Source organism: Trachemys scripta, chromosome 2 (assembly GCF_013100865.1).
Source record: "Trachemys scripta elegans isolate TJP31775 chromosome 2, CAS_Tse_1.0, whole genome shotgun sequence".
Taxonomy (NCBI): domain Eukaryota; kingdom Metazoa; phylum Chordata; order Testudines; family Emydidae; genus Trachemys; species Trachemys scripta.
The window spans coordinates 28,071,759-28,203,881 of NC_048299.1; the positions used below are offsets into that span (position 1 = coordinate 28,071,759).

Below are 132,123 nucleotides of genomic sequence, written 5' to 3' on the forward strand. Positions count from 1 at the left end.
GAGCAGGGAGGGCCCGAGTCCCCCTACCCTGGGCACCACACATTCCTGAGTGGCTCCCCACTTCCCCAACGGACCAATAGGCCACACAATCCCAAAGAGGGGTGTGACTTTACTGACTCAGACAATTAGGCCACGCTACCCTGTGTGTAAGGGGCCTCTTTATTGACTCTGGCCATTGGGTCACGCTGCCCTGACTGTAAGGGGCTTCTTTATTGACTCTAGCCATTGGGCCACGCAGCCCTTTATGGAAGGGTGACTTTATTGACTCTGGCCACTAGGCTGTACTTTCATAGTAAGGGTCATCAGCATAGAACCTAACCGCCTGCAGTACAGCCTCTCCCCTTTCTTTTGACCACACATGACCTGACACCCCGTGACGGGGTGTACCTACCCTGCAACACCTCCCATGTGCTACATAAATTTTCAAACTTAATTCCCTTCCAGCATGTTTACTTCTTCAAGTAGATTAATAATGTTCCACAGTTGTTCTGCAATAGTTTATGAAGTATTTAGGCACACTCCTGAACTCATCATCATAGAGCCTAATGGTAGAAGACAGCACCCAGATTTCCCTGTGAAATTGAGCTATCCTGTTAAATTATGTCAGTGAAAACATGGGAAGCCGTGGAAATGCCCTGCTATTTTCAGTACTATTTTTGGTATTGTTTGACTACTATCTTTCTCCCCGCCCCCTCCCCCCCCCCCCAAAACAAAAACATAGTTCATACTTCTCCAGATAATGCATTTTGATCACAGTGTCAGCCTTCTCCTATTGTGTCAGCAGGAAATACATATGGCAGACCAAGGAAAGGTAACAGAATGAATGCCTTTAGTAAGACCTCACTCACAGTGACCTGCTTCCTGCATACCAGCTGGCTGACAGATGCACAGTAACTAGAGACACTGACATGGATCAAGTGGGAAGGACACAGGAAACTCACGAAGGGCAGGATCGTAAACAGACAGACACCAAATAATATGCCCAGATAGAACAAATGCTGGTATTATCCTTAACTGGCCTTTAAAGGCATTCCTCCCTTCTAGGAATAGAGGCAGCATGATCTAATGGATAGGGCCTATATGACACAACACAACAATGGCTCCAGTTGTTCCTCTCTGACAGTGCAAATCAGAGTGGCCATGACTAATAGCTCTTCTTAGTCAAAGGTTCTTACCTGCACGCTCCTACAGACATCCATATTATTATTTCATTTTCTTTTCACTATTGACACAAGACGACTGGAAGAAATAGTGAGACACCATAGACTTAGCACCAACAGCACACTGATGATACTAACTCTGTCTCTCATTCTCAACTGATGAAATCACCACCGGGTCTAAAATGTCATAATGTCCACAGGAGGTTAGCTCTTGGCTGAAGAGCAGCTGGCTCAAAATGCCTTCTTTCACCTCCAGTTTGCTAGGAAACTTTATCCCTTCCTTCCAGACAAGGACCTGGCCACAGTAATCCATGCTTTTGTCACCTCGAGGCTGAATTACTGTAATTTATTATATCTGAAGCTGTATGAGAAGAGTATGCAGCGGCTCCACCTGGTACAATATATGGCTGCTTGCCTTCTCCCTGGCTCAGGCTGTCGTGAGCAGATCAGGTCTGTGCTCAAACCCCTCCACTGACTCCTAAATTGCTTCTGATGCCACTTTAAGACTTTGGTCCTAATTTTCAAAGCAACTAATGGATCAAGATCCATCTACACCAAAGACAAATTTTGATCTATGAACCACACTCCTCTGGGACATTGCTGAGCCCAGGATGAACCATGTGAGTGTTGGAGACAAAGCATTCTGTGTCAAGAGGATCAAGCTATACAACAATCTTTCAGAGCACTTCAGGCAAATCCAGAGTCTGATTGTCTTTAGGACACATTGCAAAGCCTTCCTCTTTAAGAAAGCCTTTCAGCTATAGATGCCACTCACAATTCAAGCAACTCTTGTAGTCCCAAACCTCCAGCAACAACCCCCACAAAAAGCCCACTCCAAGCAGAGTTCTCACCTCACAAAAGGAGCCTCCATAAAGCCCACTAGGGACTTTGCTATTGATTTTTACATGAACATACAAATGGCCATACTGGGTCAGACTAATGGTCCATCTAGCACAGTATGCAGTCTTCTGACAGTGGCCAATGCCAGGTGCTTCAGAGGGAATGAACAGAACAGGTAATCAACAGTGATCCATCCCATGTTGCCCATTCCCAGCTTCTGGCAACAGAAGCTAGGGACACTTCAGAGCATGGTTTTGCATCCATGCCCACCCTGGCTAATAGCCATTGATGGACCTATCCTCCATGAACTTATCTAGCTCTTTTTTGAACCCTGTTATAGTATTGGCCTTTACAACATCTTCTGGCAAAGAGTTCCGCAGGTTGACTTGACGATGCATTGTATGAAAAAACACTTCCTTTTGTTTATTTTAAACCTGCTGCCTCTTCATTTCATTTGGTAATCCCCTAGTTCTTGTGTTATGAGAAGAAGTAAATAACGCTTCCTTATTTACTTTCTCCACACCAGTCATGATTTTATAGACCTCAATCATATTCCCGCTTAGTTGTCTCTTTTCCAAGCTGAATAGTCTCAGTTTTATTAATCTCTTCTCATATGGAAGCTGTTCCATACCCCTAATCATTTTTGTTGCCCTTTTCTGTACCTTTTCCAATTCCAATATATCTTTTTTTGAGAAGGGGCAACACATCTGCATGCACTATTCAAGATGTTGGCATACTATGTATTTATATAGGAGACAATATATTTTCTGTCGTATTATCTATCCCTTTCCTAATGATTCCCAACATTCTGCTAACTTTTTTGATTGCCGCTGCATGTTGAGTGGATGTTTTCAGAGAACTATCCACAACAACTCCAAGATGTTTGTCTTGAGTGGCAACTGCTAATTTAGACCCCATCACCACTAATTACTTCTCTCCATTCTGAAAACTGATAACTCTTCCCCCCTATCTTTTAACCAGTTACTGAGAGGACCTTCCCTCTTATCCCAGGACAGCTTACTTTGCTGAAGAGCCTTTGGTGAGGCCCCTTGTCAAAGGCTTTCTGAAAATCTAAGTAAACTATATCCACTGGATCACCCTTGTCAACTCCCTCAAAAAGTTCTAGTAGATTGGTGAGGCATGATTTCCCTTTACAAAAACCATGATGACTCTTCCCCAACAAATCATGCTCATCTATGTGTCTGATAATTCTGTTGTTTAGTATAGTTTCAACCAGTTTGCCTGGCACTGAAGTTAGGTTTACCGACCTGTAATTGCCTGGATTACCTCTGGAGCCTTTTTAGAAAATTTGCATCACATTAGCTATCCTCCAGTCATCTGGTACAGAAGCTGATTTAAATGATAGCTTACATACCACAGATAGTAGTTCTGCAATTTCACATTTGAGTTCCTTCAGGACTCTGGAGTGAATACCATCTGCTTCTGGTGACTTATTACTGTTTAATTTATCAATTTGTTCCAAAACCTCCTCTAATGACACCTCAATCTGAACAGTTCCTCAGATTTGTCACCTAAAAAGAATGGCTCAGGTTTGGGAATCTCCCTCACATCTTCAGCTATGAAGACGAATGCAAAGAATTAATTTAGTTTCTACATGGAAGGCACTCTAATAACAGGATAAGATGAATGGATGGAGCAAGTGAGTTCTGAACTGGCAATCATATGTACTATGCCCAGCTCTGCCACTGAACTGCTGGGTTACTTTGGGAAAATCACTTCACTTCTCTGTGCCTCTATTTTCCCTCCCATCCATTGTCTTTCTTGTCTATTAGGGTATGTCACTACACTAACATAGGCTCTGTCATGTAATGTCAGCATAGCTATGCCCGCATAGGCCCCTATCGTAGACATAGCCTACACTGACAGAAGGAGTTTTTCTGCTGGGGTAGGAATATCCTCTCCCTGAGTGGTGTTAGCTACATTGACAGAATTCCTCTTTCATTGACAAAGCTGAGTCTACACTTGTAGTTTTGTCAGCATGCCTGTGTCGCTAGGGAGGAGAGTGTTTTCTCCACACCCCTGACAGACAAAACTGTGCCAATATAAGTTTTATGTATGGACCAAGCATAAGACTGAAAGGCCTTCAAAGAAGGGACTAGCTCTTACTATGTTTGTATAGTATAGCTCAATAGGATCCCAGTCTCAGTTACAGCCACCATTATACAAATAATCGTTATAATAAGGGCCAAAGTAAAGCTGAGGCTGGAGAGGAATGCTGAGTAAAAACAACATCCAAAATCCACCAGAAATTGCAGTCTAAAGCCATTTCACAAGTATATGCTATCAGTATAAGTATCATGTCCAGCACCAAAGTCAATGCAACTCTACTGACCCATCCGGACTAGCTGATGCCAGACACCCTCTGCTCTCTACTGGAAGGAGAGACATGTACTCAGCAATCCTGGAACATACCACTACTTCTTCCTGCCCCTGCCCCAAGGCAATTGTAGAAATGTGGGCCTCATTGAGATGCTCAGAGTATGGGGCAGGACCCAATACAGCTGGAGGATGCCCAGAACTCCTGTCATTGAGTCCTGCTCTGACTGCTGTATCAACATTACCCTCCTACCTGAATAACCCCAGTTCCTAATACAGCACTTAGATCAGTATAACAAGCCATGTTAGAAGTTGGCAACTACAGCCAGAACTAGTGGTGCATCAGAGTAGAAATAAGTGCCACTGGAGTATGATGTGTATTGGAATGAGAGAAACACCAGTATGGTGTCAAAAACTGTTTCAACCTCAAGGAAACACCTCTTCCAAATTTGCTATGTACCCTTGGGTATCTTTTTCTATAATCAGAATGTTGTCTAGATAACTCACAGTCGTAGGTAATCCTTCCAGTAACTGGCACATAACATTTTGAAAGATGGAAAGCACATCAACCATCCTATAAGCTAGACCATTGCACTGATGCAACCCATGCATTGCCTATTGAAGCTTTTGGGAAGCTGAATCTAGTGACCCCTGTTTGTAAGTTTGTGGGAAGTCCAATATGGGGAAGACCGATCCTGTCACAGGCTGGGCACAGAAGTCCTGTGGCACCTATAATGAGACTCTGCAGATTCAGTTATTTTGTAGCCTCCAACAAACAGACTGAGCCATCTACCTTGAGGACTTAAATCACCGGGGCCACCAAGTTACAACCAGGGATGGAGGAATATCACTGATCCTGTTTCCATCTCTGCTAATATTTTGTCCACTGCTTCAGTTAGCATGAAGCATGCCTTAAAAAACATACAGAAGGCCCCCATCCCACAGCTACAACTTACTCTTAATACCCTTTTTGTTGTTGTTTTAACTGACTCATTCCTGGGGGGAGACGGGGATAAACCCCTTAATGGGCATATATACAGTCCACCTCTGGCACGTATGGTGTCAGACAGGAAATTCACATTGGTTCTAACAGGGTCTAATAGAGCTGTCCCCTTGTCTTCAGAGACTGGGAGAATCATGGCTTCAGTTTTAACTGAAAAGTGATCAGCACTTTCCCTTTTCATCAGAGCTTCTCTCCAGGGGATGTTCTCTATACCATTGCCATGGCATTCAAACAATAGAGGAAAATGTTTGCCGGAAAAAAAAAAAAAGAGGTGTCGAGGTTATATGAATAATGCTACTGTTGCATTTACCTTCATCTGCCGTCTATAAATATACTTGCCAGAATGCTGGTTGCATGAATGCTGGATCATGTGGCGCTTGTATAGCTGTTGGCTCACAACAGTTCATTACTATTTGAAATGGGTTCTGGCTCCCCAATGCCTGTTGCTATATCAGCCATTCTAGTAAGCATGACTTCAAAATCACAAATAGATGCTAATTTTGTTAATGAAGCCACAAATTCTAACAAGCTCTGGACACAAGAGTGAACCATTCTAAGCTACCCTGCCAGGAAGGGGTAACTGAGAAAATGGCTGCATCTGTTTCAGCGGAAGGGTAAACCACTGCAGCATTCATGATACTTCTGTGCCTTTCATTCAGAATGCTTAGGGACCATTACCAACTGGAAAGTATACGGTTACTTTTTTACACATTTTAAACTAGTTATATTGAAATAAGGCAATCTGGGGCTGTTAGAAAGGTGATTTGATTTATTACCTCCAGATAAAGGGAAGAGCCTAGAAGATGTAAAAGAAAATTTAGTTTGATAGTTTTCTGTTTGGTAAGAACTCACTTATTAATAGACATAGGGCTTGGCTACACTTGCAAGTTAGAGCGCATTAAATCAGTCCCGGGCGCCCTAACTCCTGAGGTGTCCACACTGGCAAGGCACTTAGAGCGCCTGGACTCTGCAGCTGGAGCGCGCCTGGTAATTCACCTCCACGAGAAGCAGAAATCTTGCTGCGCCTCGGCTGAAATGCCCGGGTGTCAGTGTGGATGACGTGTTGCATTACTGCGCTGTGATTGGCCTCCGGAAACATCCCATAATCCCCTGAAGTCAAGTGGCCACTCTTGTCATTGTTTTGAACTCGGCTGCAGGTATGTGGATATTCCCTTTCTGACAGACGGCATGCTTATCTGCTCTGGGACAAAGCAAACCATTACTGTGGAATGCTGCTGCTGTGAGTGTGTGTAAGAGAGAGAGGTGGGGGAAAAGGGGTCTGCTGCTGTCTGAACTTACAAGACAACATGCTGACACTCTGCCCCCCAAAACACACTGTCTCTCCCACCACATACACACAACACACTCCCTGTCACACTCCACCTCCTCATCTGAGAAGCACGCTGCAGCCACTTGCACACTGGGATAGCTACCACAATGCACTACTCTTTGTGGTGTTGCAAGAGCTGCTAATGTGGCCACGCCAGTGCGCTTGCAGCTGACAGTGTAAACACACAGCAGCGTTTTCCCTGCTATGGTCTCTGAAGGCTGGTTTAACTCCCAGCGCTCTACACCTGCAAGTGTAGCCAAGCCCATAGTTGGGAAACCCTTATGTCTTTATAGATGTAGTTGTGAAATCCTCACTTCTGTATTGTTTTGTCATTATAGTTCCCACTTTGCTATTGTTTATTTGCATGGTCTCTGTCTGGTTCTGTGATTGTTTTGGTCTGCTGTATAATTAATTTTGCTGGGTGTACACTAATTAAGGTGGTGGGATATAATTGGTTAGCTAATCATGTTACAATATGTTAGGATTGGTTAGGTAAATTTCAGTAAAATGATTGGTTAAGGTATAGCTGAGAACATTACTATATAAATTAGTGGCAAACAGGAAGGAAGTTGGGATTCGAAAATAAGGAAAAAGGAACTTGGATTTAAGCTTGGTGGAAGTTCACCCCAATAAACATTGAATTGTTTGCACCTTTGGACTTCGGTATTGCTGCTCTCTGTTCATGCGAGAAGGACCAGGGAAGTGGGAGGGTGAAGGAATAAGCCCTCTAACAAGTGCCTATGATTGGTAGCAGAAACTGCTACCTTTTAACTCTCGTAGCAGAAAGGAGATAGACAGTGATATTGCCATTGTTGGAGCCTGCTGTTGTTTTTCATTTTGGGAGTACAAACAATAGGCAAAATGTGGAATAAGATGGAACCTGAAGGATTTGACATTGGTGTGACGGTGCACCCCATAAGGCTTCATGGAAATATGCTTATGAATGTATATATGACATAACTGGAATATGTTTTATGTTACATATGCCATGTAACATATCTATGTAAAGGTTATAATCTACTAAATGTATTCATCCTATTTGTATGCATGTGTCATTATTGTATTCAAAGTTATGAATATTGGCTGTATACTTGTTTGATTTTAAATAGCCTTAGTAAGACATTTGGTCAGCTCCTTTAGAAAGGAATTAGCAAGTTAAGTGCCCAATCAAGAAGCATTTAATGGGCAATGGATCTTGAAAGACTCCAATCTACATAAGAAGTCTACTTGAGGACATGGCAGCAGGTGAACCATGGCTGCTACCTGTAAGTTCTGAGTCATGCATGGACATGTGACTTGCCCATGTGACTCCAAAACTCCATCTTGGAGTGGGACTTTACATAGGAGAGAGGAGGGGGACTCCACCCACAAGACAAAGTCTATTTAAACCTCCATTTTGTCTTCAGCTGGCTAAAGAGAGAGCCTCTCCACCCCCAAGAATACCTGAAAGGAACTGGAACAAAGGACAGTAACTACAGGGGGTGTGAGCTGGACCTAGACTAGAAGGAGACTAGTCTGTAAAAGGAAGCTTACTGGAATTCCTCTGAGGGTGAAGTTTTTATCTGTATTCAGTTTTCTTACTGTATTAGACATAGACTTGCGTGTTCTATTTTATTTTGCTCTGTCTGTCACTACTTGGAACCACTTAAATCCTACTTTCTGTATTTAATAAAATCACTTTTTACTTATTAATTAACCCAGAGTATGTATTAATACCTGGGGGGGAGGAGCAAACAGCTGTGCATACCTCTCTATCAGTGTTATAGAGGGCAGACAATTTATGAGTTTACCCCGTATAAGTTTTATACAGGGTAAAACGGATTTATTGGGGGTTTGGACCCCATTGGGAGTTGGGCATCTGAGTATTAAAGACAGGAACGCTTCTTAAGCTGCTTTCAATTAAGCCTACAGCTGTTAGGGGATGTGGTTCAGACCTGGGTCTGGGTTTGCAGCTGGCTAGCGGGTCTGGCTCAAACCAGGCAGGGCACTGAAGTCCCAAGTTGCCAGGGCAGGAAAGCAGGGGCAGAAGTAGTCTTGGCACATCAGTTGGCAGCCCCAAGGGGGTTTCTGTGATCCAACCCATCACAATTGGAAACCTATTTAAGGCTTTTCTGAAAATATTTAGGGAATCTACCAAGACCTAGAATCCCAATCTCAGATACAACCAAAACATCCAATAAACCCAAGATAAATTCAAAAACGAAACCTATAATACCACTACAGGGTATATCAAAGGCGAGGGAATCCCTTCCACCATGAGAAAACGAGAATGCTTAAACTAAGATGGAGCTGTAACTTGAAATTTAGGTCACTTACAGAGCTATGATCCAGAGAAAATACTGATATGTTTCAGAACAACCACTGAAGCTAACCTATCCAGGCTTTTCAAGACAATAAAGACTGCAGAGAGCTACAGGCAGTGAAATGCCTGAAAATAGAATATTGAGGCAGTCACAACACCACAGACCTGGGAAAGCCATCATAGTAAAAAGCAAAGAGAAAAGCTTTCAGGAATGAGTGTGAAATAAAATGGAGCTGAAGAATTCTAAGAAAATATGACACACAGTCATTTAAAGTACCATTGCAAAAATAAATTTGATATGTCATAGTATTCAGGGGAGCATCAGAAGTCTGTCAAAATATTTATTTGATAGAATTGTGTGGAATGTTCATTTTCTTCAGGGAATCCAAAAGTAAAAATCATACTAAATAGATCTTAAAATTTCAGTTCAGTTCTCAAGGCTGAAACTTGGCTCCATAGTAGTTAACGGTAACTGTGGTATGTAACATAACGCTCAAACTAGCTTCTGTACCAGACATAGGCGCTGACTTCCCCTCTGCCTGGTGGGTGCTCAACCCCTCTCCCCTAGCCCTGCCCCTGCCCCACCCCCTTCCCACCCCCATTCCATCCCCTTCCCCCAGGTCCTCGCCCCTGCCCTGCCTCTTCTTCACCTCCTCCCCTGAGCGCACCGCATTCCCACTCCTCCCCCTCCTCCCAGAAAGTCCTAAGTGCCACCAAACAGCTGTTAGGTGGCAGGGGGACGGGAAATGCTGGGAGGGAAGGGGAGGAGCAGGGACGCGGCACGCTGTGGGAGGGAGAAGGAGGCGAGGATGGTGGAGCTTGGCTGCCAGTGGGTGCGGAGCGCCCGCTAATTTTTCCCCATGAATGCTCCAGCCCCGGAGCACCCATGGAGTCAGCGCCTATGGTACCAGATGGCTGGAGGGTAGCTCCAGTGCCAATTGCCAATTATTTAAAAGGCCCCAGAGGCGATCCTGGGAATTACACGCTGGTAAGCCTAACTTCAGTACCAGGCAAATTGGTTGAAACTACAGTAACAAACAGAATTATCAGACACAAATGAACACAATATGTCAGAGAACAGTCTACATTGCTTTTGTAAAGGAAAATCGTATATTAGAACAGGGATCGGCAACCTCTGGCATGCAGCTCGCCAGGGTAAGCACCCTGGCGGGCTTGATCAGTTTGTTTACCTGCCACCTCAGCAGGTTCGGCCGATCACGGCTCCCACTGGCCGTGGTTCGCCGCTCCAGACGAATGGGGGCGGCGGGAAGCCGCGGCCAGCACATACCTCGGCCTGCGCTGCTTCCCGCAGCCTCATTGGCTGTGAACCGCAGCCAGTGGGAGCCGCGATCGGCCGAACCTGCGGAGGCGGCAGGTAAACAAACTGGTCCGGCCCACCAGGGTGCTTACTCTGGCGAGCCGCGTGCCAGAGGTTGCCGACCCCTGTATTAAAATCACCAATCTATTAGAATTCTTTGATGGTGTCAACAAACATGAGGACATGGGTGATCCAGTGGATCTGGTGTACTTAGATTTTCAGAAAGTCTTTGACAAAGTCCCTTACCAAAGGCTCTTAAGCAAAGTAAGCTGTCATGGGATAAGAGGGAAGGTCCTCTCATGGATCAGCAACTGGTTAAAATATAGGAAACAAAGGGTAGGATTAAATGGTCAGTTTTAAGAATGGAGAGAAGTAAATAGTGGTGTCCCCCAGGGGTCTGTACTGGGACCAGTACTGTTAACATATTCATAAATGATCTGGAAAAAGGGGTAAACAGTGAGGTGGCAAAATTTGCAGATGATACAAAAGTACTCAAGATAGTTAAGTCCAAAGCAGACTGCGAAGAGTTACAAATGGATCTCATAAAACTGGGTGACTGGGTAACAAAAGGGCAGATGAAATTCAATGTTGATAAATGCAAGTAATGCACATTGGAAAACATAATCCCAATAATACATATAAAATGAGGGGTCTAAATTAGTTGTTACCACTCAAGAAAGAGATCTTGAAGTCATTGTGGATAGTTCTCTGAAGACATCCACTGAATGTGCAGCAGCAGTCAAAAAACACTAACAGAATGTTGGGAATCATTAGAAAAGGGATAGATAGTAAGACAGAAAATATCATATTGCCTCTATATAAATCCATGGTATGGCCACATATTGAATCCTGTGTGCAGATGTGGTCACCCCATCTCAAAAAAGCTATGCTGGAATTGGAAAATTGGTACAGAAAAAGGCAACAAAACTCTATAACTGCCCTGATCTGTTCAATCCCGCTGAAGCACCTGGCACTGGCCACTGTCAGACAACAGTATACTGGGCTAGATGGGCCATTGTTCTGACCCAGTATGGCCATTCTTATATTCTTAGTTTTGTGACTTAAGTCTCTTAGTCCACAGTTATAAAGCTATTCACATTATAATGCAAGGCCCCTGTTAGCAGTCCTGTATCGTGGACAAACAAAGAGTTTAGCAGTCACCAACCCAGAGTACCCTATCAAAGGGTAGAGCTAAGGGCTGAGCTACACACCAGTTCTTTGTCCTGGTCTAACTAAATCAATTTAGATAAGCCTTTAGTATCGCTGTACGCATAGAGTCCCTATGCCCTTTGGGGGAGTTTCTTAGGGAAACAAGAGGAAAGACTATTGAGGATGTAATCTTTATAAGAATATATTATTTATTTAGAATATATTAGCCATGCATATCTTTAGCTACAGACACATTACAAAATATATAGAAAATATTGAATATGATTTCAAAAGTGTCCAGAGAAGTTCTACCATACACCTACATATTAGCTACTATGTTACCTACCATACACACATGTAATCACATTAGTCACCATCTCTCCTGCCATATACCCATATTTCACACTACATAGATATCCATGTTAGTATGTCTTGGCAATATGAACTGCAAGGAGTGCTGCAAACCATAGTTGATGTTAGGAATGGAAGACAAGTGCAAGCTACTATCATGCACTTAAGGTTAGATAACATGGTTTTATTGCCCATTTTAATCTCTCTCTCTCTTTGTAATTTAAGGGCTAAACTTTTTAATTAATATTTTTCACATTAGGAAAAATGTCCATGATTTTGAAGTGATTTTCCTTCCGGTTGCCTTAGCACAGGGGTGGGCAAACTACGGCCCGGGGCCCGGATCCAGCCCACCAGCCATTTTAATCTGGCCATTTAGTTCCTGTTGGGGAATGGGGTCTGGGGCTTGCCCTGCTCCGGCACTCCAGTGCTCCAGCCGGGAAGCAGGGTCGAGGGCCGCTCCACGCGGCTCCTGGAAGTAGTGGCATGGTCCCACTCCAGCTCCTACATGTAGGGACAGCCAGGGGGCTCCGCTCTGCACACTGCCCCCTCCACAAGCGCCGCCCCCACAGCTCCCATTGGCCGGCAACTGAGGCCAATGGGAGCTGCAGGGGCCGTGCTTTGGGAGGGGGCAGCATGCAGAGTGGAGCCCCCTGGCTGTCCCTATGCGTAGGAGCTAGAGCAGGGCTATGCCGCTGCTTCCGGGAGACATTTGAGGTAAGCGCTGCCTGGAGCTTGCACCCCTGAGCCTCTCCTTGCACCCCAACTCCGTGCCTCAGCCCGGATCCCCCTCCCACCCTTCGAACCCCTTGATCCCAGCCTGCAGCATCCTCCTGCACCCCAAACCCCTCATCCTCAGCCCCACCCCAGAGCCTGCACCCCCAGCCAAAGCCTGCACCCCTCACCACTACCTAATTCCCTGCCCCAGCCCTGATCCCCCTTCCACCCTCCAAACCCCTGGGTCCCCACCCAGAGCACCCTCCTACACTCCAAACTCCTCATACCCAGCCCCACCGCAGAGCCTGCACCACCAGCTGGAGCCCTCACCCCCACCCCCTCCCCAGCCCGGAGCCCCCTCCTGCACCCTGAATGCCTCATTTCTGGCCCCACCCAAGAGCCCACACCCCCAACCAGAGCCCTTACCCCCTCCAGCACCCCGACCCCCATTTTGTGAACATTCATGGCCCGCAATACAACTTCTATTCCCAAATGTGATCCTCGGGCCAAAAAGTTTGCCCACCCCTCCTTATCAGGTTTCTTGTCAAAAAATTTAAACCTGGGCAGGTCTGTAAGTGGCCAGAAACACATTAGAGTGGTGGCTGTCTACTGCAAATGAAACTAATATATAAGAAAACAGAAAATCTCACAGGGATTTTGTCAGGCATTAACAGTTGACTGGATAGCTAGTGGCTGTAAATATAAATTTCACTGAAACATATTTATTAGTGCTCCCTGTCTCTGTCTTTCTGGAATTATGAAGTGTTCTTGACATTAAACAACCCTCTTCCAAGGGTATATTAGAAAGAGGCAGAAAAAGAGAGTCCCATTTCAACCTGAGCAGTTGGGCAATATTTGGGGTCTTATGGGTTATTTTTGTTAGGAGTAGAAATTGATGCTAGAATCAACATTTTTGAAGTAACCCTGTTTATTTACAAAGAATGTACAAAGTCCTGTTTTTCTAAACACAATAGAAATAAAAACAACAGAAAATTCCTCACAGTTTCAAGCCTCTTTTCAGCTAGCACTGTACCTAAAAAGCTGTCTCTGTAAGCTCCTTCTCAGGACTATGTACTAAGTATTTCTTTTGTCCGTCTCCTTGGTTTTCTGTTCCTTCTCTGTGTCTGTTTCTGTGTTTTTTCACCGCTGGTAGAGACACACACAGTTCCACAAATCAATGCCCTGTCCCCTACGTTTGCTATAGTGGTCCTCATGGAAATCCCTTGGGCCACATGATTCAACTTCTACTCAAGCCTTACCATGTGTCTGTTTTTGATAATACCCTTATTATTTCAGCTATCTGATTCCATAAAAGGAACACAATTGCTTTTTACACTTAGGGCTGGTCTACACTGGTGGGGGGGAGGGAAATCGATCTAAGATACGCAACTTCAGCTACAAGACTAGCGTAGCTGAAGTCGACGTATCTTAGATCGACTTACCTCCCATCCTCACAGCATGGGATCGATGGCTGCGGCTCCCCCGTCGACTCCGCTTCTGCCTCTCGCCCTGGTAGAGTTCCAGAGTCAACGTGGAGCGCGTTCAGGGATCGATTGATCGCGTCTAGATGAGACACGATAAATCGATCCCCAATAGATGGATCCCTACCCGCCGATCCGGCGGGTAGTGTGGACGTACCCTTACCCTGAATGAAAGGCACCACCAGCTTCAAGGTTCACCTAACCCATAACAATATAATAAAAGGAAAGAGCATTTCCTAATTACTCATCTCCTTCTCCTCCCTTTATAACATCTTATTGTTTAAGGAGCACAACAGAGTTAGGGCTGGTCTACACTAGAATGTTAGGTCAGCTTAACTATCTCTTTCAGGGCTGTGAAAAATGTCAAGCCCTGTGCGAAGCAATTAAACTGACCTAAGCTCAGAAGAATTCTTCCGTCAACCTATCTACCACCTCTCAGAGAGATAGATTTACAGTAACTCCTCACTTAACGTTGTAATTATGTTCCTGAAAAATGCGACTTTATGCGAAATGATGTTAAGCGAATCCAATTTCCCCATAAGAATTAATGTAAATTGGGGGGGTTAGGTTCCAGGGAAATTTTTTTCGCCAGACAAAAGACATCATATACATATACTGTATAAGTTTTCAACAATTTTAAACAAACAGTTTAATACTGTACACAGCAATCAATGATTGTGAAGCTTGGTTGAGGTGGTGGAGTAAGAGGGTGGAATATTTCCCAGGGACTGCCTTGCTGTTAAATGATGAACTAGCACTTGGCTCAGCCCTCAAGAGTTAATACGGTGTTGTTAATGTAGCCTCACACTCTACAAGACAGCATGGACTGAGGCAGGAGGGAGGAAACACAATAGATGTAGGGCAGTAGCTGCAAACACTTCCCTGCAAAAACTGAGCATGATGATGAGCCCATGCTATCCAGCTGGAGCGCATCACTCCCTCTTCCTGACAGCCCATGCATGGCTGCACAGGTGCTGACTTTCCAAAGTGCTGGGGGGTGCGTGCATGAGTGAGAGAGAGATGTGCATTGCCCCTTTAAAGTACACTGACCCCACTTCGAGTATGTTGCCCTTTGAAGCAGATCGGCCAGTTCAGACAGGAAGCAACAGCTTCCAGCAAGCTCCCTCCTTTCTGTCCTGGAGCCCTGTCCCCTTCTCTGCTTTGTGGAGAGGGTACAGAGGGGGGGGCTGGAGGGGCGGGCAGGAGCAGGGGGACATCTGATAGCAGCAACCCTCCCCCCACCCCGCCCCCAGCAAGCAGGAAGCTCCAGGGAGCAGCTCCAAGGCAGAGGGCAGGGCAGGCAAGAGCAGCAGGGCAGTGGGGGAGGGACAGCTGAACTGCTGCTGGGCAGCTCCTGAGCCACATACCTTACAGGGATTTTAGGGGAGCTGATGGTGGGGGTGGGGGGCTGCTGGCCCCCCCGGTTCTATTCCCTACAAGGAGGGGCTGCTCTTCCAGAGAATCCTGGAAACAGTGGACAAAGCAGGCAGCGGCCAAACGACATTATAAGGGAGCATTGCGCAACTTTAAACGAGCTTGTTCCCTAATAGATCAGCAACGTAACAACGAAACAACGTTAACCAGGACGACTTTAATTGAGGCGTTACTGTACTACAGCGATGGCAGCACTGCAATTGCGCAGCTGCATCTTTGATGCGCTGCTGAAGCATTTCTAGTGTGGACATACCCTTAAGCACTCCACGTCTATGAATTTTAATGGGAATTGGAACATTCAAATCCCTTAGGAGCCTTTGAAAATCTCAGTTGTAATTAATTCACTCTTAAAACTATATAATACCTACTCCTAGTACAGCAGTTTGTCAGCCAGAGCTTATAGCATGCTCTTGAAACGTACGCATATACCTGACACGACTCAGCTTTCAAACTTAAAATATTTTTAAAAGAACAATGTTTGCAAATTTACCAAATATTTCTTCCCTACTCCGCAAACTACACAGACACTTTTTACTGGAATTTACAGTCTCCAAGTGAGTATTAGATCCAGAAAATTTACAAAGTTACTGTAAGTGGTTTTCAGAATGGATGTGTGAGTCTGATGTTTGCTTTTAAGAACTTTCATTAATAAATAAACATATCCATAAATGTGCTGAATAAAACAAAGGCAAGAGAGACATACACTTCAGCCATTCACTACCAGGAAAAACACGAAAGGATTTCTTTGCACAGACTTTTCCTATAAGTTACATGACAAAGCTTCATAAATCTTTTCTTTGACCTAGTTTAGTCATATGCTACATTTTCCTGTTAAAATATTCATGCACAATTAAATATCCACAGGCAGTCACAGAGGAACAGAGATCATGTAGAGCCAGGAGGAATCTACTACAGGGAACGAGCGCTTTTTCTCTCATGATGTAAGTTATTGTGCACCCCTTAAATGGCCAATGTAAATTAAACCTGCTGAAAATCAGCTTTACCTTACTATCCCTTTCCTCCCACCCTTTCTCCACCAATCAGTCCTCCTCCTCCCCATAAATACCAAGAACAAATGGTTGGAGTCAAGCAATCACAAACTCCATTGGAATACAACTTCAGATTTATGTTTTAAATTATTTTTCATAATGGACTCTTGTACTGGATGTAGATGAGAGGAAAATAATTTAATTTAAATAAGAGAACGTCTTCAACAAACATCTATAACATTTAACTATCGCAGTTGGAGGGGAGAGGGAAAGACCATTATAAACAAAACAGAAGAATCTCTATGAAATATTTTTATAGGCCACATATGGAAAAAGCACTTCCATCTTTAATGTCATCTGTTCTGAATTATAGATATAATGCATGTTAAAATCTAGATCAAGTGATATGTTCATCCTCTGGATGATAATATATTTATTAAAACTTTTAAGCATTTTTTATTGACAGATTTATGTAACCTTTAATTTGTAAACCGTATTCTGCTAGCCCTATATTCAGGTTGTTCAGCCAATCTTATGGCATACTAAAAAGTCCTACCACATGGTAGAACAATCATAATATCTAAATTAGAGTCCAGTTGCATACTTTCTTGTTTTGTTTTTTTTCTTTAAAAACTTCTTGGAAGCGTTGTCCTAAAATATGAATTTCACTCACAGTGTAGAAAAGAGTTGCTGAGATGTTTAGATCCAGAAATATTTATTTTATTAATATGAAACATCTCATCTTGCCAGCTGTTGCTGATTCTAAAGTCAGGAGAAAAAGAAGACCCAGTATCTCTCATATTCAAACTCTTTCTTGGCTTTTACTTCCTCAAGGATTCTCTCTGTCCAAATGTTTTGTTATGAGAATTCTAGTATTGTCATGATTATTTCCCTTTTTGGAGAGATCAGAAAACTGTTCTGCACAGAGTGAATCATTATCCAAATCCTATATGGTAGGGATTATCCCATTTGCAAACTTATTAAAATCTAAGTCTTTTGTGATGTTTGCCATAACTTTATTTTTCAAGGAACTTCACTTTTTGTTCTCCAATTTTTTTTATCTGCATATATCAACTTAAAGGTTTGACTTCTGCCCAGTCAATTTCCCAGGGCCGCCCAGAGGATTCAGGGGATCTGGGGGTCTTCAGCAGCGGGAGCCCCTGCCGCTGAATTGCCGCCAAAGACCCAGCACTTCGGCGGCGGGTCCCAGGGTGGAAGGACCCCCTGCTGCGGGTCTTCGGGGCACTTCAGCGGCGGGTCCCAGAGCGGAAGAACCCCCCGCTGCCGAATTGCCACGGAAGACTCGGAGCGGAAGAAGCTCCGGGGGCCCAGGCCCCACGAGAGTTTTCCGGGGCCCCCGGAGCAAGTGAAGGACCCCAGTCCAGGGGCCCCAAAAAACTCTCGTGGGGGCCCCTGCAGGGCCTGGGCCAAATTGCCCCACTTGCCCCCCCCGGGCGGCGCTGTAATTTCCTGCACTTCAGTTTTACTGCTATGTATGCAGCCACCTTGATTGTTTTTACTTCCATTTACTGTCCGGATAAGTCAATGTATTTTGAATACCATCAGTTCTTTCACGTAAAGCCTCAAGTACTTATGGGAGGGAAATATCCATTGAAATCAAGAGTTACACCAATTTATGCCAACTAAGGCTCTGGCCCATGGTTTCCACTCCAGATTGTATTTGCTCCCAATTATTCTAAGCAAATAACTGCTAAATATAAATAATAATGTGTGAATATGCAGGAGCTCCTGAAGAAACTAAAACAACAGTTCAGCTCCACTCTCATCATTCTCAAACTATTTTAATGAAATCCATAGCAAGTCACTTAACCTCCCAGACTGTGAAATCCTGACTACACTGAAGTCAGTAACAAAGCTCCCATTGACTTCAGTGGGACCAGGATGTCACCCTGGGTCTCGGTTTCCTTATCTGTAAAAGAGAGATAATTAACAGACAAAAATGTCATTACCTTTACGTTAAGACTGAGTTAACATTAAAGCTGAATCATGTGCATCAAAGGGTATTACAGTTTAAAAGACATTTGAAAGAGAAGGTAGATAAATATTCAAATATCCTTACAGTTGTGACTTTTGCAACCCACCCGATGTACACTCAGGTGATGAGACCAATATTCTAAGGAATAAGCTACCAGGAAGCAAGTAATCTCCCTTTATGTATTCCAAAAATCTGCAAAGCAGTGAGCCATAACAGCTCTAGGCTCTGAGCTGGGCAGGAGGGGCATGCTTCTGAAGAGAAGTGAGAGTATCTCTCTACTCTGCAATGCTAGAAGGAAGCAGGCTGACATGAGTCAGACAGACTGGAACACGTAACCTTTTGAACTTCGCCTATCTTACAAAGATGTTTGACAGTGTTTGACTGGTGTGCATTAAAACATTTCAACAGCAAGTATTTCATGTTCTCATTTTCTCTGTATTTTTATCCACTGCACCCCATTCAGGAACTGTGCTTCAAGGGAACAGGGCTACCCAGGAAGCAGTGCGTAGAGGGATCTTCAGGGACAAAAAGTTTCCCTGCTCTAAAGGGGCTTCCAGGTCTCACCCTCAAACTTTACATGACAAAGACTCCTTCATGCTTTTTCCCTTCCTGTGTTTTTTCCCAGAAAGCAAAACATGTGATACTTAGTCCCTAAGCAAGTATGACTGGTAATCAGGGAAGTACTGTTTTAATTCACACAGATTGTTACATCCGAGATATTTTCAAGATACCCTTTGAAAAGTTCTCCATTCTAAAATGTCATATCCTGCACTGTGGTAGCATGCTCAGAATTCAACAAGGACACAAGTGACAGCTCATATAAGCACAGCACAGACACTGATTCTAATTTCAGCATTATGGTCGAGTGGGTTGCTTGAGATCAGGAAGGGAGGAATTTGGAATGCCAGGCAAGTGGAGGGCAAGGAGCAATGGGTATCTCCTCCCTCAGTGACATTTGTCCTAAAACTTTCCCTCCCGCCCACCTGGTAATTCCAAATCCCTAGCGTACCAGGCCTCCAGCTTGAAAAAACCTTCTACTCAACACAGTTTATTTTCCCCCCTTCCTCCCTTGCTAATAATCTTAAGAAAATCTACCAGGTTTTTATTCAAAAATCTGGTCACCCTAGATAAAAATCTTTGCTCAGACTGAAAAATAGAAGTCACTAATTTAACTTCCCTAGACTAAGGGTATGTCTGTGGCAGCGCTTTAATGTGGCTCTGTAGTAGCAGCACCATCTCCACAAGGGGCATGGCTACCACTGCTGGGAGCATGGCTTCCAGCACTTGTGCACTGTCTACACTTCCACTTTACAGCGCTGAAGCTTGCAGTGCTCGGGGGGTGTTATTTCACACCCCTGAGCGAGAAAATTTCAGCCCTGTAAAGTGGCAGTGTAGTCAAGGCCTAATTATCTCCCTGCATTTGCAGCCTGTTGCTTAGGATTAACATTCTAAACGATGTGTGATGAGAACAATGATTTATTTGCTGAGCGAGAGAGGTGTGCTTTCCCATCTTTCACTGAGGCAACTGACTGCTTTATCATTACAGGTTGCCATTTGCAATGTATATTTGTTCCCCTTTATTAGGTTGGGGGAAGGTGTGCTCAGCCTCATTTGCTGACTGAGTTATACAGTACCAGAAAATTAAAGCTGAGTTATATATACAATGCTGCCCAATGCCTACTTTGCTTCAGTCTTCTCACAAAAAAAATAACTTGTGATTGGATGACTAGTGAAGTTACCATAGACAATAAAGGGGAAGGGATGCAGATCGGGATAAGTAAAGAACACGTCAGAGATCTTCTGACTAATTTGAATGAATTCAAGTCAGCGGGGCCTGATGCTATTCCCCCAGAGTACAGTATCCCATAGGTCTAGCTTGCCTTTATTATATTCACTGCCTTGCCTTCATTGTATTTTGCCTTTATCATATTTAGCAGTAATGCAAGGAACCTACAGGCCTGTATCCTGTAAGACATTAGCTTCATCAGCTAGCATAGTTAGCATACGGCTTGAGAACTATGAACTTTGAACAGATAAATGGCCTAACGGAAAACCCCAAGTATTGGGGAGCTGAAAATAGAGTGTTTAAGAGAAATTTCTGACCACAGGAACAGAAGTTCAACCTTAAAAGTGTCATGGCAACGAACATAACAGGTACAAGGTTACATCCACAGATACCTATTCACAAGAGGGCCAGGGCAAGAAATTGATATATATGAGATAGTAAAATCTGTTTTATCCGGCACTTCACCAACCGGAAAGCTCTATCAACCGGCATTTCTGATCTTCATAGAAAGTCTGCTTTATAGGCTCGTTGGCGCAGAGCTGGCAGGGGGTTGGGACAGGGGGAGTGCGGGCTCTGGGAGGGGACTTGAGGCACGGGAGGGGGCACAGGGTGGGAGAGGGGGTGCAGGGTGCCGGATCCGGAGGGCGCTCACCTTGGGCGGCTCCCCGCAAGCGGCAACCTATCCTGGTTGCTCCTAGGCGGAGGTGTGGCAGGCAGCTGTGCACACTGCCCCGCCTCACCCGCAGGCGCCGGCCCCACAGTTCCCATTGGCTGCAGTTCTCAGCCAATGGGAGCTGCAGAGCCAGTGCTAACACGGGGGCAGCGCACAGAGCCTCCTGCCACGCCTCCGCCTAGGAGCAGCCGGGACAGGTTACCGGGGATAGGGGGAATGCGGTGGACATAATACCACCTGGACTTTAGTAAGGTTTTTGACACAGTCCCACATGACATTCTGATAAGTAAGCTGGAGAAATGTGGGCTTGGCCAAACTACCATTAAGTGGATACATAATGCTTAAACAACCGCAAACAAAGAGTAGCTATTAATGGAATGATGTCAGATTGGACGGAGGTCTCAAGTGGGGTTCCACAGAGATCTGTTTTGGGTCCAGTATTATTTAACATCTTTATTAATGACCTGGATGTCGGAGTAGAGAGCACACTGATCAAATGTACAGATGAGACAAAGCTGGAGAGGGCTGCAAACACTTTTGAGGATAGAACTAAAATTCAAAGGGATCTTGATAAATTGAAAAACTGGGCTATAGACAACAAAATGAAATTCAACAAAGACAAATGTAAGGTGCTACACTTACAGAAGAAAAAACAAATTAAAACAGAATGGGAGATAACTGGCTTGGCAGCAGCACTGCTGAGAGGCATCTGGGAGTTGTGGTGGATCATAACCTCAACACGACTCAACAATGGAATGCTGTTGCAAAACAGCATTATTAGGTTGCATTAACAGACATAGCATGCAAGTCACCAGCATACAAGTACCACTCTGCTCGGCGGCACTTGTTAGGCCTCAGCTGGAGTACTGTGTCCAGTTTTGGTCACCAATGAACAGAAAAGATGTAGAGAAACTAGAAAGGATACAGAGGCAAGCAACAAGGATGATGTAAGGGATGGAATGCAAGCCATATGAGCAAAGGCTGAAGGAATTGAGTATGCTTAGTTTGGAAAAGAGGAAGTTAAGGGGGGATATGATAGCGGTCTTCAAATACTTGAAAGGCTGATGTAAGGAAGATGGAGACAAGTTGTTCTCTCTTGCCACAGAGGGCAGCACATGAGGCAATGGGTTCAAACTATAGCATAGCAGATTTAGATTAAATCTCAGGAAAAACTACCTAACTGTAACAACAATAGGATAATGGAACAGACTGCCTAGGGAGATCGTGGAAGCTCCTTCACTGAAAGTTTTCAAAAGCAGGCTGGATAGGCATCTGTTGAATGGTTTAGACGGGGGTGGGCAAACTTTTTGGCCCAAGGGCCACATCTGGGTATGGAAATTGTATGGCGGGCCATGAATGCTCACGAAATTGGGGGTTGGGGTGCAAGCTCTGGCAAGGGGTGCAGGCTCTGGGGTGTGGAAATGAGGAGTTCAGGGTACAGGAGGGGGCTCCGGGCTGAGGCAGAGGGTTGGGATGCAGGGAGGGATGAGGGCTCCGGCTGGAGTTGCGGGCTCTGGGGTGGGGCTGAGCGGTTGGGGGGGTGTAGAAGGGTGTTCCGGACTGGGACCAAGGGGTTTGGAGGGTGAGAGGGGGATCAGGGCTGGGGGAGGAGCACAAGAGGGGGTCAGAGGTGCAGGCTCCGGGCGGCCCTTACCTCAAGCAGCGCCCAGAAGCAGCAGCATGTCCCCCCTCTGGCTCCTATGTGGAGGCGTGGCCTGTCCGCAGGCACCGCCCCTTCAGCTCCCATTTGTCATGGTTCTCGGCCAATGGGAGCTGCGGGAGCAGCGCTTGGGGTGGGGGCAGCTTGCAGAGCCCTCTGGCTGTGCCTACATGTAGGAGCCAGAGGGGGGACATGCTGCTGCTTCCAGAAGCCACGCAGAATGGGGCAAGCCCCTGACCCCGCTCCCCAGCTGGAGCGTCGGAGCAGGGCAAGCCTCTGACCCCGCTCCCCAGCTGGAGCTCGAGGGCCAGATTAAAATGTCTAGCGGGCCGGATGTGGCCCCTGGGCCGTAGTTTGCTCACCCCTGGTTTAGACCCAACAAACCCTGCATCTTGGCAGGGGGTAAGACTAGATGACCTTTGTGGTCCGTTCTAACCCAATGGTTCTATGATTCTACATGGCAGGAGACCCTGCCCAACAGATCCCCACATGGAGAGGACCATCTACTCAGGGATTTCCTTCTTACCACACAGGAGAAGGGCTTACACTGACCCCATTTCCTCTTGGCTCCATGGAGGGAGTTCCGCTGATCTAGAGATCTGCTTGGGGAAAGATGGCCAGACAGTGGGTCAGCTGGAAGAGGAGTGGGTGAGCCAAGGGCTGGGTCCCAGAAAATGTACATCATACCCCTCATTGGTTTACTTGCCATTACAAGGAAAACATAATTACAGCCTGGGGCTGCAGTATCTTTCCCATTACCTTTTCCCTTCCCTTCAGTCCATGATGGGACATACTCTTTAAGGACCTAAGGGAAATTCCTGATAACATGGCTTCACTGGCATACATGCTTCCAGAGAGCTGGGGCACGGGAGGTGAAGAAACACTGGGCTTTGATTAGGACTATGTTGGGGTTATTATTAATATATTATTTGTATTACTTTAGTGCCTAGAAGCCCTAGTCATGAATCAGGACCCATATGCTAGGTGCCAAACAAACACAGAATACAAACATGGCCTGTGCCCCAAGGAACTTACAATCTAAGTATAATACAAAAGACAGTGGAGGGCTGGACAAGGGAGTACAAGAAAACAATGAGACATCGGCCAGTTAAAGTTATAGTAATTCAGTCAAGTGCTGCACTTTGAATGACATTTTGTTTTTTTAAAAAGAAGCATGTTTCCCCTGTGAATGCAATTCACTGTGACCAAGGAGTATTGACAAAAACATTTGATTTGATTTACCTTTTATTTCTATATTATATTTGTACTTGCTTAGTCTGACCTTTATTTAGAAATAGAGTCTATAAAAATAATTGATGTTTTGATAAATCAAAAGTAAAAAAAGACAAATGTATGTTCGATCTGCCAAAATCCAACTTTAACTTACACTTTGCTACATGGTCTGCCTATTGGGCTGTTTCTTCCCTTTTTTCCACTAATACTTCTTTCTCCTTCTCTAGCACCAATGTTACCTCAACAATTGTTTTTATTTAATTTTCTTTTTCTCAGCTCTTTAGTTCTGCATAACTACATAATACTATGTATATTTGATAACAAATGGCTATGAAAGCAGCGGTTTTGCCTACAGCCATCCCAGTAAAATCAGTATCAGACAGAGAAGTTAATCTGGTGATTAGGGTGTTGACCTAGGACCCAGGAGACTCGGATTCAATTCTGTACTCTACCACACACTACCTGTGTGACCTTGGGCAAGTCCCATTAAGGAGAGTGGTATTATATCCTGAGGCCCCTCATTTCCCAAACCTCTGTTTAATATTTTTTAAATGCTGTCATCTATATCCAGCCAGTCAATAAATGAATAACAGTCACCCAGCTCAGGGTATTGGGTTTTTTTAGTGAATTTTATATAAAAGTTAAACAGAAATGTTGACTGCAGGTCATTTTCCTACATGAACTGTAAATAAGAAGGTTTACAAGATAAGAAAACAGGACAGTTGACCCAGGTAAATGATGGCTTATAATAAATATATCTAGAGTCCAGCACTGCTTGGTTATCATTTACCCTCCTAGCTTCAGATCCTGAGCTGTAGTCAAGAAGTATTCAGTGCCGTTGATTTGAATCACCTTTGTGCTCTCCTAATCCAAGGGCCTGACCTCGTGCCCATTACAATGCAGAGCTGCCTGCAGGTATTTTAAATTGTGCCATCTGTCTATGGCCCCCAAAGGACTGTTTTTGGTTTTGGTGCATAGGTGCTAGGACTGGCCCTAGACCAAATATACCCCAGGTGAGGAGTGTCTTTGGCACCCTCCCTTCCATTTGTTAAACTTTTGAATACCTTATTTTATTGCATTTGTAGCCCATTTCACGACTTTGATGCACAATTTGCATGCATGATTTATCTCTGTCATATAAAACAATAAATTTGCACACTAGGATCTGTAAATCTGTATTTATTCATGCCGTATATAAGCAAATAAAAATTTGTTTCCTCTAAGCTTATAGAAATTTTTTAATTTAAGAATAACTGAAATGTACTAACATCAATACCTGAAACATTTTACTTCAAACACTCTATTTTCCCTTTCTTCGCTAACAACAAAAACAGCACCCTGAGCCTGGCACCTCCTAAGCCCAACATCCCAGGCGGTAGCCTGGGTTGCCTTCCCTAAATCTGGCCCTGATAGACACACCCTGGCTATATGCCTTGCATTGGTGGAGGAGTAATACCACACCATATAAAGTGTTCCTCTGCACAAGGGAAACAGGAAAGCTGTTTTTATACATGGCAGGATCTGAGACAGTAATCCTAGTGATAACCAAAATGAGCAGGCTTTAGACTATTTTTTTTTTATTTTTTTTATTTTTTTGCAAACTACAGTATATTTCCTAGGAGGAACAGTAGATGGCACACAATGACCACTGTATTGCTTTTTCACTTGGCTCAGAAACCAAGGATCAAAGCATCATCCAGAAACTGAAAAAGTACAGCGCATAGAGTGATAGGTACAAGAAATGCTATAGAAACTCAGTGAAAATAACGTATTCTATAAAACCTAAGTCTCCCCTATCACTATTAAAATTTACTATTTATTTCAAATTTTGCTCACTGGGACAGCCTCATAAAGTAAATGCATATTTTATTTTTGGGATGGTCACAGGAGACAGTAATTTCAATACAATAAAAATCATAATGCAGGACACAATGTAAGGCCCAATCTATGTGACAACACCTGGAGTACAATGGCACACCTTGGAGGTGTAAGTGTCTGTCACCTGGATTTTCTTGCAGGAGCAGGGATTTGATCACTCACTTTAGTTCATTTTCCATTGACAAGTTTTCCTAAAATAAGAGATCTAAAGACAGAGGGGGACAGATACAGTAGCTATTCCAGCCTCTCATAGTAATTTTAGCTCTGGAAACTCTGGCCTAAACAGACTCCTTTAAGCAAAGGGCCTCTTTGCAATCTATAGCTCATTAAAAAGCTTAAAAATCCAAAGCTCAAAAATTGCTCGTAATAATCAATAAAAAGCATTAAAGTGTTTGCTTTCAAATGGACTCTTTAAGGTATATTTTCAAAAGACTGGGCCAAACGTTTTTCTGGTGCCGCTTCACTGCAGTCACTGGTGGAACATCAAGGATAAGTTTTGCCCCCTATGTTGAAGATGAACACACAGTCACACTGAAGGTCACACACAAACTACATTTTTAAAATGTCTCTTCTGATGCTCTCTTGTCACACCACACTGAGTTAGCTTACAACTTAATACCATGTTCTAGGGGCGAGGCTACACAAACATTTAACACTAAAACTATTTTGGTTTTTAATTGCTTACAGTGAATCTTTCATTCTCAAGAGTCTCAAAAAGTAAACATGGAGCTGATCTTTTAGAAAAGATAAAAGAGCAATTGTGCCAAACAGCCATCTGCGAAATCCAGCCTTGGCAAAATAATGGATCAACTAATAAGAGCAAATAGATGTTAGCAGCCCGAGGATAAAAGAACCATAGCAAGAATCAGTATTGATTTATAAAGAAGAAACAACATCTGACAAACCTAAATCACTTTATTTACTGATTCACAAAATTAGAGGATGAAAGGAACACATTAGATGCAATTTACAATAGGCCACAATTTAATCCAGGACTACATAAATGAGACATAGGGACCTTTTAGTTCATGCCCACAGAGGCCATACAGGGGAGTTACAGTGCTGCACTTTGGTGCACACTGCTATTCCCACCGCCGTAGTCTCAAGGCAGGGCAGAGTAGACATGCCCTTAGGGCTTGTCTTCATATACATGCCCTTAGGGCTTGTCTTCATATACAGCTACAGCAGTGCACCTGCACGGCTGTAGAGCTTTAATTAAGATGTTACTATGCTGATGGAAGAGCTTCTCCCATTGGCATGGTTAATCCACCTCCATGAGATGGATTATACAAGGGGTTAACAACGTAATTATACTGATATGATCTGTAGTGTAGACCTGGCCTTAGACAGAAGTCATGCCCCACAAAATCCAATGTGAGCTTGCAATGTCATATGGGGTGGGAGAGCCAAACTGCCTTGAGGTTACAAAGGCAGCATATCAGAGCAATGAGGAGATAATATCTTTTTATCGGACTCTATCGAGACTGCACCTAGATTACTCTGTACAGTTCTAGGAGGTATTCAAAGAACAGCAACCAAAAGGATTAGGGAGTTAGGGGGGAAGATTAAAAGAATCTAATATGCATAGTTTGGCTAAAAAATTAAGGGGAGAATGGTTACCAAGTATCTGAAGAGTGCAGACATCAAGGAGGGAAAAGAATTCTTTAGGATGATCAAGGAAATATACTGTAACTAGGTGTAACAGTATTAAATAGAGCAAAGGTATATTGTGGCCAAGTATCAAGGAAAAGTGTCGTAGGTTTACTAGACTATAACATATTCAAGAGATATGATAAAACCTCATTAGTTGAGTCATTTACAACCCCCTCTAGAGTGTTCTGTATGGAACAATTCTTCATGGGCAGAGGGATGGAAGAGATGATCTAATACTCATGATTCATAGTGCTTTGGAAAGAAATTAATTATCATTGCTATTTTCTATTTATTTAATCCATAACTGTGCATGATGCTTTACAGACCAAAAAAGAAAGGCACTAATCCTGCCTCAAAGGGATTACAGTCCTAGGCTCTGATCCTGGAATCAGACCCACGTGGATGATGCCTTGTGACTACAAAACTCCACTGAAATCAGTGGAGCAAAGTGTCTGCCTATACAGATCACATTTCAGGACTAAGGCCTATGTTAAGACAGTTTTAAGACAGACCATTTGAATACATGCAGTTAGTCCGTAAAGAAGCACAGCAAATGATTACACAGAGCCTTGAAGTTCTTTTACTGAGACAGAGAATGTTGGTCTGGACATTAAGGGAGAAATCTTAGCCCAACTGAAGTCAAAGGCAAAAGCCCATTGACTTCAATGATCTTAGGATTTCATCCCATGATTATACCTGCTTCTTTTTTTTTTTTTTAAAGTAGCAGAGATCTTATCTCTTAGGAGTACAGGTAACAGGGATCTTAGTTCATTATCTCTAATAACGCTTATCAGTGCCAAATTCTGTACACAGATTATTAGTGCATGTTCAGACATTCTTAATTATTACTAGAATAGACTTGTTGGCTTGACTAACCTGATCTGTCGAGTGTGTCATTAACCTGAATAGAGGAGAAATGCCCTTCCCTTTTTCTGAGAGAGGGGTGACTGGAAAACACTGACTTTTGAAGGTATCTAGCTGTCTTGGCCCAATCTTGCATTTCTGAAGAGTGGTCAGAATTAATTAAACCTGATCTCAGGATGATAAAAAGACAAAAACAACTTTCATGTTTCAGGCTTGAACTGAAAAAGAAAAAAACAGTCCTATCATATAGTAAGTATGATTGTACATAGTGCAACTGCGAAGAAAGCTACTTTGGGGGGAATACAATTTTAATTTTGGATCTTTTATTTTATTTTTTTACATTAAGTAATTGCTGCAGATTTGACGCACCTGAATAACACATATTCTGCTAATGCCCAAGCAGTATTGCAATTAAGATCCCTTCTAAATTTTCCATTTCAAACAAATAAACAGGATCAACCCAAATCAATATCTAATTTAGAGAATATATTGAAAAGTTATGTAGGCTTGAAGTCTGATACTAAGTTGATGGAGTGAGGCCAAGTCTCTATCCCATATTCTATAACAGGGGTTCTCAAACTTCACTGTACCGCAACCCCCTTCTGACAACAAAAATTACTAAATGACCCCAGGAGTGGGACCGAAGCCTGAGCCCACCCACGCCCCACCGCTCCTGGCGGGGGGACCCAAAGCCAAAGCCCAAGTCCCACCGCCCTGGGGGGGGGGGGGGAGGAAGGGAGGAGAAGGAGGGGGGCAAACCCAAACCTCAAAGGCTTCAGCCTCAGGCAGGGGCCTGTAACCTGAGCCCCGCTGCCCCGGGCGTGGGCTTCAATCTCAGGTGGTGGGGGTCGGGCTTTGGCTTTAGCCCCAACCTCCAGCAAGTCTAAGCCAGCCCTGGCGACCCCATTAAAACAGGGTTGCGACCCACTTTGGGGTCCCAATCAACAGTTTGAGAACCCCTATTCTATAACAACCTCACCTGGGTTACTAGTGTAGGAAGAAGCAGGAAGCTGATGCACAAGAATGAGCCAATATTTGAATACAAGTGTTTTTTATATTAAAGGGGAGGGGGGAAATGCTAACAAACTTTATTTAAATACTTCCCCTAAACATAACCCTAATTAACTCTATATAATAATAAAAATATACAAAGCTTTATATGGCACTTTCCATCAGTAAGTAGATCTCAAAGCACTTTACAAAAGAGGCTGGTGTCATTACTCCCATTTTACAGATGGGAAACTAAGGTACAGGGAGGTGAAATGACTCACCTAAGGCCACCTAGCAGGCCAGTGGTTGAGCCAGGAATAGAACTTAGGCCTCCTGCACCCCAGTCCCATATTCTATCCACTAGGCACACTGCCTCCCCTACTATCTGTATTTTAGTATATTTAAATTCATAGTAGAATGACTAAGCTGTCTCTTCATTTCAATACTATTGTGTTGGTATAGCCTTCAACTACTGGACTCAGTTGAGTGTGGTAATGAACTGAGTTCACCGGGGTTTCTGGGCACACAGACTTCATAGGATCAAGCCCACGTTTTGGATTTCTGTGGAGGCTCTTATCTGGGAAGACTATAGCAGGAGTATCTCTTGCCCTACTTTCTTGGGAAAGAAAGAAACAGGTCAGAGGAGAAAGTGCTGCCCCCAGAGGCACTTCTCCACTCAATAGGAGGGAATTAGATGGGCTGTACGCTAATCCCAGTCCTCTGTGGCTCTCTTCACACAGTTTCTAGCTTCTTTGCTGTTATTAACTTACGTGCAAAGCCTTATGACTCATTTTGATGTAACATAATTAAAAAAAAAAAACTTTTTGGCAACATTTAATGAAACAAAACAAAAATCATAGCCTAACAACTCATATAACTGTGATAATGAGATAATCCCACATTCAGCAATGCTTCCCTGCCTGCTAGAAGTATTACACAGAGGAAAGGCAAACCACACCTATCATACAATTTATATTTTGAAAGCTTGTGCCAATACCTTCAGGCTGCTGTTTTCTTTTACTGTCAATCCATGTGTGCTTTGCAAAAACTCTATTTTCTTATTTCTTTAAGTCATTAAAAAGAAAAAAGAGAATGCATAAGAATACCTCCAAAAACCTTAAAACACACAACAGCGATTAGAATCAATAGCAATTTTGTCTTTTGAAATATAGTTTTATAATTGCTGTATATTCTGAGCATTTTTGTTTTCAGTTCTTAAATTAAAAACAAACCCAAACCGGAACAATTTATCCAACCCCTTCCCAATTGGACTTTGGGGAGAGGAAGAAATCTTAATAAAATGGGCTCTAGTTTTTGGCTTTTTTCAAACATTACTGATGATATTTTGCGCACACAAAATCCAAATAAATTTCCCTTGGCTTTGACCAACTCAATATTCATTATCGGTATTAGCAACTCATGGAAGATTCTCAAGATCCTCATTGATAGCTTATAATTAAGGCTCCGTGTTTGTCACAGAGGTCACAGATTCCGTGAATTTCTGTGACCTCTGCAGCGGCCTGTACAGCTGGCCCGGGAGCCACCTGAGCAGCTCAGGCAGCCCCTGGGCCAGTCGCACCAGCTGCTGCTGGGGCAATCTTGGGCCCCCCAGCAGCAGGAGTTTGGGTGTGGTGGGGCTCAGGCTGAGGAATTGGCGGGACGGTAATTACCTGGGGTGGGGGGTTCCCCGGAAGGGCGACAGGAACACCCCTCCCAGCTCCACGTGCTGCCACCACACGCAGGCACCGTCCCCACAGCTCCCATTGGCCACGATTCCCAGCCAATGGGAGCCGCTGAACTGGGGTTTGGGGCAGAGCGGAGGCAGCATGTTGAGCTAGGAGCTGGAAGTCACCGCTTCCCAGGAGCGGGGTAGGGAGCCTGCCCCAGCTCAGCCAAGCCCCGGGCCACAACCCCCTACCCTAGCACCCATGGCGCCCCTCCCCGGGCCACAATTCCCTTCCCCCAAGCACTCGTGGCACCCCCCTGCTGCGTCCTTCCCCTCGAGTACCTGCAACGCCCCCCGGGCTGCCCTCCGCCAGCACCCGCAGTGCCCCCAGGGTCATCTCCACCGCCCCAAGTTTTAGTCAGGAGTATATAGTAAAAGTCATGGATAGGTCACCGGCTGTGAATTTTTGTTGACTGCCCGTGACCTGTCCATGACTTTTACTAAAAATACCTGTGACTAAAACGTAGCCTTACTTATAATGCCAGAAGGGATCACTAGGATCATCTACCCTGCCTTGCATAATACAGACCATAGAATTTCATTCAATGATTTCTGCATCAAGCCCATAACTTCTGAAAGTTTTTGATAATGGGTGAAAATCATACACGTGTAAAGGGCCTAAGCAAGACCCCCTGTACCGTAGAACGGCAGAGGAAGGTTTGAAAGTGGGTCGGGGAGGAAAGCCACTGGAGTTACATTTGTATGGATCCCATGGCCCAAACCTCTACATTGCAGGGGCAGCAGAAGGCATTCTAGCCCACTAACTGAAATCAGAGCTGACTTCCCCAATGCCTGTGGAGTTCACCACTCAAGCCCTATTATTCTGTTTTTTCTGGGAAGAGGCCTGGTTAATTTCACCCTGTGGGCATGATTTCTTTTTAAATCAGTTAGATGAAAATGTATGTTAAACAGCATAACAATTCTATATAGACTAAAATAGAACAGAAGTCGATGTTTTTAAAACATATCTTTTTATGTTCAAATGCTTTGACAGAAATAGCATAGGGTTGGTTGAATAACTGTAAAATAATCTCTTTCATGCATTGTGAGAAAAGGTCCTTGTGCTTCTCAAATTCATAGGATTGTTCACTTCATTGATAAAATTTACTGATTTCTAATTCCAAGCTACTTAATGTAATTTTAACCAGCATTACAGCAAAACAAGGACATACAGAAAACTTGCAAAAGTCATGTGGGGAAAATAGCTTTGGAGGTATGACAAAATATTAGAATAGCTACTCCTCACAGATGGGGTGGTGAGTTTCCTGTTCAGTCATCCAAATTAGATATTTTATAATATCAGTAAGACTTGGTAGGAGTATACTAGAACAAAGTACAAAATTTCCATTTTTGTGCCCTCAGTTATACTTTCTACACCATTTGCTCTCTTGACTTCTTTTCACTAGAAAAGTCAAGAATTTTAGTTATGAGCACCCAGAGGTAAACAAGATACATATCTCAATGTATTCTTAAAATCCTTTCATTTCCTAGGGCCATATGGCATATCCGCCAAAGAGAACATAAGAACGGCCATACTGGATCAGACCAAAGGTCCATCTAGCCCAGTATCCTGTCTTCCAACAATGGCCAATGCCAGGTGCCCCATGTGACAGGTTCGGTCACAGAGATCCCCTTGGGACTGTCACCTATGGTGCTGAAATTACCTCTGAGCCCGTTTTCCCTGCCATCTTGGGACTTCCAGAACCCTGGTTCACCACGGCCAATTAAACTGAAATCTGTCCAAAAAATTCTTGTCTGACACATGAGAAATTTCAAATGATTTTGGTGAGTTTTAGTAAAATATGAGGGAATTCAAATTTAGGTTTATTATAGAAAATGAGTTACAGTATTGACTATGGAGAGACTATCCTCTCTCAGTGAAAAATCATTACAAGAGGTTTGTGTGCACTAATTCAAAGCAAAACTGCTCTGAAGGAGCATCAAGTGAAGAGATGTGCACATTACAACCAAGATTTCCCTGTATCTTTGGGCTGGATTCACAACAGGAATTAGGCACCTAAATCACAGAATCAGGCCCCACGGGGATTCACAAAACCCCACTCAGCTACCCCAAAGTCCTGCAGGCATCTAAAATCACTTGGCACCCAAATTTTGCAGTAGAAGTTCCCTAGGAGCCTATGTTTCTGCCTCTGTGCATGCACGTTGCATTCCCACACCAGGTGTCCACACCTAAGCCCCAGAGCAATGCATTAACTGGAAAATATAAGCATTCCTTCACCTATGTTGCCATGGGACCCGGCTCCAATAAGTGTGCTCAGATCAGGCTTGTACAGACAAGCTTACACAAAATGGCTTGGGTGTGAAAGGGGAGGAGGACCTTCCTTATAACTTTTACACCTGTGGATAGAGTTCTCACCTGGGATGTGGGAGACCCCACATTTCTTTGGGCCAATGTTGAAGTTATTCCACAAGAATGGTGGAAGACAAAGTTCCAGTCCCCCTGCTTCAATGGTTCTTTAATTATTTATCCACAGTGGCATAGCTTCAACAGAAGAAATTGACAGAGCCCCACAACAGAATATCCTATACCTCAGTGGTGATAGCACTCACCTGAGATGTGGTAGATCCCTGTTCAAAACCATTCTCACCATGGGTATCCCACATCCTAGTGAGCACCATGACAACTGGGCTAAAAGTTATGAGGGAGGTGGTCCTCCTCCTTCTCCCCCATCTCTCCCTTGCTTCTTGCTAAAATGACATAGGTGACGAATGCCAACAGAGCAGCTCAGAATCCCATCAGAGGAAGGCACCTCCCTGCATCCCAGACTTAATGCCTATCTCCATGAGAGGAGGGGGGCTTAGCACACATCTCTTGACTTGGCATCTCTCAGAGGCTATTTTAGGTGAGGAACTTCCTACCCTATTGACTTCTGTGAATCCCATTCTAAGGAACAATAAAAAGGTTGTCATTATTACTACTAATCTTCAATTCAGTCTTTATCTGACCATATAACTGGGTAGCTCACAGCCTGCTCTTCTCAACTCATAGTATAAAAGAAGACAGAATACATATGGGTAACACAGTATTTTATTTCCCAAAGGAAATTATAGCTATAAAAATTTTAATTAAAATTCCATTAAAAAAAGAAGAGGTAAAATGGATGCAATGACTTGGTTCAAACGAAACATTTAAGTAAAGGAAGATGAACACGTCATTTTAAAGCCTCAGAATCTCTTGTACAAACAACTTCTGAGTCTATCCAGATCCAGCTGAACTGTAAGCATTACCTGCCCTAAATATAAATCAGCCTGAGTCACTGCAGTATACTTTTATGGTACTAGTATAGATTAGAGCAATGCAGTGCTCCTCAGTGCACAGGAAATCCTATAAATTATGTTTTGGGGAACTCTCCATTAAAAATTTGTAATTAAATTAATAGAACAGGTAAAATCCCAGCATTTTTATCAATTCCATTTTTTGTATTATTTACATTACAGTATTTGTAGCCCAAATTGTGAATAATAGCTGAATGGAGTCCAGAAACAAGACTGTCTCCAAATCACCTGCTATTGAGACAAATCAGTTTGAAAATTGTTAGCGAATTCTTTATTCCATTAAATTATAAGGCAGTTTTTAAAATGATGAAAAGTAAACTAGAACTAGAAGTAATATAGTAATAGTGATAAAGCTGCAATGAATATGGAATGCTTCCAACTATTCCCTTCCCCCCCCCCCCCCCACAATATATATAACATCCGGGCTGATATAAGTTATATTTGTATTGAAGCATGATTAGACTGATTTACATTTCAGGAAGATTTCTGATTAACCATCCCCGCTGACTGGCTTGAATACTAAATGCAAATACTTCACTGAGAGTGTTGGGTTAATAAGGACTGAGTAAGAACTTAGTAAAGGCTTCAGGACTTAGCCAATAGTCTCTAATCTATTTAACAAATGATAGTATATAGAGCTTCCTGTTACACCTTAAATCAGACCTCCAGTCATTTCTTGTTACTCAGAAACCTGATGAATAATGTTTTGAACAAGTTTAAACATTGACAATTGCTAGTATAAATGGAACAGACTGTGCGCTCAACATTTGACAAAGCATACAGGAAGCATTAATGGGACAGATCCTCAGCTGGTGTAAACTGTCGTTGCTTCATTGGCTATTGACAATTTACAGCAGCTCAATGACAATTTACAACAGCTCAAGACTTGCCCCTGGGTCTCTGGCAAAGAGTTTACAGTCTGTTATCATCAATCCTGCCCATGAAGAATCCTTGCAGAGCAACAGTGTTTATATTTTATACAGCATCAAATGTCATAATCTCTGACAAAAAGTTGGATTTGTTGTGTAACCAGTTTAGTTATGTAGATTTTTATTTAACAAGTAGTGAAAACAGTGAGATATAAATTTAAAGTAAAATATTAAAGTTTTAGCTACTCTTTAATAAAATTAAGAAAAAATTAAAGGGACACCATTAAGACAAATAATAACAAGCTTTTAAAAAAATACTTGTGTTACTAATAATACCTTAAATTATCAAAATAGAAAGAAGGTTTTAAAATTGTAATTTAGATGTTATGATTTATAGCAGGTGTTTTTAACTTGCATTTTACTGAGCTCGAACAGTGAAACTACACTGGTCAGTTCCATTTTTGGTTCTCATGAATTAGTACAATACTGAGGCAGTTAGGTTTCCCCTACTGCAGGGAAATAAGTATATTAAATAAGTTTTTGTATTTTTTTTAATTATGCCATCATTTCTGTAAATTATTGGTGGGAGTGGGGGCGGGAGTTAAGTAGTAAAAGAATTTGGAGTCTAAACTACCTATCAGTATCCATTTAAATCTTCCAAAACAGTACTATAGGTGGAACTGCCTGTAGTTAATGTTGCCTAACACTTCTAATTATAAACTCTGGTCTATACTGCATAGTTAGGTCTACATAAGGCAGTATATGTCGACCTAATTATGTCAATGTCTACACTCTAGCCTTCCTCCCGCCAATGTAAGTGCCCTATTGCACCGACATAAAAACTCCACCTCCATGAGAGGCATCAGACTTATGTAGGTGTAGTTAAGGTGACACAATGTCTGTGTAGATGCTGCCTCCCTTACATCTGCTCTCTTGTCAATTTCATGACAGGAACCCTGAAGTTGACAAGAAAGTCAGGGAACTAGAGTCCAGCTGCCCACCCTCCTCCTCTGGAGAGCTGGGCGGCTGCACCCCGTTCCTTGCTGGGAGCCGGGCAACGAGAAGCTGAGAGTCAGAGTGAGAAGTCCAAGTGCTCCCCCCACCCTTCCGGAATGGGGAGATAAGGTGGGGCACCCGCCGGGAGCCTGTGGGGCAGCCAAGCTATTGGGAGGGAGTTGCCAGTGGAGCTGAGAGACTGGGCTCTCAGCTTCCCACACTGCTCCTCTTAGGTCGGTGGAAGTGCTCCTGGTGAGAGTAGTGTGGACATGCACCATACATCGAACTAATATAAGATGACTTATAAGTTTTGTAGTATAGACATACCCCTTGTTTTCAGTTGTTTATATCTTTGGCAAACCTTAACCATTCAGGCTGAAATTTTCCATGACATGCGTCCGTCCGAGACTGACTTATTACTGAAAGTTTCAGCAAATATCATTTTGATATTTCCTAGAACAAGATTAGGGAAAAATACTGTGTTTTGCCCTTGTTAAAAAATTCTTACAACTGTTTAATTGAGAAGCTCTAGGACTTCCATGCTTTGGGGCAGGGGCTCGAAATTTAGTAGGAGGGCTGCCTTTGTGACAGGGATGTGATTTGTGCTGTTCCCATAAAAATATCCCCAAATTTGGCCAAGTGCTAAGACTTTGAAAAAAATCTCAGTTCAAACATGTTCAGTAGAGACCTGTTCGAATTTGGCAGCTACCTTTTCCAAAGATTCCATCTGCACTGAGCTTGCTCCAGCTCTGAGTTGCAGGGGCTGAGCAGGATTTTTCCCTTTATTTCCTGTTCCCATTTACTGGGGCCTGCTGTGGAACCAGTCACAGGAACTGAGGCCTGGTCCATACTTAAGTTAGGTCAATACAGCTGTCAGTCAGGAGTGTGAAAAAACACATCCCCAACCTAGCTATGCGGACCTATCCCACTATGTATACAGCTATGTTGAAGGAAGAATGCTTCTATCAACGTAGCTACCATTGTTTGATGTTCCTGCACCAATGAAAAGCCCCTTCCATTGGTGTAGGCTACATCTACACTATGGGGTTAAACAGCATAGCTATATCACCATAGCTATGCCAATACAGTCTCCATAAACATACCCTGAGCAATAGGTACCAGGTTTGTAAGAGTTTTGATGCGGCCCAGGAGCCAGGGCGCAAAACCCCCAGCGTGGTGCATGACATTGCACTCCATATGTTTTATGGAAATATGTTTATACGTGTGAATATGATGTAACTGGAATATGCTTCATGCAAAAGATCTCTTGTAAGGTATCATTACAAAGCTTATAATCTACTGAGTGTATTCATCCTATTTGTGTGAATGTATCATTTTTGTATCTAAAACTAGAAATATGAAGTATTACTCTGAGGTCCTATTGTAATTATGCAAAGTGTCGGCCATTAATGGTGGCTTAGGATCTTGATGGCTCCCATTAACTAGAACAATTGGTTGTAAATGGCTTTGTTTACTTGTAAGCCTTCCTGTGTTCGTGTGAGTCAGGCCAGAAAGCATGGAGGCATGGGGGTCTCACAAGACATGTGACCATGTCATCTGGTACTGGAATCCATCTTAAACCTGGCACTTTTCCATTTAGAAGGAGGGGTGGGGACCCAGAGAGACAAAAGATTCCCAACTTGTGCGAAAGTTATAAAAGGGGGGGGGGAACAGAACAAAAGGAGCTGCCAGTCATAAGAAATCCCCAGTTACCACCTGAGCTGGAATTAACAAGGTCTATACAAGGGGAAAGGATTGGGCCCAGACTAAGAAGGAGACTAGTCTGACACAGAAGCTTATTGGAACATCTCTGAGGGTGAGATTTACCTGTATTCAGTTTCTTAAATGTACTAGGCTTAGACTTGCATGTTTTGTTTTATTTTATTTTGCTTGGTAACTTACTTTATTCTGTCTGTTATTTCTTGAAACCACTTAAATCCTACTTTTTATACTTAATAAAATCACTTTTGTTTATTAATTAACCCAGAGTAAGTGATTAATAGCTGGGGGAGCAAACAGCTGTGCATATCTCTCTATCAGTGTTCTAGAGGGCAGACAATTTATGAGTTTACCCTGTATAAGCTTTATACAGCATAAAACGCATTTATTTGGGCTTTGGATCCCATTGGGAACTGGATGTGTGTGTGCTGGAGATAGGTGACTTGCTGAGCAGTTTTTGGTTAAAGTCTGCAGTTTTGGGGGCGTGGACCAGACCTGAGTCTGTGTTGCAGCAGACTAGCACGTCTGGCTCAACAAGGCCGGGTTCTGGAGTCCCAAGCCGACAGGGAAAACGGGCTCAGAAATAGTTTCAACACATCAGGTAACAGTCTCAAGGGGGTCTCTGTGACCAAACCTGTCACAAAGTGTAATGGGTGGAGTCCCCTAAACTTGGGAGTATGGGGAATAACCAAGGTAGGAGAAAAATACCTGGCATACCTTCATCATACCTGGCACCTGGGATCACACCACCACTCAAATTTGGGGAGATAGGGCCGGTAACTTGGGTCTCCTCTTCTGGTTGCACCACAGCTTAAATATTGGTCTTGGCCAGCTGGTAGAGCCCAGGCCTCATGGTCCCATATAACCTAGCGCCTATGACCCTAATATTAATGAGACTGCCTCTCTTGTGCTCTCAATGCTTCCCCTACTGGAACTCAAGCAGCATGAAGGAGGAGGAACACCCCAACCTGGAGGGCCACAAGGAGTAGATTAGATCAAGGATCCATAGGGGAGGCAGGGATTGAGAGCCAGGGTAAGGGGAATACTTGGACTAGTTGGGTAAGGAGGCTCCGTGCTAGGCGAGGAAACTAGGACTGGGAAGGTCTGGAACTGAGAGGAACTGGGGATGAAGGAGCTGGTGTGGCAGAGAAATTGGGATTGGCTGGGCAAGGAGACACAGAACTCTCCTTTACTTCAGCATGTACTTGTCTGAGGACAGACTATGGTCTACTAGGGTAATTTTAGTTTTAGCTAAACCTCAGCTACTGCATGAAAGCTAAAGTCTGTGGTTACACAAAACAGCCACAGACCTTGAGTATGTTGTGAGGCAAAAGGCTGACGGCCAAATACTTTCCACCTGCTGAGAAATGCAGACATCTAATGTGGTTATCCTATTTAAAGTAAGCTTTTGCTTTTAGAACAAGTATTTGCATTACATTTTTCTAACAAATGTCTATACCGGATACCTTCACAGTTGGAACCTCTTTGAACTAATCAGCCTCCTGCTTTCATAGTTATTGAAGGAATTATTCCTGAACATTCTAATTATTATTAGTTCACTGCCAACAATTATTTTTGTCCTGGTCTGTTCATTCAACCTATCTGGCATCAGAATGGAGTTTGGGATTTGGATTTTTATAAATTATAATATAATTTTGCCAACAAAAGTTGTGATTGTGTGTACAAAAGGTAAAGTAATGAGTTTTTTAAAAGATATTGGATATTTGTTTTAGGTGGTTCTGTGGGATATGCAAATACTGCTACGAACTAAAGAGATGCCAGCTATCGAATGATGAGCGCTGCTGGCATGGAGAGAGGAAAAGAAACACCAGGTGTAAAGTACAGAATGCAGTCAGAGTAACCGTACAGGAAGTTGCTCTGGAAGAGCCTCTGATGCAAATGAGATGAAAAGATAATGGAACAAATCTGTAGTCAGGCAAAATTCCCATTAACTTCAGCCTTTAGACCAGGGATCAGCAACCTTTGGCCCGCCGGTTTGTTTACCTGCCACGTCTGCAGGTTCGGCTGATCGTGGCTCCCACTGGACGCGGTTTGCCATCCCAGGCCAATGGGAGCTGCGGGCAGTGGCATGGGCTGAGGAATGTGCTGGCCGCTGCTTCCCACCGCCCCCATTGGCCTGGAGTGGCGAACCGCGGCCAGTGGGAGCTGCGATCGGCTGAACCTGCAGATGCGGCAGGTAAACAAACTGGCCCAGCCCGCCAAGGTGCTTATCCTGGCGAGCCGCATGCCTAAAGTTGCCAATCCCTGCTTTAGACCCTAGTGAACAAAAAAAAAAAAAAAAAAAACCCTATGAGAACTATGTTATTAGGTGGAAATTCTGTAATAGACCTTTGAAAGTAGGTAGGGTGACCAGACAGCAAGTGTGAAAAATCGGGACGGGGGCGGGGGGTAATAGGCACCTATATAAGAAAAAGCCCCAAATATCTGGACTGTCCCTATAAAATCGGGACATCTGGTCACCCTAAAAGTAGGAGAGAAGTTGGCTGTGAATCATCGGAATGCTAGTACAATCATCTCCTTTAGCATGAGCAGCTCTGCCAAAAGTTTTTATGTAACAGTCTAGGAAAAAAGAGAGAGACAGAGAGGGGAAGAAACCGTTTTAAGGTGTTGGAGTGTGGAGAGCGAAGCTAGGTGTGTAAAAAAGGGGAGGCACTGCGTAACAGTGGGTAGAGCTATTTCAGAAATATGTCATAACAGGACAGTATCTCACCAATAACAAAGCAAGAGTCATTATTTTAAAAGTAATGGGACATGCCCCATTTTTTATTTGTGTAGTCATTTTCATACTTAAATCAGGAGATTGGGTCCTCCCCAACCACATCTCCTAATTCCAAATGACTGAGTGGGTTTTCTGGAGGCAAGGCTTCTTGTCTGTCACTGATACAAAGTGCTACTTCTTTCCTTCAGACTTTCCCCTTCCTGTTTCCTATCTTCTCTTCTTGCCTGTAATCAGCTCATCCGTACATACCTCCTCTTCCTCCCACAGTGTGCAAAAGGACTGATTAGCATAACATTGTCCTCTGCCCAGATAGGAAACTATCTCAGACCAATCAAAGACCAATTTCCTCCATATTCTGCAGCAGGTCAAAAGAACCCCCTTCCCCCGCCTCCTCCCCTCAAAAAAGTTTAATCTTTTCTCCACACAATAATAAATAATATTAAAGTTTAAGAGTTGGAGCACCCTCTCAATGGTAAAATCCAGAAGAAAAGAATCCAGGGGGAAAAAATTCTATGAGAGGGTAAAATTTACCTCTTCTTTAAATGAGCTTTGGGTCCTGTTCCCAAGCTCTGTGGATTCCCTAGGATCAAGGGCAGTCTATTCATAGGCCTCAGTGAGTGTTTTGTGACCCTCATAGCCCACGCTTCCTATATAAAAATCAATGTAGCACATAATAAATGGATTAAAATTGACTAACTGATGGATCTCAAATATTGCAAAGGCAGACTCATCATCCATTGGGGAAATTTCTAGTGAGACCCTACAGGGATCTGTTCCTGGCTCAATATAATTCAATATTGTTATCAATAATCTGGAAGAAAATATAAAATCATTGCTAGTAAAGTTTGAAGAGGGCATAACAATTGGTGGAATGATACACAAGTATAAGTTAGTTCTACAGAGCAATCTGGATCACTTGGAAAGCTGGGTTTGTTTGAACAGTATGTGTTTTAATACAACCAAATGCAATGTCACACATCTAGGTACAGAAAATATAAGTCACACTTACAGGTGTGACTGGAAAACAGTTACTCTGGAAAGGACTTGGAATAATCAACTAAACACAAGATGCCAGTGTGATACTTTAGCTAAGAGACCTAATGTGATCCAATGTATAATGCCAGAGACTATTGAGTAGAAGTGAGGAGATGATACTCTCTCTTTCTACAGCATTAGTGAGGCAATTACTGGAATATTGTGTTCAGTTCTGGGGTCCACACTTTCAAAAGGATATTGGTAAATTGGAAAGGGTTTAGAAAAGAATGATTTGAGGGAGAAGACTTCTGATAGTAGAGGGTTCTTTAATTAAGCAGGCAAAGGCATAACAAGATCTAATGGCTAGAATCTGAAGCTAGACAGGTTCAGACTAGAAATAGGCACACCTTTTTAACAGTGAGGATAATAAACCATTGGATCACCTTACTTATTGATGTCATAGATCTCCGTCACTTGAAGTCTCCAAATCATGATTGGATATCTTCCAAAAGATACGCTTTACTTCAACCAGAATTTTTGGGCTTGATGCAGGAATTACTGGGTGAAATTCTATGGCCTATATTAAACAAGAGGTCAGACCAGATAATCACAGAGTTCCCTTATGGACTAAAATTCTATGAATATGAATCTTTATTCTGTTCTTTTAGCTTTATAGTCTGAATTTTTTTCTTATATTGGGACAAAGTGGTTAGAAATGTTTAAGTTGGTAGTAGCCACAAAAAGGCATTATTACATTTTCACTCTTGTTTACGAAGACTATAAAACTGAATCCTATTTCAAGAATAGCATACAACTGGAAAACTCAAGATCCTACTCAACTAGAAATAGCCATGAGAAATAGTAAAGAATTAAGTTGTGGTAGGAGTGGTAAAAACAACACAGTGTTATCAGTTTGTAGAAACCTTATCTTGAAGTTCTAGAGGCTTGTGATTATCAGGTGCTAATGTATAGTTAGAGTGTAGAGTTAAAAATAAGTCTAATTCTCCACAGACTATTCCTCCATTTTTATTTTCAGCCAAAACATTGTTTATGATAATGCATAAGCCAGGGATCCTGGCTAGTGTCTGATGAGAATCTGATTTAAAATTATCTTTCTATCTAACTTATTCCTGAGGAAGTCTGTATCATTTTCAATGAAAAAAAAAGTAATAAATATTATCCTCTGTTTGCCCAATAACCACATAGGAAGTTGCAAGTACTCAGCAGAAATCAGGTTTTGGCTTATAGGACCCATTCCTGCTAGATGATGAACATTGTCTGTGAAGCCAACAGGAGTTGAGAATCCCCACAATATCATGGGAGGTTGCTCAGCACCTTGGGAGATCAGGATTCTAGTGAACAAACCCTTGTAAATATTTTGTCAACTCTAGTCCTCCAACTAGGCAGCAAGTATATCTTGACTCACTCTACTCAGACCCTTGTCTGAGGCTGGAGAGCCTAACACTGATGTAAACCTGCGACTCCATAATCACATTGTGTGATGTTGACAAGCTGCCAGGCTAAATTCACTTACTACTTCCAGAGAAGTGCTACTTATCATTAGAGAAAAGAAGAAACAAAAAGAGGCTGTTATCAAAAGTAATTACTGCAACTCTCCAGCACGGTCACAGCCTGTACAAAGTGATCCTGCTTTCTAATAATAATTTCAATATTAATCTAGCATCTATGTCTAGCATCTTCTTCATTCTTATCCTCTAGGACACATTCCCCCTTTTCTGCTGGAGATTTTCAGTGTCAATGAGACCGTCTGAAAACTCTTCTGTATTCCCTCTACAAGTGTACAGAATGCAGGCACACAGCAACAGGAGTAGAAGAGGTGCACCAGATAACTCTGCTCTCAGTCATAGAACTGGAAAATAAAACGTGCTGATACCATAGAGGCAGTGTGATCCAGTGATGCACTGGACTGACTCTCAAGAGACCTGGGCTCAATTTCTGGCTCTGTCACTGACCTATTGAGTGTTATTGGGAAAGTTACTTGGCCTCTCTCCTTCTCCTTCCTCTCCCGCTCTTTGTCTTGTCTATTTAGACTGTAAACCCTTCAGGGTAGGAACTGTCTCTTACTTTTGTACAGTAGCTAGCACAATGGGGTCTGGATCTCTATTAGGACCACTAGTCACTATTGTAATATAAAGAATAATTATTAATCATTCTTATATAGAACTTTACATCTGCAAAACAGTTTGCAAATGTTAACTAATAATTCCTCAGTACAACCTAGTGCTACAGGCAACTATAATTATCCCATTTTACAGATGAAACTGAGACACAAAGGGTGTGTCTCCGCAGCAGAGAAAAAACCATGGTGGGGCGGTTCCATTGCTTTGTAGACTTCCTGGCTCGGGCTGGAGCCTGGGATCTAGGACCCTGTGGCATGAAGGGTCCCAGAGGGCCCAGATGTCTACACAGCAATTATACAGCCTTGTTGCCCAAGCCCTGTGAGCCAAGTCGGCTGGCATGGGCCAGTTGCAGGTTTTTCTTTGCTGTGTAGACATACCCAAAGAGATTAGATCAAAGGTTCTCAAACTGTGGTCCACAGAGCACTGGTGATCCATGGGGTACTTGCTGGTGGTCCACAGTGCTGGCTCCTCCTTTTTATTGCCAGCTGTTAAACTGCATTTAAGAATAGCTTAAAAAATTAAACTCTTTCCTAAAATTACTCTTCATGTAGGCAATTACTGTAGTTGCCTCTTGAGTGTTATATACTTCTGCATATTCAACAAGTTTGAACGCTGCATGATAAGACCTTTTTCTTTTGATTTCACTGTTGTTCATTTTAAATACTAGTATGAAAATAGATTATTATTATTGTAGTTATAGATTTTGTAGGACTTTATATAGGAATGTCACCTGCTTTATCACTGTCAAATTATTATTGTTCTTTGTTTATTTCAAAGCAGCCCTGTAGCATGTCTGTAGGGATAACAGGCTATTTCAATTTTATTAGAGATTCCATCGATTTTGCACGTTATATTTTCATATTGGCTTGAGACTTATGAGGTCCAGTTCAAGTCAATCTAGTCCACTAAACAAACCCTTTGCAACTTTAAAAGGCTGCAGTATTGACATCAATAAATGGGTTGGCAAACTTTGGCTCCCGGCCTGTGAGGGTAAGCCACTGGCGGGACGTTTTGTTTACCTGGAGCGTCTGCAGGCCTGGAGCCCCTCAACTCCCTGCAGCCGCGATTGGCCATTCCCAGCCAATGGGAGCTGCGGGAAGATTCACTTGGCATGCTGTGTTGAGCGGCATAACCAGGCTATGACTGAGAACAGCATTAGCCTCTTTGAGAGAGTCTACACAACCAAACTAAGGGGATGTCTACACAGCTGACGTTAAAGCGCTGCCGTGGCTGTGTAGTCGCGGCTCCAGCACTGGGAGAGAGCTCTCCCAGCGTTGTAATAAAGCCACCTCCACGAGGGGAATAGCTCCCAGCACTGTAGCACTATCTACACTGCCACTTTACAGTGCTGAAACTTGCATTGCTCAGGGGGGTGTTTTTTCACATCCCGAGCAAAGAAAGTTTCAGCACTGTAAGTGGCAGCATAGACTAGGCCTTAGACTAAGGGCTAGTCTACACTATTGTGCTACATCAGCGCAATTGCACTGATGCAGCTGGGCCGCTGTAGTGCGTCTGGTGAAGATGCTGTAGGCCAACAGGAGAATGCTCTCCCGTTGGCATAATTACTCCGCCTCAACGAGAGGCAGAAACTGTGTCAGTGGGAGAGCATCTCCCGCCAACATCGCGCAGTTGATGTAACTTACATTACTTTTTCACACCCGTGAGCGAGGTAACTTACAATGACTTAAGCGGTAGTGTAAACAAGCCCTAAGATGTTATCTGCAATTGCCTCAGCTTCCTCAAACCTCTCAACCAAATAGAAATGCCAAATAGCATTCACAGCCACCTATATCTGCTAGGAGTCCAGAAGGTAGCCAATTAAGTGCTTTCTGCATTAAGTTTTAGCTGCAAGGACCCATCTAGAACACCTAAACCAGAAAAGACCTTTGCTTTTTATTAAGTCATTGCGGGATCTGTTCAATGTTGGTAAAGGATAACAAAATTATAGAGCTTTATTGAGATGCAAGGAATCAATACATATGCGGAGTTTGGCTGCTTGGTGTTTTTAAGCTATGTTGCTGATTCAATCTGTCAGTTCCTTAAGACTCCCATCTTAGTCCTCATCCTCAGAAGAAACCTGAACAACACCTTGAAATGACAAACCCAGGAGCTCACATTCATCATTTTGCTAGATACTAAAAATCATGCACTGAATTCAGACACTAGATTTATGGCTTATTGCAACAATCTATATTCCACTTAAACCCCTCCCCGCCAGCTTTTTTTCCTTCCCCCTCCTCCCATGACTGGAGAGGTGTTAATGGGCCACTTCACCTGGAATGGTCCCTTGAAATGTGTATTAACTACTTATGCTAAACAATCTGTTCCACCTTGCATTTAGCTTGACATTCTGAGGGCTAGTCTACACTGGCAAGGCTAAAGCTGCTGCGGCAGTGCTTTAACATGCCTTGTGTGCTCGGGGCACAGTGCTGGAAGAGCTCTCTCCCAGCGCTCTAAAAAAAACCCACCTCCACAAGGGGCATAGCTCCCAGCGCTGGTGCACTGTCTACACTGACGCTTTATAGCGCTGAAACTTGCTGCGCTCAGGGGTGTGTTTTTTCACACCCGAGCCAGAAAGTTGCAGCGCTGTAAATTGCCAGTGTAGACAAGCCCTAAGTCTGAGTACATTTCTCAGACCTGAAGAAAGAACTATGTATAATCTTGAAAGCTTGACTCTCACCAACAGCTGATGATGATCCACTAAAAGATATTAACTCACCCACTTTGTCTCTTCAAAATAAAGTTCACTTGTGGAAAATCTTTAAGGCAATCTTTATAAATCATAAAAGATTGGTCTAAGGTAAAGGCACAAATACATTTTCTTTTCCCCTTTGCTGCTCACTTTTAAAGCAGGATTATTGGGCTTAGAATGGTGATGAGTCAGAAATGAGCATCAGCTGCTGTTTCAGGACTTTGGGACAATGTGTCCCAGGATGTTGGGTGCTCCCCGTATCATATTGCCTAAAGAGGTGAGACTCACCAAATACATAATCTGTGACTTTAAATTAGAGGTGGAAACTGGAAGACACAAAGCACAGTCCAAATTCTGACTAGTGACTGAAATTAACGTTACAAGGGACTGAGATAAACATTTTGTACTGCAATTATAAGGAAGTGTGGAAAGACTGTTCCTCAAATTATCAGATATACTAATGAAAAAGCAATGAAGAAAAACTGCCCAACTTTATGAGAAAGGAAAGAGACTTCAGAGAAAACGGTGTTTGACAACTGTGGGAGAAAGTTGAGAGAATACAGAGAGAGCACCCCCACCAGATCAAGGATAAACAATGATGACAAATAGCTATAGGACAAAACTCCAAAGACAATGTGAAGCCTAGGGAGACTGTACTAACATCAATAATGCCAACTCTAGGTATTCAAAAAATCATGTGTCGGGCCTTAAAAATCATGAGATTAATACATTTTGTGTTCTTTGCATTTGTTTTCTGGATTTTGAGCCTTAGTGTGCAGTCAGGTCACATTTTCAAACTTCTCTCAGAGGGTTGTCAACTTTCTAATTGCTGAAAACCAAACACCCTTGCCCTGCCCCCTGCTCACTCCAACCCCCCTCCCATCGCTCGCTCTCCCCCACCCTTGCTCACTTTCACCGCAAGGCCCAAGCAGGCATAGGTGCCGACTCCATGGGTGCTCTAGGGCTGGAGCAACCATGGGGAAAAAATGGTGTGTGCTGAGCACCCACTGGCAGCCCCCATCAGCTACCCCCCCCCCGAGCCTCCCGCCCACTGGCAGGCCCAACGGATCAGCACCTCCCCCAGGGACTACCAGTGAAGGGAGCTGCAAATTCGGAGCATCTCCATCTGACCCCTCTTCCCCAAGCAGCCACCGGCCGCTTGTGGAGAGCAGGGTCCCTTAGCTGAGGCGGCTGTTAGGAAGAGCAGGAGGGTGCTTGGGGCTGGAGGTATGGGAGGGGGTTAGGGGTGCGGGAGCAGGGTGTGGGCTGGGGGCAGGAGAGGGTACGGGCTCTGGGTGCGGTCTCCAGGGTGAGGCCAGAGATGAGGGGTTTGGGGTGCAGAATGGGTCTCCAGGTTGGGGCCGAGGGGTTTGGAGTGGGGGAGGGAGCTCAGGGCTTGGGCAGGGATTTGGGCTATGGGTGGGAGCTTGGGTGCAAGAGGGAGGTTCAAAGCTGGGGCAGGGGGTTGGGATGTAGGAGAGGGTTCAGGATGCGGGCTCTGGGCAGCTCTAGCTGGTGCAGTTCACGAAAGCTCCTGGAGGCACTGACCTCAGGCAGCCCCTTAAATAGCAGCCGCATCAGCACTGCCCTGCCATTTCCTGGGATGGAGGAAGTCTGTGTGGCTCCCAAGAAGTGGTGGCATGTCCAGCTCCTAGGCAGAGTGGAGGCCAGGGGGCTCCGCACGCTGCCCCCGCCTGCAGGTGCTGCTCCAAGAGCCGGCTCCGCTGCTCCCATTTTGCATGGAGCTGGGCATGGAGCCTGCCTTAGCCCCGCTGCAGCCAACTGGACTTTTAGTGGTCTGGTCAGCTGCTGACCAGAGCTGCCAGGGTCTCTTTTCGACCGGGCGTTCCAGGCAAAAACCGGACACCTGGCAACTCTACTCTACAACCAGGAAGGCTAGACACTTACTTTTTCTTTTAGCTGAGAGTCTCATACAATCACTTGAAACCAGATGGTGGGGCCTATAAATAAATAAATAAACAAAGAAAAACCCAACACCAAAAACCGCCAGGCTTGTAATTAAAAGCAGGAGTGTCAGCAACACACACTGCTGCCGCCTGGGACGGGGAGCAAGAGTCTCTCACACTTGGGCAGCACTTGTGTAACTTGCCCTGGCGATACAGTATTACGGCGTGGCGTTGGGGGGGTGCCCCTAGGAGTAGGTGAATCGGTCGGGCCAGGGCACTATTCCCAGCTCCCGGGGCCTCCCACGAGGAGCCCCAGCCAAGCTGCCCCCCCGCCCAGGGGCCGGGCCTAGCGGGAGCGGGAAGGAATGCGCTTCCGGAGGCGAAGGAGGAGCGGCGGCTGGGCCCGCACCCAATTCCCACCCCCTGCGGCCCGCACACGGGGCTCCCAGCGAGCGAGCGCGGCGGAGGGAGCGGCGCCGGGCAGAGACACCCAGGGAACAGCGCCAGGGGCCCCCGCTGCGCAGCGCCCAGAGTCGCCCCCGGGGGGACAGACCTGAGCCAGCCGGGCTCCGAGCGCGCCTCTGCCGCCGCCTTCTCCCGCGGAGCCATGGCCAAGGTACGGGGCTGTGGGGCCGCGCTCGCTGCTGCTGCGGGTTTCCGCCCGTTTGATCCGCGGCCCAACACGGGCCCATTGTGCGGGGAGCCCGAGCTCCGGGCCCCGCAGGGAGACGCGGGGCAAGGACTGCGTGACCCGCTGCCTGGGACGGGACTGGCCGAGCAGGATGGGGCAGGGCACCGGCCGATGCTTCCCCGGGGGCTAACGTGTGGGGCGCTGCCCGGCTGCGCTGGCTCTGTCGGCCCCGGGGCGCGGGCGGCGTGCAGGGCAGGCAGCCAGTCCCGGCCGCCTCAAGGCAGTGCCAGCGCTGGCTCCCCGGCCCGCCGCAGGGCGGGGCTGCCCCTCATGGGCCCCGGCTAGTGTCAGCGTGGCCAGGGCTCCCGGCCCTAAAGCCAGACAGTGAAACGCCCCGGCCCTTTGTCCGCCTGCCGCCCAGCCATTCAACGCTGTGGCCGGGGGCTCGGCCCAAGGTGGCCGCGAAATACCCCGTGGCACTTTCCATAGGGTGGGGGCTTTATCCCACTGCCTCCCTAAAGGATGGGAGCGACCCTCATCTGCCCTGCTCCCTGTCTTGTGGAGGGTGCTGCTTTTCTGTGGCATTTGTGAAATGCAGTGGGAGTCTAGAGGCTGAAGGGAGGCGCTTTGTGAATGTGCAGTATTAATCCTTGTTCAACCCAGCAGTACTGGCTAACTTCTTAACTCACTTGGGTACTAGCAGCCGTGTTCGTAGGGTGCATTAGAGAAACAACTAAAAAGACAAGGCCCTTCCCCACCCCCCGAAAAGGTTTTAGACACGGAGGCGACAGACAACAAGAAGGGAGGAAGGAAGGACAGAGCTACAGTAATAAGATCATATAGTGACTCTGTTTAGGAGTTTGCAGATCTGGGAGGTTCCCTATGACTTTTTAAAAAATTGTGACATGATTTCCTTGCATGTATTGAAGTAAATCAATGAAAACAAGCTTGTGTAACAAACATTTAAATCTGATTTAATACATTGTGATTTTGCCTGATGATGTGACATTCTGATTGCTTGATAGTTCAGGATTTGTTGTTGTTTCTCTCATAAGTGTTTGTTTTTCAGGATTTTATAACTGCCATATAAACTTGTTGCAGTCTGAAAGAGAGCAGGGAATGAATGCTAGGTCTCAGCATGTATTCAACAGATTACATGATTTTTGGAAAAATACTCTAGCAATATAGTCTTTAAAATATGAATTCTTTCCTCAGTGTAGCCTGGTCCTTGGGGAAAATAAGGGGGAGGGGAATTTTTTCCTCAGTCACTGTAGAGTTACTATATATTATGTCAAAATTTGGACTAATTTGGTGGGAAATGTCTAACAAAAAATCCACCCAGTGGTCATTAAAAAAATTTAAAATAAAATCTGAATGGTTTGTTTTATCTACTGTATCTGCCCTTAGTATGCCAGTAAGGCCCTGCTCATGCCAGTACTTAAGCGCATGCGTAATTCATTAGGTGAGCTGGACTGCTCATGTGCTTAAAATTGAGCAACAGCTTATGTGTTGGTGTGAGTAGGGCTTTACTAGAATACAGAAAGGTCCAGGCCATCTCTGGTTTTGATGCATTAGAAATTCAAGAGGAAATGCAATCACACGTGAGAGGAAATTATTCTATGTTTAAAAAAAAAAAAGTGAGAAAACTTGAGAAGGATTGAGGTTTTGGATTTTGTGATTTTTCCTTAAGTACTTTGACTAATGCCATTACCAAGTAAATTCAGAAATATCTAAATTTAAATAAGCCTTTGAAAATCATGTAGACATGGTAGCAAAGACATAGTTTATACATCCGCCCTACTGATGATAAAACTGATGATTCACTGTACTGTCACACGCTAAAATTACTTACCTCAGGCAAATGGTTAAGTAGCATTGTGCAAGGCTGCCTAAAGCCGCATGTAAAGCCTGTGAAAACAGTGAGCAACTAGCAATAGATAGACAAGACCAGGTGAGTTAAGGATGACACATTGTTAACTTTAGGCTATGTCTACACTTGCAGAGTTTTTGCACTGTCAGTTTTACCAGTTATAGTGAACCGGTGAAAGAAAAGCACTGGTTTGTGTACTCAATTCCACAGGTGTCAGAGAGTGTTTCCATTTGCTGCACTTCCATCGTGGCCAATGAGAGCAGCGCACTGAGGGCAGCTATCCCACAGTGCAGCTCTCTCCATTTTGATGATAGGTCTTGTGGGAAGGGGGGGGTGATTGCCGGACATCCTGGGTCCCTGCACAGCCTCCTCTCCCCAAACACTGATCAACTCCAGTAGCTCAGTATTGCTCCAAGCAGGGGATCCTTTGCTCTGTGGAGCAGGCGTTGTCACCTGGCCAGATGATAAGTGAGCACTTGCCAAGAAAACAGAAAGGGGAGTTTCAAAGTTCCCCGGGCTTTACTGGGGAAGGGGTGGATGTCTATTTACCTGACAGCAGAGCTGCTGGCCAGAATGGTCACCTAGGCACTGTGGAATATCCTGCGGTGGCTAAAAGCCCTGTAAATAAGAACGTGTCTTCACTTGCATATCATTGCAAAAGCATCACCGGTAAGAGCTGTATGCTTTTCATGGAGGTGGTTTTCTTTTTTCGATGAAACTTCTGAGTTTCACCGCAAAAACTCATTGGCAAGTGTAGACGCTCCCACGGTTTTTGCGCAAAAAAGGGACATTTTCTGCTTTAAATGCTAAATGTAGACACGCCTTTAGTCCTTTAAAATGTTTGAAATTAAATATATTGAGAAGTGCAAGATTGACAGCTATGGAGACCGGAATCCTGTCTTAATAAAATCTAGAGCTAGAAAACACCTTTAAGGTTTGTCAACATTTCAGTACTGGAGCTCTGGACTAATGGATTGAGCGTTCGACTGGTAGTTAGAAGAATTGGATTTTTTTCATAGAATTACAGAATCGTAGGACTGGAAGGGATCTTGAGAGGTCATCTAATCCAGTCCTCTGCACTCACTGCAGAAGTAAGTATTATCTAGACCATCCCTGACAGGTGTTTGTGTAACTTGCTCTTAAAAATCTCCAATGATGGAAATTCCACACAGAATTCCACACTCCCTAGGCAATTCATTTCAGTGCTTAACCATCCTGACAAGAAGTTTTTCCTAACGTCCAACCTAAACCACCCTTGCTGCAATTAAAGCCCATTGCTTCTTCTCCTTAACCTCTGAGGATAGGCTAACAATTTTTCTCCCTTCTCCTTGTAACAACCTTTTATGTACTTGAAAACTGTTATCATGTCCCCCTCAGTCTTCTCTTCTCCAGACTGAAAAAATTGGGTTTGTTTAATCTTCCCCCATGGGTCATGTTTTCTAGGCCTTTAATGATGTTCTTTGCTCTTCTCTGGCCTTTTTCCAATTTGTCCACATCTTTTCTGAAATGTGGCACCCAGAATTGTACACAATATTCGAGTTGAGTAACTTTTCCTGACTGTCATAGTTTTGCTGTGTGATTCTGGGCAAGTCGCTCTGCCTTTGCGTCATTAACCTAATCTGTAAAAATGTTAATTTGTATCTACCTTTGTAAAAGGCTTTGAGATCCAGTTGAAAAGGGCTGCAAGTTATTTTCTGAAGTATTTATGCATTTTCAGGTATCTTAGTGAATGATTGTTCCCTGAGGTTTTTGTTCAGTCTAGTTTTAAATGCCCCGCTTTATTGAGCTTCAGTCACTTCACTTGGGAAATGATCCCACAGTTGAATACACCTCAATGTCTGGAAGCTTTTCCCAATGTTCAGAATAAGTCTTCTTGTTCACATTTTCATTCCTTTTCTCTTAGTTTTACTCCTCTTTACTACATTAAATAATTCCTGTATTACCTTTAGTATGAACATTCTTCAGTGTAAACATATTTGTAAACAGTTATGTCTCCCTTCCTTCTATGTCCTGGCTTAGTAAAAGCTATGTGATACATACTGTGACAGACCCAGAGCAGTGGGGTACAGGAGTCTGGTAGAGGGCAAATATACTGGTCACTGGATGAGTAGTTTTCTGTTCCTTGAGTGACCAGAGCAGGGGCTGCACTAGAGTAATCAGGAACCTGCTAGAACCAGTTAAGGCAGGCAGGCTAATTAGGACACCTGGAGCCAATTAAGAAGAAGCTGCTAGAATCAATTAAGGCAGGCTAATCAGGGCACCTGGGTTTTAAAAAGAGCTCACTTCAGTTTGTGGAGTGAGTGTGAAGGGCTGGGAGCAAGAGGCACAAGGAGCTGAAAGGGTGTGGGTGTGCTGCTGGAGGACTGAGGAGCACAAGCTTATCAGACACCAGGAGGAAGGTCCTGTAGTGAGAATAAGGAAGGTGTTTGGAGAAGGCCATGGGGAAGTAGCCCAGGGAGTTGTAGCTGTCATGCAGCTGTTACAGGAGGCACTATAGACAGCTGCAGTCCACAGGGCCCTGGGCTGGAACCCAGAGAAGAGGGTGGGCCTGGGTTCTCCCCAAACCTCCCAATTGATGTGGGCTCTTGCAGAAGGGAAGGTCTCTGGGCTGTTCCCCAACCCACATGGTGAATCTCTGAGGCAAGAAAATCCGCCAATAAGCGCAGGACCCACCAAGATAGAGGAGGAACTTTGTCACAATACTTAGTTCTTAAATCTTTCCTAATAAGTCAGTCTTTCTAGCACCATGATCAGACTTGTTGCTCTTCTCACCTATGTAGCTGTCAATATCTTTATGGTAACATGATATCTAGAATTGACATTTTCAGGTGTAGTTACACCAGAAAGCCCATTAAGTGGACTGTTAAATGTTTGCTCTGTGAGAGTTTGGTTTGTATAAGCAGCCCAAAACATTGCAAAACTGGTACATAAACAGGAACAGTTCCTCCCAGTAGATAGATGGGTCTCCCTCCTATTTCTCATTACTCATTTGATAGGTTAGCCAGCGTTCAATTTACACACACATTCTTATCCACATGGCAGCAGGAGAAAATCACACTTGAACCAGTCTGGCAGAAAGTGGAAAGTCTACAGGAGTGTAGTCTGGGTCTTGGCACTGATAGTTTCTTGCACTAGAACCTTCAAATGAAAGGAACTGAGGGACCATTAGAGAGATGGGTTATTTATATCCTTTTTCTATAGAATATTGCACAACTACTTAGCTCTGTGACGGATTTGATCACAGAGACCCTCTTGGGACTGTCACATGATATGCTGAAATTACCTCTGAGCCCGTTTTTCCTGCCAGCTTGGGACTTCCAGAACTCTGTCTTGTTGAGCCAGATACGCTAGCCATCCTGCCCAATGTCCCATCTCCAGCCGTGATCATCCCCGATGCTTCAGAGGAAGGAGATAAAAAAACTAAACAAAACAAAATAAGTTGTGGGGAGAAAATATCCCCTCCTGATCCCACAGGTAGCCAGCTGAAACCCGGAAGCAAAAGCTTTTAGGAATGTAAGACATAGACTGGAAGTGAACCCTAGGGCTGCTGAGTCTTGCTCCCCACTGTCACAAGTAATCCTGCCATACTGTTGCAGTCATACATTTGCTCATAAATTTCTTATAATTACCATCTGATAGAAAGTTTACTTATAGAAACTATGGCTCTTCAAGTATTGCCTCTGCATATTTCCTCTTGCAAGATGTGCCTCAGAGCCACTGTCAAGCTTGTGCTAATTTATTTATCTGAAAGTAGAAAGATGGACTGGTGTTTAATTAAATAAGGAATGCAGGATGGTTCTCCAGAGGAAACAGAACTATATGCAGATCAAGGGAGAGTAGTGCTACCTTTGTGTTAAAGAACTTTAGGTAACAGCCCCACAGATTTCATGATAGAGACATTCAAGAAAAGCCATTAATGCCATCTTAGCTCTAGTAGAGTGAATTTCAAGACTCTTAGGTACTGACATCCCACCTAAAGCATAACATGTTTCAGTGCATAATTCATTTAAACAGACCCTGAGTGGAATTAGTACCCCTCCTTGAATTTTTTGTAGCTGTTGGAAGTCACCTCACCTAAACTGTGACCCTAAATTCTTAGTCCTATCAAAATTTAAAAACTTAGCTATTATATAGTGTGTCTCATCAATAGATCTCAAATCCCTTTACAAAGGTGGTCAGTATCTTTATCCCCATTTTACAGAAAGGGAAACTGAGGCACAGAGAGGGGACTCAACTTGCCAAAAATCATACAGAAAGCTAGTGGCAGACCCAAGCAGGGAACTGAATCCATGTCTGAGTCAATCTTCACTGCACAGTTAGCCTGGTGATTGGCACCTGGGTGTGAGCAAAGCCATACTAGAGTTACTGTCCCATCACCGGTGTTGCACTTGCCCAGGTGTGTTGGTAGAACCTCAAGGGGCATAGCGCTTTGTACTGCAGTAAACCGAACCACTCTGTTTTCTAGTGTGTTTTGGGAGATCTCGCCTGTCCATCTGGACACACCAAGGGTTGAGGAGGAAGCTGGGATTAGTGGGAAGGCAATGGAGAACTGTCAGCACTTGAGTTGTTTAGCCTGCATCCTCACTGCAAAATGAGCATGATAGCAGCCTGAGTAAAAGCGAGCTCTAGCCTACATTCAGTCTGGCCAGCTAGCCCAGGTTTAAAGCACTACCGAACTCAAGTGAAAGGGTTTGGTGTGTAGACAGGAAGTGGGATTAGGGTCAACATCTGGGTAGCAGCTTGAGTTAACTCTTCCATGAAGACTTAAGAATGTGGTGTTTAGTAGTGTGCTATAAAGAGCACTCTTCAAAAGGTGGTGTATCTGCATACTTTGCCAGCACTAAACTGAGATCCCACATAAGGACAGGTTCTCTTAACTGGTACATTAACCAGACCTTTGAAGAATCTCATGATGGTGGGATGGCTGAAGTAAGTGGACAGTGGTATGATGAGCTGGAACACAAGTATTCTTTCATTGATGAAAGGGTGAGGCTAAGAAAGAGACCATTGGGATGATAACTAGTCTGTACCAGATTAAATTAGGGTAAAGCAATACATAGAGACAGATTATTTGACGCCCAAAGAATAGAGTACACTTTTTTTTGCATGTTTTGCTGTTTTTTGTTTTCTTTTCAACCTGCAGCAAGTTACTCATAATTTGGAGTTTATCTTTTGACTATGTCATTCATCTTCTCTGAAGTCCTTTCTATATGAACATAGTCCCGTTAAAATTTTGAACAAAAGAGGGATTGAACAATATTTACGAAAGTTTAGTTTATACAAGTTTGATTTGGTGTTAACTGAAATACTTTATTCCTGCAGTTGGTTCAAGGTTGTCCTGGTCCTGAGATAAATGTTGTATGATGCATGTTAGATCAACTCCATTAGTCATGGTAGGCAAGTAGTGCGTGAGCTGCATGCTTGAGGGGGGAATTTAATCTTGGTTCATTAAAGGTATGCTAAATATCTATCCATGTCTAGTTATTGTGTAAGGAGGCAACTTATGTGCATATGCAAAATGTCAGCAAATACAGAACATCTTAAGCACAGCATTTTAAAGTACTTGCCCATTGATTTTACTAAACAGTTGTGGAGCTAGCGTCTAATTATTTTAAAAATAGCCTCCACATGATTCAGACTACACTACAGTAACTCCTTGCTTAACGTTGTAGTTATGTTCCTGAAAAATGCTACTTTAAGCAAAACGATGTTAAGCGAATCCAATTTCCCCATAAGAATTAATGGGGGGGGGTAGGTTGCCAGACAAAAGACTCTATTTTTTTTTTATATATATATATATATATATATATAACACACAGTATAAGTTTTAAACAATTTAATACTGTACACAGCAGTGATGATTGTGAAGCTTGGTTGAGGTGGAAGTCAGAGAGTGGAAGAGGGTGGGATATTTCCCAGGGAATGCCTTACTGCTAAATGATGAACTAGCACTCGGCTGAGCCCTCAAGGGTTAACACATTGTTGTTAATGTAGCCTCACACTCTACAAGGCAGTATGAATGGAGGGAGGCGAGTGAGCATGGCAGAGAGAGACGGAGACACACACTCTGTGTGTGAGAGAGAGAGAGAGACGCGCATTGCCCCTTTAAGTACTCTGACCCCAGTCTAAGTACATTGCCTTTTTAAGTAGATCACCAAGTTGAGCCAACAGCTGCTGACAGCAAGCTCCCTCCCTCCTGAGCCCTGTTATGTCCCCTGCTCTGTGGAGATGGGGCAAAGGAGCAGGGGGGGTGGGAGACAGAAGGGGACACTCTGACAGCACCCTTCTCCCCTCACCCCTGCACAGCAAGCAGCTCCAAGGCAGAAGCGGCACACGGCAGTGGGGGGGAGGGTCAGCTGAACTGCCCAGGTAGCTTGCTGGGTGACTGCTGCACAGGGAATTTAGGGGAGCGGGGAGCTGATAGAGGGGCTGCCGCTCCACCCTGGTTCCAAGCCCCCACCAGCTAGCTCCAACGGGCTGCTCTTTCTGCAAGCAGTGGACAAAGCAGGCAGCTGCCAAACAACGTTCTAAAGGAGCATTGCGCAACTGTAAACGAGCATGTTCTCTAACTGATCAGCAACGTAATAATGTTAACCGGGACGACTTTAAGTGAAGAGTTACTGTAATTGAATTGCACAAAGGCAAGTCTACTACTGTGTGGAAAACAAGCAAGGATGTCAGTGTTACTTTTTCTTGGGTGTAGATATCACTGATCAGAGTTAAAAGAAAAACAAAAAACAAAAAAACGGAAATGACATTCTCTTTTTCTGAAGAACACGCTATGCAGGTTATTTGATGCAAATTGTTTAAATTGTATCTTAAAGCACTATGCTTCATAAACATAGCAATGCCAAGGCAGAGAGTTTTTTCTTTTATCTAAGGATGTGGTGGGCAGGCTGTGAATTTGCATGTTTGGGTGCAATTGCTTGCATAGCCTTTCAGAAAACAAACCAAAAACAAGCCATCTTGGCTCACTTAGTGTCTTGGGCTGTATTGATTCTAGCAGTTTTTGTGGAATATTTCCATCCTTGCTCTAGCATTAGTGATTATTTGTGTAGGTCAACCACTGGCATGTTTATGACTGAAGCTGCTTGGAGCTGGTGAAGAGGTAAAATGGCTTACATTAGCACTTACTGTCCCTAGCATTTCCAATGTAAGGAAGGCCTTAATTGTTTGAGCATGTATTTTGGAATTTGCTTCTCAGGGGATGTCTGTTACATCTGTCTGTCTCAAAGCAGTTTTTAATTGGAAAGACTATTGTGCCCACTTGGTCATTTAATGTCCTGTCTACACAGGGGGTTTCAACTGAGGAACCTCCATCTTATGCATGGTTAAAATTTAGTTGTGGCTAAATCCAGTTCTAACTGTCTGGCTAGCGTAGATGGAGCCAACCTGAGTTTTAAAAAATGCTTAAGATCTCTTTTGCAAACTAAAAATTATGCACTATGAGGTCCCCAAACTGTGGAGTGCGCCCCTGGGGGGGCACAGAGGAATGTTCCGGGGGACACAGCCTGGGCCAGCCCCCATGGGAGGTGGAAAGGGAATGCTACCCAGCTCCATTCCTGGCTTTGGCTGCTGGCCCAGTGCCCTGGTTGTCAGCCGTGCGCCCCAGCTGCCAGTCCTCTTACCCCCTGTCTGTATACCCTCCCGGAGCCGCAGCCTGGCCCCGAGTGGGAGTGGGCGCAAGTGAGGAGGGGGGAGGCGAGGTAAAGGTTACTTGTTGCGTCTTGTTTCAGATTAGGTAAGACCACCTCTTGGAGAGTGACTGTCATTTTAAGTTTTGTAAAGCACCTAGCATATTGGGGCCCCAATCTTGATCTGGGCCTTTGGGTGTTGCCATAGTGCAAATAAATAACTTATTCAAAGGTTAAAGTTGGTTTTCTGTCAGATCAGGTTGTGCTTTTGCAAATATTCATACTAGAATTGTGGGATTACATATTTGTAGGAATCTAGAGTGCAAGTGTTCTGACACAACCAGACAGCTATCTCCACCATGGAACTAATATTCACTGTGAATAGGTAACTGGTGCTACAATGTGTGCATATCAGACATTAGCTCATGGGGCCCTACAACCAATGTAACTGAGATCAGGAAGCAGAATGTCATTTGCTAGCCAGAATTTTAAGGTTATATGTATACATTGGGGATGGGGTGGTCTGAGAGCTTTTTGTTACTTAATGCTCAAATTGCTGAGCATTTACCCAATGGTGTGTGTACATAGTCTGTGTTTCCTGCAAATGCAATTCTAAATCATTTTAGAATAATGAATGATTAAGTTTGCAGTTGAAATCTGGGAAATAAATATCTAACTTTAGCCTTTGAACAATTAAATTGGAGCTTGAAAAGGAACTGGGAATAAATAATTTCAGCCTTGTATTCTGTTCAGTCTCTACCCTGAGCTAGATGGCATGTTGAACCTTTATCCAACCTGCGTTAAACCCAGTCTGGCAAACAACCAAGTGTAGTTTATTAATGACAGTGGTTAAATTCTGTTGAAGGACATTGAGAAGGGGATTTGTTTATTACATAGTGCCTGGATCCCTAGTCAGGATCCGTGCCTAGATGCTGTGCAAACATGCCTAAAGCACTGGTGCTAGCTTTGCTGTAGACAGGCTTCAGGCAATTCACTGCCATATATAATGAAAATCAACTTCAGCTCGGCTGTACCATTGCTGGGAAACAACTAAAAAACACTTATCCATAGAATCCCCCTTGTTGTTGTTTCATTCTGCAAATTCTGTGAAGTAGATGTGCTTAAACTTGCAAATTAAGATTGTGAAGATATATTTTAAAGTAAGTTTGTGGCCTTTACGTCTCTCTAGGCCAGTGTTTCTCAAATGCATGCACCGTGGCCGCATGTGGCCAGTAGGGGCTTTTCTTGCTGCCAAAGCCCTCCTGGGCAGTAATTGTGGGCTGGAGGGGGCAGCAAGGTGATGTTGGGCCCTGCCCCCCCTCTTGAGCCACAAACGTTGGAGGACAGTTCTCCACCTTCCTGGGGGCGGTGGGGCTGTGGCTTCAGCCCTGCTGTGGCAGGCGACAGGCTCTGGCCACACGGCAGCGGGCTCTGACCATGGGGCTTTGGGATCTGGCTTTGGCTGCATAGTGGCAGCTTCATCCCCTGGTCACTGGACTTCAGGCTCACCCCCCCCCCCTTTATTGTGCCTGGCCCCCGCTGCTGCTCCTGGCCCCTCACCCTTTCACCCCGTCACTCCTGGCCCCCACTGCCTCCCTACCCACCTCCCCATCCAAGGCTTAATTTGTCCCCTGTTTGCATGTTTGTTAATCACTTTTCACTGCCTCCCAGCTAGCTAACAAGTCTTTGCTGTGAAAAGTGATAACAAACATACAAATATCACTTTTCACAGAAGCAGACTTACTAGCTAGCAAGTTCTTAAAAAAAAAAAAACCCAAAAGCAAAAGAAACAACAACAACAAAGGGCTGGTCCACACTAACCCCCCACTTCGAACTAAGATACGCAACTTCAGTCGAACTATCTTAGTTTGAACTTACCGCGGGTCCACACGCGGCAGGCAGGCTCCCCCGTCGACTCCGCGTACTCCTCTAGCGGAGCAGGAGTACCGGCGTCGACGGCAAGCACTTCCGGGATCGATTTATCGCGTCTAGACAAGACGCGATAAATCGATCCCAGAAGATCGATTGCTTACCGCCGGACCCAGAGGTAAATATAGACGTACCCAAAGACAACAACATGCAAAGCACCTTATTTGTGTTTCTATTCTGTTTAGTCCAGTAAAGAATAGAGACAACTGTATGTTGTTGAGTCTTCAAAAACACCCCCTCATAAATAAATTACTATGATCGGACATGTATATGTGCATATGTATTTGTTTTTCCTAAAGTTAATTACGTATTTTAGGAAAAATTGTTGAAGCGGCCACCAGCAAGAGTTGGTGGCCAAGCGGCCACCAGCAAGAGTTGGTGGCCGCACTCTGAGGCCATCAAAAATTGTTGTGAAAACCCCTGCTCTAGGCAATCCCACTAAAATGGGATGTTTCATTGTTTCAAGGTTGTCTTGTTGCAGAAGAAACAGCAGTGAACATCCACTAGAACAGAGGTAGGCAACCTATGGCATGCGTGCCGATTTTCAGTGGCACTCACACTGCCCGGGTTCTGGCCACCGGTCCAGGGGGCTCTGCATTTTAATTTAATTTTAAATGAAGCTTCTTAAACATTTTAAAAACCTTATTTACTTAACATACAACAATAGTTTAGTTATATATTATAGACTTATAGAAAGAGACCTTCTTAAAACATTAAAATGTATTACTGGCACACGAAACCTTAAATTAGAGTGAATAAATGAAGACTCGGCACACCACTTCTGAAAGGTTGCCGACCCCTGCACTAGAATTAAAGAGGAGTTTTTGTTAACTGCTGCAGAACCACATTGATTTAATCTGGGGATTTGGGTTGTACCTAGGACACATTGGGCGAGCGGGAGGGGGGGGGGCGGGGGGGCGGGGAGAGAGACGACGACAGGTGCACAGAGCCATGAGAGGGGGCCCTAGGAAGCTGCAAGAGGGGTTGTACGGCCCTGCTGCAGCCCGCACCACAAGCCACAGGGCAAGGACTCATGGCCCCAGCTCCAGCCCCCAGTAGAAGTCACAGGGCCGGGGGCACAGGGCTCCGGCTCCAGCCCTCGGCTGAAGCTGCAGGACGGGTGCAGGATTCTGGTTGCACAGTCAGATCCAGTTGCAGGGCAGGGGAGTGAAGGGTCCCGGTTCTAGCTTTGGCTCCAGCCACAGTCACAGAGGGGAGGCCCCCAGTCCTGCCTTCAGCCCCAGCTTCAGCCACTGACAGCTGAAGCAAACTACATCACAGAGGTCTTCAATCGGTAAGTCCTGCTGCAGCACCATAGTGTAGACACTTTCTACATCAATGGTAGGGGGCTTTCCATCACTCTAGTAAACCACCTCCCAGTGTGGTGGCAGCTAGGCTACTGGAAGAATTCTTCTGTTGACCTAGCCGTGTCTACACCAGGGTCTAGGTTGGCTTAATTACAGCGCTATGTGGTGTGAAAAATTCACACCTCTAAGAGATCTAAGTCGAACTAAATTTTAAATGTAGACCAGGGCTATGCCAGAGAAAAGAACATAAGAATGACCATACTGGGTCAGACCAAATGTCCATCTAGCCCAGTATCCTGTCTTCTGACAGTGGCCAATGTCAGGTGCTTCAGAGGGAATGAATAGAACAGGCAATCATCAAGTGATCCATCCCCTGTTGCCCATTCCCAGCTTCTGGCAAACAAAGTCTAGAGACACCATCCCTGCCCATCCTGGCTAATAACCATTGATGGACCTATCCTCCATGAACTTATCTAGTTCTTTTTTGAACCCTGTTATAGTCTTGGCCTTCACAACATCCTCTGGCCACAGGTTGACTGTGCGTTGTGTGCATCAGGATAGTTTGCCATTGTGCCTTTAATACTGTCTCCTTGAGAAACCCTCAGCTCTCCTGAACTACTCCTTCTCTTAAGATTTCCTCCCACCCCATTTTCTTCTCTACAAATTCTGAGTTTGTTGAAGTCTGCTTTTTTTTTTTTTGAAGTGCATTGTCCTTATTCTGCTGGTCTCATTCTTTCTTTTCTTTAGTCTTCACCTTCACAACATCCTATGGCAAAGAGTTCCACAGATTGATTGTGTAAAGAAATACTTCCTTTTGTTTGTTTTAAACTTGCTGCCTATTAATTTAATTTGGTGACCTCTAGTTCTAAAAACAGACAGAATAGCTAGTCCTTTCGCCACTAAAACCTAGAGCAGGGGTCAGCAACCTACGGCACGCATGCCAAAGACGGCACATGAGCCGATTCTGAGTGGCACGCTGCCTGCCCGGTGCTAGGAGGAGGAGGAAGGGCGGAGGGGCCGGAAAGCGCCACGCTGGGGGAAGAAGGGGGAGGAGGGAAGCTTGGATGCCGCAGGACCAAGCTTCTGCCTCCTGCCCCTGCAGGGGGAGGTCCCGGCTCACCGCTCTCCCCTGCAGGGGCAGGAGGCAGAAGCTTGGTCCTGCGGCAGCCAAGCTCTCCCCCTCCCCCATTTCTTCCCACAACTTGGTGCATTCGGGCCCCTCCTCCTCCTCCTCCTCTTCCCCCCTCTCCCTGCCGGCGACGGCCCTTGTGAGGGGGAGCAGAGCAGAGCTGAGCGGCAGCGTGCTCGCTGCTCCGTAGAGGAGGCAGAGAGGTAGGGATGGGCCTTGGGGAAGGGGGTGGAACAGAGCATATCCCTACCAGCCCCCTGCCATGAGCCGCTCAGGGCAGGGGGCTGGGAGCACCTCCATGAGCCGAGCACCCCAGCCTTCTGCCCTGCACCCCCCAACACCCCCTCCAGCCCTCGGCCTTGACCTCCCCCCAACACTCAGCCTAGGTGAACAGAACCCCAGGCTGGAAGCGGGCTGAGCAGGCTGGCGGCGTAAGATCAGCATTTTAATTTAATTTTAAAGGAAGCTTCTTAAACATTTTGAAAACCTTGTTTACTTTACATACAACAATAGTTTAGTTATATAATATAGACTTAGAGAGAGAGACCTTCTAAAAAACGTTAACATGTATTACCGGCACACAATACCTTAATTTAAAGCGAATAAATGAAGACTCGGCACACCGCTTCTGAAAGGTTGCCGACCCCTGGCCTAGAGTGACTTTCCGGAAGGCCCAGGCTTATGGCCCACTTAGGACATTATAGTGACTAAAGCCTAGGGGCAGAGTGCTTAGTACTGTGAGTGGGTCCACTGACTTTCAGTGGGACTACTCACAGGAGTAAAGTTACTCACATGTGCATTTGCAGGATCAGGCTTCAACTATTACCAGTAACTGAACACAAGTTTGTCCAATTAACAGCTTTGCTTAAGAGCAGATTGCCCTTGTGGGGGGATGCTGGTGGAGGCACAAAACCTTTCCCCAATGAAGCCCTGCCAAATGGCCAGTCATAGTCACTGCATTTGAGGGACCACAGAGACTAATCCCTCTGTGCACACCCCAGGAAGATAAATCTCCTCAAAGGAAGAGAAGGAGGACTAGAGCAGGATAAACACAGGACTAGGGGTAGCAGGCTCATCTGGAAGTTCACAGATGGATTGTGTCTCCCCATGGTGAAATCCTTGGCTGAGCTCCCATAGGGTGTTTCAGCTCTATGTATCTACTCAGGACTGAGGTATAAAGGCACAATCTAGTCCTTCATATTCAAGTATTGTAAATTAATAGATTACGTATTTGTTGCCCTTTCATCAATCTGAGCAACATTTCATTCGATGAGAAGAGTGACATGGCGCCTGTAGAAATCATTAGTGAAGAGTGTGGTGTTTATAAAAAAAAAAAAAAAAGTGGCAGTTACTTCAGTGCACTGCGCTACTACAATCGTGTTTAGAAGAATATTACATTAATGACAGACAATGAAAGTATGGAGAGTCACAGATTAGGATGAAACATAAATGAGAGACGAGGGTGCAGTGGTTAAGGTGCTAGCATAGGACTTGGGAGACCCAGCTTCCCTGCTCCATCACAGACCTTGCGTAAGCCTCTTAAGACTCAGATCCTCAAAGGTAAATAAGCACCTAACTCACATTAAGATCAATGGTAGTTAAGTGCCTAAATACCTTTGAGGATCTGGGCCTTAGGGAACTGATGCACAGAGAGGTTTTCTGTAAAATGGGGATATTAGCACTTCCCTGCCTCAGAGGGGAGTTGTGAGGATAAATATGTTAAAGATTGTGGAGAAAGTCCAGAGAAGAGCCAAAAAAATGATTAAAGGTCTAGAAAACATGACCTATGAGGGAAGACTGAAAAAAATGGGTTTGTTTAGTCTGGCGAAGAGAAGACTGAGAGGGGACATAAGTTTTCAAGTACGTAAAACGTTGTTACAAGGAGGAGAGAGAAGAATTGTTCTTCTTAACCTCTGAGGAGAGGACAAGAAGCAATGGGCTTAAATTGCAGCCACGGAGGTTTAGGTTGGACATTAGGAAGTTTTTCCTAACTGTCAGAGCGGTTAAGCACTGGAATCAATTGCCTAAGGCTGTTGTAGAATCTCCATCATTGGGGATTTTTAAGAGCGGGTTGGACAAACAGCTGTCAGGGATGGTCTAGATAATACTTGGGCCTGCCATGAGTTCAGGCGACTGAACTAGATGACCTCTCAAGGTCCCTTCCAGTTCTATGATTCTGTGATTGTGAGGTGCACAGATACCACAGCATTGAAGGTCATAAAAATACCCATGACAGTTTACCAAAGTCCAACGGGGAGTATTAATAAGGCTGTAAATCAAATTTACAATATTTTTTCCATGTATGAGCACAATAAAGTGTTATAGTTGAAATAAACTGAAAGAGAACAAAGGAGCAGAGATTACAACCTATCTAGATTGTCATCAATTGCAACAGACATGGGCACACATTCAAGTGTCTGAGATATGCACAAATATTAGATAAACTTTCTTCTTCAACAGTGTAATAAAGCCCCATGTCTGCCTCTGTCAGTGTTTAAATTATGGGCCATCTCCAGGCGTCGTCATATGCATGGAACATCTATTGAATTCAATGAGAATTTTGCATGTGAATTTGCCCCTTAATATAAAGATAAACCCAAATCTGTTGCAGTGCAGACAGGGAGAAAGGCAAGTGGCTTGTGCTGGTCTCCCCGCCCCGCTCCCTTCTCCACAGCCCCGAACCCTCCCTGGGAGTCCCTCCCCTCCCCCCCTTTGGCCGCCAGGTAAGGTTTCACACCTGCTTGGCCAGGAGGCCCCCCCAGAGGGACCTACCAGGGGCCAGGTGAGTCCCAGCAGTGCTTACCTGCTGGAGCGGCTCCCAGGAAGCATCCAGCAGGCAGGTCCCTCCCTCTGGCTCCTAGGGTCGCGTTGCATCGCTCGCGCGGGTCGGGTTGAGGGGAGCGGTGGGGCTCTCTGCCCGGCGCCCGCTGCCAGCGTCTACGAGCCCGTCCCCGCCCCGCTGCAGCACGCAGTGGAGTGGAGACCTCCTTGCCGCCTCTGTGTGCCTGGGGCAGGGCTGAACTCTCCAGGCTCCTGCTGGCCGGCCGGCGGGCTGGTGCCACCGCGCTGGGAGCTCAGCTGCGCTGCCCCAGGGCCCAGGAGGAAGAGGTGAGTGGCGCCGGCTTGCTGCGGTCCCCCCCCGATATCGGGACAAAGTGCATCCCGACCAATCTAAGGTCGGGACGTGGGACAAGTCCCCTAAAATCGAGACTGTCCCAATAAAATCGGGACGTCTGGTCACCCTAGTTATACCTAAAATTATGGTTAAATGTAAGTCAGTTAAAATCTGGTACATTATATCTAGAAAAAAGCAGAGGTTACTTGATCATGTCTTTGCGCCAGTCACTGAAAGGTGAACGCTGCTATGTAAAACAAGATTTCTATTTAAATGTTGGGTTACTCTGTGGTCTGCCAACTGATAGCTTCCTTCAAAATGTCACTGTGGTAATATGCAGTGAAATGTTTCTAGACCTTTTTCTAAGAAGCAAATAGCATTAACCTTGCTTAAGATTCTACAGTTTTTAAAAATAAAAATACATACATTTTCCCTGCTATTTCTTTACAATGAAGGTAGGATAGATAGCTTGCCTTTATGAATAATAAAAATATAATATATAATAATGGAGATATCCCATCTCCTAGAACTGGAAGGGACCATTGAGTCCAGCCCCCTGCCTTCACTAGCAGGACCAAGTACTGATTTTGCCCCAGATTCCCAAGTGGCCCCCTCAGGGATTGAACTCACAACCCTGGGTTTAGCAGGCCAATGCTCAAACCACTGAGCTATCCCTCCCCCATGAAGAACAAGGTATATTTCAAAGGCAGAACTGAATCATGAGCACCAGTTGTGGTCAGCTGTGTAAGAACTATATTTATATGCTGAACTAAATATTGTGTGTGGATAAATTCAGCCTGTAAGGTACACAAAACTAAAATAGCCTCCTAATGGGAGGAGTGGAGGCTGGAAAACATAATAGGATTATTTTATATTGGCACAAAGGACATTCATGTATGCTACTAGAAAAGCATAAATTGCTATGTGGGATTTTTATTTTCTATCCAGCTAAAGTGGAAATATTAAGATGGACTGTGTGTCTTGCATGCTAACAAGGCCTCTACAGCCTGGACTTAAAGTGTTAAACACCCAACACAAGAGTCTCCAGAAAGTTTTAGTGTCAAATTGCAAGTAAGACTTTAATTTACCATTCCTGGGCCACTTAAATAGAAAGACCTCCATAGGCAAATCCTTGCCCGTAATAGACACAGGTTCAGGATTATTTCTTTCCTGTGACTGATTTATATCAGCCTGATTGAACGAAGCCTTAACATCATCCCCAATCAAAAGATCCTTAGGCAGTAACTTCCTTACACAAGCTATAACTTCATGTTTAACACCATTCCATTCAAGATGGATTCTGGCTAAAAGCACACTTACAATAAACTCACAGAGGATTATAATATTCACACTCTTATTTAGTAAATAATCTTCCTCTTTGACATGATCTGCTTTAACAAGAGTGATGTTAGCAGCTGTAATTTGCCCTAAACAGCTTTTACCATTGACTTTTACATTCTCTGCATAAGTTATGGGGTTACCTTCACTCAAGCTCACAGTAAAAGTATTTACATAAAAGGTGGCAGTGTTGGGGTAAATTTGGTTACACACAGACAACCGCTTAGAGTCAAACAACATACCAACATCGTTACAAACTGGATAGATTTCTATCCCCATCTCTGTTGTTTGAGAGGAGCTGGCTTTTCAGGAAGATACAGTTCCTGTTCCTTTTTTCTCTTGAGTTGTCCACTTTTGCCTTAGCTTCTAGTTCCTGCAATTGAATATATGCCATTCTTTGTTCATGTTCAAAACACAGGCGTTCTCTTTCAGCAACTTCTCCTTCCTTATCAACTATTTTTTGCTCTTATTCAAGTTCTAGCTGCTGGTTTCTCACTGCAAGCATTTTCACTAGGTCTGCTTCCTTATCACTGGCAATTAACAGATTTTTTTCAGTTCCTACTCTTGGGCCTTTTTCTTAAAAGACCACCCCTTCTGTGAGCACAATTCTTCGAGGGTTTTTTTCTGTCAGGATCTTGATCATGGGTCACTCACTGTAACTGTTTTTAACCCTTAAACTCTGCAATATCAAAATTAAATTTTGACAAGCATGTGGTTCTGATCCAAAAACCCAACTAACTGTGGTAATGTGTATCCAACCACGACTACGCCACTGTGACCGGTGTAATAGGGGGTCCAGCTATGGTCCCTCAATTAGGGTGAACTGCAAAGAATGGGGGGCCAAATCCTAAAAAGCTGGTGGATATTCCAATACTTAGATATACTAAGACAGCATAAAACAGCTTCTTTATTATCTTGCTGGTTACTTAGAAGTCCAAACAACACAGTTCCCTTAAAATGATCCAGCCTCCAGCTTCTATTTGGGTACCCACATCAAATATGATGATTTCTGAAAATCTTATTTCATCGTATAAAAGAAAAGGTTCTACCAATCCCAAAGGATCAGACACATTACCTCCCAGGTTATTGAATATTCCAGATCTTACCCAAATACACGCTAGGCCAATTCTTATTAACTAAAATTTATTAAACAAAAGAGAGAGAGTATGCTTAAAAAATCAATATACATACAGATATGGGTTCAATTCATTGAGGTTCAGATTCACAGCAGAGATGGTGAGCTTTGTAGTTGCAAAGAGTTCTTTCAGAAATAGTTCATAGGTCATAGTCCAATGTCCAAATCTCATATTCAGGGTGTACCAGCATAACTGGGACCTCAGTCTTGCGACTCAAACTTCCCCTGATGAAGCCTAAGCAGATCTGAGATGACCGAATCAGTCCCCAAGGCTCTTTTATATAATTTCATGTCCTCTTTGACAAGTTGGGATTTCCTCAAGGAACAAAAGGTAATTCAGATGACTTTGAAGAAGGTCCATCACCTGTACTTAGCTATACGAATTAACATAAGTCCATTTGCTTTTTCCTCCACCATTCACAGTACATTTCAAAGAGATGAATACCAAGATATCCCATGTTTACAATTCATTTAAATGATATCAGAATACAGCATAAACAGGGACTGTTGATTACATTGTAGACCCTACTCATACATATATAAATACACAAAAACACAAACATTATCTCCCCACATGTCTTCTGTGGGTTATTTATTTTGCAGGATGTTTAACCCTTTCTAGCCATGCATCACATAAGGACTGACATTATTCTTGTAATAATCCCAGCCCCAAGGAGATTGCAGAATAACACAAGATGGAAGATAACGGAAGTGAACTTCTTTCTCTTGTTTTCTCTCTAATATAGTGGTTGGATAAGTCATCTGAGTTCTAGGATAGCAAGGACTTGCATTTGTGAAGTTCCAAAGCAGTTTTTGCAGCAAAGGATGCAGATGCTGCAGTTGAGATTAGGCATAAACCACAAGTAAAATAATACATGAATTTGTATCACTAGCATTTTAATTAGATATAACTGGTGACCTCTGCGTTTGTTTGCATGGCCCTGTTGTAGCCAGCGTCGCAAGATATTTACGTGCCAGATGCACTAAAGATTCATTTGTCCCTTCATGTTTCAACCACCATTCCGGAGGACATGTGTCCATGCTGATGATGTGTTCTGCTCAATAACAATCCAAAGCAGTGCAGACCAGTGCACGTTCATTTTCATCATCTGAGTCGGATGTCACCAGCAGAAGGTTGATTTTCTTTTTTGGTGGTTCAAGTTCTGTAGTTTCCACATTGGAGTGTTGCTCTTTTAAGACTTCTGAAAGCATGCTCCAAATCCTGTCCCTCTCAGATTTTGAAAGGCGCTTCAGATTCTTAAATCTTCAGTCAAGTGCTGTAGGTATCTTTAGAAATCTCACATTGGTACCTTCTTTGCACTTTGTCAAATCTGCAGTAAAAGTGTTCTTAAAACGAACATGTGCTGGGTCATCAGCCGAGTCTGCTATAACATGAAATATACGGCAGAATGCGGGTAAAATCCAGAGCAGGGGACATACAATTCTCCCCCAAGGAGTTCAATCTCAAATTTAATTAACACATTTTTTTAATGAGCATCATCAGCATGGAAGCATGTCCTCTGGAATGGCGGCCAAAGCATGAAGGGGCATATGAACGTTTAGCATATCTGGTGCGTAAATACATTGCAGTGCGAACGTCTGTTCTCACTTTCAGGTGACATTGTAAACAAGAAGCAGACAGCATTATCTCCTGCAAATGTAAACAAACTTGTTTGTCTGAGCAATTGGCTGAACAAGAAATAAGACTGAGCGGACTTGTAGGTGCTAAAGTTTTACATTGTTTTATTTTTGAATGCAGTTCTTTTTTTGTACATGACTCTACATTTGTAAGTTCAACTTTCACGATAGAGATTGCACTACAGTACTTGTGTTAAGTGAATTGAAAAATACTATTTCTTTTATTTTTCCAGTGCAAATATTTATAATAAATATAAAGTGAGCACTGTACACTTGTATTCTGTGTTGTAATTGAAATCAATATATTTGAAAATGAGGTTAACGTCCAAAAATATTTATATAAATGGTATTCTGTTGTTTAACAGCGTGATTAATTGCGATCCATCTTTTTAATTGCTTGACAGCTCTAGAAATAAAGTATTAACAATCGCACCAGGAATTAAGTCTCAATTCAGTTCTAATTCATTTCCTTTGTGCGGTGTTTATGCATAACTTATAAGCTGTAAAAATCCCCCATGTCTATAAGCAGTACTTCCCTTTCTCACATTGATATGTTTGCCAGAATAACTTCTTAAACCAGAGACGGGCAAACTTTTTGGCCTGAGGGCTACATCGAGTTTCGTAAATTGTATGGAGGGCCGGTTAGGGGAGGGGTCCTGGCTCGGCCCCCACCTCCTGTCTCGACTCTTGCCCCATCCAATTCCCCCTGTTCCCTGACGGTCCCTCTGGAACCCCTGCCCCTTCCATACCCCCCCAACCCCCCCTCTCTTCCCTGAGGGCCGCCCCCCCCCCCCGGGATCCCTGCCCCATCCAACCACCCCTTCTCCCTGTCCCCTGACTGCCCCCTGCCACCCCATCCAACCCCCCCTCCTTCCTGACTGCCCCCCCGGGATCCCTGCCCCCATTCAACCCCTTGTTTCACCCCGACCCCTATCCACACCCCTGCCCCCTTACCACGCTGCCTGGAACACCGGTGACTGGCGGCGCTACAGCCACGCCACCACCACTACCACGCAGCAGAAAGCACTGGGTCAGGCCGGGCACTGCAGCTGCACTGCCCCAAGAGCTCACAGCCCTGCCGCCCAGAGCATTGTGCTGGTGGCGGGGTGAGCTGAGGCTGCGGGGGAGAGGGGACAGAATGGGAGGGGCCAGGGGCTAGCCTCCCTGGCCTGGGACTCGGGGGCTGGGAAGGACGGTCCCACAGGCCGGATGTGGCCCGCAGGCTGTAGTTTTCCCACCTCTGTCTTAAACCATGGAATCTTGGCTTGAACACACATTTAAACAAAGCAGTATGAAGAAAGTATAGTATAAATAAGGCCCTGTCCACATTAGGACAAAACTAAACTGTATAAACCTGGTTAACACTTCAAAAACCACTTAACATAATAGAATCTGCATAAGTATATTAAATTAAATTATTACTAGTATTATAGTAGCCCTTAAGAGCCCAAGTAATGAACCATCTCCCGTTGTGCTGGGCACTGTGCAACCATTAAAGGCAGAAAAAAGGTTATAAGGTCTTGAAGTAGGAAGAGTGTAAACCACATTGCTCCTTCTAGGAGGCCATTCCAGTGCACTGAATGATGGGGCATATACTGGGATGCAGCCATTGTTCACTGGGCTCATAACAAAGAAACAGGCCTCTGCCAGTTGCAGTGTCCCCACATTGTCCCTTGCAGCCTGGTTCCTTCAAAGGACTGTTGTTCCCAGCTTGTGTGTGGCCCATTTGAAGTCTTTTCCCTTGCTCATTCTATTTCTGCCCTTCTCCCGCCCTGTTTGGGTTTCTCATCTTTCATACTATGCTAATTTTGTTCTCAACATTTTCTATGCCCTCCTTTCCTGTCACTCTGTCCTCCCTACTTCTTTCTGCTTCTCTTGCACTCCTTCTTTCTGCCTGTCATGTACCTATGTTAAGTTAATTTCTTCTAATATGAAGTATCTCATAGCACACATGATTTCTGTCAACATAAGGGATCTATTTAGGACACTTCACCAGCTGCAATCATGACAATAATGGATATGTATGTCCTTCAAAGCTGACTAGTTATTATAGCTTTTGAATTATGTGAATTTCTTTGGACTCTGAATTAGGTGAAGTTTAGCATCTTCAATTCCATTAGTCCAGGGGTAGGCAACCTATCGCAGATGTGCTAAAGGCAGCACGCGAGCTGATTTTCAGTGGCACTCTCACTGTCCAGGTCCTGGCCACCCGTCTGGGGGGCTCTGCATTTTAAATGAAGCTTCTTAAACATTTTAAAAACCTTACTTTACATACAACAATAGTTTAGTTATATATTATAGACTTAGAGAAAGAAACCTTCTAAAAATGTAAAAATGTATTACTGGCCCACAAAACATTAAATTACAGTGAATAAATGAAGACTCGGCACACCACTTCTGAAAGGTTGCTGACCCCTACATTAGTCTGTGAATTTCATAGGTTGGGGAGGTGGGGGGAAGAGTAGGTGGGTGTGGGTGAGGGATATTTGGAAATACATAGAAACAAAGTGCCCTGAAGCTAAGCTTACAACTAAGGCAAAACAAATTAATTCTGACCACAATATTCAGCTGGAAAGACTGACTATACCATATCCATTCAAGAATCTTGAATACGGATAGAACTACTTTGAAATCAATGACAGCAAGCCTACAGAGACTTTAACAGGAGTCTGATAATCAAGACATTGTAGCCTGTAACATGAGCTGTTCTATTCTGAACCAACTATATCGGGGTGGGCAAACTTTTTGGCCCAAGGGCCACATTGGGGTTGCAAAACTGTATGGAGGGCTGGGTAGGGAAGGCTGTGCCTCCCCAAACAGCCTGGCCCCTACCTCCTATATGCCCCCTCCCACTGCCCGCCACCTGACTGCCCCCCTCAAAACCTCTGACCTATCCAACACTCCCTACTCCTTGTCCCTTAACCGCCCCCCAGGACCCCACCCCCGTATCCAACTCCTCTGCTCCCAGTCCCATGACTGCCCCGACCACTATCCACACCCCTGCCAGGTCCCCAGGGACCCCGTGCCTATCCAACCCCCCCGTTCCCCATCTCCTGACCCCTATCCATACCCCTGACAGGCCCCCTGGGACTCCCACATTTATTCTACCCCCCGTTCCCCGTCCCAAAACCTCTGCCCCATCCAACCGCCCCCAGCTTCCTGTCCCCTGACTGCCCCCGGGACCCCTCGCCCCTTATCCAACCCCCCAGGCCCCTGACCGTGCTGCTCAGAGCAGCATGTCTGGCAGCCTCGCTACCTGGCCAGAGCCAGACATGCTCCCGCGCTGCCCTGCAGGAGCGCGCAGCCCTGCTGCCCAGAGTGCTGCCTGTGCAGCTGTGGGGGAGGGAGGACAGAAAGGGAGGGGCAGGGGGGTAGCCTCCCCAGCCGGGAGCTCAAGGACCGGGCAGGATGGTCCCATGGGCCGGATGTGGCCTGCAGGCTGTAGTTTGCTCATCTCTGAACTATATCCTACATATAAAAAGCAATACTCTAGCGACTTCATTTATGAGTAGTTGCAATTCAGTTTTATTGAGCCCTGGTCTGAATCTGGTGAAGTTATACACTGATATTTGTTTATATATGAATCTTCAATTATGACATTCGGGAATTGTGACACCTGGGAATCAAGATTTAGAAGGCCCCTTAATCCCATTAGGTTCTTTAGTTCCATTGATTTTCAGTGAGACTAAATCACTCAAGTTTCAGAGTAGCAGCCGAAGAAGTGGGCTGTAGTCCACGAAAGCTTATGCTCTAATAAATTTGTTAGTCTCTAAGGTGCCACAAGTACTCCTGTTCTTAAATCACTCAAGCACTTTTAAAAACTTTACTCCCCACATTACTTATATTTTATAGCAATACATGATAGAACTGACAATCTCACTGACTGTTCAGAAGCACAGATTATCACATCTAATGATCAGTGCTTGTGATTAAGATTCAGAGTTATGGACATAGTGCTTCCCTAGTAGGATCTTCAGAACCCATTTGGGTGGAAGGTGTAAGAAAGGGAGGGGGGACAGTTTGTAGAATACCAGAAATCTATTAGTTGGTGGTCTAGTGCTGCTATGGAACATAAAAAGTTGTTGCTTACAGAACTCAGGTAACTTAAGGATACTCAGTATCGAGGGTAGAGTAAATTGCAACAGTGTTGTACTTAGGATGGGCAAAAGGTCTTGAACACCTCTCCCACCACCTCAAAATAAATAACTAAATAAACCCTCAGGAATATAAATCAATAAAACAAAAATTCTCTTCTAGGGATTGTCCTGCACCCAGTTCCAAATTTCCCTGTCTCAGTGTTTAGTAAACAAAAATCTCTAGTTTTCTCTTTGTTTCAGAAAGATAAACAGAAATACCAAATTACCTTTAAACCAGGCTTCAAAACAAATTCACTCATTTTTAGCTGGATCCTCTTTGAAGGTGGATAGCCAACTTCACTCCCTGTAGTTGTTCAGCTTTCCTAGTGGTGTCAGCAACTAACTTAATGGGCTCCACCTGCTTCTGGTCTCTGCCCTGGGAAGTTAATGGGCTCCACCTGCTTCTGGTGTCTGCCCATTAACCTTTGCCTCCCAGAATCCTGAAGCTTCCTGATCCACACCCCAGGCAGGTTGTATACTGTATCACATATACATTGTGTAAAACAAACTTTATATGTGTTAAGACTACAATACTTCCAACAAGCTGAACATATGAGAAGGGATGAGGTGGCTTGGAAAGGTTCATATTTCCATTACTCTTATCCTCTGTATCAAGCACATTTATGCTACCACTAATTTAATAGATGATAGCTAACTGTTTATGTAGTAAAGGAAAAAAAGTTTCAAGATGCCTGGGGTTTCCTGAGGGAGAACCTTGGCACCTAAATGTCACAGGAACTGGCAATTAAACAATATGCATATGTTTCATTCTCAGTTTAAAAATATTTACATTATAAAGGAGCCTTTATCCTTTTTGTTCACTGACAACTGGAACACTCCTTATGAGTGATTACAAGTAGTAGCCTCAAAACTTTTTCTCTGTTATATTTTATTTTAAAAAATCTTCCAAGTAAACATAATACAGATAAATACAAATAGCAAGGAAACTCAGAAAGCCACATGTCCAAAGACCCAAGGCTATATACAAACCTTCCTCTGTAAAATAGGTACATACACACACTCTGCTAAAATACCATTAGACAGTTGTTAATGTGCAGAAATATTTTAAGTAGGGTTGCCAGGCATCCAGTTTTTGACCAGAATGCCCGGTTGAAAAAGGACCCTGACGGCTCCAGTCAGCACCGCCGACCAGGCCATTAATAGTCTGGTCGGTGGTGCTGTGGGGCTAAAGCAGGCTAGTCCCTACTTGTCCTGGCTGCACACTGCACCCCAGAAGCTGCTGATGGGTCCTGCTCCTAGGTGGGGGCACCAAGGGGCTCCACGCACTGCCCCCATCCCGAGCACTGGGTCTGGACTTCCATTGGCTGGGAACTGCAGCCAATGGGAGCTGCAGGGATGATGCCTGCGGGCGAGATAGGAGCACAGAGCCTCCTGGCCCCCCTGCCTAGGAGCCAGACCTACCGGCTGCTTCTGGGGTGAAGCCAGGACAGGTGGGGGCTAGCGTGCCTTAGCCCCGCTGTGGCGCTGCCTGAGGTAAGCCCAAGCCCCAACCCCCTTCCCCAGCCCTGAGCCTCCCCCAAACCTAGAGCCACCTCCTGCACCCCAAACCCCTCATCCCCGGCCCCACCCCAGAGCCTGCACCCCCAGCCAGAGCCCTTACCCCCTCTTGCACCCCAAACCCCGACCCCAGCCTGGAGCCCCCTCCCACTCCCTGAACCCCTAATTTCTGGTCCCACCCTGGAGCCTGCACCCCCAGTTAGAGCCAGAGCCCTCTCCAGCACCCCAACCCCCTACCCCAGCCCAGTGAAAGTGAGTCAGGGTGGGGAAGAGAAAGCCAACTAGAGATGGGGAATGTAGTGAATGAAGGGCGGGGCTTCAGGGAAGAGGCAGGGCTAGGGTGTTGGGTTTTATGGGAGTAGAAAGTTGGCAATCCTAATTTTAAATCAAGTTCTCATGAGGACATAGTTTAAGCTGTTTTTGTAAGAAACTGGATGATTTGATAGCTGGAAAAATTTCTGTAAATAGCAGTGAGGATTCAACCTTTTGCAGGTTTGGTCTTTTTAAACTTAAAATGGTTAAATCAGAAAAAAAAATCATAGTAGCATTTTAAGAAAAAGCAGATTTTTTTAAAAAAAATAAGTGGTTTATTTAAAATACCTAAACAATGTCCTCATGCATTTGCTGTAGCAATCAATTATATTCTGGTACAATATCGTGTGGTTTAGTGCTGTGAGGCGCTTGGAGCTTGAGGGTGCTTGTGACTTTGCTAGGAGTGTCTGGATCCATAATCATCAGAAATACAAATCTTTGTTGAAATGTTTTATTTAACAGCCCAGATGGAAAAACTATCAAGCAATACAGTTAAAGGAAGTGAACTGGTATGTATAGGATGGGTAGGCCACTTGTTTCAGGAGAGGCATTGGCCTTCCCATATATGGAAAAAGACATTTTAGTTGTTAACTTTATGAGGAATCTGTGCCCAGAACTACATTCATCATAGGGCTGCACTTCCTCAGGAATGTTTCTGTTCCAAGCTGTCTTAGTCATAGCTTCAACAGTGTGTCACATCTTTGTAGACTTATTTATATAGTCTGCATGGATTTGCTGTTCATCCACAGTTAGGCTGCCCTAAAAAGGTGATCTGCTTATAATTTCTCATTTCACTAACGGTAAAGGCTGTGTGGTGCCAGCAATTTAATTCTACGTATTAAATTTAATACAATGAAAAGAAGCAGCATATATTATATTTAAACTGAAGCTTTTTGTAAATTAATACTCAAAAAACTTAATTGTGAAATAGGATTTCTACATGCACAATATATCTGGTACAAACCCACAAAAGCAAGGAAATGCAAAGGTTACCTAAGAATACATACCTTTCTCTACCCACAGGCACACCTATTACCATTCGCATAGGTACAGTACACCAGAGACTACATACTGCAACCTTAACTCTTCCCTTCTATCACACTCCACACAGACCCCTTTGTCCAATTATTTCCCCCAAACATTAATAGTTGTGGATGTTAAGTGACAGACCTGCGGGTGGCAATTTTGCAACAGAAAAGCTTCAAAAACAGACTCCAATGAGAAACTGCGGAGCTTGAATTGATACGCAAACTAGATACAATCAGCTTATGCTTGACTAGAGACTGGGAATGGCTGAGCCACTACAAACATTGAATCTATCTCCCCATGTAAGTTTTCTCACACTTGCTTCTTATCAAATCTGTACTGGGCTATCTTGATTATCACTTCAAAAGTTTTTTTTCTCTTACTTAGTTGGCCTCTCAGAGTTGGTAAGACAATTCCCACCTGTTCATGCTCTCTGTATGTGTATATATATCTCCTCAATATATGTTCCAGTCTATGCATCCAAAGAAGTAGCCCACGAAAGCTTATGCTCTAATAAATGTGTTAGTCTCTAAGGTGCCACAAATACTCCTGTTCTTTTTGCGGATACAGACTAACACGGCTGCTACTCTGAAACCCTGATGTTAAGTGTGATAGTTGGTTTTTGAGAGGGTAATTTGGCAAAGGGTGCATACGTGCACATGGGAAGTTAGAGGATGAGGGAAGGCTCACACCCCTAATGGGGCAGAATTCAGGATGCAGTGCATGGTCTCTGGTGTACAGTAGTCGGATATTGGTAAGGTGTGTGGGAATTAGAGGATTATGCACTGTTAGGTAGCTTCGCTTTCCATTTCTTTTTGTGTCCGGTATTGTGTGTGTGTGTGTGTGTGTGTGAGAGAACCCTAACTGCTGCACTTTTTTTTTTTTTTTGGTGTGTCTTAATTTCCTAGTTTGTTTGTTTGTTTTAATGTTTAAATTAGGGTTAGCAGTTTGATGGGGAAAGCAATTCTGTTGGGGACAGAAATGCAGCTCCTGTGGCAGCATGTGAAACCTTTTCCATTGTAGTATAAAATTGGATAAAAATGTGTAGATCCTGATGGAGAAGATTTTCAGTCCATCTTCGGTGCACCTATTCCCTATCAATCAGGCTTGGGTACAGGGTATGTAAACTTTCAGTAGCAACTAAAAATGCTCCTAAATCCTTTATAGAAAACAAAAAGCCTATCCCCACTGCCCCAGATCTACTAATAATTCTCTTCTCTTCCAATATTTTTGAAAAATAGACAATTTTTAAAAGAAATCTGTCAGCAAAGAAATGTAAGACTGCCAAAGAAAATGAGCAGCCAGAGCCCATTTTCAAATAGTGTAATTTCTGTTAAAAATGTTATGAAGAGAAACCAGATAAGAATTACATAGAAAATTTAAAGTGCCTAAGAACTGAAATTTCACACTGATTGGCTATATGCTTGTAGAGAAAACAGGATCATATGCACCATTTTAGAACACTATGAAATTACTACCAGGTGTTTCCATAATAATTAGGGAAACTAGAAGTCAAATAATTTTCTGGATACAGTGGTTTATAAGGATTCAAATCCTGTTCTTTTCTTATAAAATATGCATAATTTGTAGTGCAAAGAAAAGACTTAATCCTTTTTTGTCTTGCCTGATTCCTGACATTTTCAGATCCATTTTAAAGTCATTTTAAAGTCACTCAGAATGAGACGTTTCTTTTGTAAATAGTTATGTGAAAATTATGTTTGTGTTTTTATTTCTAACTGATCACTGAGTCTTATTTTTAATAGTTTTTCCGAGTTTTTACATTTGCACAGTAAAATACCTTACTAAATTTGATTTCTTCCTGCCTAAATTCCATTACATCTAATTTTGGTACTTTCAAGATGTCTGGGAGGGCTTCAAATAACTACCTATGGTATGAAACCATGGAAATAAAAACATTTCATACCTATTTATATTTCAACAGACTGTGGAGCCTTATTGTACACACTAGAATCTGCACTCTAACCTGGGATTATCTATATTATGACCTTCTCCAACCTTCATTCTGAGAACAGGAGTAATTTATTTTGAAAATGGTGCATTTATTTAACTAATTTATGGCCATTTGGACTAAATGAAATGACAGGAAAAGAGTGTTTTCATCACTGTGATATCTTCCTAAAATAACAATTGACTGGTAGGTGAATAAGGAGGGAAAACTTGTTAGGTCATATCAAAATGCTGGCCTGTTCTCTTTAGTATATTATACAGGGCCTTTGTCTAGTCTGATTTTAAATAACTGAAAAATGATGCTTCCACAAATTTCCTTGAGAGGCTATTATTCAGTCCAACATATCACAAAATCAGGGCATTTTTCTAATGTTTAGTTTAAATTGGTGGGTCTGCTCGATCACCAGGGATAAAGGGACCAATTAAGGATGTTTATAAAAAACTATTTGATTTCTCTGCATCAGTCATCACCACAGGGAGATAACTACTCTTTTTTCATAATAAAAATGAGGTACCAGGCCCAAATGGTATGCGTCCAATAGATTTGATGGAGCTTAAGTATGAAGTGGTTGAAGCATGGTGGATTGATTTAAATCCACTGATTTTAATCATGACTTAAATTGGCAAGCAGGGAACCTTGATTTTAATCTTGTTTTGGATTTGTACTTTTTAATTCTTTACCTAAAGAAAGATTGATTCTCGTTGGCTTTTAACCATTACATCATGTTGTTTTACAGCTAAATATAGCCTTTACACTAAATTTAATGCTTCTTTTTGGTAACCAGGAGGATACACAATAACTATACATATTTATTTAAGCAATTATGAAACATAATTTGCATTTATTCAGATTCTTAATTTTTACATTCTTTTTAATTATGGTATTACTAGATTTAATTATTACTAGATTGATTTTTTTTTTTATTATTATGATTTGTGTCAAGCTCTATTTGGATGGAAATTAAAAATCAATTAAAATGCACAAACAGCATTTTTAATTTTGTATTGATTAAATAAAGCTACCTTAAATGAGCTGGATACATTAGAAAAAAAGTGAGTTAATCAAAACGTGTTTTGCATTTAAAATTAACCGATTTATTAAACAAATTAAATATGATCTGTAATTAGTGAATTGAGCTGTTTGTTTGTTTGGTCACCATGTCTTTCAAGTTTATAAAACTAGTTGCTAGTTTAGAACTAGACACACCTAGTTTTTATTCATAAATTGGAAGAGGGAAAACAAGTCTTCCTGCTTTTTCAATTTCCAATTGTTTTTTTAATTTTGAAGGAGCAAGTAATTGAACTGAATTAGTTGAATAAACTGAAATGAAGAAAATATTTTCTGCACCTGCAGAAGAGGATGATGCTGTTAAAAGCTGGTTTATCATTTCAACAAACTCTAGTTCCAGGTGTTTAGCCAGTGACTTCTACCAGTTCAGTGGTTTGATTTTCTTTAAAACTTAGCAGCAAACATGTACTGCCTAATTTTATTTTTTATAATTAAATGATGTTAATAAATTATAGTAAGTTTAAGTATTAACATAGGTTGATATAATGTCAAAATAAATTTTAAACCCCTCTATTTGATTTAAATTAAAAAAAAAATCCAATTTTAATTTTTAAAAAAATCATCTACTTGTATGCAGAGAATTATAGACTAGTAAGCCGTACATCTATACTTGGTAAATTTGTTGAAACAATTAATAACAGAAAAATAAAACACCAGGAAGATCATGATATGATAGGTTCTAAAGAATGCGGTTTCTGCAAAGAAAAATCATGACTCTCAAATCTGTTAGAATACACTGAAAGTGTCAATAATATAAAATATAAAGGAGAACCAACTGGCATAATTTATTTATGCTTTTGAAAAGCCTTGGATAAGATCGCTAACTAGAAGCTACTGAATTAATGAAGCTGTCCTGGCATGAGAGGCAAAGTATTGTCATGGATCAAAACCTGACTAAGGGACAGGAAACAAAGAGTAAGGAATAAATTAGCAGTTTTCATTGTGGCAAAAGGTAACAGCAGGATATCTCCGGGTTCTGTACTAAGTGCAGTGTTTAATATATGTATTAACAATCGGATGGAGGGGTGAGCAGTGAGGTACAAAATTTTGCAGATGACAGCGTTGATTAGGTTAGTCAGTTCAGAGAAGAATGTGAAGAACATCAGAGGGAGCTAACCAAACAAAATGAATGGGCATCACAATAGCAGATGAAGTTCAGTGTTGATAAATGCAAAGTAATACATATTGGAGGGAAAAAATTGTGCTACTTACGGCTTGTCTACGTGAACATTTAGTTTCCGGCAAGCTAGAGTGTGAGTCTATCCCTCACTAGCCTGCTGTTCACTAACTGTCCATACAGACCCTGAAGACTTGAACTAGTGGTTAGTATTCTTTGCTCTACTGCTGTTTCAAAGCAGGGTAGATCAGAACACACCGAGGAATTGTTAGTGTGTATCAGCAGGGTCCCCATGAACAGTTCGTGCTCAGCAGGCTAGGGAGGGGCAGATTCACACCCTAGCTTGCTGCAAATTGAATGTTTATGAAAGCCCTCATATTCCTTACAGGGTTCTAACTTCACTGTATTAAGTCAAGATGAATTTTAAAAAAATAATTTGAAAATAAACTCTCCACAGTGGTACCTTCCTAGTATAACATGCAATCTGCATATACTAGAAGTACAATCATATTTTGTTTAACCAGGTCATAACACACTCACCTAACCTAAGATTAATTGAGGCATGTCATCACAATAATGTCTGAATCACATTTGTATGTTCATATTACCATGCTGTCCTACTATTTTGGTATATTAGTAGCTCAACTACTTACATTTTATTTTCCAGACAAATTTCAACTCGCTCATCTGGGTTTTACTACTATGTTGCTCGATTTGGCATGGATTTGCCCAACCAGGTACATCTAAATGTTGTAACAATCTTGAATTCAGCAATAGATTGATTTAAAGTAAAGTTGAACTGTATATTTTTACCACGGTTTCATTTAATATAAATAGCACACGTTTGCCTTCATGTACTTCATGGTAACATGTTAGAGAAGCAGTAATAATAATAAAATAGCTCATATTTTGCTTTTTCTTGGTGGCCTGTTTGAACTGGATTAATCTTGAGTTACATGGCTAGTAGCAAAGAATTTATTTAAAATTAAGTGTGTGATTACCAGCATATTTTAAAATGAAATAATTTATTTTTGTTCCCTGATAGGTGGAAGTGATTGTATAAAAGCTAATGCAAAATCATGTGGGGAATGTATACAAGCAGGACCAAACTGTGGCTGGTGCAAAGCGCAAGTGAGTATATTTGTGAAATGCTTTCTCTGATGTTTTGTCTTAGGTGTTTTAGTACCCTAAAAACTATCTATTCTTACCCTATTTTAGGATTTTCAATAGTAGCCATTTACTTCAGGGTCTACAATGTCTAAATCAAAGCTAAAGAACAATTTAAGTATCTTATGCTAAATAACTGGATGAAATCTGGATTGGCTAGGTCTGCCCATCAGAAAGTGCCAGAGATTTTGTTCTCTCTTTCATTGCCAAATGTTAAGGGCACACAGACTTTAGGAGATCTGTCTCATAGTTATTTAAAATCATTCCAGCCTGGAGTCTGTCTGGATGTGTTTAATTATATTCTCCCAGTGACATTAGACGATTGGTAATTTTAAATACAGACAAAGTGGAAGAGGGAAGCTGAGAGGGGGAGGTTTAAGAGGTTTAGATAGGTTTTAAACCTGAAATGTTGACGTTTCAGTATTTGATTCTTAGGGTGGATTGGTGTGTTTGGTTTATATTTCATACCAAAAAAAAAAAAAAAAGAAGAGAGAATGCAAGGTTATGTAATTAAGTACTCAAGTCAGGAAGTGCAAAATTTAAGATTGAACGTACAGGGTCTGATCTTATGTATCGAATAATACAATATAATATCATACAATTTTATTCTACAGTCTTAGCCACATATGTTGAACTGTTTGTTCCAACTGAAAAAAAAACAAAAAAAAAAAACCTGAACAGAGATCAGGTATGGAAAATCTTAACCTGAAATGTAAATGTTTCAGAAAACTATACAAAACTGAGAACAGGAATTTTAATGGAGAGTGTTTTACAATTTTAACTAGAGTGGTTGCTGCCAAATGCAAGTTATAATGTAAGTTTCCTGATTTTTAGTAATAAGACTTATACTTAATAAGACTGGAAGCCTTACCTATTTACTGCTCCACACACATACCCTCTGTAAATATTGGAATATATTTAGTAAACTTCAACTTTGTCGTTTTGGTTGCAGATTCATGTAGCTCCTGGCCAGTTTCACATAAATAAATATGTCTGACACATTTTAGGAGCCATGCATAAATATCTTCAATTTTTGCTTGTGTATTGAAAAAACTTCCCCTTTCTTCCAGTGATTAAAAATGCCTCATACTGGAAGCCATATGAGTGCATGTATTCATACTGTATTTACAGGTCAGAATGCCTTTGTGGATTGTGGGATGGTAGCTTTTGTTCAAGACAAAGTTGTCCAACACTCTTTAGTTCAGAAGTACATTTCTTACTCTTCCTCCTCCTCATTGAACTTTTCCCAAATGTGTCAGGAGTTGTATACATCACTAAAGAGAGAAGGTGGGTGAGGTAATATCTTTTATTGGACCAACTTCTGTTGGTGAGAGAGACAAGGTTTTGAGTTACATAGAGCTCTTCTTCGGGTCATCAGATTCTGTTATAGTCTACCCAAATACTGTGATGTACTATTTAATTACAAGATTTCCAAAAAAAGCAAAACTAAAGTTCTGTTGCCGCACATATCAATTAAATATGTTCAGTTTCTTGTAAGCTAGTTGAGAAAAAGCAGATTTTCTCATTTGTTGGTGGTGGTTTTTGAGCATCTCAGAGTAGTTAATTGAATAGTGACTTCATGTTTCTGTTGGAAGAATGACTTTGAACACTTTTTTTTTTTTTTTTACCTTGCCTCAGTCACATGCACAGATTTACTTTAGTAAAGTTAACCATAAGCTGCTGTACTGGATAAATTTTTCACTATAGTCATTACTAAATTTAGTAAAACAATATATTTCGGAGTTTTATATTTTACAATTTAAAATACACTTTTAAAAAATTGCCAGTGTGTCTTAGGGTGACCAGATATTCCGATTTTATAGGGACAGTCCCAATTTTTGGGTCTTTTTCTTATATAGGCTCCTATTACCCCCCACCCACTGTCCTGATTTTTCACACTTGCTGTCTGGTCACCCTAGTGTCTCAAGAGGTTCTTGGTGCATAAAAATAATGGGGTAAATACCAAAAGTAGTGTTATGTGCTCAAGCCATGTGTTACAGATTGTAAATTGCTGTGAGTTTGATGATGTTCTTCCCCATATCTTCTAGAAATTTTTACAAGAAGGAGAGCCAACTTCTGCCCGATGTGATGACTTGGCAGCACTAAAGAGTAAGGGCTGCTCTCCAGATGAAATAGAAAATCCTAGAGGTACCAAAGGAGTCCTCAAAAATAAAGAGGTAACAAATCGTAGCAAAGATACTACAGAAAAGCTCAAACCAGAGGACATTACCCAGATCCAGCCACAGCAATTAGTACTGAAGCTGCGAACAGGTATGGGGATTATTAATTCTGATCTTCATATATTTTTTTAGGCTTTCAGTATTATTTATGAATTTGATATTTTGAATGCTACATATGTCTTTCTGCAATAATGATGATTGTTGCTAGGAAGCACAGAGATTTGAAGAGCAGTTCCATCCCTGTAACTCCAGGCGCTCAGATAACCTGTGAATGAGAGTAAAGCTTAGCTAGATGGGCATAATTTACACAGAATATTGAGATAAAAACAAAAGATGATAAAGAACATGTAGGGGGCTTGCATTAGTAAAGCTGTCCTACGAAAAGATTAGTTTACAGGTTAAGACAAAATTGTCCCATTTGTAGTGCTTTTGACCTGTCGTCCTGGAGTGTGTCCATCTGTTTCATGTATTCAACAAATAGAGTTGTAGATTAATAATAAAAGGGAGGGAAGATGAAAAACACACAGAATGAAAAGCTATGAGAGTACTGCTGTCTGCCAAAGCACTCTGTGCCCAAAGGCTGAACTATTTGAAAACTAGTTTTTGAGGTTTGGTAACCATGAGAGCAGAAGCCCAGCAGCCAGATTTGCAGATTTCCATATAAGATACGTTGTTCTAGGAGGCCAAAGAAGTGGATACAGACCTAGATGAATGAGCACAAACCAGAAGGTAGTTGTGTAGCCATTTTCATCCCTGAAATAGAGACTTGGCTCCTTTTGGACAGGAAAACAGAGCTCTTACAAGAGAAAATTATAATAGTACTCCAGAGATCTAGGAATCTGATAGGCTCAATGAAAAGTCTTGCCATCTTTTGGATAAAATGGAGAATTGATTTAGGAATCAGCTCATCCAAGAACTACTTTATCTGGGTAGAACTAAAGTTAGTTTGCAACTGTCTCAACTAGAATCCTAAGAAACTCTGCAAGACAAAGTAATGGCTGCCAAAATGAGACTTTAAGAGTCAGATGGAGAGAAACTTTGTGAGGGTTTGAATGGTGGCTTCATGGGAGTTTGTGAAACTAAAGTGACTTACCATTGCAGGTGGCACTTTGACTTGAAGCTTCACATTGGCAATAACTTTCAGGAAGTATGAAGGGAAATGGTCAGTGTGTCTGTCTTCCTGAGTTTCAGAGCCTCAAAGGCATGGCCTTGGCCTGTGAGTAATTTAAAATAGTCAAGAAGAAACTAGAACCGACTTGTATGGTTCATGAAGAGGAACTAGATTTCACTCTTAACACCAGTAGTAAAAGGTTTTCCAAATCCTTCTGTAGCATCTTAGGGGTAGAATCTTTTCAAGACTTTAGAATATCAGTAAGGTCCTGAACATAGCCCTAAGTTCCAAGTGTCAGTTTCTGCACTTCCAGGCACATACAGAGCCCTAATGAAGCCTATCCAGATCTAAGGGGGACAAGCTGCAATCTGTAATAATCTTGGAAACCAGTGTTTCCTTGGCCAGAGTTGGCAGTGGAATTCTAAGGATTAGTTTCACTGTGAGACACTCAGTCGACTATATTAGTCAATGTTCTGCAAAAAGGAATTTTGGAATAAGTCTTTCATCCTTGAATTTTGTCATGTAAAAGGGAACTATCTTTGTTGGATTTTTTTATTATTACATGTTATATAAACTCACCCCATCTTTTAAGACTGTAATAAGTAATCACAACAGAGTGAGATGGGATGAAAGGTAAACCAACTCTTAATTTACTTTAAGGTTTTTTTTACCTCCTTAATTTTACATATGCATAGTCTTTTGTGTTTGTGTGTTTTAGTGGTATAAAAGACAGGAAAAAAAGCTATGCTACTTATCTTGCAGGAACATTATTTGTTGAAATTAATATGTAGGTCAAGATTTCAAAAGTGAATGTATATTTCATGTCAGTTCGGTTACTCTGCATTTTGTAATGAATGGGGTTTATTTTTGTTGGTTTAGGTGAACCACAGACATTTTCCTTAAAATTTAAGAGAGCTGAAGACTACCCCATTGATCTTTATTACCTTATGGATCTCTCTTACTCCATGAAGGATGATTTAGAGAATGTGAAGAGTCTTGGTACTGCTCTAAAGACAGAAATGGAGAAAATAACTTCAGATTTTCGAATTGGTAAGAAAGATTTCATTATTTATGGGCGTGGGAAAAGGGAAAAATCCCATTTGTAGATTTAAAAATAATAAAGTTGAATTTACTGATGTGTAGTTTGGATTGTCTGAAAAATAGTAAAAGAAAAATGAGCAATATTCATATTATTGCTATTCTTCTAGTAAAGGACAGTTTAGAAACTGTTCCAAAAGAATACTTGGAATATTGAGGGGGGAAATTGAAATTTTTTTGAACCGTGCACTATTCCATCATGATTATATATACTAGAATTACACTCTGACTGAGGGATTTTGTTGTTCTGTCTTAGGATTTGGCTCCTTTGTGGAGAAAACTGTGATGCCTTATATAAGTACCACACCAGCCAAACTCAGGAACCCTTGTACAGGGGATCAAAACTGTACGAGTCCATTTAGTTACAAAAACGTGCTCAACCTTACCAGTGAGGGAAGGCTGTTCAATGAACTTGTAGGTAAACAACACATTTCTGGCAATTTGGATTCTCCTGAAGGTGGATTTGATGCAATAATGCAAGTTGCAGTTTGTGGAGTAAGTGTATATCAATTTTATTTACTTCTATATTAGATCAAACTATTTTATTGCAATCTGAGTGTATCACTGTTGTTGACCTGAAGTTTAAAAACAAATCCACATTTCACTTTACCAATCAAGACTGAGAGATTTATCCTTAGGGCAGCAGGTGGACACAGAGCAAACAGAATTGGAAGCATGCACTGACATTTTACAGTATGTACATTCCACTCACTGAAGGCCCCTATTGGGAAATTTGAAATTAGGAATATGAGCCATCTTTGGAGGGGAGGGCAGTTCATGAACATTATCTTCCCAGAAGTTTCTGTAAAAGATGAGTCAAAATCATGAAATCTTTGCGGCACATGGATGTTTTTAACAAGATAAAACAAGTGTTCTCAAATGACTTTTGCATGTAATGTATCCTTCATAATTTTCTTTTAAAATATATGCAAAACAATTCTGTGTATTGCACTTTTTTACAAGCTACTTATACTGAGTAGATGGAACTTAACTCTCCCCTTTTTAATTTTTGCTACTTTTTGGAGGACTTCTATGGACTAGTGGATTCAGAGTTCAAAACGTTCACATGGGAGCTTGGAAAACAGTTGCTTACAAAACTTCCTTGGTTCCTCAGTAGTTTGTTCTGGTTCGAGTTTGGCCAGGGCACAACTTTCTACACTTTTTCAACCCCCTCCGCCTTTTTTTTCTCTGTCATCCTTATTCAAGTAATTACAGCCTTAATGCCCCAGTAGAGATAACAAAAGGAAAGTGACATCTTAAGTGTATAATAACCTTCTCTTCCTTCCTACTCAACACACTCTCAAAAAAATAGGAAAGACCTGTTAGTAATAAAAAATATTCTAGAAACCTTTACTTAGAAGCTAATGTAATATGTCATGCCGCTAGCATTCTGGACATAGAAATGTAGATACTCTATGTCACACAATACTTCTAATTTAAAACACTTCTAAAACCACCAACAAAAAAACATTCACTACAGGCCATTTCAATAGTGAAACTCCAGCACTTATTGATATGTACAACCATTGGGTCTACACTTGAAGCTGTAAGTTAAACATAATACTATAAAATAAACCTGAGAGACTGTAATGTGCCTTCTTCTCATTCTGTTATTTCCCAAACAATTTCACCTACAGTTATTGATACTGATACACACCTGCGCAATGCAAAATTCCAGAAGCACGAGCTATTGCTTTTTACAATATCATTGTAATGTTAAACTAGTAAGTCAGAGTTAAGGTTGCTGTTGTTATTTAAAGGAGAAGCCAAAGCATTATTTTAGAATTGCAGCTTTAACTATGAATTTTCTGAGATTCTAATATGGGTATTTTGCTTTTTTTCCCCCTCCTTCGTAAATGAATTAGGACCCCAATCCTGTAATAACTTCTGTAGATGGCTGGGAAAATTTACAGGATTGAGCCCCATATTTATAGGCTCAGAACTTCTGCTCTTCCCAATTTGCAATGGATGGAGTAGAGAGGAGAAGAGCGGATGTCAGGGATCTAGTTATAGCTCCCCTGATTCTCTGGCCCATTCTGTGCTGGCTGTGGAACCTGTGCAGTTTAGGGCATCCTAGGGGTTTCTTTAATATCCACTAGCTGATAATGGTCCCCTTGGAACCATCTGACAGTAAGGGCTTGCCAGAGCACACTGTGCACTTTTACCCCAAACATGCTCTCTATCGTTGGGCTACAGGGTAGTGGTATGGGAATTGGTTATGTCAGCATTATGTCTTATGGAAACTTCACAGTTGGGATGATATGGGCAGTTTCTTCATCCTTTGTGCCACTCAGGTAGTGCTTAGAGAGCAGAACAGACAAGAGTCTAGGTCAAAGATTTTTGTTCTCCTGTGATGAAAGGTGCTATACAAGTGCTACTGTTGTTGATAATATTACAGGACAGACTTGAGCAAAATATGTGCATAAACGAACTATAACTTTTTAAGGCTTATTTAAGGGTTTTTTCTTTTTAAATATTTGTCATGTCTGCCTTCTTGTATTTAAGTGTAAGTGTATGTTGCATTGCTTTAAACAAATTAGTGGGGGGGATTAGTTTTTTAAAAAATGAAATAAAAATCAAAAAACTTTTTTTTTTTCCCCTAAGACACAAATTGGATGGAGAAATGTGACACGATTGTTGGTATTTTCTACGGATGCTGGATTCCACTTTGCTGGAGATGGTAAACTTGGTGGAATTGTTTTACCAAATGATGGGAGGTGTCATCTGGAAAATAACATGTACACAATGAGTCATTACTATGTAAGTATTCATGCCTAAACCAAAGTAAATTAATAAAGTTTAAGGTCAGAAAGGGATCATTAGATCATCTACTCTGGCTGCCTGTGTATCACAGTGTTTGTGTTTTTAAAAAAGCTTGTGTATCACAGGCCATTAAATTTTACCCTGTTCCTCCGTATTGAGGCTAATAACTTGTGTTTGGCTGAAGCATATCTTCCAGAAAGGCATCCAGGTGTAACTTGAAAAGATAAAGAGAGAGAGAATTCACTGTGTCCTTAGGTAGTTTGTTTAAATTCATGTTTAAATTCAAAAAGCAATTTAATATTATGTAAGATTAAAAAAATAAGATTGTTCTGCATCTGCTAAATTTTGAATTAAGTTTCATGTCTAATTTTACAGGATTATCCATCCATTGCTCACCTGGTACAGAAGCTTAGTGAGAACAACATTCAGACAATTTTTGCCGTTACTGAGGAGTTTCAGGCAGTTTACAAGGTAAAAAAAAAATTTTTTTTAAATCACGTGAGATAAGCTTCTGTATATTTTTCCAGACGGTTGAGAGGCTGATTCTAATGATCCAGTATGCTATCATCAAAACTAATTTGATTTGAAATTAAAATTGTGTGAACACGGGTGATCATGAAAGTGATTTTTGCCATGCCTGCTAATTAATAAGCACTCTCTTCTTGAGCAGTTGCCTATCCCAATATCAAACCTACCAGTCTGCTTTTATTTTTCAAGCAGAAAGTTATTTAATCTTTCTTATTTTTAGATTAGAAATAACAGTGCAGAACCTACTTTTTGCTTCAAAATACCTGAGGGGCATGGGGAAGCAGAGTCAAAGGAGAATTGTGGGAGGGGCAGAGCTGACCTTAAGGGAAAGGAGTTTTGGAAAAACACAACTCTTAAACATGTTTAAAACTAGTCCTGTCAATACCTGATTTAGAGCGGTTGAAAAGGTGGTTTTGCCATTTTGGTATTTTATGATTTTACCAACAGAACTAACTTGTTTTCACCTTCATTTGATGACAGTTGATCTCCCTCTCCCTATCTGTTTTAATGCAGCAGAAGCAAATATGGCTTATGGCTCTAAAACCTTTTATAGTTACAGAAGTATCTTCTTAATTAAATACTGTCTGAATTTTTTTCTTAACTTAAATGAGAGTATTTTTAAAAATAATTTTTAAGGAGAATACCTTCCTTTTTTATTCGATTAAAAGATATGAGAAGAATTTTAAAAGATTGCAGAATTTTCTTTCCAATATTCTAGTCACTGTTTTTATTCCTTCACAAGTTACTGAAACTATTGGCAAGATTTTTGTCTTGGTCTTGGGAGTTGTTCCTGGCTGTATACAGTAGAACCTCAGAGTTACGAACATCCTGAGAATGGAAGTTGTTCAAACTCTGAACAAACTTTATGGTGGTTCTTTCAAAAGTTTACAACTGAACAATGACTTAATACAGATTTGAAACTTTGCTATGAGGAAGAAAAATGCTGCCTGTCCTTTATTTTTTTTAATAGTTTACGTTTCATACAGTACTGTATTTTCTTTTTTTTTTTTCTTTCTTTTTTTTTTTTTTTTATCTCTGCTGCTGCCTGATTGCATACTTCCGGTTCCAAATGAGGTGTGTGTCTGACTGGTCAGTTCGTAATTCTGGTGTTCGTAACTCCGATGTTCTACTGTATCTCAGAGTACATAATAAAGAAGCTTTTAAAGTTTTATATTTGTGTAAAATTAATTTACACTTTCTACTTTTAATATTAAAAGGAACTGAAAAATCTGATCCCAAAGTCAGCAGTTGGAACTCTGTCTGCAAATTCCAGCAATGTGATTCAACTGATTATTGACGCCTACAATGTAAGTTTGTTTTTAATTCACGTAACTTTTATTCTTGTTCCTCTCAAACTATATTGGCATCAGTTTCTAGAGAAGCCCTCTGAGGTATGCTCTTTTTTAAAAACCTTGTGAATGGAGTAGAAGATGGAATGTTGATAAATGCATAATCTTGTCAAATTCCGATGAAAAGTGCACAGCATTCTCTCTGCATAATCTTATTGATAAGTCTTTTTTTCTTACTTGATACTTATCTTCTCTTTTCAAACCCATCTAACATTAATTGTATTTTCTTGCATCTGATGTGATCAAGAGGACATGCTTATTTTCCCCTGCATGATCTTTTCTTATTGTAAGGAGAGGAAGAAAGCTGTGCTTTTCTTCACCGCAGCAACCTTTATGTTTAATAATCTTTGAACCATGTTGTTATATTCTTGAGGGAAGCTACATCTGGTCCTGGACTGATGATGGTAGTACTTCAAAGAATAGTGAAAGTGGTTATAACAGAAGCTGTGAATCTTTGGGAACTGTTAAGAAAACACCCTGGGTTGAGAAAGGACTGATAAAACCTAACGACCCTCCACAGAACATTCTGAAAAGTGTCTTCTAATAAGGATATTGTATGTGCAATTTTATTCCTTTCCAGATTTTGTTCTCCTTTACTGTACTTGAGGCTGGTGTGTAGAGAATGTATTTTTGTGAAAGTCTCTCTTCAGGAAATGCCCATTTAATAGGCTCCACCTTTATTTGTCAACTCTTTTAAAGCTACATGGTAGTTATTACTTAACTAATAACTAATTTTTGTTTTAGTCCTTGTCTTCAGAGGTTATCTTGGAAAACAGCAAGTTACCAAAAGGAGTAACAATCAATTATAAATCTTACTGCAAGAATGGAGTGAATGGCACAGGAGAAAATGGCAGAAAGTGTGCCAACATTTCAATTGGAGATGAGGTAATTTTTCTGTTCGGTTGAAATATACAATACATAGCTGACAACATACATTTTTAATAGCTAAAGAATTGAACAAGACTGCAGTTCTCTGAAATATTTTACTTTTTAATAATTTAGGCAGAGCACCTTTTAGTACTGATATAAGAATCCATTTATTTTGCTTACAGGTTAAATTTGAGATTAGTGTAACCGCTAACGAGTGTCCAAAGACAGGACAGAATGAAACCATTAAAATTAAGCCACTGGGTTTCACTGAAGAAGTGGAAATTAATCTTCAGTTCATCTGTGAATGTCAGTGTCAAAATGAGGGAATTCCTAATAGTCCAGACTGCCATCAGGGAAATGGAACATTTGAGTGTGGTGCTTGCAGGTAAATAAATGGACCTTTTATTCTTTTTTGGCAAACGGGAAATATGAGCACATAGTTTCTTTAATCAGACTTTTTTTTTATTTTGGGCAGGTTGGCTCGGAGAAACATTTACAGTGCTTGGTCATCTTAGGGCCTTACCCATGTTGAATGCTAACTTGTCTCCACAAATAGTCCTACTGAAATAAGGGGGATTATTCATGTAATAAGGCACTTCCGAGCATGAGTCAAAGTATCAGAATCTGGCCCTTCATGAGTTGGTCCTTCAAAGAATATGGAGGCCTTAGTATTTTTCCTGTTTCCTTATTTAAATGTTAAGACCCATTTAATATTTTTACCTTTGGGTGACATGAAGTCTGGATTTTCTTCCAAGGAGTTTTACAATGCATTTTGTAGCTTCTTGGAAGGAGTGCCTGGCAAGCTGGCACCAGCTGCTCAAGGCCAGTGATGAATGAAAATTCAAGGCCAATCAGTATTAACAGACAAGGCTTTTAAGATGCTGTGATTTTCCTCATCTATTTTCTTTATTTTATTTATCCTTAATGTTTGGGGCTCTAATTATGTAGATATTTTCAATTTTTACATGTTTTAAAATCCCTTAGGTTATATAGAACTATGTGGTTACATGTATATTTGGAATTCCCTTTCATTAATTATATTTATTAGTGTTTGGTACAAGCTATGGAAATTAAACTATAAACCAAATTCTGCTTTATTACACCAGTGAAAGTCAGGCTGGGTCTACACTACCCACCTGAATCGGCAGGTAGAAATCGACCTCTCGGGGATCCATCGGGACGCGACAATCGATCCCCGAATCGACGCTCTTACTCCACCAGCGGAGGTGGAAGTAAGCGCCGTCAACGGGAAGCCGCAGAGGTCGATTTTGCCGCCGTCCCTACAGCGGGGTAAGTCGGCTGCGATACGTCGAATTCAGCTACGCTATTCGCGTAGCTGAATTTGCGTATCTTAAATCGACACCCCCCCCCCCCCGTAGTGTAGATGTAGCCTTAGACTTAATTCTGTTGGCTTTACTGGAGTTGCACTGGATTTTAAAAGAGCAGCATTTGGCCCTAGAACTGGACCACTTAGACATCAACCCAATAATCCCAGTTTGGGCTCTTCATTTTCAAAGAAACTTATATCTAAAATAAAGATTATTCCTTCTAGAAAACCGGGAAGACAATCTGACAATGTGGCTCGACTCCTAAGAACTTCACCTTTAGGGAAGCAGGATCCAAGCTCTCAGAGAGTAGTGAACAACACTGGTGTCTGGTCAATACATTCCAAACATTATTTGTATGCAATATTGTTCTAGTCAGGTTGGTCCCAGAATATTAGACACACAAGGAGGGTGAGGTAATATCTTTTATTGGACCATCTTCTGTTAGTGAGAGAGAGTCAAGCGTTCAAGCTTACACAGAGTGCTCCTTCGGCTCTGGGAAATTACTCAGAGGATATGTCTACACAGCAAAGAAAAACCCACGGCTGGCCTGTGCCAGCCAACTCAGGCTCATGGGTCTCAGGCTGCAGGGCTGTTTCATTCTTGTGTGGACTTCTGGGTTTGGGCTGGAGCCCGGGCTCTAGGCTCACACCCCGCAGGGTCCCAGAGCGCAGGCTCCAGCCTGAACCCAGAAGTACACACAGCAATGAAATCGCCTTGTTGTCTGAGCCCCATGAATCTGAGTTGGATGGCACAGGCAAGCCACAGATTTTCTTTGCTGTATTGACATACCCAGAGTGTCACAGCTAAATACAAGGTACAACAGATTGTTTAGCATAAGCAGTTAATTCATATTTCAAGGGACCATTCAAGGTGACATGGACCATTAACACCTATCCTATCGTGGGGTGGGGGAAAGCTGGATTAACCACTTCTGCTAAATAAACTGTTCCACCTTGTATTTAGCGTAACACGGGGGCCTGGTCTATACCAAAAAATTAGGTCAGTTTAACTGCATCAGTTAGGGGTGTGAAAAATCCACATTCCCGAGTGGCATTGTTAAACTGACCTAAGCCCCTGTGTAGACACCAGTAGTGCCACTGTAGCATTTTAAGTGTAGACATACCCTAGAGTACATATCTGAGGGCTGGTCTACATTAACACTGTAAGTTGACCTAAGTTACACTACTTCAGTTATGTAAATTGCGTAATGGAAGTCGATGTAACTTGGGTCAACTTAGTGCGGTGTAGACACCGCTGTATGTTGACAGGAGACTCTCTCGCACCGACTTATCTTCCTCCTCTCGGGCAGGTGGAGTACAGACATCGATAGGAGAGCGCTCTGCCATCAACTTAGCTTATCTTCACCAAACCCACTAAATCAACACCGCTGTGTCCATCGCAGCAATGACAGTTTAGCCATCTTGTGTCTCTAACCATTATTTTTAAATTACGAAGTTTTCAACCCCTTTCCCAGCTCCCTCATATGCGGTTATTTATTAAAGACAAACAACAATAGGTATTGATTTAATGGAAAGTTTTCAGGAGCATATTTAACGTAGGACCTGATTTTGCCAGGATATTTTATATGGAATTCCCTTTGAAGTCAGTGGAAGTGCTGTGTGCACTGAATGCTTGCAGATTGGGGCATGTTTCTCTAACTGGTAAGCATTTGGAAAGGGGGAGTCATCAAATATTACCTGCCTGAAGTACTACCTGCTTCACTTTCAAGAGAGTTTTTCTCCACGTTCCCTTTGGATAAACAAAGCAAAGTTCCTATGTTTGCCAGCCGGGGGAGAGAGAGAGATTACTTTTATACATCACTGTCACTGACATCTCTATGACTTCACATACAAAGACAAAAAAGATAATGGATTCAGTATTAAGAATAGTTCCTTGCTCTTTTCTACACTTGAATGATTTCCTGATTAAAGCTTCATCTCTGGTTTAAATGGCTCTCAGGTTTGTTTGTGATAACCATAAGAACCCACCTTTTATTCATAAACACTTGTTCCTGATTTTCTGAAGTGCTGAAAACCCATCACTGCAACTGAAATCCTTGGGAGCTGCGGGTGTTCAGTACCTCTGAGAATCCAGCCCTCGAATGCACAGTGTCTAAGCGAGAATGTTTCCTTGGTGGAGATTAAGTGGGGTAGAGGGTAATAGCCATAGTAAATAGCCACTGGCACCAGGGCCAGCTCCAGGCACCAGCCCACCAAACTTGTGCTTGGGGCGGCACCTGGAGGGGGGCGGCGCGGTGCTCCGGCCGCCGGGGAGAGCAGAGCCCCAGCCGGGCTCGCCGCTGGGGAGAGCGGAGCCCCGGCCGGGCTCGCCGCCCTTCCCCCGGCGCTCTGGCCGCCGGGGAGAGCGCAGCCCCGGCCAGCTCGCCGCCCTCCCCCCGGGGCTCCAGCCGGTTGGGGAGAGCGGCCCGTGGCCGGACTTGGCGCCCTCCCCTGCCGCCCTGGGGGGGAGGAGAGGGGGCGGCAGCAGGAGGCTTTTTTGCCTGGGGCGGCAAAAAAGCCAGAGCCGGTCCTGACTGGCACTATTTTTATATTAAAAATTATAAGTAAAATTTATCTCATTTTACAGAAATAATGGCTACATAGCCATGTTGTCATAGGTTGCAGTCCTCAGCTTTTCACCTGGAACAAGTAAGCAGCTCAGAAACTGCTTAATGGCACAGTTAGGTCCCAAGTATGGTTACACTTAAGTCTCAGCTGGTATCTAGTTTGAACCTCAAACCATTCCCTGCAGAAACAGTGACTGTGACCACTGCCTTCTATCCTGTTGAATCTATTTCTTGTATATATTATTGTGTGTAAACATTTTCAGTTCACATGAGTTTTACTCAGTTTAAATCTTAGGCATATATTTTTCTTCTAGGTGTAACGAAGGACGTATTGGAAAGAAGTGTGAATGCAGCACAGATGAAGTAAATAGTGAAGATATGGATGCTTACTGTAGAAGAGAGAACAGTACAGAAATATGCAGTAACAATGGGGAGTGTGTTTGCGGACAATGTGTATGCAGGAAAAGGGGCAACACCAATGAAGTCTACTCTGGCAAATATTGTGAATGTGATAACTTCAACTGTGATAGATCTAATGGCTTAATTTGTGGAGGTGAGAAATATAATTCATAGTTGTACAAAACTTTGCAAATACGTTACAGAGTGAGGCTGACAAATTTGAACAGCGGCTAGGTGACTTAGAGGATGTAATAAATGAAATATAGAGCCATTTGAATCTGGCCTGAGCAGATAGTGTCTGAAAATAGTTACCTAATAATATAATGGCCGTCAGTCTATAGCCAAGGGTATGGTATGTGCTAGTAGAAATGCTAATACTTCAGATTAAATATCTTCCCTGCCATCACAGCTCCAGTCTATGATGTAAAGTGAATTTGACAAGAGCTGTGAAATGCTATGAGAACTTCAAAAATTTAAAATTTTGTCTTTTAAAAGGAGACCAGAATTTATTGTACATCTCAGGCAAATACCTACAATATGTATTAATATAAAATGATAAAGTAAATTATAAATGATTAAAAGAGCTGAAATCATAAATCAAGTTTATGATTTGAAAATTTCCAGTGCAATATTTGAGGGAGAGTTTTGCACTTGTTTTTACTACATGCCCCATCTAAGAAACTTTGGTTGGCTCTGACAAGATGGGTATAGTAAATGCTGAGTCAAGTGTCTTGATACTGTACTACTACACTGTCTTACTGTAACCTCTACCAGTACAAAATGAGCTGGTAATCTTAGCCCAGATACTAGTGGATATTGTTCACATTGTATAAACTACTGGTGACTATTTGGTATCCTTCCGAGCAGTCTGAGAAGAGGCCAAGGACTTAATCAACCCTGAATAGTACCTGACCTTTTGTCCTGAGACTTGAGCTCTTTTAAGACAAGGTTGAGGTGCAAATTATGTTGTTTACCATATGTTTGTATAGTGCCTAGCAGAGTAGGGCCCCTACCTGATTGAGGCATCTAGGCTACTAGCTTGATATAAATGTTAAATTATTATTAGAGAGAGGTTGCACTGATTCTGCCAATATGCTGATTACCTATTGTGGGGAGGGGGCTTAATTTTATAATGGTCTCCATGAGTGACCTTTCATCAGCCATTCTGGTTCTTTGGTTGTGGTTTTGTGAGGAGGGAAGAGAAATGTCGTTAACTAAAAAACTCTAGAAGGAGGCAACATTAGTTCTACTTGTCATCTTTTTATCTTTGCATCAGTCAGTTTATATTTCTAATATTCCCTGATGGCAAACATTATTCAAAGTGACAGGTTTCAGAGTGGTAGCCGTGTTAGTCTGTATCAGCAAAAAGAACGAGGAGTGCTTGTGGCACCTTTGGGACTAGCAAATTTATTTGAGCATAAGCTTCTCGTGCATCTGATGAAGTGTGCTTTATCTCTGGAAAGCTTATGCTCAAATAAATTTTAGTCTCTAAGGTGCCATAAGCATTCCTCGTTCTTTTTGCTATTATTCAAAATATTTTTCAGTGCCACAAAATGCATATTTACTTAAGTTTACTAAAATATCTTTTTAACATGCAGGAAATGGTAACTGCAAATGTAGAGTATGTGAGTGTTATCCCAATTTCACTGGCAGTGCTTGTGACTGCTCTTTGGATACATCTTCATGTATGGCTTCCAATGGGCAAATCTGCAATGGAAGAGGAACCTGTGAGTGTGGAACCTGTAACTGCACAGATGCCAAATTCCAAGGCCCCACGTGTGAAATGTGTCAGACCTGCCTTGGTGTCTGTGCAGGGCACAAGTAAGTGTCAGTACAACAAAGGCGAGGCTTTCAGAGATGCCGTGTATATGTACATTTTTGGTATTTACATATTCTCAACTTCGAAAATGAGGCCCTTGATATTCATTGCTGCTTCATTCTCGTATTTCTATCTGAAATACAGGGATATAATCCCCAGGGGCAGTAGGAGAAGATTAAATAAATTTGAGTCACAAATACACACAAAAAATACACAACTTCAACTAGTTACCTTAGCTAAGATAGTTTAGTCCTTAACTTTCTTCCCTTTATATCACAATGTGCTTTGTGATAAATAAAAATCAGTTCAGACTGGCTTTTTTTTTGTATGACTCTATTTATGGGACAGTGACGGCTGCATCATAGTTAACCTTGCAACCTGGTTTCTATGTAAAGCCAAAGGTACCCTGGATTGCATCCAGAAGATTGAGTTCAAATCTCCTCATCGAGTGACTGCAGTTAATATTTCTGTGTATTTCACAACCGCTATTTTTGACTAAGGACTCCTATGAGGAAGTTCTATGGCCTGTGCTATACAGGAGCTCAGACTAGATCGTCCCTTCTGGGCTGAGAATCTATGAATATTCCTACCCTAGGGGCAAGGGACCCTCATTTCATAGATAAGATGCCAGAGATTCTTCTTTGCATAATGTGCAACCTGGAGTGCATGCGCCTTCGATCGGAGATTTTCAGTAAAGTGCCCATTCAGCCAGCGCATGTGCTTTATGCCTCCTCGTGCCCTGCACCGAAGCTATATCAGGCTGCATGGGTGGGCTGTGCTCAGTTCCTTCTCAACCACCTCAGCCTGAGATGGAGCCTTTAGTGTGTCCGTTTATAAATGTTCAGAGTTTATTCTTTAGACTAATTATTTTCTGTAATTTATTTTATCTCTCTTATTTTGTATAGGTTTGCTTTATAATCCTTTCTTCTTAAGAGGGTTTTTTTTCTTTTGATCCCTGTTGTCTTGGGATATGCCAGGATCTCTTGGCTTCAAGTGTTGTCTTGCATCATATTGGGAAGCCATCCCAGCTAGTGACGGACACTTCCAGTATATCTGCTGTTAGGGGGAGTTGGATGTCCCTCAAAGCAGAGCAATGAAGAATTGGGAGGTGAAATTAAGCTCTTAATGATGGAGCATTCTCTCCATCCAGCATCGCATCCAAGCCCAGAGACCCCCAATTGATATCGGCCTCTGAGTGAGCATAGTGCCCCATCATCATCCGCAAGCTCACCCGGACCAACATAGAAAGAGGGGTCGGGGGGAAGTGGCCCGGGAACAGCCAACTTCAGTCTGGCTATAGCGCTGCCAGAAGCATGGTCAGCATGTTGTAGCTGGATTCCCTGCTGACCCAGTGGCGGACCACTCCACCACTGTTAGGGCCTTGGATCGGGGCCCAGTGGAGTAGGGTGAGCCTGGGCCCCACCAGCCACCCCACCCATGGGTGGCAACCTCCCCTCGCCAGGTCAAGAGGCCTGCATTTGTCGACCGTCTGTTGGAGCTAGGACACTGTCCCCTGGGTTTCTTCTCTGTCCCTGCACCAAGGGCCCAGAGCTAATTGACTCCTGGGGTTTTGCTCTGCCCCGGCTTAAAGGGCTCAGAGCTTAATTGACTGTTGTGTCTGCTTTGGCCCCTGCTAAAAGGGCCCAGAGACCACAGACTAAGGTGTTTGCCTGGCCTCTGCTTAAAGGGCCCAGGGGCTATAAACAATTGGCTGCTCAGCCCCGTTAGACCGGTTGGGACCCTAACGCTAATTCCCCTGAAACTCAGCGGCGGTCCCAATGGCGTGGTGAGGTAGTGTGGCCTCCCTCCGATCCAAAGGGGGAGGGACGACCACTACATACGTCTACATGTAAACAAACATTTAGCTGATTTCAAACAGCACAAAGATCCTGTCCCGTTTAATTTTCAGGATTTCAAAGTCACACAAAGCTGTCCAGAAAGAAGCCAAGGTTTCAGAGAAAGATCTGTCTGTCACTCAACCATCTTTGTCATAAAAATGACAGTTTTGATAGATTGGTTGAGAGTCTGGAACCACCCCATGTCACCAAGCTGCAACTACACCATTCAACCCACCCTCCCCCCGCCTTTGCAGACTGTTGCTCCCATTTTCAACTTGTGTGGGAGTAGATTAGATCTGACAAGTGGGTGAGAGGTTATTAAACCATGTTACTCCATCCATCCCCCTTCTATGTCCCTTTTCAGCGACCCTTCTCATGAGCACTTGCTGAGACAGGAAATTTACTTCCTTCTATGCATAGGAGCCATAGAACCAGTTCTAGCTCAGCACAGAGGGAAGGAGTTTTACTCCAAGTATTTTTTGATCCCAAAGGCAGACAAGGATAGAGATCGATTCTAGATTTAAGACTCTTAAACAATTTGGTGAAAAAACAAAAATTCAAAATAGTGAGACTCACTGCTATAATTCCATCGTTGGCATTGGCAGATTGGATCTCGACCTTCAGAACATGTACTTTCATGTCACAATTCATCCTTCTCACAAGAGATTCCTTTGGTTTCTGGTAGGGTCTGCCCAAGAAGCATGTCCTCACATTAATCTCCTAGAGTTGAGGGCAGCCAGAAATGCTTGTATTCACTTCCTTCCATTAGTCAAGGCTAAATCCATAAAATTCATAACACAATATAATCTACATGTTCTACATCAACCAGAAGGGTGGGTGGGTAAGATCCACTCTCCTTTGTGCTGAAGCAGTAAAGCTATGGAACTAGTGTATAGCCAATCACATCCAATTACCTTCCAGGCCTATAGAACACCAATGATCTCAGTTAGCACTTCTTTCAAGATTATGAATGGGGAGTTGGACTCGTGAACTCTGAATCACATTTTTCTGACCTGGCGATTTCCAGAAGTGGACCTCTTTGCTGACGCCACCACCAACAGAAAGTGCAAAAAATTTTGTCTGAAAGGAGGGTTGGGGTCTCTCACTCTGGGAGATGCTTTCCTTGTTCTGTGGACGAGGGGCCTTCTTTATGCATTCTCTCCAATGCCTTTGGTATTAAAGATGATAAACAAGATCAAGCAAGACAAAGCCAAGATAAAAGGGCATTACACTTTCTTACACCTCTTATATTCATTTAGATAGAATATATGGGCCATAACCCACTTACTGTCCAACATTAAACAGTTTTAAGCAAGGTTCGGTTTGGTATTGAAAGACCTCACCCTGCTTAGTACCATGGCAAACCCTTTAAAAACTTTTATTAAAGATGCAGAAGAGAAAGAAAAACAGTTGAAGCATTGTAAACTATTAAATAAGGATTTTCTTTTAACAACATCCTTTGATCCCTTTCCCTTTAGATGGAGACAGGTTTTAGAATAAAAAAAACCTTGTTTGACAGTCTTTTAGACGGTATTAAAGAGAGAATCATAGAATCATAGAATATCAGGTTGGAAGGAACCTCAGGAGGTTCTCTAGTCCAACCTCCTGCTCAAAGCAGGACCAATTCCCAACTAAATCATCCCAGCCAGGGCTTTGTCAAGCCTGACCTTAAAAACCTCTAAGGAAGGAGATTCCACCACCTCCCTAGGTAACCCATTCCAGTGCTTCACCACCCTCCTAGTGAAAAAGTTTTTCCTAATATCCATCCTAAACCTCCCCAACTGCAACTTGAGACCATTACTCCTTGTTCTGTCATCAGGTACCACTGGGAACAGTCTAGATCCATCCTCTTTGGAACCCCCTTTCAGGTAGTTGAAAGCAGCTATCAAATCCCTCCTCATTCTTCCCTTCTGCAGACTAAACAATCCCAGTTCCCTCAGCCTCTCCTCATAAGTCATGTGCTCCAGCCCCCTAATCATTTTTGTTGCCCTCTGCTGGACTCTTTCCAATTTTTCCACATCCTTCTTGTAGTGTGGGGCCCAAAACTGGACACAGTACTCCAGATGAGGCCTCACCAATGTCGAATAGAGGGGAATGATCACGTCTCTCAATCTGCTGGCAATGCCCCTACTTAACAGCCGAAAATGCCGTTAGCCTTCTTGGCAATAAGGGCACACTGTTGACTCATATCCAGCTTCTCGTCCACTGTAACCCCTAGGTCCTTTTCTGCAGAACTGCTTCCTAACCATTTGGTCCCTAGTCTGTAACAGTGCATGGGATTCTTCCGTCCTAAGTACAGGACTCTGCACTTGTCCTTGTTGAACCTCATCAGGTTTCTTTTGGCCCAATCCTCTAATTTGTCTAGGTCCCTCTGTATCCTATCCCTACCCTCCAGCGTATCTACCACTCCTCCCAGTTTAGTGTCATCTGCAGATTTGCTGAGAGTGCAGTCCACGCCATCCTCCAGATCATTAATGAAGATATTGAACAAAACTGGCCCCAGGACCGATCCCTGGGGCACTCCACTTGAAACCGGCTGCCAACTAGACATGGAGCCGTTGATCACTACCCGTTGAGCCTGATGATCTAGCCAGCTTTCTATCCACCTTATAGTCCATTCATCCAGCCCATACTGTGGGACACCGTATCAAAAGCTTTGCTAAAGTCAAGGAATAACACATCCACTGCTTTCCCCTCATCCATAGAGTCAGTTATCTCCTCATAGAAGGCAATTAGGTTAGTCAGGCATGACTTGCCCTTGGTGAATTCATGCTGACTGTTCCTGATCACTTTCCTCTCCTCTAAGTGCTTCAGAATTGATTCCTTGAGGACCTGCTCCATGATTTTTCCAGGGGCTGAGGTGAGGCTGACTGGTCTGTAGTTCCCTGGATCCTCCTTCTTCCCTTTTTTAAAGATGGGCACTACATTAGCCTTTTTCCAGTCATCCGGGACCTCCCTGAGTCCTGAACTGAGAGTAATAACTGTCCTTTTTTGAAGAAAAGAGAAGTAGTTAGTTAAGATGGGCTGCAACTGTCGTTCCTGTTTTCTTTAAATCAGATCCTTTTTCCTAGAAGACAAAAACAAGACACACACAAAATAAAATAAAAGAGAAAAGAATAGCAAAGATAGAAAATGCAGCTTTTGTCTCACTTGTAATCTCACTGCTGGAGAAACACAGGCAGTGCACACAGTTTTACCAGGACTCTAAGACCTCTCAAACTTGTACCAGCATCAGACTGTTTAGGGCATTGCTTTTAGTTTCCTCTTTATGGTCACAAGTTTACAGTAATGTTGCAAAATATACAGTCTTGGTCAGCTAAGCCAGACTCTTATTAGACCAAAGTAAAAAGGAGAGTGATAGGAAAGAGAAGAAAAGAGATGAGGAAGAAAAAAAAAAAAAACATGGGATTGGAGGGTAGAGGGAGGGGGAGATGATGGATGACAGTCTCACATTCAAGGTGGTATTTCTGCCTTCTTTGCCAATAGATTTTTCAGTGAGATGGAAATTAATATACTAGAAATCTCCCTTTCATGAACGTGTTTAAAAGTGGTGTTACTAATTTGTATTTCAACAGGGACTGTGTTCAATGCAGAGCTTTCAAAAAGGGAGAAAAGAAGGACACATGTTCTCAGGACTGTATGCATTTCAACATGACACTAGTGGAAAGTCGAGATAAGTTACCACAGCCTGGCCAGCCTGATCCACTGTCTCACTGTAAAGAGAAGGATGTTGATGACTGCTGGTTCTACTTCACATACTCCGTCAATGCAAACAATGAAGCCATTGTCCATGTGGTGGAGACACCAGGTACAAACCCCTTCTTGCATGTTTCCTTCACCTTTGTGACCAACTCTCTGTTGTTGCTTCTATACTCAACACAGTTACATTGACTGACCTTTCTGAACCTTCAGATTGTATCCAGAAGTAGTATCCCCGCTCCCTGTTCTGAAACTAAGGCTGCTTGAGACTGGTGTTTGTGTCTCAGATATTGACACTGTTTACAGACTCCTACACTGACTGAAACAGATTTGCTCACATGACTTGCTGTATATGTTATATTTAAAGTTTTTTTGCTTCCTGTTGACATACTTTAAATCATGTTTCTATAATGTCTTTTAATCAAGTCCTAAATACATTGATACAAATCTTTCTGGTTTGGCTCAGGTTAGAAACGTGTTACAGTTTAAAACAAAAAACACATAATTAAGTAAAATGTCACATTATATGTTGAGCTTTGTACAGAATAGCAAAAACCTCCTTTGTTTATGCTTGATTATTTCTCTTATCAGTCCTTGCTTTACTTAGACCACTTACCTTCAAGGATGGTTCTGACAGGCCTTTTATTGAATTAATCCATAATACTCAGACTTCCTGGAGGTGGTTTCATCAAATATCTGTTGGCAGAGGAAAAATTGATTCAACTGTGGTTTGATCAATGGTTTGTTGTTTTCCGGGAAATTGGCTAGTTTAGATTAGTGGGCAGATGGCTTACTGTCTAATCAAGCTAACATCTCTTCTGAAAAGGACCTTTGCTTCCAACCATACTAGTGGTCTCCTGACTGAGTTAGTGACTTAATATAAAATATACCTTTTATTAATTGTACACGATAGGTAGAAAGCTATGTCTCATTCTGCAGGATTATAGGAATTGATAAATCGGACAAGATCAATAGTCTGCTTAATTCAGTGTCCAACACCCCCTGTTTCAGACATAAATGTGTTAATGCCCATAATGCACATATTTGTACAATGCTGCAGCTTTGAATGACATCCCTTCCTCAGTTGGTGAAATGTATGCCCTGTAGTGTGAGATTTGTTTATCTGTTTTTTTAATTTAATTTTAAATGTTATTTCTGTTTAATGGGAAATTATTGCAAATATCTGCATCAATCTATCTACTCAATGAAGGCCAGATTTTCCCCTAGTTGCACTAGTTTAGTATGATGTCGACCCAGAGAGCTGTATTTGTTTTGCTCAGTACAGCATTTTAAAGATTCATGGAATAACTTCTCTACAATCATGAACATTGTATGGAAACTTGCATTAACTCACTATTTTTTTTTGGTAATGTTCCCAAAATTTCTCCTTTTACGGTTGAAATTTTCCATAGTGAGGAGCATAATTTTGTATACGTTAAAGACATTTGCTAACTCAAATGACTGAATTTAAAAGCCAACAGTCACTTAGCCTATAGCTGTTACTACAAAATATCTGACCTGGCCACTTAAGGCTCACCTAGATGGGGAGCAAAAGGAGAGAATAGGGAAAGGGAAGAGGAGGAGAGGCAGTCCGTCACTCTGTGCTAGGTGCTGTGCCCATGTGTAATGAAGGTAAGCCTCGTCCCAAAGGGTTTAAGTCTCAGTAAAATGTTCATTTGTCTCAGCTGACTTTCAAAATGTTATAAAGTTCATTAATGGACTTTCTCATTTTATTTCCTTAAATTTTTTTTAAAAATTGGTTAATAATGTTAGCATTCTGTAGGAATCTCAGCCCAACCAATAGGAGCAGGACTCAAAATCCGTGTCCCTTGGGGTGATTCAGTACACTAACTATGCACCTTGACAGATTCCAGCAGTTCACTTGGGGCTTGATCTTGCACAAGTAGAGTTAATGGGAGTTTTTCCATTGACTAGAAGGGGAGCAGGATCAATCCCTTAGTTTAGGTGACTATTCAGAATTCTGTATTTAGCAAAACAGGTAACTTTTTTACAAGAGTGCTAGTTACCCTTGCCTTACCTTCTCCATACAAATAACTTCCTTTGTATGGTTTTAGTTAATTTTACAAGTATCATTTTTGTTCTGCAATTACTCATCCTTATGAATGAAAATATCAATCATTTTTGTATCTCCTAGTTCAACAAAGCACTGGATTCGCATGTTGAAGAAGTCTTGTAAAAATCTGTTAACATTCTAATTCCTCTGCTTCAGGGGATCATGCTATTACGATTTGACTTTGTATAAATACTGCAACTTGAGGTAGAAACAAGGTCACACTTTTTCTATAAAGCGAGGAGTATTTTGGGACTATCTGGTTAATCCATATTTACACTCATAAAGTCAGTTTCCCCGCGTCTTGTTCATAAGTAGTCTAGAGGTCTAATCTTAAGGCTTCAAGTGCTTTTAGCTCTGTGTGGTCTTAAAAGCTGATTTGGTCAACAGAAGTCATTTCTCCGTGGCATCAAAACTTGCTTTCTCACTATCTGTGTGTCTCAAAACTAGAATAAGAATCTTTGTATATCTCAATAGCTCGAATTTAGATTATTATTCACAGATGCATTTTAAATGTGAGAAATTATTGTTAGCATTGCTCTTGACAAGTTGGATGCTCTGAATGTTGCACAGTATAATTTAAATTCTTCAGCAATTGTGCTGCTTTTACACTGTACTGTAATTATTCTATTCCTCAGAATGCCCCACTGGCCCGGACATCATTCCCATTGTAGCTGGTGTGGTTGCTGGAATTGTTCTGATTGGTCTTGCTTTATTACTGATTTGGAAACTACTTATGATCATTCATGACAGAAGAGAATTTGCTAAATTTGAAAAGGAGAAGATGAATGCGAAGTGGGACACGGTGAGTCATGGAACTTAAATTCAATAAAGCTACTGTTGTTACGGAAAGTACAAAAGTTTTTGTTTGTGTGCCCCAAATATTTCAAAGTGCTCCTCTATAGGATAAAAACTGGAATACAAAAAACCTTTGTTTAGAGTTGGTCGTGAACATGTTCTGTACATACTGTCAATAGTGATGAATTGTAAAAGAACATCTTTCGCCTAGGATGTATAACCTGACTAGATAAGCCAGCATGTACTCAAAGATTTAGGTTTTGAGTTCTAATTACTTAAATAATTTGGGCCAAGCTTGTAGAAAAGGAAACAGACTGAAGTGATAGTGCTAGACTAGCCCAACTTTGTTACTGTGACATCAGAGTACCACACCCTGTCTGTGGACCAAATTGTTACCTCAAATAATCAGACCACTTCCATTAAAAGTTGATGGGAGTTGCATTTACATACTGTAGAAGAGCAAAAATCATCCTCTTTGTTTGAGTGCTTACACATGTTCATTCCACTGTAGGTGTGTGCGCACCCTGAGCACAGTCACCAGAAATTTTTCTCTCAGTGGTACCCATCGGGGCAGCTGAGCATCTTCTGGTGCTGTGTGCTCATAGCACAGTATAAAGGGCCCAGTCGACCCGGCGCACCCTCAGTTTCTTCTTACTGACTGTGACGATTGCTGGAACTGTTCTCCTTGCTACGGCAAGCTTTCTCAGTAGAAAACTTGTTCTTTGAGATGTGTTGTACATGTCATTCCTCCGTACAGTCTTGTTTGAGGATAAGGTGCAGTTATGTCCTCACTCTAGCTTCCTCCTGAAGGTGGTTTCCCAATTTCATAGCAATCAGGCAATCTTCTTACCAGTTTTCTACCCAAAACCACATGCAAATAGCGAATAACAGCGGCTTCATTCATCGGACGTAAGACGTGCCCTAGCATTCTATGTAGAAAGGACCAAACCATTTTGTAAATCCACCCCAACTGTTCGTAGCAATAGCTGACAGGATAAAAGGTCTTCCCATCTCTATGCAGAGAATTTCTTCTTGGATCACATCGTGCATTCTCATGTGTTACGAGCAGGCGAGTGTTCCGCCACCAGTTATCCTGACTGTCCACTCCATGAGCGCATACACGTCTTCAGTGGCATTCCTATTACAGATTCCTATTCAGGACATTTGCAGAGCAGTGACTTGGTCGTCAGTACATACGTTCTCTGCTCATTATGCCATTACTCAACAGTCTAGGTATGATTCCAGATTCGGTTGAGCTATTTTGCAGTCAGCATGTCCATGAACTCTAATCCCACCTCCTATGCAACTGCTTGGGAGTCACCTACAGTGGAATGGACATGTGCAAGCACTTGAAGAAGAAAAAACGGTTTCTTACCTTTCCTGGACTACTGTTCTTCAAGATGTGTTGCACGTGTCCATTCAATGACTCGCCTTCCTACCCCTCTACATCAGAGTTGACCAGCAAGAAGGAACTGAGGGGGTGTGGGGTCGGCTGGACCCTTTATACCAGCACTATGAGTGCATGGCATCAGAGGGTGTCCAAGCCGCCCCAACGGGAACTGAGGGGAAAATTTCCACTGACTGTGCTCAGGGCATGCACACACCTACAGTGGAATGACATGTACAACACATCTCAAAGAACAAGTTACTGAAAGGTAAGTAACTGGGTTTTTCTTTTTTGTTTTTGCAAGGAGACCTTAAATATATATATTCATTAGGGTTTGTGGGGAGGGTCAGTAATGGTTGAACATCAAACCTCAGTGCTGATGTACTGAAATCTTGTGGGACTAAACACCCACGCATCCTTATAAGTAGAGTTATGCTTCAGTTATTTCCTTAGAAGGGCTTTAGTCTTGTTTATTGATCTGCCAAGGGTTTTTCAGATTTGTATTAGAGTTCCACTGCTAAATAATTTAAAAAGAAAATTACTAACACAATTTTCCTTTAGATACAGCATGATCTTTCCCTTATTTTATGATACTTGAGAATGTTGTTTTCTTTTTTTCTGTTGAATTATTCGACATTGACCATTTCTTTCACTTCAGCAAGAAAATCCAATATACAAGAGTCCTATTAATAATTTCAAGAATCCAAACTATGGACGTAAAGCTGGTCTCTAAGTCTCAGTTTGTATTTTCTTTTCAATTTCGTCTTTTTCTTTGCATGTCACTTTTAACTCTTTTCAGACTCAGTGTCATTGCCAATTAATCACAGTTTGAGCCTTATTCTGTTGATCTGCTGTTGCTTCAGTTCTGAAATTGTACAGAGTGGAGCTTGAAAATCTTTAATCTGTATTAACAGCAACATTGCTTATTTATTAATATCCCAGTACTTGCTTGAGAACTGAGTTTATATGTGAAGAAGAATAGTATTTTATATAAAGGAAAATATTTAAATTGGTGGTGGACGAATGAGAATCTCTTTGGGCTTTTCTACAGCAGGGGGTTTTTGACTGTCAATTAACTCAAGGTAGTTTTTTAGGGACTGTCCAGACTAGCCTTTACAGTTTATCTGGGATACAAATGTTTGTGGCTTTACTGGAACAAACTTTTGGGGAGCATCCAGACTAGCATTTACAAATGTATTAATTACCTCAGTTAATGGGCAGTCAGTTAGCTCAAGGTAAAAAAACAAAAAACCCTATCTAAACATACTCTTTAAGTGTGAAATATGTTCATTAATAATTTCATGATTAGATATGCAACCCCTTCCTAATTTTCCCATCACAACTGGCAATATCATAATCCTTTGTCTCTCGGGTGTCATCTCTGGCAGGTGTTGGCAACCTTCGGCACGTGGCCCATCAGGGTAATCCGATGGTGGGCCGCGAGACATTTTGTTTATGTTGTCCGCAGGTACAGCCCTCCACAGCTCCCAGTGGCTGCAGTTTGCCATTCCCAGCCAATGGGAGCTGTGGGAAGCAGCGGGCCACAGGGACATGCTGACCACCGCGGCCACTGGGAGCTGCAGGGAGCTGTGCCTGCAGACAGTCAACATAAACAAAATGTCTCGCGGCCCATCAGCAGATTACCCTGATGGGCCATGTGCCAAAGGTTGCCGACCCCTGATCTATGGGAATGAGGGAAGGCCATTTTCTTCCATAGCCAACTGTTAGTCTCCTTCTGCCTCCCTTTCCCTCCTGAAACTATGGCTGAACACTCCAGCCTTCTGCTTTAAACTGTTGGCTGCAGCTCTGTGCTGCTGACTGCCCCTGCTCCGCTCTTATAACAGCCACCAGCCATGAGGCAGTGAAGCAGGAGCTGCATCCTTCCATTTGGCTCAGCATTAAGCCCATCACAAGGAAACTGGATTCTGAGATTCTTAGCTCCCATGTCAGATACTGAGGAGAAAGGCAGAAGGAGGTGAATGGCATTAGCCCAAAGATCTTATTTCTTCAACCCTAAAGCACAAGAAGCCGGGACAGTGACAGCCAAACGCTGATGTACAGGTCAGGAAGCCAGAGAAGATGGATTGTCTAAGGGAGATTAGAAGGAAGGTTTCTTAAGTGAGATTGCTCTCCTCCTTCCCCAGGGTCTCCAGAGATGGGGATGAGAATAGAGAGGATGGGTAGGGAAACAGATGACAGGAGAGAGGTGGGGGAGAGGGAAAGGGGGAGAAAGATGGAAAATCTTGCAGGGGGGGAGACAGAAGAGGGGGCTAATAATGAAAATGGAAAAGGAAGAATTTGTCCATCACAATAGAACCTAGTGCTGCACCTTTTATTTCAAAGTGGTGGGGGGTTTTTGTCGGGAAAGGCTCTGGACCCATAACTTGATTTTCTCCTACCTGGTCTCTTCTCATTTTTTATGTGGTTATACCCTGGTATTATCATCAACTCCTCATTCTCTCCCAGTTTTTCCTTTACATCTCCAAAATCCTTCCATTCCAACCATAAAAAACCTTTCCCAAGCCCTGATTATTTCTTCTCAACTATTGTAATCCTGTCTGTTTTCCTACTCTCGCCTCATGAAACACACACTTTTTCAATCTATCCAAAACCTAGCTGTAAAAATCATTTACCTTGTCCCTCACTCTGAACCATATCCAGCTCCATTTCCAGTCCCTTCACAGCTCTCCTGAGATTTCTTGAATGACGTTTCCTTGTCCTTCCTTCTAAGACTCTATACAATCCAGCTCTTGCCTACTTCTTTATCATTCCTTTCCCCCTTCATTGTGCACAAGCCAAACATCTAACTACCCCCTTAGTGTTCTCTTTCCACTCTGTTCCATGCATCTCTGTATGGTTGGATCCCTCTTGGCCCTGCCATGCCTTTTTCTGATTTCTTTCAAAAGACTACTACTCTTTCGTTTTCTCCTCAAGCAGGTGGTAAGAACCAAGATGAAAGTATCTTCACTCTTTTTTTTTTTTAAAGTAAAATAAAAGTCTTGGTTGGCAGATCTCAGATGGTACTAAATGTCATCATTCAGTTTTATAGCTTGGGTCATTTTTCCACCCCCTTTCTTTGTTGATGAGTTATCTGTGTATATTTTAAATTCTTTGAGGCAGAGGCCTTGTATTTCTACCAGCTCATTTTGGCTTGTACAGTGCTCGGGCTAAACAAATGATGATATTCTTAAAAAAAAAAAATGGTTTTAACTTCTAAAGAACAGAGACTTTATTGCAATTTTTAAACCATTAGTGTGTCTTAAATCTTGAGTAAGCTGTTGAAAATTGTTAAATCAGTTTATTACATTTAGCTTATCTGCAATCATGTCTATTGTGAGCAACTTGATTAGTTAGACAGACATCTCTAGGGTATACAAAATGAGCCAAAAATGTTTATCTCCCAAGCAATTCAGAAAACTTTGACATAACCTTCCTGCTGTTACCTAAGAGACCTATAGGTTTTTTTTTAGATTGGCTTCTGCCTTTTTGCTGCTTTATTGGTACAAGGAGGCTTGGTTTTTTAAAGTTAACTTTTTGTCTTTTTCTTAACTTTAGAAATATCAGGAATGTCTAGGTCTTCCCTGGCTTTGCAGGATGGCCTCAGCTCTATTGCTGTGAATCTGTTCAGAGCAGGGGACGAGGGTGCCATGGATAGACTGGGTGGGTTTTCAGGAAGGAAATGGAGTGTAGAGAACCTCCCCAGAAATAGATGCTTCACTCGAGTTTACAGTAGCAGTAGGCTTCCATCAATAACTTTTAACTCATGCGGATCATAGTGGTTCCTCTCAAACACTTTGGAGGAGAGTCATATACTGTTACCATGGCAGGGAAGCTGGTTGCTGTGTCACCACAGGAAGAAGCCACTTCACTCTACTCTTAGGGTTTCCTTCTACAGGGCCTTACCACACGCTCTTCACTGTGATGCTCAGTTTAGATCTGTGTCAGTGAAAAGCACCCTACCTTATCCAAGGGGCTAACTCCTGGCCTCTAGCCTTCCAGCCATGCTTGGTGTGTCTCCTCCTTTCTGTATTGTCTGAAAAAGGGATATGCCTTTTTTGGGAGGGGTGCAATTTCCAACATTGAAGCTTGGCAGGGGATCCACATAATGTTGTTATTCAAAAAGACCTGATGATATTTGTGAAATGGAGTAGATAGTGAGAACCAGTTCTTGAGCAAATGTCAAAAGATTCTAGAGATAAGTTTCCCACAGTAACTTGGGTCATAACTCAGACTAATTGCACATATCATGCATATAGTTTTTGTGATTAGATGTTCTGTGATTTGTTTAAATTGAAACAATACGTCAATGGAGAAAAAAGTAGTAAGAAGGCCAATGAAACATATTGTATATAGCAAGGTATTTAACAAACAGTAATCTAAAATGCTACACACTGTGTAATGTAGCAGAGAGAATATTGTTGCAGGAACCTTAATTATATATATCTTGTGAGCTTTATCCTTTATCCTAGGTTTTCTATATCACCTTGATATCTAAGAGGTAGTTAATAGTTTCTTGCATGAACTACAAACCAGTGAAGTGCTTAAAACAGTACTGTTTGGAAGGTATGAATGGAAAAATTACTTCTGCAATTATCTGCAGTGTTGTAACAGTGTTGGTCCCAGGGCATTTCAGAGACAAAGTGGGTGAGGTAATTCCTTTTATTGGACCAACTTCTGCAGGTGAGAAAGGCAAGCTTTCAGGCTTCACAAAGCTCCTCTTCAGGTCACCTGTGAAAGAAAAAGCTTATCTCTTTCACCAACAGAAGTTGGTGCAGTAAAAGATATTACCTCAGTCACCTCGTCTCTCTTATACAGCTATGGCAGTTGCCGTTTCCTTTTAAGATTTTTAAACAAAATGGGTGGGAATCCACAAAGAGACTTAGGGATTGCAATGCTGGGCATCATGGCGCCTAGAAAATCTCAGGAACAACACTGAGATTCACACAGCAGGCTCCCTGTACAATGTGAATGCGGGGAGAGAGTCATCTAAGAATGCGATCCACAAAAAGCATATTAGGCAGGGATATTAAGCATATTAAGCTAAGCAATGGGAGATGCCAACTAGAGAAGGGGCACTAAGTCCCGCTCCCTCTCAGAGATGAGTGCTTAAGTCTAGGCTGCAGGGAGGATTTTAAATGCCTTCTTAGCACGGCTACCAGTTGGGCTCCACATGCAATTTAAGTGGCCAAATGCCTGTCTTCCCCTGGTTTGTGAATCACTCCAGGGCTTAGGTGGCAGATAAGTGTCCAGATGCTTGTAGGGAGGTAACAGTGCACATAATCAGATTCAGAAACATAAGCACCCAGGGAAACTTTAACCTGAAAAACTTAGGTGCTGAGTGAGTTTAGGCACCTATAGATTTGACAGGAGTTTTGTGTATTGCAGTGGAGCCAAAACTGGGATTTGGGCACCTAAGTCTGGGATTTAGGTACCTAGATCTTTCTATGAATCCCTCCCAATGTGTTAGAGTTTTAATGAGAATATTTTTAGCATAATTTGACATATATATGGGGGCAAGTTAATGCTAAAAAGTTCTATCTTAGCAAGCCAGTCAGAATACATGTGGGATCTAGACTAAAACAGTGTTAAATTTGTAAAGTTTCTTAACTTTTTAGTCTTACTATAGTAAAGATTCTATAATTTAACAAAGTTAAATTAATGAGGCAGATACGAATCTGAATTAGTTGTATTTTTTTTATAATAGAGTATTTCTAAATGGAAAGCAAAAGCTATTGACTTCTTCTAATCCTTGTATAAAAGTGAGCATTATTGATGTGATAGGTATGCCTAGATCAGTGATTCTCAAACTTTTGTACTGGTGACCCCTTTTACACAGCAAGCCTCTGAGTATGACCCCCCCCCCCCTTATAAATTGAAAACACTGTTTTTATATTTAACATTATTATAAATGCTGGAGGTGAAGCAGGGTTTGGGGGTGGAGTCTGACCGCTCAGGACCCCCCTTGCAATAACCTTGTAACCCCCAGAGGGGTCACGACCCCCAGTTTGAGGACCCCTGGCCTAGATACTGTTTCAAGAGGTGTAGAGTCTATTAACCAGGAAACTAGACCAAAGCTCCAATCTTGCACTGAAAAACATGGTCCGTCCCTTATACCTGCATGCAGCCCTTTTTGAAGCCATTGGGGCTCTGTGACATCATAGGGGTCTGCCAGTGCAGTCCCGTTTAAAATGGGACTACATGATCAGTAGGGAACTTTTAGTGCCCTCCAATAGGGTCCATGTGGGCAAGTTAGTGCATGACACTCTGGTGAGCTTTAGAATTTACACTCCACCTGGTGCACACTAATGCACCATGTAGATGAGCCCTAAGATTCTTGGTCTCAAGTGAAGTGTAATTAGTTCTACTTTATGAATACAGTGTGAACAGCTAGTGTTTCTAGAATCATTTCAATTAAACTGTGCATGACGTTTAGGTGGGCATGTGATAGAAATGGTTTATCTGCTAAATTTGCATGTTAAATGTGTGCTCATTTTGATTTACACTGTTTTATAAATGAAATATATATTTTCCTTAAATAAAAACTGCAATACACTTATCTCAGAAGGTAAGATATTCTGTGGAACTCCATAGCTAAGAGGTTAATAATGGAAAATAATCATTCACATCTTAGTTATCAGTCAAAATTCAGCACAGATTGGTAATAACCAAAAGTTGGTACCATCCAATAGTAGCCAATGCAAAATGAGTTTGGTCTAGTGAACAGTTGTCCACTACTACATTGTTAGTCTTAACAGAGAGGCTACTGATCGAGTGGGTCACAAGAGACTGAATTATTTGCACATTCCTAGGAGTGGTTACTTCAGCTCAGATCTGAGAGACACAGGTCGGGTAGCATGAGGAAGTTTGCATTATTGTTGCCTATTATGTACTTAATAGAGGCCATCAGTCTCTCGCTGGCACAGCACGTAAACACTAAATTCATACAAATGTAAGAAAAGCACAGATATTCTCTGACTTTTTCCCCCATGATTGGTCATCTGCTAAATGAAGGGATATATAAACTTCAAAGCCTCTGATCTCTCTTTTTACAGCATTGTATTTAATATATATCAGCTGATCATCTATTTCCAGAGGATATATGTTGACCGAATATGGATTAGACCCTGGGAACTCCTGAGTTCTAATCCCAGCTCTTACACTGATGCCTATTGTGGCCTGCTGCAAGTCATTCAACCTGTTTGCCTCAGTTTTCTTATTTGTAAAGTAGAGATAATGCTTGCTTACCTCCCTGGGGAGTGTTGAGGGTAACTTATTTGTAAAGTGTTTAGAAGATTTAAAAAGCTACATAAGGGCACAGTTAAAATATTTATATTGCCTAAGCAGCTTGAGATTCTCCTTCCTTACTAAGGATTATTTGCATATCAAAATTGTTTGCCAGAGTCTGATATGAATGGAGACAGCATCAAGACTTGCTTTGTTGTGTGCAAGTGCATCACTGTTATTGAAGTGTGTATGTTTTATCCCCCACTACATGTAGTATACACACACTGTACTATAGCCTTCCTTTGTTTAGTTAAATATGAACCCAGACTTCTATAAATCAATAAAATGACTTGTTCTTTATTGTACTAACGTCCACAGATCCATTACAAAGGGTTTTTCAGCTCAGGGGAAGAACCCTTTTAGGGACTGGCAGCAATGGAATGCCCCGACCCCTGAAGTTTCTTCCATTTTTATCACTTCCACAGTATTTTAGCCAGACCTCTCTGCTGTAGAGCTTTTTATTTCAAATTTCCAACTAACAGTTTAGCTGGCTAATTCCCAGCCATGTCATAGGGTTGCATTTGCCTTTTGCAGAGATTGCCCCTCAGCTCCACTTCAACGTCTGAGGTGTTTGCAGCAGCTGGTGCTTCTGTGGGTTTTAAGAAGAGAACTTGGCCACAAAAGGCCAGAAGCAAAAGAAAAGGTCTATGTTGTCTGCTTTTGCTGCCTATTAGGTGTCTTGTTGAGGAGCTCAGTCAACTCTGTTGGCAGTAAGCAGTTCCTCCCTCAGCCCAGACCAGATGGGGTCACCTAGGATCCCCCTTCCACAGGCAGGAAAGGAGCCAGCTAGGATTGGAGACGCTAACTCTACTGGGCAAGATGCAGACAGCATCTCAGCAGCCCAACTCAAGTTGCATGGCCAGCAAAGGAGGCAGGCACGATTAGAAAATTTATCTCCCAGGCAAGGAGCTTCCTCTCTCCATGAGACAATGTGGTCTGGAAGCCCTTGAAGACAAATAATGTGTCTTATCGTGAGTTGGCCAGTAACCTCAGTGGAGAGTAAGCAGCTGCAGGGGATGAAGTGGGCCATGTAGGGAATTCCACATTGAAGTTTAGTGAAATGGATATCTAAGGCTTTGCAGGTATTTTTGGGGGGACCAAAGTACCAGTGAGCTTGGTTCGAGGTGCTTTGGTATGGACATAGAGTTAACATGAATCCATACAGGCTTGAATTTTGGCCCTCATACAGGGCCAGTAGAAAAAGTGGGAGGTTGCAAAGGAGAGCTTAATAACCAAAGTGTGCTGCCAGTGGGGTATCGTGATAAAGATGTAGCATTTCAAAGCAGGAGGAGGCACTCAGAGATACATACATGCACCTGTTGAAACATGTTACTCCATCATGTTCAGAGTAGTGCATCCGGTCCCCAAACACTTGAGATGTGGTCCCCAAGCAAGGGGTCCTCCTTAGAGATGGATCAAACAAGGGAGATCAGAGATCAGATCTTTGTGAACTGCCATGTTGAGAAAATTACTAGCTTTGAGGCAGTATGCTGGCTCAGCAGTTGGCTCCTTGCCTTCCTGGTAGTACTCTCCTTTTTGCAATAAGGCGTTGGCCTTCCCATTTTGGGTCCCAGGCAGGTAGGTGATGGTTAACTTGAACTCAGAGAAAAACAGGACCCACCTTAGCAGCTTTTTGTTTGAAATTTGGGCCTTTCAGAGATACTCAAGGTTCTTATTGTCTTTGAAGACCTGTACAAGTGACCAAGCCCTCTCAAGGTAGTGGCATCTCTCCTTGGACCTGGTTTTAATTGCAAGCAGCTACTTATTTAATATTCTGTCATTGTGCAGTCTTATGTAGGAGTGAAGTTAGGGGAGCTATTTTTCCTGAGAAGTCAGCAATAAATTGCTGATAAAAATTGACACAGCCCAGTATATGTTGTAATTTAAGGGGATTCTGGGTAGCTGACCAGTCACAGGTGGCTGCTTTTTTTAATCTGAACGCCCTCTGGGAAGATGATGTAGCCCAAAAATTTGATGTAAGACTGGTCAAAGAGGCATTTTTCCAGATTGGCATACAAACCATGCTTCCACAGCCTTTCTAGTACAGATCAGATGTGGCAACAGTGTTGTTCTTGGTTCTCTGAGAACAGTAGGATATCACTGAGATAAATGATGACATTCTGCTCCCCTGTGTCCCTGAACACATAATTCATGATGTGTTGGAAAGTTCCAGGGGCATTGGTTAGGCCAAATGGCATTACTAAATATTCAAAGTATCTGTATAGTGTATGAAAGATTGTTTTCCACTCATCCCTGACTCTTATGCACTATTTTGTAAGCTCCCTGGTGGTCTAACTTCATGAGGATTGTGGTTGTTCACACACAATCTAGCAATTCCAGGATAAAGAGGCAGAGGATATCATTTGCAGATTTAGGGCTCGATAGTCCCTGCAAATGCAGAGCACCTAGTCCTTTCATACAAAAAGGACTAGAGCCCCTGCTGGGGAGGAAGATTAACAGTTAAAGCCCTTCTTGAGATTTTCTTGGCTATAGATGCCTAGTGCTTCCACAGTCTGCTTTGGATATGGTGTATATTTGTCCATAAAAAGCCTTCACCTTAAGCTGCAATCTATGGGACAGTTATAGTCCTGCTGTGGGGACAGGAGAGATGTGGGTTTTTTTCTCAGAAATGTTAGTGTATTCCTGGTATTTCTTGGGGAGATGGGATTCTGGGTTCAAGGTAGTTTCTTTCTCACTGGCCCCCACTGTTTTTCTTTGGGTAATAATATCTGTTCCTGGGGAATAGGCATTGGCTAACATGGGGGGTCGCAGGCCTGCTTTTTGGCAATAATCGGAAGAAAAGTCAATGCTCTTCCCTCTTCAGGAGATACGCGGATCATGCTACTCCAAACACCAAGTATTAGTGCTGAGAGCTGATCACATTGAAGTATGGTAACATGCGGTGCTCTCCCACTGTGGCCTCTAAGGGAATGTCTACACTGCAGTTAAAAACCTGTGGCTGGCCCAGGCTAGCTGGCTCAGCCTAAGAACCCTGCAAGTGGGGAGGGTCCCAGAGCCCAGGCTTCAGCCTGAGCCGAAATGTCTACACTGAAATTAAGCAGCCCCTTAGCCCGAGCCCTGTGAACCTGAGTTAGCTGGCACAGGCTAGCTGCAGGTTTTTAATTGCAGTGTAGACATATCCTAAGAGAACAATTTCCTGGGTTACTGGATCAGATGATAGGAGTGACCCATTCATTTTCTACCAGGTATAGTTAAGATTTAGGCCAAAGAGGAATTTGTAGGTTCTGGGCAGCCATTGCATCTATAAAACTATCAATGGCATGAGAGTCGACCATGGCTAACTACAGGGGAATCAACTTCAATCCTCCTAGGACACATAAGTGCAGTGGTACCTGTAAGTGTGGTGAGGTTCCATGCGGTTTAGATTTGGTTCTCTTTAAAGGTGGGGGAACTAGCTTAGGGCTTGGCACTTGATGACACCCAGGCTGTACCCCCTTACTGGGACTGGGCTGGTTCATTTCCTGATTTCAGTCTGGATGGACAGGAAGTGAGGGAACATTCTGAAATTCTGCAGTAGAAAGAGAGGTTAAGTTTCCAGTGGTATTCCTTTTCCTCCAGGATCAAACATTTGCAACCCAGATCCTAAAGAGTCTATAGATCTGGGTGGAGTGTGTGTGTGTGGGGGGGGGCGCTATGGTGTCATTGGGCCCCCTTTCTCTCTTCCTTTCACTCACACAGTGAGGTATCAATACAAAAGACAAGATCAATGAAGATCAATACAAAAGATCAAGATCAATGAAGGCGCTGAGTCAGGTGGGCTCTCTACATGAGCTAGCTCATCTTTTACCGCTTCGCTGCACTGGAACTGGTTGAGATATGTTCCAGCAAGAATCTAGCTGTGTCATTTGTTCAGACATCAAGGATAATCAGTGGATTCTTTCCTGCTCCCATTAGTATCCTCTTCAGCCTCACATCCACATCCCATATCTTAGCTCCCGGCAGACAGCACACCCTTCTGTTCTCCGAACTTTGTCATCTGGGAACAAAGTCAATCAGAACTACAAATGCTCAGTAACTGAAATTCAGGCAACTTTTATTTAAGAGCCTAACTTCAAGCATTCCAGTTCAAAAAATGTTGAGTGAAATGCTCCCCCCAACTCCTTCACCAGTATGTCATGAGATCAAAGATGTAGAGCCTTCGCCTGACCATTCAGCCCTCAGATGAGCATGTGTGGTTCATAAACTATAAGGGAACCATGTGGCATATCCAAACATAAGAACAGCCATATTGGGTCAGACCAATAGCAAGCTAGCCCAGTATCCTGTCTTCCGACAATGCCAGGTGCTTCAGAGGGAAAGAACAGAAGAGGTCGGGATGGCATACCTGAGCCTGAGAAGGAGCCAGAATTTATCTATGTGCATTGCCAAAGAGCCACAGTAATATGTCAGCAGCCCTCCCCATCAGGGCCCCTCCTTCCAGCCCCCAGCACCTCCCACCCGCCGGCAGCCCTGCCAATCAGTGCCTTCCCCTCTCTCCCCACACCTCCCACCCACCGCAATCAGCTGTTTCATGTGTGCAGGAGGCTCAGTGGGGGCGGGAGGGAAAGAGTGAGGGCATGGAAGGGGCAGGGGCCTTGGGAAAGGGGTGGAGTTGGGGCAGGGCCTGCGGCAGAGCCAGGGATTGAGCAGTGAGAACCCCCCCCCAGCACATTGGAAAGTTAGCGTCTGTAGCTCCAGCCCCAGAGTCAGTGCCTGTGCAAGGCGCCGCTTATTAACCTCTGAAGAGCCACATGCGGCTCCGGAGCCACAGGTTGACCACTCCTGGAATGGTAGTCATTGAGTGATCCTAAAGTAGAGATCTGTCCTAACACCTTAGCGTTTATTAGCTAAGCATGCCTTTTACTAAAGTTGATAGAGAAAATCTTGCTCTGTTTAGATGATTTAAGCTAGTATTTACTTACAGCATCTGGAAACACTACAGATCAATGCGTAATGTCATAAAATATGTTTTTGTTTGTACAGTTGTCATAAATGTAGTGCTCGTTGTGTGTACTTTTAATACTAATGTGAACATTTTTCTTTTTTTAGGGTGAAAATCCTATTTACAAGAGTGCAGTGACAACTGTGGTCAATCCTAAATATGAGGGGAAATGAACACTACTTGTATTACTTCACAACACTGTATGCAACGTAGCAATTTTTGTAGTCACAGTAAGATAGATTTAGGGCAGTTCTGCAGTGATTTTACTAACTCATTACATATAGGTTTGTTTCCTATGCAGGTTTTTAAAATGTACAATATGTATTTTTTTTTCTTCAAATAAAATAATCAGTGCCAGGGGACTGAGAGAAAACTTGAGACTGCATAGCCTAATCAGCTAAGGTCACATGGTGCCTTTTTGACCTTTTCCTTACTGTGTTGTTCAAATGTAGGTCTTCTGTGGGAAGCGTACGATACTGCTGTTATGTGACTGGGAGGGAAATGGTGAAATCAATCAGTATGAGGGCTCTGCCTAGCAACTGAGTATTAAAAATTAAGTTTTAGCTTTACAGGGTTATCAGGGCTTGAGTTTGCAGACATAGTTAAAATGTTAACTAAATATTTCCTTGCAAACTCTCAGAGATTTTTTTTTTTTTAAGTTGATCAATGACTGGGTATCTGTTAGATATATCTGATTAGAAACAGTGAGATGAATAGGCTGGAAACAAATGGTGCAAAAGGCTGTGAAAAGTGTCTGCATACCTATTATTAAATTGTCAAGTGCCAGGTTATGGACAAATTGAAGGGGTTAGGAAGAACATTTTAGGAAGGAAAAGCTTTAAAATTTGTGCCATTTTTCAAGAAGTTGCTGCTTAGTATCTTGCATATTTTTTCTTTGTAAATTCAAGCCCTGGCCAGCCTGCAGTACCATGAAGCACTCACCAGGACATTCTCTAAATACATGAGGGCCTTAATTCATATAGTGTCCTTTTTGGTAATGTTTCCTTGCTTTAAAGTCTGATGCCTGTCACCTTTCTAATCTTTTAATGTATTTGGTTGCAATTTTTGTAATATTTTTGTATCAGCACAACTTTATTTTCTTTTGCAGTCTTGGCTGTACATTTGCCTTTACCCTGTAGCTGAGATTGCATAGTTTGTACTGTGACATGACTGTCACTGTCAGGTTTCATTTTTGACATGTGCCATGTATATTTGCCTTTGAACATTAAGATTGCATCTGTTCCAAATTGGTTTGTTGTTTTAAGTGCCTTTTTATTTTAACAGTTGTTCACTTTTTACAGTGCTATTACTGAAGTTATTTATTAATTAAAAGTACCTAAAAACACCTAAACCGCATCTTGTCTTTCTACACTGGGGATGTTAATACTGTTCAAGCAATATGTACAATCTTTATAATGTACAAAATTGTATCAAAGTTAGGGTTCCTCAAAGATTTTTTTTTTTTTTTTTTAATTCTTAAATCTAGCTACCTACAATAGTCAATTTTAGAGTTGAGGGAGGAGGAAGAGAAGTTATATTTATACCAAATATACTTTTTGGACCGAGTATCAGGAAAGTGAGTTAATTATACAAAAGTAAACTCAAAATTATTTGTTCAAAAGTAAAAATAAAAATTCTTACACTGCACAAAATGAAGGTTGGTTAAGTGTAACCAGAGTTCTTTGAGGTGACTCTGCATACTCCCACTTATGGGTGTTGCACCACCTGGTGCTACCTAACACTATAACCTTCTCCAAGTTGTTACCATTAGAGTGCACATGTGCCCCCTCTCCTCAGTGTTTCTGAACTTTTTGAGGGAGAGGCTATGTAAGGGTGTACTGTGCCCTCTGCTGCCTCAATTCTTTCCACTGCTGTGCCAGAGAAGCTATAATGGGACTCTGAACAAGAGGCGAATGTGGATGGGAAGCATGACTATGCAGAGTCATTTTGAAGAACTCCAGTTACAGATAAAGCAAATAACCTTCACTACTTCTTTGAGAGTGTCTGAATAGTCCCACTTATGGGTATTTTGACAAGCAGTACAGAAAACTCAGGAGGCGGGAACAGAGCTTTAATTGAAAAATAATTCAAGTATTGCTCTGCCTAATTTGGCATCTGCTTTTGAAGCCAAATCTAGACCACAATGTTTAGTGAACGGATGTAGTGACTTCCAAAGAGCAATCTTGTAAATTTCTAAAATAGGAACATATTAAGTGCTGCTACAGCTCTAGTAGAATGAGGTCATAGGATAATAGGCACAGAAATATCTGCTAACTTGTAACATTCAGTGATATATTGTTTAACCCATCTAGAATAGTCTGAGCAGACACACTATGACTAGAGCCCTATGTGGATACAAAATATGTATCTCTGCAATCCACAATCATGGTCCATGGATATCCACATATTTGCAGGGTTCTAGATATAAAATTTGGATCTGCATCCATCCGCAATCCGTAAACAAGGTCTGCAGGGCTCTAACTAACCCCATATTACTCTTAGCATAAGAAACAATCTACATGATTGTAAGAAACTCAGATGCTACTTTTGGTAAAAACCTGGGGGATCAAGTCTAAGAACTACCTTATGAAAACCTGTAAATGGCTCATCACCCATTACAGCATGCAATTCACCCTTCTGGATGATAATATAGCAATAATGAATACTGTTTTAATAGATAAATAAAATAAGGAACATTCCACCAAGGTTTCAAATAGTGGTTTCATAAATATAGATAAGACCAGCAAAAGATCCCAAGCGGGAACTGGATCCCTCAAAGGAGGATACATATTAGGTAGCCCCTTCATAATCTTTTAACTGTATCATCCACAAACAGCAGTCTATCGCTGACCAAAAAACGGTAAGCTGAGATAGCTGCCAAGTGAACTTTAAGAGGAACTCTTGAGATTTTAAGTAAATTAAATACTCCAAAATACAGGGTGTAGAAGCTGAAACTGGAGAATGTTTCCCCTCATCGAAGCAACACTTTCTAGTAGACAGCTTTCTAAAACTGAGCAGTCTATTCTGCACTAAGAAGGACTGTTCAAGATTAGTCCAAGTCCAATAGATTAGGCAGTCAAATGAAGAGACTGAGGGACCTGCTTTGCTATTGTGGCAAGAGATTTGGAGACAGAAATGCATGCAAACTGTGTGTGACAGCTGAAGCAGGTCCAGATACCACTGCTGTCTTGGCCAAGCTGGGACAGTCAGTATCGTTCTTGCCCTGTCCTGATTAATCTTCACCACTTTCAGAATTAATGGAAATGGAGGGAAAGCCCCTTTTCCAATGCACAAGAATGGTGTCTGAGATGGACTGACTGCCCTTCCTGGTCATGGACAGAAGAGACTATACTTTTTGTTGAATCTTGTTGTAAATAGTTTAACAGCAGGCCAACCACAACTGAAGATGTCTTTTATTACTTGACCTTTTAAGGCCACTCATGCCTCTGAAAATTGTCCCTGCTGAGATGATCTGCTAGCACATTACTCTGCTCTGTAAAATGCAAGCCCACCAGATAGACCTTGTGAAGAATGCACCAGATCCATAATCTGACCACTTCAGCACATAAGTGGAAAGAATGAACACCCCCACTGTTTGTTCACATAATATGTAGTGGTTGTGTTGTCTGCGGCTACCTGAATAATCCCCCCCTCTACATAAGGAAGGAAAGATCTGAGGGCCAAATGAATGGCTCTTGACACCAACACATGTATATGCAAGCTCGTTTCCTGAAAAGCCCTTTGGCTTCTGATTATGAAATGGCCTAAATGCACACCCCATCCTTGTTGGATGCATCTGAAGGTTTTGTGACTGGTGGTGAAAGGGGAATTGAACAGGATGTCTCCAAGAACATTTGGTCTGTCTGTCTATCATCTCAACAAATTGAGGACATTCTGAGGCATAACTGTCACGGGGCAAGCATGCCCCATCCCTCTTGGAATAGGGTCAGAGTAGTTATTTCCCCATGGCTGAGTCTATACGAGTCCCCCTTGCCTCAGGATAGTGTGGCATAGGGGTAAAAGTCAATATGGCTGCCCTTTCTCAGGGCTGCATGTCCAATGGTCAGAGTTAGTTTGGCTGCCTTGTTCAACAAGACTGTGTGGCCTAGTAGTGAATCAGGGGTAGTAGGCCGCCAGCTAGGGGTGGATGGCAGCTGGGTAGGAGGACCCAGGCCCTCCCTGCTCCACTGGATCCCAGCTCAGGGCCCTAGCAGTGGCAGGAGCACTCACCGTTGGGTCAGCGGGGCATCCATCCGAAACACGATGACGCCACCCAGCACAATGACTAAGTCCCCCTGAACTACTTCCTACCCTGTCCCTGGTGTGGCAGTCCTGGTGTCTCCAAAGTCCATAGGCTCCTCAGCCTGTGCGGCTGTCAACAGCTCCGTTGGCCCTTGGGCATCCACAGGAGCTTGGGCATTCACCTGTGTCACGGTGTCTCTGGCCTCCACCATCTAGTGACTCAACAGTACCCTGACTGGAGCCTGCAGCAGGCATTCTCCTTCCTCAGCAGTCAGCCCCAAATGAGATGGGCTGCTCCCTTTTATACTGGTCTCCAAATGGAGCATGTCCACCAGGGCTGAGGGGGCATGGCCTCCTCAGCCGAGAGAGTAGAGTTAACCCTTGCCGTACCAGTGTGGGCAAGCACACCTTGTCACAACAACAAAAATTTGAAGACTGACTTGATACATCTGTATCAGCCCCATTCTGAGAGAAGTAAACGGAGTTACATAAGTTGTAGCTGCCATCAAACTCATGAGATCCGGGAAGAGACCCTCTTTCTGAGTTTGTCAGGTTCGCCTTTGGAAAACAGACTGCTCTATTTTCAGAAATCTGTCCTCTGAGAAAAAGGCGTTCATGGATATTGAGTCTAATATAGAACCTATAAGAAGAATTCTCTAGGTTGGGCAGAGATCTAATGTGGTTTTTTTTTTTTTTTTTTTTTTTTTTTTTTGGCATTCAGAAGCAGACCCAAATCTGAAAGGAGAGAGGTTATAAAACTGATGGGACATAACAGTTCTTCTTTGCATAATGGTCCCTATTGTATTCCACTGAGAGTTAAACACACAATGCACTCCATGTGTCTGGAGCCAGAGATTTTGAAAGCAGTAGTGTCTGTTGATCCACACACATGCCCTTGCTTTACCTCCTAGTTTTGCCAAGGCAATAAAGGGCAAGGTAGACCGACCATGTTCTCAGTTCCTTCTCACTGCTGAATGGTCCAAGTCAGAGCCTCTGCTGTTCTCTCATCTTTTGTGATACACTTTCTAAAACAGATAAAAGACTGTTTTATTCTTGTATATAGGTAATATTTTTGTTGTTTAGGTAGTAGTTTTTAGTGTAGCAGTAGCATTTAGGATTTAAGAACTTTGGACACTGTTTTTCCAGCCACCCATTCACCCCTCAGTGCCCTCACCTGGGTACTGGCTTATGCCAAAGAAACCAAGGTTCAAGATCTGCACCTCCTGCTCTTGCACATTCTCTGTCAGTGATGAGCACCAACACTGCCTTTTCTGCCTGGGGGAAGTCCACATTGCATCCAGGTGCAGTATCTGCCTCTCCTTCCCAAGCCATACCCAGGAAGGCCAGGTCCTCCACCTCAAGAAGCACCTCATGGAGGTCACTATAAGGTGCAGTTGGATCCAGGTCAGGGAACACCCATCCATCCCGTACATCAGCCTGAAGAATAGAAGCATGCATCTCCTATTGAGGCATTCAAGTCTGGTTCCACTGGGGCTATGTATCCCATGACAGGGCCTAGTCATGAGGCCAGGAAGCATATGCATAAACATGGCAGTAAGTCTTCCTCAAGGCTCAAGAAGGACACTCCATGCTTCACAAGTTCCAGCCACAGATACGTGGTGTGTTCTAAGGCTCACAAACACGACAAGAAGTCACACAGAACACTTGACCTACTGGTCCTGGTCATCAAGCCATGTACCCCTTCCAGATCAGCACTGCTGAAGTCAAGGGAACTTTTGGTTCTGGGACAGTCCTCTGTTCCAGCTCCAGTTCCAGTTTTGTTTCCGACTGCAGAGTACATGCTGCTGACACCGAGGAGGCTCAAGTCAGCACCCAGACTTCATGAACTCTTTGCATTGGAAGAGGTGAGGTCTCCATGTCTTCGGGTGCATTAGCCACCTAAGAGAATACACTCCCCTGCTTTGGACTTACCTCCTTCGGGTCATGTTCCTGACCCCCTCCTCTGACTCCCAGGGTTCCAGTGGCACCACCATTTGAACAAGGCTCTGACTTCTCAGCATCAGAGGACTTGGATAAAAGGCAAGGTCCGCCTCTCTTCTTGTACCATCAGCATGACTATCCAAAGGTTCCACCGGCTCAGTGGCAATACCCTCCCTTGCCTCAGCTCAGGAGTCATGGGTACCCCTCTCTGTGGGGCCCTCTGCACCAACCGCCAGATCCTCCTAGTAGGCCGTACTGGGGGTCTTGGCCCCAATATCTGCCTTTGGAACCTTCCCGATCAGCCCAAGAAGAATCCCCCATCTTGCATCTCCAGCCTTCATCAAGTAGGCATTCAGAACTGGGGTTGGAGGATGCACTGCTTAGCCCAACTCCAATGGTAGCACTGGAACCAGAGCGGTTCGCTTCATCTTCTCCAGCTGCAGCAGCATTATCTACTTGTTCCTCCCACTCCGGATGACTACCGTCAGTTCCAGGAAATAGTTATGAAGAAAGTCCCTCATATTCCACTGGAGGAAATGCGAGAGAGCCAAAATCGGTTACTTGATATTGCATGCATCGGTACTTCCCAGAGTAGCACTACCAATCAACGATACCATTCTCTAACCAGCCCAAACTGACTGGCATACTCCAACTACTTGCGCACTGACCCCAAAGGGTGCAGAAAAGAGCTACTATGTACAAGCAAAGGGGACTAAGTTCTGTTTTCTCACCTCCTGCCCAATTCCCTGGTTATACAAGCAGCAACAGAATGGGCCCAACAGCAACATCCGCATTCTGCTCCAGCATACAAGGAGGAAAAGAGACTGGATGTCCTAGGTCGCAAGGTCTTTTCTTTAACCAGCCTTCAGTTTCAGATCTCCAAGTACCTGGTATTATTAGCTAAATATGACTTTCTAAATTATGGTCAGTTAGTGGACTTTGTGGACAAGCTTCCCCAGCAGAATCGTACTTTCTTACAGACTCTCTTAGAGAAAGGCAAACTGGTCGTCAGAATGACACTGCAGTCTCTGGTGGATTCGGCGGACACATCTTTGTGTACTATGACCACAGGAATTGTAAGGAGGAGGGAATCCTGGTTGCATTCTTCTGATTTCCCCAGGGAGGTACAATATACTATTGAGGACCTCCCTTTCGATGAATCTCACCTTTTCAACCAGAAGACTGATGATTCCCTGAAGTCCTTCAGAGACTCCAGAGCCACGCTGCAGTTGCTGAGTATCTATACACCAGCACGTATGCTCAAGTTTTACCGCCTGCCTCCTGCACAATGGTTCAGAACTCCTCAATTCTTTCATCAGTGCCCTACGAGCCTCCTTGTGAGCATCAGAAGACCTACTGGTACCATCCTCCTGGTCCATCCACGCAGTTTTCGACACCAAACAGTATTGACATAAGCCGTATTTCTGAGTGCATCTGAGCCGTTAACCATGTTGCATCTTTGATTAAAATAACTGTTTACAAGGGGCAGGAGGAGAGAGAGAATGAAAAATGCCAGTCTTGGAAAATGTAACTGTAATCGCTAGAAGCCTTAACCGCAGAAATACAACCTGATAATAAACAGGAAAGCTTGTTGCCTTTGTATTCCTAATAAGGAGATGTTTTTCTGTTTAAAAGGATATTACAAATGAAAAGTGTATTTGACTAAATGTGGTTTTAAGCTATATAAGCTTCTGTGTTCCTTTGTTAGACAGTCCAGCTAGGCTGGCTGTGTCTCCCTGCATGCTTGTAATAAAGTAGGCCTCAGGCTGTTCTGATCCAAACACAACGCGTGATTAATTTTCCACCACACATCCTACCATATGTATGACCCACCCCCTTTCCTTTTTGCAACATGTACCTCTGTTTTTACCAGCTTGGAGTATGATAACAATGGATAAGTATGTCTTGGATGTCATTTGACATGGCTATATGATCGAGTTCACGACACTACCTCATCCACATCCCTCATCCCGATCCCTCCTCTTGGACCACTCTCACAACAGTATACTTGCCCTAGAGGTGGACTCCCTACTGCAAAGGGGAGAGGTAGAGCCTGGCCCTATGGCCTTTCAAGGCACAGGGTTCTATTCCAGCTATTTCCTGGTATCCAAGAAGAAGGGAGGATGGAGACCAATCTAAGATCTCTGTCATCTCAACTGCTTCATACACAAACCAAAGTTTTGTATGGTCACCCTCGCAGCCTCACTAGAAAGGGGCACGTAGTTTACAGCTCTCTATATACAAGACACTTACTTCCACATAGATATCCATCCTACCTATAGGAGATTTATGGTAGACTCTTGACACTTCCAATACAGGGTTCATTTCTCCCTTTGATGGTGGACGGACCCAGTTCAGGTTTGCACCGGTATACCCTTCCTTCTGTCTTTCCCAAGCACGAGGATAATCACAGATGTGTCACTCAACAGATGGGGTGCCCACATGGGTGAGCACATGACGGAAGGAACTTGGACTGCTCGGGAATCCAGGATCAACATCCTAGAACTTCAGGCAGTAAGGAAAGCATGTTGCACATTTCTCCCATCATGCTCTCATGATGTCAGACAACTCCACCACTGTTTACTACATAAACAAACAAGGAGCCATGAAGTCACTTTGTGTGGAAGTGGTTTGTCTCTGGGACTGGTACATCACCCACAAGATCCTGTTGTCAGCAGCCTATCTTCCGGAGACTCAGAACCTAATTGCAGACCCTCTCAGCAGGAAATTTGTGAATGACCAGGAATGGGAGCTACACGATGCTGTGATTGCCAACATTTTCGACTGCTGGGAGACTCCAACCAGAGATCTCTTCACCTCCTCCACCAACAACAAATGCATCCAGTTCTGCTTGGTGCCCTTTCCCAAGGTGATGCCCTAGTCATCTGCTGGTTGGAACAAATCAATTATGCCTTTCCTCCCCTACTGCATGTCCTACACAAGATCAGACTGGTGAGTGCTAAGATCATCCTGATCACCCCATTTTGGCCTCACCAATTCTGGTTTCCCCTCCTTCTCTGCATGTCAGCGCATCCCCTGCTTCTGCTGCCAGCTTCTCTGGAACTGCTCACACAACACAATGGCAGGATAGGGCATCCCGACCCACAGATGCTTAACCTGAAGCTTGGGTTTTAGATGGGCAACTTTGCTAGAATGGGAATGTTTGTTTGCAGTACAGAATGTCATCTTGAGTAGCAGGAAACAGTCTATTAGGTGGTCTATCAGGCCAAGTGGAAACATTTCAGCTCTTGGACCTAGCAGAGGGGTCTTGCCCTGAGGCTGTGGGCATTCCTCTTCTCTTGGACTATCTCCTGTCCCTGAAGGAGTCAGGACTCACTCTCAACCCCATCAAGGTGCACGTAGTGGCTATTAGTGGAGGGAGACTCTTTCTTTATGCACCCCTTGACTACAAGGGCCTCATATGAACTTATCCTTCCATTCAACCCATCGCTCCCCAATAGGACTTCTACCTTGTCCTCGCAGCATTGATGAAATTGCTGTGTGAACTTCTTGCGTCTTGCTCTCTGTCTCTCCTCTCCATGAAGGTCAGCCTCCTGGTAGCTATTACTTCTGCAAGAAGGGTAGGTGAATTGGGGGCCAGGATGGCAGACACCCCCCCTTATCATGTTCCATAATGACAAAGTTTCCCTGAGCTTGCATCCCAAGTGTCTGTCGAAGATTGTATCTCACTTTCATCTCAACCAACCCATACACTTACCTGCTTTCTTTCTGAAGCCACCTGCGTCAGCAGAGGAACAGTGCCTTCACTCCCTCGATGTCCACAGGGCCCCAGCCTTCTATCTGCAGAGGATGAGATCATTCAGGAAGTCCCCTAGACTGTTTATCACTATAGCAGAAAAGATTAAGGGCCAAGCGGATTTCTAAGTGGGTTTCGGGGTGCATTACACCGTCAATTATCAGGACTGTATCCCTGCCTTGGGGTATGTGCCTGCTCCATCAGACTGCAAGCATTGACCGCGATTGCATTTCATGACGTATTGCTTACCGATATATACAGCAGCCATGTGGAGTTCAGTACATACTTTTTCTTCCCATTACACCTTGGTGCAAGACTACGATGGATGCCTTGTTCAGCATGGCTGTTCTCTATTCCACAGTTCCATCATCTTACTCGCACTCTTAAATTGGTACTGCATGTTAATCACCCTCAGTGAAATACAGTAGGGGCCATCACTCCTGGCACCTACCGTAGAAGAGGAAGTTACTTACCTGTAACTGCAGATTCTTAGAGCAATTCCAATCCCACCCTTCTTCCCTCTGCTGCAGATTTCTTGGTTTACCATGGATAAGGAACTAAGGGTGTGGTCGATCCACCCTTCCTTTTATCACCTCAGATGAAACCATGAGGTGGAGCAAGGGCACGTGCATGGACCAATGGACACTACTACTTTCAAAATCTCCGGCTCCAGATGGATGGCATATAACCCTCAGCGGAATACAGATAGGGACCACACATTTTAAAGAACCTCCAGTTACAGGTAAGTAACCTCCTCATCTTTGTGAATGGCAGCCTTTACCCATATTTGAATGATTGCTAAACAAAAGTACCCTGTTTTCTCAGATGTGCCACTACCACAGAAAGGCATTTTATAAAAACTCTTGATGCTGTGGTCAGGCTAAGCTGGAGGACTTTCTACTGAAAATGCTGTTGGGCTATTACAAAATGAAGATATTTTTGACTATTGTGTTGGATAGACATATGAAAATATGCACCCTTTAAATCGAGAGTTGAGAACCAATCCATAGTTGTAAGTGAGGGAATTGAGACTAGGGTTCACATACATCTAGACATTCTGATTTCATATCTGTTCAATTTTCTTAAATCTAAAATAGGATGAAAACCCCATCTTTTTTCTGTCCTAGGAAGTACTTTGAATAAAAACCCTGACCACACAGATGTTTGGGTATCTCCTTGACAGCTCTTATCTGGAGCAATTTGTGTACTTCTGAAAGTAGAATAACCCTAAAAAGGGAAGCATAGGGGGAATGGAAAGAAGGTTGATTTTTTTTAAACTGAAATGCATAGCCCTTCTCTTTAATTTCAAGGACCCATAAATCCAATGTAATCAGCCTTCATTTATTGAATCATTGGGGCAAATGAGTCATGCAGGGATGACTGTGAACATAGTTTCACCATCCCATGATGCAGTTTTCTCCATCCCATAATTTTATCTGCATCCCAGAATGTTTTGCACCTCTTTTCAAAAGCCCTGTGAACCCGCATGTCTGCTAGCTCTGTGAGAAATATGGATACTGCAAAGCTCTGCACTACTGTAGGGTTACCATATTTTCAGCCTCCAAAAGGAGGACAGTCCCCGGCCCCAGCCCAGCCCCGCCCATGCCCCCCCGCCCCAACTCCGCCCCTTCCCCAAAGTCCCCGCCCCAACTCCGCCCCTCCCCTGCTTCCCGCGAACATTTGATTCGCGGGAAGCCTGAAGCAGGTAAGGGAGGTGTGGGGGGAGGAGGCGCGGCCCAGTCTGGCCCCCCCCGGCCTCTCCAGCTTGGGTCGGCTCGGGCCCTGGGGTGCCGGCCCCGGGCACCCCTGGCCCACCCAGCACTGCTGGTCCCCGGGCCCCCGGCCCGCTCAGCACCCCCCGGCCCCCGGCCCCCCGGCCGAGCAGCCCCGGCCTGCTCAGCACCCCCCGGC

General features: G+C 42.9%; 1 protein-coding gene across 2 annotated transcripts; it reads left to right on the forward strand.

Moving 5' to 3' along the window:
- Positions 1 to 48,614: 48,614 nt before the first annotated feature.
- On the forward strand, positions 48,615 to 121,623 carry ITGB1 (integrin subunit beta 1). Of its 2 annotated transcripts, XM_034760110.1 has the most exons (17): positions 48,615 to 48,819; positions 81,743 to 81,812; positions 82,121 to 82,206; positions 84,291 to 84,513; positions 86,413 to 86,583; positions 86,888 to 87,126; positions 89,236 to 89,391; positions 89,770 to 89,865; positions 91,140 to 91,229; positions 92,016 to 92,156; positions 92,324 to 92,526; positions 96,350 to 96,588; positions 98,033 to 98,255; positions 103,667 to 103,899; positions 106,500 to 106,666; positions 108,705 to 108,785; positions 120,380 to 121,623. In XM_034760110.1, exons 1-16 carry the CDS (start codon positions 48,811 to 48,813, stop codon positions 108,777 to 108,779), a joined length of 2,421 nt encoding a protein of 806 aa, XP_034616001.1. In that variant the 5' UTR covers positions 48,615 to 48,810; the 3' UTR covers positions 108,780 to 108,785; positions 120,380 to 121,623. The 2 variants fall into 2 exon arrangements, with proteins under 2 accessions (XP_034616001.1, XP_034616003.1); XM_034760112.1 differs by lacking the exon at positions 108,705 to 108,785 and having other exon boundaries at positions 48,616 to 48,819.
- Positions 121,624 to 132,123: the final 10,500 nt, after the last annotated feature.

What these genes read in the sequence shown, in the direction of transcription:
- ITGB1 (XM_034760110.1), top strand. An exon ending in GTGGCTGGTGCAAAGCGCAA is followed by an intron (nt 82,207 to 84,290) that starts GTGAGTATATTT and finishes CATATCTTCTAG; the next exon opens with AAATTTTTACAAGAAGGAGA. An exon ending in ACATTTCAATTGGAGATGAG is followed by an intron (nt 92,157 to 92,323) that starts GTAATTTTTCTG and finishes TTTTGCTTACAG; the next exon opens with GTTAAATTTGAGATTAGTGT.